Source organism: Oncorhynchus kisutch, linkage group LG30 (assembly GCF_002021735.2).
Source record: "Oncorhynchus kisutch isolate 150728-3 linkage group LG30, Okis_V2, whole genome shotgun sequence".
Lineage (NCBI taxonomy): Eukaryota > Metazoa > Chordata > Actinopteri > Salmoniformes > Salmonidae > Oncorhynchus > Oncorhynchus kisutch.
In genome coordinates this window covers 7,946,092-8,090,270 of record NC_034203.2, presented here as the reverse complement: position 1 = coordinate 8,090,270, position 144,179 = coordinate 7,946,092, and the positions used below count along the sequence as shown (strand labels likewise).

Below are 144,179 nucleotides of genomic sequence, written 5' to 3'. Positions count from 1 at the left end.
GACATGTTTAATACAGTACATTGCTGGCTTAGAAGTGATGCTTGATGATTTTGTCCTTCACTTAAAAAATAAATAAATACGTATCGCGTTGAGAGAGCCATGTTCAAAACACAGGGCCATAGTCATGGTAACAAGGTTACTAAGGGAACCAAGCCGACGAGTAGCGGAGTTGTCATTTGGAGAACGTTCTCGAATTACATGACATTTGCCACTCAACCGGTAACATTAGATCCCCGTGATTGCGATTGACTTAATCCATTGTGGTTCATCTTAGTGTAAGACTAATGAATGTTTTGCAATTAACTGTCCGTATCATAACGGATAATAATCAATGTTTAATGTTTGCCTCGTCACTGTAAATGTAATGGTAGCTGCCTCAGCTCTGGTATTAATTAGGTACATATTACTCACAGCATGGCATTTACAGTTTGCAGGGTGATTGCTGCTCCCCCCCCCCCCCCCCCCCCCCCCCCCAATGCTTACAAAGACTTCCTGGAATGAGTATAGGTTCTGGAAGGTAATAAAGTACCGGAAAGGTGTTGGATGTTCCTTGAAATGCTCGTTCAAAATACTATAAATATTCATAATATCATTTAAATACTCATATGGAGCACTTTAAATACTCATAATATAGCTGAAATGTGTTTTTTTAATGCATTGTGAAATTATAACACCAGAGGACTGCAATTAGTTGTCATCCCATTACAAATAGAGAACTCAAACTCCGAAAATAGCATTCGTCATTATTTTCTATTGAATACACATTCCTTAGTTTAACTGTAAAAAAAAAACAAATAAGCAGGAAAGGATTCATTTCAGATTGCTTGTTTGTGGACAAAAGTTGATCAAATAAATAAAAAATTATAACTTTTTTTAAAGTATTTTGTGGCACATTTGTGTGACCAGATCCCAGAGGGTGAGTGACCCACTAGACGAGTCCATGTTCTTTGGGATATAACTAATGTTATAGCCCAGATGTCTCCTCTAACTCTCAGCTGGACCCAATTCCTCTTCTTTAAACCCTTGGCCAATAAACTCTTTAGAACAGAGCTTTTCAAAGAATTATGCAGAGGAGAAACTAACAAAGGAAACCTCAGAGAATGTGTAAAAGGCCTTACAGCAAGCATGCTTTGAGAGGTGAATGGAGTTCTATATGGCCCCCCATTCTGACCTGAGCGCGTAAATTCACTTTTCGCTCAATGCATATTCTGACCTTGAACTTAAGCATGAGAATAGAATGCTATTCACCTGCTATTCATTTTGGGTGGAGAGTCTACAGATGTGTCATATTCTGAACTTGACTTCATTCCCTAATAATTTCCACCAGCTGTACCACAAGGAAACCATGAATAAGGTCTAACGAACGTGCCAGTTCTAAGTGGAAAAGCATGTACTTAATTTTTTTTACAATTGATATAACACTATTCTCCGGCACATCACAGCACCCCTCACCCTCACCATGGGACCCATGCACCAGGAAAGCCTTCCCTACCTCATCACCACCGCACCCGTACTCTGCCTCCCGTGGCTCCAATGTCATAGTCCCACCATCTCTCGGTCGAGGATGAAAATCACCGCCTGCGGACCAGAATGCCGGAGGACTTGCTTTCCCGTACCCTGTGGTTCCATGCCGGTTGAGAGTACAGTAAGTGCCCTCCAGCCCATCAATTGGTCCTCCCATATCGTTGGCCCCGTGTTTTGGGACATAGATGTGGACATACGCCAAGTTCTGGAGAGGGAACCCGCTCCTGCTATCTGCCCTCCAGAACACATCTACGTCCCCATGGGGGTAAGAGATCGGCTGTTGACCTGGTCACACACATCCCTCGCCGCTGGACACCCTAGTATCACCCACACCATCCAATCCCTCTCCAAGAAGTACTGGGGAACCACCTTGGCGCAGGACATCACCCACTATGTCAACTCATGGTCCATATGTACCCAATCCAAATCTACCCAGCACGCTCCAGCAGGGAAACCACTTCCCCTTCCACTACCTCAGCGGCCTTGGTCACATCTGTCCATAGACTTTGTCACTGATCTCCACCTGTCTGATGGTTTTACCATTATGGTTGTTGTTGTCAGATACTCTAAATCCTGCCGTTTTACCCCTCTCTCTGGTCTACCTACCGCTTTCCAGGTCACTGAGGCACTATTCCAGCTGGTCGTCCGGTACTATGGGCTTCCCGACGACATCATTTCCAACCATGGTCCCCAGTTCACGTTTACGGGTCTGAAAAGCCTTTATGGAGAACCTGGGGGTCACGGTCAGCCTCACATCCATGTACCAGCCTCAGTTCAACGGACAAGTGGAGAAGACCAGCCAGGAGCTGGGGAGGTTCCTAAGGAGTCACTGCTAGAACCAGCGTGGGGAGTGGGCCTGGTTCCTTCCTTGGGCGGAATACGCCCAGAACTCACTTTGACACTCCTCCACTGGGCTGACACAGGGTGGACTCCGAGCCAGACCGAGGCTCCTGCAGTGGATGAGTGGTTTCCGGCACAGAGGAGAGGAATATGCATATATTTAGATGGACTTCTTTCATTGATCCCTGTTTTATGAACCCGTTCTCTCTATGTATTCCAGTCTGTCGACAAAATTCTAACTAAATGTACATTGTATTTAAAGGGATGGCTTGAGACAAATGTGCTGATAAAACCTATTGAATGAAAAGGCCACAAGAAAATCTGTTGGCCAGCATGTGGGAGGGTTTTCCGCATTTGAATTATATTTATTTAGCAGTTTACAAGGGAACCACGTCTGCAAAGCCCTTTACGCACCCTTCATAAGATAACCTCTGACCTGTTTTTGTCTTTGTTTTAGTATGGTCAGGGCGTGAGTTGGGGTGGGCAGTCTATGTTCCTTTTTCTATAATTTGTGTTTTCTGTGTGCTTTTGTGCACGCCTGTAAGTCACGGTTTTGCGTGTATGTGTGTTGTTCTGGACTGTTTAGTTCCCCTGTGTTTTGGGGCATTTGTTTGAGTGGCACCGTGTTCACCGGTGTGGTGAATAAAACAGTATTGCTACTCTGAACTCTCTGTTTCCTGCACCTGACTTCTTCTTCCACTACACCCCGGGCATTACAGAATCACCCACCACCAAAGGACCAAGCAGTGTGGTAACGGGCAGCAGCAGCGATCTCCAGACTCCTGGACATGGGAGGAGATCCTGGATGGCAAGGGACCCTGGATACAGCCGGGAGAGTATCGCCGCCCCAAGGCAGAGCTGGAGGCAGCGAAAGCCGAGAGGCGGAGGTATGAGTAGGCAGTACGGCAGCAAGCCCGAGAGGCAGCCCCAAACATTTCTTGGGGGGCACACGGGAAGTGTAGCTAAGTCAGGTAGGAGACCTGAGCCAACTCCCCGTGCTTACTGTGAAGAGAGGGGAACCGGGCAGGCACCGTGTTATGCCGTGAGGCGCATGGTGTCCCCGGTGTGCAGGCATAGCCCGGTGCAGTACATAGCCACGCCTCGTATCGGCTGGGCTAGAGTGGGCATCGAGCCAGGTGCCATGAAGCTGGCTCAGCGCATCTGGTCTCCAGTGCGTCTCCTCGGGCCGGGGTACATGGCACCAGCCCTACGCATGGTGTCCCCGGTTCGCCAGCACAGCCCAGTGCGGGATATTCCACCTCGCCGCACTAGCCTGGCTATGGGGAGCATCCAGCCAGGTAGGGTTGGGCAGGCTCGGTGCTCGAGACCTCCAGAGTGCCTCCACGGTCCGGTCTATCCGGTGCCTCCTACACGCACCAGCCCTCCGGTGGCAGCCCCCCGCACCAGGCTGTCTCTCCATCTCCTCCCTACAGGTGCTCCCGTCTGTCCTGAGCTGCCAGAGTCTCCCGTCTGTCCTGAGCTGCCAGAGCCGCCCATCTGTCCTGAGCTGCCAGAGTCTCCCGTCTGTCCTGAGCTGCCAGAGCTGCCCATCTGTCCTGAGCTGCCAGAGCCGTCCGTCAGTCAGGAGCTACCAGAGCTTTTCGTCAGTCAGTAGCTGCCAGAATCGCCCATCACTCCGGCGCTGCCGGAATCGCCCTTCACTCCGGAGCTGCAGGAGTCTTCCGCCTGTCCAGTGCTAGCGGAGTCTCCCGTCCGTCCGGTGCTGCCGGAATCTCCCGTCCATTTGGGACCCGGGGCTAGGGTCCCCAGTCCGAGGTCGGCGGCGAGGGTCGCCGCTCTAAAGAGGCCACGGAGGCAGGTTAAGAGGCGGACAAAAACTATGGTGGAGTGGGGTCCACATCCCGCGCCAGAGCTGCCACTGCGGACAGACGCCCACCCAGACCCTCCCCTATAGTTTCAGGTTTTGCGGCCGGAGTTCGCACCTTGGGGGGGGGGGGGGGGGGGGGGGGGGGGGGGGGTACTGTCACGTTCTGACCTTAGTTCCTTTGTTTTTGTCTTTGTTTAAGTATGGTTAGGGTGTGAGTTGGGGTGGGCAGTCTATGTTCCTTTTTCTATAATTTGGGATTTCTGTGTTTGGCCTGGTATGGTTCTCAATCAGAGGCAGCTGTTAATCGTTGTCCCTGATTGAGAACCATACTTAGGTAGCCTGGTTTCACTTTTGAGTGGTGGGTGATTATTTTCTGTGTCTGTGTGTTCCACACGGAACTGTTTCGGTTTTTGTTATTTCACATTGTCATTTTGTATTTTTCTGTGTTCTATTAAAAGTATCATGAACACTTACCACGCTGCGCATTGGTCCTCTGATCCTTCCTGCTACTCCTCGTCAGAGGAGGAAGAAGACCGTTGCAAAGACAAAATACCAACTACTGAAAAGTGCGTAGGAATGGCATGCGTAAGAAAGGCGTAATTTCCTAAATTGGAATTGGGCACTATGAGCATTCTGTCCAAATAATATGTATACTGAATGAATTTTCACATCTAGGCTATTTAAATACATTCACTATTTTTAATGATGATGATGATTTATTAATCCTATACAGGTTTTTGCCTCTCTGCTTTGCAATTGCAATTGCTCAGTGTCATTAAAATCATGCCACCGGTTTAACACTTACTTGTTTAGCACTTGTTGTTTAAACACTTGTTTAAAGCTTTAACACTTGTTCTCCTGACTCCTAATGTTTGAATGGAAATGTACAGTACATGTGTGCTTTTCAAATGTACCTCATTCAATTGTCTTTATGGTAAATGATTTGATTTGATTTGATTTAAAAGCTCAAATGTTGATTGCAATACTTTTCATTATATTAACAAAGTCATGTGCTGGATTATTATGTTTCTACATTGTCAATATTTTTCCATACGCATAGAAAGTGGATACATGGACGTGCATCACAATTAGTGTTGAAATTAGATTTAATTTCTTCCCGGTACAGGACCTGCTATTTATGCATACTCTTGTATCATTGTTTTATGGCCCTAATAGAAATGTAGGTATCAGATTGTTCTGAGAATTCTCACATAGAAACTTCATTGGGAGGAAGGATGTTTAAATGCGTTTTATATTGAACAAAAATATAAATGCAACATGTGATGTGTTGGTCCCATGTTTCATGAGCAGAAATGAAAGATCCCAGAAATGTTCCATGTGCACAAAAAGCGTATTTCAACGTGTTTACGTCCCTATTAGTGAGCATTTCTCCTTTACCAAGATAATCCATCCACCTGACAAGTGTGGCATATTAAGAAGCTGATTAAAACAGCATGATCATTCCATATACAGCCGGGCTCCAGAGTGGCGCAACAGTCTAAGGCACTGCTGCCATCTAGAGACCACATCTAGGGTGTCGTGTAGGTGAGCAGTTTGCTAATGACAACTTTGTGAACAGAGTGTCCCATGGTGGCAGTGGGGTTATGGTATGGGCAGTCAGTCATAAGCTATGGACCTTGAACACAATTGCATTTTATTGATGGCAATTTGAATGCACAGAGATACCGTGACGAGATACTGAGGCCCATTGTCGTGCCGTTCATCCGCTGCCATCACCTCATGTTTCAGCATGATAATGCACGGCCCCATGTCACAAGAATCTGTACACAATTCCTGGAAGATGAAAATGTCCCAGTTCTTCCATGGCCTGCATACTCACCAGACATGTCACCCATTGAGCATGTTTGGGATGCTCTGGATAAACGTGTACGATAGCATGTTTCAGTTTCCGCCAATATCCAGTTACAACTAACAGCCATTAAAGAGGACAACATTCCACAGGCCACAATCAACAGCCTGATCAACCCTATACGAAGGAGATGTGTCGCGCTGCATTAAGAAGTTCAGAATGTGAAAGGGACATGTCTCCCCCCCGTCCCCCCGTCCCCCCCGTCCCCAGTGAAAGTTCCGCCCCTGGTAGCAAATGCTATGTTACAGTCTCGCAAGGTGCAAGGGAAGATTGAGTGACAGTGCACTGACAACGCAAGTGAACTTATATCACATTCAATCTGCAATAAAAAGATGTCAAGCAAGGTAAACAAAAAAAACAATCAGTTTAAGACTTTTTTGCACGCTACTGCAAATGTTCTTGGAGAAAATTCTAATTTGTACAATTCCAGCCCTGTTCCTAACTGTATTTCACTGTTAGACATCCAGAATGTTGCTTCTCTAGTAGCCATGGCTTCTCTTAAACCTAGTGTTCGTAACTCTCATCATGGCCTTAAAAACAGATAGCTTGAAAACTTGTTTTGAGAAGAGGCTGAAGCAAAAATTATATATTTAGGTTGAATTGATCAAATTCACCTTTTCAGCTGCCCTGACAAATCGCCAGTACAGTCAGTATCCAGACTGAATAACCAAAAAACATGGAATGATGATTATGCTCTTGAGGACATGAGCATGACATGTCACGGAAGAAAAGGTGTTATTTTGGTATTGGTGTATCTGGCTTTCTGCACCTCACAGAGGAGGCCGTCAGTTTCAAAACACTGAGGCAAAAAAAAAAATTGTGAGGTTACATTGACTGTGATTGGCAGAAATCTTTGGTCAATGATTTATTTCAGATGTCATTCCCGACTCAACATGGTCAAACTCCATTTCCATCAAGCCATGGAAATTTTGTCACTCTAAGTGAATTCAAAATGTGGAACTAATATAAATCGATAAGAAGAACAATTGAGGCAATTTCCTGGTTATTTTTTACTATTTATATTGAGAATAAATCTGAAATGGTACATTATGCATACACTATTGAGAGAAGTTCGGCATTTGTTATAATGTTGTTGAGATTTGTCAGCATGTAATAGTTTCAAGTTTTAATGTCACACGCACAAGTACAGAGAAATGCCTTTCTTGCAAGCTAACCCCAACAATGCAGTAATCAATAACAATGTAATGCTAAAAGTAACAAGATAGAACAAAAACTTAAAAATAAGAACACGTTAAGTAAGTTAGAATCATATATACAGGGTCAGTTCCAGTACCATATTTACAGCGTGCAGGGATTCTGGACCAATAGAGGTAGACATGTATAGAGGGAAGGTGACTAGACATTAGGATATATGATAAACAGAGCAGCAGCAGCAGCATATATGATGATTGTATAGGAGTGAGTGTGCATGTGTGTAGAGTCAGTATAAGTGTATGTACATATCAGTGGAGGCTGCTGAGGGGAGGACAGCTGGAATGGAGCGAATGGAATGTTATGATGTATTTGATACCATTCTACTTATTCCACTCCAGACATTACCACGAGCCTGTCCTCCCCAATTTAGGTGCCACCAACCTGCTGTGGTGCATATTATGTGTGTGTGAGCAAATGATTGAGTGAGTGTTTGTATGTGTTGGAGTGTCTGTGTGCGTAACTGTTATTATTGTTATTTTGTAAGCTATTTAGCAGTCTTATGTCAAATCTGCTCAGAGATAGAAGATGTTCAGGAGCCCGTTGGTGTCAGACTTGATGCACCGGTACCGCTTGCCTCACGGAAGCAGAGAGAACAGTCTATGGTTTGGGTGGTTGGAGTCTAACAATTTTCCTGGCCTTCCTTTCACAACGCATGATATAGAGGACATGGATGGAAGAGAGCTCGGTTCCAGTAATGTACTGGGCTGTCGGCACCACCCTCTGTAGCACCATGCGATCAAGAGCGGTGCTATTGCCGTACCAAGCAGTGATGCAGCCAGTCAAGATGCTCTCAATGGTGCAGCTGTAGAACTTTCTGAGGATTTGCAGGCCCATGCCAAACCTTTTCAACCTCCTGAGGGGAAGAGGCGCTGTCACGCCTTCTTCACGACTGTGCGCGTTTCCAGTAGTCCACAATCAGGAAGGGCAGCCTGGCTTGTAGGAGCGTAGGGCCAGTAACTGAAAGGTTGCAGGATCAAATCCCAGAGCTGACAATGTAAAAATATGTTGTTTTACCCCTGAACAAGGCAGTTGTTCAGGGGAGCCGAAGGCAGTTGTTCCCCGGGAGCCGTGGATGTCGATTAGGGCAGCTCTCCACACCTCTCCGATTCAGAGGGGTTGAGTTAAAACACATTTCAGTTGAATGCATTCAGTTCTACAACTGACTACGTATCCCACCTACAGGCCTTTCAGTATTACTGCCTTTGGTTGGATCACTATATATAGTGCATTTGGGAACTATTTAGACCCCTGGAGTTTTTCCATATTTTGTTACCTTACAGCCTTATTCTAAAATGGATTTAAAAATTTTTTTTAAATGTTCTCATCATCTACACACAATAATCACAAAGCAAAAACAGGTTTTTATCCATTTTTTGAAAATGTATGAAAAATAAAAAACTGAAATATCACATTTCCATAACTTTCAGACTCTTTACCCAGTACTTTGTTGAAGCACCTTTGGCAGTAATTACAGCCTTGAGTCTTCTTGGGTATGGCGCTACAAGCTTGGCACACCTGTATTAGGGGAGTTTTTCCCATTCTTCTCTACAGATCCTCTCAAGTTCTGCCAGGTTGGATGGGGAGTAGGCCACTCAAGGACATTCAGAGACTCGTCCCGAAGCCACTCCTGCGTTACCTTGGCTGTGTGCTTAGGGTCGTTGTCCTGTTGGAGGTAAACCTTTGCCGAGGTCCTGAGCAGGTTTTCATCAAGGATCTCTCTGTACTTTGTTCTGTTCATCTTTCCCTCGACCCTGACTAGTCCCTGTCGCTGAAAAACACCCCCACCACCATGCTAAACTGTAGGGATGGTGCCAGGTTTCCACCAGATGTAACGCATGGCATTCAGGCCAAAGGGTTCAATCTTGGTTTCATCAGACCAGAGAACCTTGTTTCTCATGGTCTGAGAATTTTTAGGTGCCTTTTGGTAAACTCCAAGCCGGCTGTCACGTGCCTTTTACTGCGGAGTGGCTTCCGTCTGGCCACTCTACCATAAAGGCCTGATTGGTGGAGTTCTGCAGAGATGGTTGTCCTGGAAGGTTCTCCCATCTCCACAGAGGAACTCTAGAGCTCTGTCAGTGACCATCGGGTTCTTGGTCACCTCCCTGACCAAGGCCTTTCTCCCTCGGTCAGGGAGGTGACCAAGAACCCGGAAGAGTCTGGGTGATTCCAAGCGTCTTCCATTTAAGAATGATGGAGGCCACTGTGTTCTTGGGGAACTTCAATGCTGCAGCCATTTCTGGGTACCCTTCCCCAGATTTGTGCCTCGACACAATCCTGTCTCTGAGCGTTACATACAATTCCTTCGACCTCATGGCTTGGTTTTTGCTCTGACATGCACTGTCAACTGTGGGACCTTATATAGATAGGTGTGTGCCTTTCAAAATCATGTTCAATCAATTGAATTTACCACAGGTGAACTCCAATCAAGTTGTAGAAACATCTCAAAGATGTTAAATAGAAACAGGATGCACCTGAGCTCAATTTAGAGTCTCATAGCAAAGGGTCTGAATACTTATATAAATATTATATTTTTTCTTAATTTTTTTAATACATTTGCAAACATTTCTTAAAAACCTGTTTTCGCTTTATCATTATCGGAAATTGCATGTAGATTGATGAGGTGAAAAAATATTTTGCACATTTTAGAATAAGGCTGTAACGTAACAAAATGTGGGAAAAAGGGAAGGGGTCTGAATGCACTGATTTCCTATTATCTAGGTGGGTGAGGGCAGTGTGGAGTGCAATTGAGATTTGCGTCATCTATGGAAATGTTGGGGCGGTATGCAAATTGTAGTGAGTCTAAGGTGTCTGGGATGATGGAGTTGAAGTGTGCCATAACCAGACTCTCAAAGCACTTCTTAATGACGGAAGTGAGTGCTAAGGGACGATAGTCATTGTGGCATGAAAAGCCTTAGAGTTCTTGGGAACAGGAATGATGGTAGTCATCTTAATAAAACGTAGGGATTACAGACTGGGACAAGGAGAGGTTGAACATTACCTTGAATATGCCTGCCAGCTGTTCTGTACATGCTCTGAGAATGCGCCCTGGAATACCATCGGCCCCGTGGCCTTGCAGGTGTTGACCTGACTAGACTTTACTCAAGTCGGCCTCAGACAGCTAGATCACCCAATCTGAGTTGGTGGCGGCCCTCACACCCAGCACAATGTTATTATTGTCAAAGTGTGCATAAAATGCATTGAGTCTGTCTGGTAGAGAGGCTTCGTTGGGCAGATCACGTCTGGGTCTTCCTTTGTAATCCAGAGATTTAGTGCCATCCTCTGGACACAGAGAATGTTGTCATGACAAGAAATGATAGAGCAGTCAAAACTACTTAAGGGAAAGGGGGATACCTCAGTTGTACAACTGATTGCGTTCAATTGAAATGTGTCTTCCGCATTTAACCCAACCCCTCTGAATCAGAGAGGTGCGGGGGGCTGCCTTAATCGACATCCATTACTGTGAAAATAAGGTTTGTGACAACCACTCAATACATTCGACTAAAATATAGGATTGTCATTTTCACAAGACAATAATTGTTTTAATAATTGCAATTGATTTGTAATATGAGTTTTCTCCTAAGTTGTCTCTTGTGATGGACATTTCTACCTTTGGTTACTGAGATATCCAGACCAGTTTAATATACCAAGCAGACTAAATAATAGAAGAAATCCCAAAGCTAAGACCGTAAAACACTTCAAAAGTGACTTCCACAGTGCAAATCCAGGTACACAAACACATTTAGCCACGAGGCAAAAATGAACAAAAATGAAAGTTACAAATAAATGCATTCTGGCTAGTAGGTACTTTTAATTGTGTATGTTTACATGGACCGATTCTAAGAATACTCTAATTAATGAAATAGTTTGATTAAAATGTTTACATGCTTTTGCAAGAGGAACGATTTCCCTAATTATCCTGTTTACATGGTAAATCAAAACCCTTAAAGGCGCAGTGTCTTTTTTTTACAGGTCCTATTTAACCACATCTGTCCTCCAGGTTCATTACACATGGTCTTTGCCCTGTTGGCATTGTGTAGCAAATCCATTCTGGGGCCCATGGCTTGGTCCTCGTGCCCAAGCATATCAAATGGATTCTGTGATCAGTTGTTACCAAAACAGTACCATCTGCATAGGACTACTTTGTCAATCTGGAGACCAATAGTGAATACAGTAGGCCCGTTTGAAAACAGTAGCTGCGCTGTTTCCAGATGATACCACTAGATGTCATACCTGTATCAATTATTACATATTGTGTGGTTTTATCTGAATTGGAGATAGAGTTATACCAAAGATGCAGGTAACTAAGCCAAGAGATCTCATTGGCATTTATTTTTCAAATGAGAGCAAATGAAGCATAGTGGGAAGAATAAATGGGCAGAGCCAAGCACAAGCTAGCGAGATCCTATTGTCGCGTTTTAGCATGTATTTGCATATTTCCATTCGGGTACTCCTTCTCTGTGAAGTGTTTCAACTTACCACAGCCACAAAGTCAAAATTGGCTATAGTAAACATTCATGAAAACAAAAATGTGCTTTTTGGTCTTCATTTAAGTTTAGGCATAAGGTTAGCAGTATGGTTAAGAATAAGATTACGTTTAAAATCACATTTTAAGAAAATAAATTGGAAATATAGGCAGGGTTTATCTTTATGACTTTGTGTTTGTGGTAACTAGTGCGCTTGTGCAATAACTCAATCTGCCCTTGCACTCCTAAACAACACAATTGTTTTCAACTTTAGCAAAGGGTCAATTCTATTCTCTGTTCATAACAGATTCTAGTTTTGGGAACAGAAAACTGCATTGAGATTGAATGTTTCATTGCCAGTGTTCAATAAATGTGAAATAGAATACAGCTTTGTAGTGAATTCCAATTAATATATATTTTTTAAAACAGAACAGTCTCAACAGCCAATTACTGCAGGATATCGAAGGATATGCAGTAACAACAACCACTGGAATTTCAGTTCTCAAACGGTGGGTGCGGGGGTGTCCGGTACACCAGTGGCTGCTGTGCTCTGTTCCAATGAAAACAGCCGAATCCCCCGATTTAAAAAAACAAGACAAAACACAGCTGGTCTTCAAGAGGACGGGGCTTCAAGACAACTGGTAACTCTGGGAAAAAACAAGGTCAAAGCATGACGTCAGTGATCTTCAGGTTGAAATGTCAGTGCTCTAGAAAGATGCCCTAGTTTCTGACTTGGATTTCCCAGTCGGAGCTCGTTTTTCCCCCAAGTTCCTAGTTGTTCTGAATGCAGCATTAGACGCTGAGAGGCAGATAGCCTAGCGGTTAAGAGCATTGGGCAAGTAACTGAAAGGTTGCTGATTTCAATCCCTGAGGTGGCAAGGTGGAAAAATCTGCCGTTCTGCCCTTGAGCAAGGCAGTTAACCCTCAATTACAACTTTTCCCCGGGCGCCGATGATGTCGATTAAGGCAGCCCCCCGCACCGCTCTGATTCAGAGGGGTTGTGTTAAATGCGGAACACACATTTCGGTTGAATGTATTCAGTTGTGCAACTGACTAGGTATCCCCCCTTTGTCACAGGCTCTTCTACCTCCAAGCCATAAGACTGCTAAAGAGTTCCTTAATGGTTACCTGGACTATCTACACTGACCCTACACACACTCACTAAATTACACTGAGTGTACAAAATATTAAGGACACCTGCTCTTTGCATGACATAGACTGACCAGGTGAATCCAGGTGAAAGCTTTGATCTCTTATTGATGTATGTTGTTAAATCCACTTCAATCAGTGTAGATGTAGGGGAGGAGACAGGTTAAAGACAGAGTTTTAAGCCTTGAAACAATTGATTGTGTATGTGTGCCATTCAAAGGGTGAATTGGAAAGACAAAATATTTTAGTGCCTTTGAATGGTGTAAGGTAGTAGGTGCCAGGCGCACCGGTTAGTGTTAAGAACTGCGACGCAGCTGGGTTTTTCAGGCTCAAAAATGTCCTGTGTGTATCAAGAATGGTCCACCAATCAAAGGACATCCAGCCAAATTGACACAACTGTGGGAAGCATTGGAGTCAACATGGGCCAGCATCATCGCTTTCGACACCTTGTGGAGTCCATGCCCCAACGAATTGAGGCTGTTCTGAGGGGGGGGGGGCTCAATATTAGGAAGTTGTTCCTAAGTTGTTCCTAATGTTTGGTATACTCAGTGTATATATACACAGGGCCGGTTCCAGGCATAAGCAACAGTCGTGGTTGCAACTTACCATTAAGAGTAAGAAAGTAGAATACACCAGGTTCAACTTTGAAATTTGGTTGTGCATCAGCAGTTTTTTGCTTGTTATGTCAGTCACTGACAGTCACTCAATTAGCTAACAACTTTTGATTGGTCGTTAGTCTAGCCAGCTACAGTACATTCGGAAAGTATTAAAACCCCTTGACTTTTTCCACATTTTGTAACGTTACAACCTTATTATAAAATTGAATAAACTTTTTTCCCCCTGATCAATCTACACATAATACCTCATAATGACGAAGCAAAACAGGTTTAAAGACCTGATTGGGGGAGTGCTGCAGAGATGGTTGTCCTCCTAGAACAGGCCTGGACAACTCCAGTCCTCGGCGAACTGATTGGTGTCACACTTTTGCCCCAGCCCCAGCTAACTCCAATAATAAATAAACACCTGACTCCAATAATCAACTAATCATGATCTTCAGTTAAAAATGCAATTAGTTTAAATCAGGTGTGTTTGCTAGGGATGGGGGAAAGGTCTGACACCAATCAGCCACCCATGGTCTGGAATTGCTTAAGCCTGTTCAAGGAGGTTCTCCCATCTCCACAGAGGAACTCTGGAGCTCTGTAAGAGTGACCATCGGGTTCTTGGTCAACTCCCTTACCAAGGCCCTTCCCCCCCGATTGCTCAGTTTGACTGGACGGCCAGCTCTAGGAAGAGTCTTGGTGGTTTGAAACTTCTTCCATTTAAGAATGATGGGGGCCACTGTGGTCTTGGGGACCTTTGATGCTGCAGAAATATTTTGGTACCCTTCCCCAGATTTGTGCCTCGACACAATCCTGTCTCGGAGCTCTACAGACACTTCCTGTCAACTGTGGACCTTATATAGACAGGTGTGTACCTTTCCAAATCATGTCAAATCGAATGAATGAATGTACCATAGGTGGACTCCAATCAAGTTGTAGAAACATCTCAAGGATGATCAATGGAAGCAGGATGCACCTGAGCTCAATTTTGTGTCTCATAGCAAAGATTCTGAATACTTGTAAATAAGGTATTTCTGTTTTTTGTTTTTTTTGTTGCATATGTATTAAAAATAATGTTCTTGCTTTGTTATTGTGGGGTATTATGTGTAGATTGATGAGGGAAAAAAAGTAATTTAGTCCATTTTAAAATAAGGCTGAAAGGTAACAATGTGGAAAACATTCAAGGGGTCGGAATATTTTTCCCGAACGCACTGTATCTAAACTTGTAATCGTGGACGAATACCGACCGGGCATGTTGTTGGTCATTCTGACTCAGATATCATATTAACATGGTATAAGTCATCACAAAACGTATACAATTGCACAGAATTTGCTTTATAATGGCAAAAATGTCTCTCCACCCGATGGCAAAATGGGTAGAATTGCAGGAAATAAGCTGTAAAACAGCACAGTTTTTCTCTTTGCCCCATGGCAAAATGTGTAGAATTTCAGAAAAAAATTGCTGCTGACACTCATTTGCTGCTGATACTCTGAACAGCTAGTCAATGAACAGCATTCTTGCATAAGTATTCCTCTTGTCCAGATGGGATAGGGCAGCGTGCCGTGTGATGGCGATTGCATCGTCTGTGGACCTATTGGGGCGGTAAGCAAATTGAAGTGGGTCTAGGGTGACAGGTAAGGTGGAGGTGACTAGTCTCTCAAAGCACCGTTATTATTTTCTATCCTGATGCCTAGTCTCTTTAACCTGCCTTCATGTACACACAGTCCATTCAAAAGTTTGGACTCACATACTCATTCAAGAGTTTTTCTTAATTCTTTAACATTTTCTACATTGTAGAATGATAGGGAAGACTTAAAAACTATGAATTAACATATATGGAATCATGTAGTAACCAAAAAAGTGTTAAACAAATCAAAATATATTTTATACTTGAGATTCTTCAAAGTAGCCACCCTTTGCCTTGATGACAGCTTTGTACACTCTGGCATTCTCTAAATCAGCTTCATGAGGTAGTCACCTGGAATTTGTTTCAATTAACAGGTATGCCTTGTTAAAAGTTAATTTGTGGAATTTCTTTCCTTCTTAATGCGTTTGAACCAATCATTTGTGTTGTGACAAGATAGGGGTGGTATACAGAAGATAACCCTATTCGGTAAAAGACCTAGTCCATATTATGGCAACAGCTCAAAGCAAAGCAAAATGAAAGTCCATCATTACTTTAAGACATGAAGGTCAGTCAATACGGAACATTTCACGAACTTTGAAAAACCATCAAGCACTATCATGAAACTGGCTCACATGAGGACCGACACAGAGTTACTTTGAAAAACCATCAAGCACTATCATGAAACTGGCTCACATGAGGACCGACACAGAGTTACAGAGGATAAATTCATTAGAGTTAACTGCACCTCAGAATGCAGCCCAAATAAATGCTTCAGAGTTCAACAGACACATCTCAACATCAAATGTTCAGAGGAGACTGGGTGAATCAGGCCTTCATGGTCGAATTACTGCAAAGGAAGAAACCACTACAAAATTACACCAATATGAAGAGACTTGTTTGGGCCAAGAAACTCGAGCAACGGACATTAGACTGGTGGAAATCTGTCCTTTGGTCTGATGAGTCCACATTTGAGATTTTTTGTTCCAACCGCTGTGTCTTTGTGAGACGCAGAGTAGGTGAACGGATGACCTCGCATTGTGTGGTTACCACCTTGAAGCATGGAGAATGAGGTGTGATAGTGTGGGGGTGCTTTGCTTGTGACACTGTCTGTGAAATATTTCGAATTCAAGGCACACTTAACCAGAATGGCTACCACACCATTCTGCAGTGATACGCCATCCCATCTGGTTTGCGCTTAGTGGGACTATCAGTTGTTTTTCAACAGGACAGTGACACAAAACCCACCTCCAGCCTGTGTAAGGGCTATTTGACCAAGAAGGAGAGTGATGGAGTGCTGCATTAAATGACCTGGCCTCCACAATCATCTGACCTCAACCCAACTGAGATGGTTAGGGAAGAGTTGGACCGCAGAGTGAAGGAAAAGCAGCCAACAAGTGCTCAGAATATGTGGGAACTCCTTCAAGACTGTTGGAAAAGCATTCCTCATGAAGCTGGTTGAGAGAACACCAAGAGTGTGCCAAGTTGTCATCAAGTCAAAGGGTGGCTACTTTGAAGAATCTCAAATATAAAATATATATTTTTTGGTTACTACATTTTTCCATTTGTGTTATTTCATATTTTTGATGTCTTCACTATTATTCAACAATGTAGAAAAGAGTAAAAAAAAAAAAAATACAAGGATGAGTAGGTGTGTCCAATCTTCTGACTGGTAATTTATCTACCTCAAATACCACAGCAGAATGATCTGGTGCTGATGCAGTCCTCACTGTAGCTCCATTCTTATCTTTTTTTTCCTCTTGTTAATCTTTTTTCTTTTCATTGTTATTTTTAAACTCTGCATTCTTGGGAAAGGCTCGTAAGCAAGCGTTTCAAGGTAAAGTATACAGCAGTTGTATCCTTCGCATGTGGCAAATAAAAATGGATTTGATTTGGCACGCGCGTAAACTGCACATCACCTGTTGTTTTTATTTATGGCCAAAACAGGAAAAACGGACAACCTTGCCTTGAGGGGATTCGATTAATCTGTCTCGGGACCCCGGGTAGGCGTGTTTTGCACCGGGTGAAATTTAATTGCGTTCGTTTTAAAACCGGGTTGCCTCCCCGGCGTGAGCCAGGTGCCCAGTTCAAAGCACACGGCAAAGTCGGCTCAAAACAAAAGTGACGTGGTAATGAGTACGATTCTGAGTTTTCACGTCAATGTGATTTGCTTTTGATAAAATCCTGTTATCTGCCTTCCCAATGAAAACTAGTTTGACAATTCAAATATACATTTAATGGAAAATAGATTAATGTTTCTGGACGATGCACCATGCTGCGTTACACTGGCGCAGATTACGGTTCAATTTGAGATGTACACTCCTCCCTCACCGCTTTTGCCCGTTTCCTTCATGGGCCATAGACCGGTGCCCTGCACCTAAGCATAATCGAATCCGGCCCTTGAGAATTGTGCGTCATCCAAAACAGCACTAGAGCGGCAGATATTCTATCTCGGAATGTATAAAATTGGACCGCTAGACGCATATTGTGTTAACATAGTGGTTCCATTCCATAGGCGACTAACCAATCAAAGACCTTCATGAGTGTTGAGCGAGATGCGCGTATTTACAGTATTCTAATAGCGTTGGCATAAAACTAGTGTCGGACTAGTCGTGTATCGGAAGGGCGATGCCAGGGATAACCAAGTATAATTTAGTGGATGATGCACAGGACTTGAGGATCCCCATGCACAACGAGGCGGCATTTCAGCATGGGGTCTGCTTTGAGGCAAAGGTAAGGTTACCTAGTAGGCGATAAACTACAGTAACTGCTTATCAATGTGGGGTAACAATGTAGTTAAGGTAACAGGAGTGACCCGGCGTCGCGCTTAGTAAATCATGAATTGACATCTAAAATGACATTCTTCCAAAATGTTATGACAGTACAATGTAATGAGGATATATGTACATGTTTTATTTTAATCGTATGCTAATATTACGCTGTGCTTGTTCATTTAATTCTACATGCACTTAGATTATAGGTGCGCTTTTGACATCTATTAATTCATTTTATTAAGCTATATACCAACTTGTTTGCTATTCAAATCCATTTACAGTACCTTAACAATTTATTCAGAATGTATAGGGAACTCCTTTTGACAAGAAGCAGTTGAGATCAGAGTAAGAGTTGAAGATATCGATAGGCTACTTGAATTACTAATGACGTCTCATAACTTTGTAAATATTATAGTACATTGGCAGTCTGGAAGTCGGTCGTCCAAATAGCCGAATGGAGATAGTGGCTGCAATGAGAAGGATAAGGGTAAGACACTTTCAACAATACAATCTGTGAGCCATAATATTACATGTATTTCTCTCCCTTCCAGAAAAATACTTTCGCTATATATTAGGAATATTGCAATGCCCTTCAAAACTTGGACTGTATGTGTGTGTGTGCATGCACGCAAATATATTTTTAATAAGATACTAATATTCTACTCTCTCACATTGGTATGGTATCTGCATATAAAACAGAATGACATTGCCTCTTATCAAATATTGCAAGTCAATCATAATATTCTAAGGCTATAAGACTATAATAACAGTCTAAAGGCCCCCACAGACTACGATTTTAGCAGTCTTATGCCACGTTTTTGCGGACCCAGACAAAAAGTCCACGTCGTGGGCAAATTCTTAGGTTCATAAATGATTGTCGGACATCTTGGCTCGTTTAGTGTGACAGCAGCTGTGCTCGAATACCCATACTAACATACTGTATACTACATACTTAGGGTGCGTTCGTAAATTCAGAGCGTTGTCAGATTCAGAGTTTTTCGCTCTCTGAGCGTACACTAGGTGCTCGGTCGGAGGAATAGGGTTGATCAGAGCGTTCTGACCTCACAACGGCAGTCAAGCACCCAAGCTAATTGGCTAACATTGGCTTGCTTGCTAGCTAATTCCAGACACAAATGAGAGAAGAACTCACTCTGACCATTTTACTCACCCTAGCAGAGTTGGTTAGGCTGTTTTTATGTTATCCAGAGCGTTGGTGACAGTAACTGTGCTGATGGCAACAATTTAATGACGCTTTTTTTGCCGACATTTACTGACACCGACCATATTTAACTGGTGTTGAGCGTTTGTAAATTCAGCAGTTATTCTGCGCTCTTGCACACTCAGACAAGTGCTCTGAAATCGGAGTAGATAGCCAGAGGGAATTTACGAGCGCACCCTTAATGAGTATATACTACATACTAAATACCATTAGTTCATTTTAGTATACTGTAAATGAACTATCGTTTCAGTTGAGCATACTAGTGCTTCGCTTTTGCTATGCAACCTCTTGTTAGCATAAATTACTAGCTAGACATTTTACATTGTCGGGTTTGTTCGTAAATTCAATCTGGAGTACCAGGGAGCACTCAGAGTGCGCTCTGGGCGTTCGTAAATTCAGAGCTTTGTCAGATTGTCCGTTTGTAAATTCAGTGTTTTGCTCCCCAAGCGTTCAGAGAGCACACTGGACGCTCTGGCCAAAGAGTAGGGTTGATCCGAGTGTTCTGACCTTACAATGGCAGTCAAGCACCCAAGATAACTGGCTAACGTTGGCTAACTTGCTAGCTACTACCAGACACAAATGAGAGAACACCTCACTCTGACCATTTTACTCACCCTAGCAGAGCTGGTTAGGCTGTTTTTATGTTATCCAGAGCGTTGGTGACAGTAACTGTGCTGCTGGCAACAATTTAATAATGTTTTTTTGCCGACGTTTACTGACACCGGCCATATTTAACGGGTGTTGAGCGTTTGTAAATTCATCAGTTATTCTGTGCTCTTGCACACTCAGACAAGTGCTCTGAAATCGGAGTAGATAGCCAGAATTAACCATGTCCATTGAGAACGCACGCCTATACCACATAGCTAAGAATAACGTGAATAACCAAGTCAATAAACATTTGGTAGTTAGTAAGATAGCATATAGTTCATATACTGCCTGGCAAGTTCGATGTATTTAGTAGTTAACTAGCGTTAGGGAAGTATCTAACATAGGATAGCATTAGGATAGCGTAGCTAACAAATTGTCAGCCAACTTATTTGAAAAATCAGTACTTTATTACTTTTATTGCTCAACATCTTAACATTTTTCATAATTAGTTAAAGCATGAATTTGTATCCTCTCTCGTTGAAATTCGGCTGTATATTTTCCGCCATTTTCTTCAAATCTGAAAACGTGAAGCCACGCCCATTTTCTGAAGAATAGCATTATGGGCCCTAAAAAGCACGGAAATAGTGTCCACTGTTTGTATACTTCGTCTTTTAGCTAATTTAATACGACATCCGGGAACTTTTGGCATACTAACTATATCCATACTATAACCAATAAGCCTACTACATACTCAATTTACATCACAAATAGTACTGTTAGTGAGGTTAGTATGGCTATTCGAACACAGCTAAAGTCTAGGTCTGCCGATTAAGTAACACTATGTGCGGTCGTAGGCTCGGACAAAGTTATGGCAGTCAGAACTTTTTAGCATTTATAGTGTAGTGTTCCGGGTGTTACATGCCGGTGACTGATCAATGGGAACACGGTCGGCACTGAGTATGCACACAATATTATGATTATTGGGAGTTGTCATATTAATTAAATAGTTCGATAAAAACATTTGCATGCATTGCAAGAATTATGATTTCCCTAATAATCCTGTTGACATGGCAAATGTAAAAAAAAATTCGGCAATCAAAATTAACATTCTACCACAGAAACCATGTTACTTTTGGGAAGCCTGTTTGATTCGGAGTTCGTATGTGAAAACTATTTCTAAGATGCATACTTTCAGTTTTTCCGAACTCACGTGGGAAGCTTGTGCTGCGGGTGCTGGCACATGCGCAGATTAAATCGACCGCTGCAGTTGTTGTCGGCTGACGTAGCCTCGCAAGCCAATCGCTGAATGTAGCGATAGAATTTAAGCAAATCATACAATCTAGCAAGGTTGATATCAAGATTTTAATTTGACAGCATCGCACAGTGTGACAGAATAACAGTAAAATATTGAATCTGACGTACAGTGTGGGAAGTCAGCCATCTCTTCCAATCTTATATAACCAATATTTCTAACCATCTCTGTTTGAAGAGTCCTCTTTCTAAATCTTAAAACCAATACCCCTAACCATCTCTTTAAGAGACATCCACTCCTCTGGAGAGATGAGAAGGAGATGGCAATGGTGTCTGGCATTAACGGATACTGCAGTGGGCCAGAGTATTACAGTGTTACAGAGAGGATTTAACTGCTGCAGAGTCAGCTGGGAGAGCCAAATGTTACATTTAATCTAGTGATGCGTTTGTGTCACACAGAGGTCGGCCAGTTCCTCAATGACACCCAGAGAGGGACAATTTCTATACGTTTTATTTTCACATGCACAAGTACAGTGAAATGCTTAAGTTGCCTGCTCTACCCAACAGTGCAGTAATCAATATCAAAATAGTTTAACAAAAAAATCTATATTATATATATAAGAAAGAAAACACGAACAATAAGAAATAAGAAACAGTATGTTTAAACAGTACAGTATGTAGTAAACAGTATGGCAGCAGCATAAGTGGTGGGTGGGTGTGTGTGTCTGGTGGCGATTGTGTGTGTGTAAGTGTTTTTTAGAGTGACAGTGTAGACGTGATAGGTGGTTATGCATGTGAACAGGGCTGGAAAGTAACTGGTAGCAAGAATATATGAATACTTAAGATAATATACTAGTGGTAATACATGCATGTAAACAGGAGTAATAGTGACCAGTAGCAGGATAAATAGATAGATACTAATGGTAATGGAAATCAATAATCAATGAACAGCAGTGTAGTGGTTGTATTTAACAATCTTATGGCCAGGGGATAGAAGCTGTTTAGGAGTCTGTTGGTCTGAGCCTTGATGCACAGGTACCATCTGTTGGTCTGAGCCTTGATGCACTGGTACCGTCTGTTGGTCTGAGCCTTGATGCACCGGTACCGTCTCCACCATCTGATGGGAGCATGGAGAACAGTCCATGTCTCGGGTGGCCAGTCTTAGGCCATTTTTAGGGCCATTCTCAGACACTGCCTGGCATGTACTTCCTGGAAGGCTGTGAGCTCACCCCCAGTGATGCGCTGGGCCATCCGCCCCAACCTCTGTAGGGCATTCCTGTCGAGGGTGGTGCAGTTGTCATACCAGACAGTGATACAACCAGTCAGGAGGCTCACAATGGAGCAGCTGTAAAAGGTTCTAAGGATGTCAGGAGCCATGGCAAATCGTTTCAGCCTCCTGAGGGAGAAGAGACACTGCCGTGCCTTCCTCAAAACTGTGCCGGTAGGAGAGAACCATGATCCTCAGTGATGTGGACACCGAGGAACTTGAAGGTATTGACCCTCTCCACTACGGCCCCATCGAAGTGAATGGGGCTGTGCACCTGCCCATGTTTCCTGAAGTCCACGATCAGCTCCTTGGTCTTGCTGACATTGAAGGAGAGGTTGTTGTCCTGGCACCACATTGCCAGGCAGTGGTGTAAAGTACTTAAGTAAAAAAATACTTTGAAATACTACTTAAGTCGTTTTTGGGGTATCTGTACTTTACTATTTACTGTATTTTTTGTACTACTTCTACACCACTACATTCCTAAAGAAGATAATGTATTTTTTACTCCATACGTTTTCCCTGACACCCAAAAGTACTCATTACATTTTGAATGCTTAGCAGGACAAGAGGACATCCCTGGTCATCCCTATTGCCTCTGATTTGGCGGACTCACAAAACACACATGCTTTGTTTATAAATTATGTCTGAGTGTTGGAATGTGCCCCTGGGTATCCGTAAATAAATAAAAAAAACAAGACAATTGTGCCATCTGGTATGCTTAATATATACAGTACCAGTAAAAAGTTTGGACACACCTAGTCATTTAAGGGTTTCTTTATTTTTACTATATTGTAGAATAATAGTGAATACATCAAAACGATGAAATAACACATATGGAGTCATGTAGTAACCAAAAAAGTGTTAAACAAATCAAAATATATTTTATATTTGAGATTCTTCAAAGTAGCCAATACTAAAAATGAAGTAAAAAGTAAAAAGTCAGCCAATAGAACAGGCAGAATATCATGCATTTTTACAGGAAAAGAAGAGCAGCATGGAGAATCTTCAAACCTTTGACATGAGAGAATCCTGATGAGCCTTTTGGTTGAGGATCAGAGGGGGAAAAAATGCTTTTGATAAAAGTCCTCATTTGATCAATTCGACTTCTGATGTTGTGTTTCCTCATTTGGGGAAAACATGTTTATTTTAGATTAGTGTTTTGTCGTTTAGATGTCTGGTCCCTTTGACTGCAGTGAAGGCAGCGAGAACGGTTCTAACTACTCAAAGGCAAGAATAAAAGCGGTGCACACTGCCGAGACTTCCTTCATGTCTAATGCACTCTGAGGGGAGGGGGAACCTAGATGCTGGAGACTTTGCCAGCTCTACCATCTGACTTTTCCCGTTTTCTTCAGCCTTAGGCAACTTTGTGTTGACCCAAACGTTGATTTACTCTCAGCAGCAGATGGTGTCTTGTAGGGACAACGATGGTAAATACTTAAGTACTCACTCCCTGCCTTAATGCATATGTTTCCATCCCTTTACATCTCTACAGGAACTGTATCTCTGACAAGGTTGAGGAAAATTGGAATTGGAGTCTAAGTTTACTTCCTGAATATGAATGAATTGAAATGGAATTTACTCCAACCCTGCTCTGTGGTTATGTGCAAACTATAATGACATGATACACACAAAGTCCATGATGTCACCCCTAGGCTATATACCGTGAGCTTGTGTGGATCCTTTTATATTCCAGTTTCATGTACAAATCTATGGAATATACATTTCCCCCCACAGTATGAATTCAAATTGAAGAACATCAAGAAGAAGAAAGTCAACATCATCGTGTCTGCGGATGGTGTAAGGGTGGTTTTGCGAAAAAAGAAAAAGGTAAGTTCCCTTCAAAATATGAAATACCCGATGAAGTCAGAGTAGCTACAAAAATGTTGGTCTTGATTATGAATTGTTCTATTGGAGAATGTGTGTCTTTTCCTACATTTGCATGAGCTTGACTTGTCTTGTGCTCATAGTGAAAACTCACGTCAACATTTTAGCCACTTAGGAGATGCCCTTATCCAGAGTAAGTTCCTTTTATTGATCCTTTATTTAACTAGGCAAGTCAGTTAAGAACAAACTCTTATTTACAACGACGGCCTACCCCGGACGACACTGGGCCAATTGTGCGCCGCCCTATGGGACTCCCAATCACGGCCAGATGTGATGCAGCCTGGAAAAAAAAACAGGGACTGCAGTAACACCTCTTGTTCTGAGATGCAGTGCCTTAGACCACTGTGCCACTCTCTATACTCACAGTAGTGAGTGGATACATTTCATTTGTACTTTTGTACATCAACTATTATTTTGCACCAAGGTCAATGATACAAGAAACTGAAACTGTTATTTCTTAGCCCATCAAATTGAAGGGTTAGAGTTACTAAATGTTTCCACCAGTGTGAAGTGTACAACTGTTATTTTCCAGATGCAGTAAATCAAAAGGAAAATTCATCATCAGTGATGAAAAGACGGTTCTATGGTCAGACGTAAACAGGCTTCCTTTGCATATGGAGGCGGAATGGCTTATGGTTGTTAAATGTGATGATTTGATGAATGATCGAATGCCATAGCTCTTTGTCCTTCATGGAAGCTGCAAGGTCCCTCATTTTGAGTGTCTCTGCAGATGGAAAAAGTTGAAGAACCTCCATATATACATGTTTCTTATAGGTGAAACACTGACCCTAAGTCATAAGTCATAGGAGTGAATTACAGCATTGCGTAAGTGTTGTCGCTCTGTGGTTGTGTTCCAGAGGAAAGAGTGGTCTTGGGATGACAATACAGTCATGATAACACAAGACCCCATCTACAGGTAAAGACAGGCACCAAGTGCCCTCAAACATAACCCTCTTTAAGACTATTCTTTGCTATGTCCACACAAACCCATTGATGATTTTTGATTAAGTAGTTCAGATTGAAATCAATAAAATTCTCGTGATCAAGATACTTCCCCGTCCCATTTAGGATTTTCTATGTGTCACATGACGCCCAGGACTTGAAGATCTTCAGTTACATTGCAAGAGATGGAAAGAGCAACATGTTCCGTTGTAATGTCTTCAAATCCAAGAGGAAGGTAAGACCTTAGAGATCCTATAATTCTACAGTATACAGTTGAAGTCAGAAGTTTACATACACCTTAGCCAAATACATTTAAACTCAGTTTTTCACAATTCCTGACATTTTATCAGAGTAAAAATTCCCTGTCTTAGGTCAGTTAGGATCACCACTTTATTTTAAGAATGTGAAATGTCAAAATAGTAGAGTGATTTATTTAAGCTTTTATTTCTTTCATCACTTTCCCAGTCAGTCAGAAGTGTACATACACTCAATTAGTATTTGGTAGCATTGCCTTTAAATTGTTTATTAAATTAAGCCATTTTGCCACAACTTTGGAAGAATGCTTGGGGTCATTGTCCATTTGGAAGACCCATTTGCGACCAAGTTTTAACTTCCTGACTCATGTCTTGAGATGTTGCTTCAATATATCCACCTAATTTTCTTCCCTCATGATGCCATCTATTTTGTGAATTTCACCAGTCCCTCCTGCAGCAAAGCACCCCCACAACATGATGCTGCCACCCCCATGCTTCATGGTTAGGATGGTGTTCTTCAGCTTGCAAGGCTGCCTCTTGTTCCTCCAAACATAACAATGGTCATTGTGGCCAAAGTTATATTTTTGTTTCATCAGACCAGAGGACATTTCTACAAAAGTACGATCTTTGTCCCCATGTGCAGTTGCAAACCGTAGTCTGGCTTTTTAATGGCAGTTTTGGAGCAGTGGCTTCTTCCTTGCTGAGCGGCCTTTCAGGTTATGTCGATATAGGACTCGTTTAACTGTGGATATAGATACTTTTGTACCTGTTTCCTCCAGCATCTTCACAAGGTCCTTTGCTGTTGTTCTGGGATTGATTTGCACTTTTCGCACCAAAGTACGTTCATCTCTAGGAGACAGAACGCGTCTCCTTCCTGAGCGGTATGACGGCTGTGTGTTCCCATGGCGTTTATACTTGCGTACTATTGTTAGTACAGATGAACGTGGTACCTTCAGGCGTTTCGAAATTGCTCCCAAGGATGAACCAGAATTTTTTGGCTTATTTCTTTTGATTTTCCCATGATGTCAAGCAAAGAGGCACTGAGTTTGAAGGTAGGCCTTGAAATACTGTCACGTCCTGACCTTAGTTCCTTTTTTATGTCTCTATTTTAGTTTGGTCAGGGTGTGAGTTGGGGTGGGCAGTCTATGTTTTGTGTTCTATGTTTTCTATCTCTATGTGTTTGGCCTGGTATGGTTCCCAATCAGAGGCAGCTGGCAATCGTTGTCTCTGATTGAGAACCATACTTAGGTAGCCTGTTTTCCCACTCTTGTTAGTGAGTGGTTATTTTCCGTTTCAGTGTTTTTTACCATACGGGACTGTTTCGGGTTTTCTTTATTCACTTGTTCGTTTGTTTTCTGTGTTCAGTAGAATAAATAGGACGAACACTTACCACGCTGCATATTGGTCCGATATTTCCTACTCCTCCTCAGAAGAGGAAGACGACAATCGTTACAAATGCATCCGCAGGTACACCTCCAATTGACTCAAATCATGTCAATTAGCCTATCAGAAGTTTCTAAAGCCATTTCTGGAATTTTCCAAGCTGTTTAAAGGCACAGTCAATTTAGTGTATGTAAACTTCTGAACCACTGGAATTGTGATACAGTGAATTATAAGGGAAATTATCTGTGTATAAATAATTGTTGGAAAAATGACTTGTGTCATGCACAAAGTAGATGTCCTAACTGACTTGCCAAAACTATAGTTTATTAACAAGAAATTTGTGGTTGAAAAACAAGTTTTAACGACTCCAACCTAAGTGTATGTAAACTTCTTACTTCAACTGAATGTTCTATGTGATGATTATATGGGTAGGAAGGGTGTAGCTCTATGGGAGTGGACTGAGTATGAGATTAAAGATATCCACAGGTTCCAGATCAGTGATATATAATCCGCTTATTTCTACAGGGTATCAGATCGTGGCAAGCAGCTGCTTAGCGAAGGGGCAGGGAATAGGGAGGGAAGGGGGCTGGGTATAGGGAATGTGCCATGATGCATTATATTTTACTTGGGACTCTTGGATCAATAGGGATCGTCAAGGGCTTAGTCTATACTAACACATATACACACGCTGTGCATGCACGCACACACATTTGTTTTCTGATCTACATGAACACAGTGCATACACATTTTATACACAGTACACACACCTGATGAATTTCAATTTCACACAACCCTGCATGCAAGAAAAAATATTGGGAAAATGATTGGCACGCGACTACCCCATAGCTGCATATGGAACAGCGATAAATTTCTGCATAACAAAAGCCTGGATAGCAACACCACCAATGAGGTTGGCTCTCATCACTTCACCATGGATACCAGTCATGTACTGTAGACAGTGACTGAGTGAAGCAGCATACTAATGAGTGTCTGCATCCCAAATGGCATCCTATTCCCTATTGGGGATTATGGGCCCTGGTCAAATGTAATGCACTGCGTAAGGAATAGGGTGCCATTTAGGACGCAATCACTGAGTGAGGTGGGAAGAAAGAGGCTTTTAATTCTGTCCTTAATGTCATCTTCAAGCTGTACCACCCACCATCTTCACTTACCAGAGAACAGAGACACAGGCTGTAATCCTGTGTAGTGTAGTCTTGCCATTCAGATGACTCCAGCCTTGAAGCTCTTATCTCAGGCTTCCAGATCAAACTTTTGCCATTGGAGGGGAGGATGAACCGATGATACTGGGCTTGATTTACTGGACTTCATGTGGCTTCCCATGGATCACTGTCTAGGGTTTATAGTATCCCCATAATCTTAGTGATGACCTTGTCATCCATGTGGCTCAGTTGGTTGAAGCACAGTGCTGGTTTCACAACGGTTGTGGGTTCAATTTCAGCAGTGGCCATGCCAATAAAAATCTACTGAAAATGAAAAAAATTGTGTTATACAGTCTAGAACAGTAGTACATACTTTACATAGCACTTTACACAGTACATTGTTGATGCACCTTTGGCAGCGATTACATCCTTGAGTCTTCTTGGGTATGACCCTACAAGCTTGGCACACTTGTATTTGGGGAGTTTCTCCCATTCCTCTCTGCAGATCCTCTCAAGCTCTGTTGGATGGGCCACTCTGGCTGGGCCAATCAAGGACATTCAGAGACTTGTCTCAAAGCTACTCCTGCATTGTCTTGACTGTATGCTTAGGGTCGTTGTCCTGTTGGAAGGTGAACCTTCGCCCCAGTGTGAGGTCCTGAGCACTCTGGAGCAGGTTTTCCTCAAGGATCTCTCTGTACATTGCTACGTTCATCTTTCCCTCGATCCTGATTAGTCTCCCAGTCCCTGCCGCTGAAAAACATCCCCACAGCATAATGCTGCCACCACCATGCTTCACTGGTGCCAGCTTTCCTCCAGACATGACACTTGGCATTCAGGACTAAGAGTTCAATCTTGGTATCATCAGACCAGAGAATTTTGTTTCTCATGGCAAGAGTCATTTAGATGCCTTTTGGCAAACTCCAAGCGTGTTGTCACTCCTTTTTACTGAGGAGTGACTTCCATCTGGTTGTCTTTCTGGAAGGCTCTCCCATCTCCACAGAGGAATTCTGGAGCTCTGACCATCGGGTTCTCGTTCACCTCTCTGACCAAGGCCCATCTCCCCCTCAGTTTGGCCAGGCGGCCAGCTCTAGGAAGAGTCTTGGTGCTTCCAAACTTCTTCCATTTAAGAATGATGGAGGCCACTGTGTTCTTGGGTACCCTTCCCTAGATCTGTGCCTCTACACAATCCTGTCTTGGACCTCTGCAGACAATTCCTTCGACCTCATGGCTTGGTTTTTGCTCTGACATGAACTGTCAACTGTGGGACCTTATATAGACAGCAATCAATTGAATAATACACAGGTGGACGCTAATCAAATTGAAGAAACATCTCAAGGATGATCAACGGAAACAGGATGCACCTGAGGTCAATTTCAAGTCTCATAGCAAATGGTCTTAATACTTATGTAAATAAGGTATCTCTTGGTTTTTACATATGCATTTGCAAAAATTTCTAAAAACCTGTTTTTGCTTTGTCATTGTGGGGTATTTTGAGTAGATTGTTTGTTATTTCATACATTTTAGAATAAAGCTGTGACGTAACAACATTTGGAAAAGGGGAAGGGTATCTGAATACTTTCTGAATGCACTGTATAACTATATATATATATATAACTGCATATTGTCATGTTATGGTGCACACCTGTCACCAACGTTACGCGCACCTGCGTGTCTTCAGACTCACCTGGACTTCATCACCTCCCTGATTACCTTTCCTAATTATGTCACTCACTTTGTTTCCTTTTCCAGGAGTTATTGTTTCTGTTCCTGTGTCATGTCTGTGCATTGTTCGTGTTTCTTATTGTGTATTATGTGTTTGTTTTTTTTTAACACTCACTCCCTGAACTTGCTTCTCCGGCCTCTAGGTTACCAGGCTGCTCGTTATGGCGCACACCTGTCACCTGCGTGTCTTCAGACTCACCTGGATTCCACACATGGTCACACGTGACATATATAACTGTAGATAACTATAGATAACTCAAGGAAAAAAGGCTCTAGAATGAACCAATCCGTTACAACGAAAACATGCACCTCTACAGTAGATCAGTAAGGCTACATCGCTGAATTACTGTGCTTTTTGTTCTCTTCCTATTTCCATCCCTCACTCCCCCCTCTTTCTATCTCCCTCTCTTTCAACTGTTTCTCCTTTTATCTCCATCCCACTACCCCCTCTTCCCCCTTTCTCCACACCTGATCCCGTCTGTCCTACCCTTCTCCTCCCTTTTCCCCTCTCCTCCCTCCCCTCACCTACCTCTCTCCCCTGTCCCTCCGTCAACTCACCTCCCTCTCCCCACTCCTCCCTCTCCCCCCTCCCCCTGCCCACCTCCAGTCCCAGGCCATGCGCATCGTGCGGACGGTGGGCCAGGCCTTTGACGTGTGCCACCAGCTGACCCTGCAGCAGACAGGGGAACAGATCTCAGAGGATGGAGGGGACACCAGCACTGCCGACGCAGAGGGGGCAGACGCCGTGCCAGGTGTGACTGGCATACTGTTTCATCTTTGCACAGTGGTGACATTCTCTACTGAGGCTGAATCAGTTAGAGATTGTCGTGTGTGTTGTGACTCCAGCGAGTGTGGAGAGCAGCCAAGTTTGAATTCCATGTTTCAGTTTTTTTGGTCTGAGAAAAGCGCTATAAAAATATTATGTACTATTCATTTGTATGTAAGGAATGGGTTATGTTTAGCGTTTTTGCTTGTGATTGTTATTTTGTTTGTTGTTGTCTCTCTCTCTCTCTCTCTCTATGTCTCTCTGTCTCTCTCTCAGCCAAGAAGAGGTTGGCATTGTCTGATTCCACTGACCTTGAAGCCACTACAGAGGAGAGCATCGACCGTTTGTCATCCGACCAGGACAAGAGCCAGGACCTTCTCAGTAAAGATGGGAAGGTAATGTGTATGACCTGGGTTGTATTTATTAGAGCAAACCGTTGCAAAATGATTTACAAAAGAAAACAAAAATATGTATTTGTATTGGACAAGTTCAGGAAGTACATTGTTTTACTCCGTTTTAAAACCGTTTCCCCCTACTAAACTCAGCAAAAAAAGAAACGTCAAGGTAAGGTATTGAAATATTCATCATCTCTCTTGTTCTATCGCTCATTTAGAAGGACATTCTCTGTCAGAGTAGAGAAAAGTTGAACGATCTGTTTTTTACAGTATACTATCAATAAACTAGACAAATAAACTGGTAAACTAAGGATCATCCTAAAAAAACAAACCATACCTATATCTGAAATGAGCTGAGATAGGGTTAAGGGTCAATCTAGACTCTAGATGAGTTGTTTTACTGTGATGTGGTAGATGTCTGTCTGGCTAACCTGCTGTACAATACAAGGAGGCACTCAAAGACATCCATAATTTCCATAAGGCTGATAACAACCGCTCTCTTTCATTCCAATAGTCTATTTTTCGACTATGTTTCGATATTTTTTAAAGATGAAATGCACTACACACTACACTAAAATGTACACACTACACTAAACGCTGAATAAAACAATGAATGAAGTCCCATGATGGTAGTGACTGCCCATTACTGCTTCACACTTATTTACCATATTTTATTGACATTACAATTTTTCCAACAATTGTTTACAGACAGATTATTTCACTGTATCACAATTCCAGTGGGTCAGAAGTTTACATACACTAAGCTGACTGTGCTTTTAAACAGCTTGGAAAATTCCAGAAAATGATGTAATGGCTTTAGGAGCTTCTGATAGGCTAATTGACATCATTTGAGTCAATTGAAGGTGTACCTGTGGATGTATTTCAAGGCCTACAATTCAAACTCAGTGCCTCTTTGCTTGACATCATGGGAAAATCAGAAGAAATAAGCCAAGACCTCAGAAAACAAATTGTAGACCTCCACAAGTCTGGTTCATCCTTGGGAGCAATTTCCAAACGCCTGAAGGTTACAAACAATAGTAAGCAAGTATAAACAACATGGGACCACGCAGCCCTCATACCGGTCAGGAAGGAGATGCGTTCTGTCTCCTAGAGATGAACGTACTTTGGTGCGAAAAGTGCAAATCAATCCCAGAACAACAGCAAAGAACCTTGTGAAGATGCTGGAGGAAACAGGTACAAAAGTATCTATATCCACAGTTAAACGAGTCCTATATCGACATAACCTGAAAGGCCGCTCAGCAAGGAAGAAGCCACTGCTCCAAAACTGCCATAAAAAAGCCAGACTATGGTTTGCAACTGCACATGGGGACAAAGATTGTACTTTTTGGAGAAATGTCCTCTGGTCTGATGAAACAAAAATAGAACTGTTTGGCCACAATGACTATCATTATGTTTATGGGGAGGCTTGCAAGCCGAAGAACACATCCCAACCGTGAAGCTTGGGGGTGGCAGCATCATGTTGTGGGGGTGTTTTGCTGCAGGAGGGACTGGTGCAATTCACAAAATAGATGGCATCATGAGGGAAGAAAATTAGGTGGATATATTGAAGCAACATTTTAACTTCTTGCGTCGAGCCATCCCGGATCCGGGATCGTGAATACAGCCTCAAGCTCATTACCATAACGCAACGTTAACTATTCATGAAAATCGCAAATGAAATGAAATTAATATGCTAGCTCTCAAGCTTAGCCTTTTGTTAACAACACTGTTATCTTAGATTTTCAAAATATGCTTCTCAACCATAGCAAAACAAGCGTTTGTGTAACAGCTAGCGCACCTAGTGTAGCATTTAGCGTTAGCATTAGCAGGCAACATTTTCACAAAAACCAGAAAAACATTCAGATAAAATCATTACCTTTGAAGAACTTCAGATGTTTTCAATGAGGAGACTCTCAGTTAGATAGCAAATGCTCAGTTTTTCCTGAAAGATTATTTGTTTAGGAGAAATTGCTCCGTTTGGTGTGTCACGTTTGGCTACCAAAAAAAAACGAAAATTCAGTCTTCAAAACGCATAACTTTTTTCCAAATTAACTCCATAATATCGACTGAAACATGGTAAACGTTGTTTAGAATCAATCCTCAAGGTGTTTTTCACATATCTCTTCATGATATATCGTTCGTTGAAAGCCTCCTCTCTCCTCTAAATCACTGGATGACTGCGTGCAGCTTGTAGATTACGCACCAATTTAGACAAAGGACACCGGGCGGACCCCTGGTAAATGTAGTCTCTTATGGCCAATCTTTCAATGATATGCCTACAAATACGTCACAATGCTGCAGACACCTTGGAGAAACGATAGGAAGGGCAGGCTCATTCCCGGCGCATTCACAGCCATATAAGGAGACAATGGAAAACAGAGCTTAAAAAATTCTGCCCATTTCCTGGTTGAAGTTTTATCTTGGTTTCGCCTGTAGCATGAGTTCTGTGGCACTCACAGGTAATATCTTTGCAGTTTTGGAAACCTTAGAGTGTTTTCTTTCCAAAGCTGCCAATTATATGCATAGTCGAGCATCTTTTCGTGACAAAATATTGCGCTTAAAACGGGCACGTTTTTTTATCCATAAATTAAAAGAGCGCCCCCTATATCCAAGAAGTTAAGACATCAGTCAGGAAGTTAAAGCTTGGTTGCAAATGGGTCTTCCAAATGGACAATGACTTCCATACTTCCAAAGTTGTGGCAAAATGGCTTAAGGACAACAAAGTCAAGGTATTGGAGTGGCCATCACAAAGCCCTGACCTCAATCCTATAGAAAATTTGTGGGTAGAACTGAAAAAGAGGCCTACAAACCTGACTCCGTTACACCAGCTCTGTCAGAGGCAGCTGTCTATTGTTGTCTCTGATTGGGAATCATACTTAGGTAGACCCCCCCCCTCCCTCCACCTATGTTGTGGGATCTTGTCCATGTGTTGTTGCTGTTGAACCCTACTAGGCTGTATGTTTCGTTGGTGTTCTTGTTTTTCTGGTTATCATTAAAGAATATGATTAACCTACCCCACGCTGCATCTTGGTCTAATTCCACCAACGACGATCGTTACAACTACTTCAAATACCACTTGAGCAGAAGTCAAAGTATATGGTTTTAAATATACTTAAGTATCAAAAGTAATAGTATAAATTGTTTAAAATAATGTATGGGGTTGCAAAATGCCAGTAACTTCCCCAAAATGACCTGGTTTTCCTGAAAGCCTGGTTGGATTCCTGGAATCAGGAGGGAATAAGCAGCAAATCTGGGAATCCTCCAACCAGGATTTCTGGAAAACCATAGAATTTTGGGGAAAGTTCCTGTTATCTTACAACCCTTGCAGTATGTAATGCATTGTGTATCCTCAGTCATTATAGATCATAATCACTGACCTGGTCCTCATTTTCCCCATCCAAGGACCCAACCCAGCAGCTGACCTCATCCAGGTCAGGGCCACCTGTGTCAAGCTTGCTAGCTGTGGACTGCTCTGTGGCACACCAGGTGCAGCTTCTCCAGAGACAGCTCCAGCAGCAGGAGCAGCAGGCCCAGGCTGCTGCAGCACAGGTAGACACACGTTTCCAAACAGTTCCAAATGTTGGTTTGCCTTGTTGAATGCAGCTCATGCGTGTGGGTCTGCGCTATTCAAACATGTTGATGTTCAGTTTGCCAAAGTAATGTACACTGTTAGTAAAGGCAGTTTAGACCAGAAACATACGCTTTGATTTGCAGTGCGTAAAAAGTACCTTTAAAGTTGCTAGCTAACAACCTGAAAACTGGAGTGTGTGAACAGCACAAGTGGCTCAACTAGGGTTTCAAAGCTACCGGCAATTTACCAAAGTTACTGGAATATTCTGTAATTTTGATAATTAACTGGTAATCTATATGGCAATCTATTGTACTTTGGTCATTTATATTTGAATAACTTTTTTTAAAAGTATTTATTTATATATATATATATATTAGTATTCCTTTTGTATAACTTTGTCTGAGTTTCTAGTGGATACACCATATGGTTCAAGAGAAAATGTATTTAAAAAGCATCTAATCAACAATGGAATTATTTTTCAATTAACTCTGCAACTCTTTCAACTAACTTATTTCACAACTGCCACCAGTTTGGCACCAAAACATGACGAAATAAATTCAAGTGTGTAAAAAATGGATAGAAATGATATTTTATGCTGACACCCTCATATTAAACACCAATGGTATTGACTAAATTGCCTGTTTTATATTTAGGGTGATGTTTTACAGCCTTGTCATAAAAATGTGTATTTTAAAATCGTCTTAGCTGTTTGATTATTTTATATATTTTACAACGCGATATGGCCACACAGAGGGCCAGAGATAATTAGACACCTGTGATAATCTGAAGTACCCAAAAAGGTCACTAGATGTTATATGATTAAAAAATATATATATAAACAATTTGAAGTTAGCAAAATTCTAATAATTTACTGGTAAACTTAGAATGTTTATATCCAGAAATATATCCTTCCTTTGCAACCCTAGGCTCAGCTATTGTCCTACACGCAAACCTTTGGTTTAATTTGTTTTGGTTGCAACCCTGAGGTATCCCTATAATGATTGACAGTTCAACAAGGCAATTGTGGCTGTAAAGGGGGGACAAGACAGTGCTTTTCATCAAAGGTAGCGCTCATCTCTGCTGGAGTAATAAGACATTCCTTATGGCTAATGAGCAAGCCAGCTCAACGGTGTCACTCTGTGCTCTCTTTTCTGTTTCTTGTTCTCTCTTCTCTTTCCTATAATCACATGGCTTGGTCTAATGAGGTTTGGGCTTACTTTTGATTATAATGAGGGATTCTATCTAATGCTGATTGAACAGCGTCAGAATTGTAGAAGTGAAGAAACATTTGCTTTGATCTTGATCAGTGGGTGTGTGTACCATGAAATTTAATTAGATCTTGTGTGATGTGTGTGTTCGCATTTGTTCGTGCCCCTGGTGTGTGAGCCTGCACACAAACATACCTACATACACCACCGGTCAAATGTTTTAGAACACCTATTCATTCAAGGGTTTTTCTTAATTTTTTACAAATTTTTACATTGTAGAATAATAGTGAAGATATCAAAACTATGAAATAACACATATGGAATCATGTAGTAACCAAAAAAGTGTTAAACAAATCAAAATATATTTTATAAATAGCCATCCTTTCAAATAGCCACCCTTTGCCTTGATGACAGCTTTGCACACTCTTGGCATTCTCTCAACCAGTTTCATGAGGTAGTCACCTGGAATGCATTTGAATTAACAAGTGTGCCTTAAGTTAATTTGTGGAATTTCTTTCCTTCTTAATGCGTTTGAGCCAAACAATTGTGTGGTGACAAGGTAGGGGGATATACAGAAGATAATCCTATCTGGTAAAAGACCAAGTCCATATTATGGCAAGAACAGCTCAAATAAGCAAAGAGAAACAACAGCCCATCATTACTTTAAGACATGAAGGTCAGTCAATACGGAACATTTCAAGAACTTCGAAAGTTTCTTCAAGTGCAGTTGCAAAAACCATCAAGCGCTATGATGAAACCGGCTCTCATGAGGACCGCCACAGGAATGGAAGACCCAGAGTTACCTCTGCTGCAAAGGACAAGTCCATTAGAGTTACCAGCTCAGACATTGCAGCCCAAATAAATGCTTCAGAGTTGAAGTTTCAGACACATCTCAACATCAACTGTTCAGAGGAGAGTGTGAATAAGGCATTCATGGTCGAATTGCTGCAAAGAAACCACTACTAAAGGACACCAATAAGAAGAGACTTGCTTAGGAGTCAGAAACATGAGCAATTGACAAATTGGAGAGTCCAAATTGGAGATTTTTGGTTCCAACCACTGTGTCTTTGTGAGACGCAGTGTGTGTGAACGCAATATCTCTGCATGAGTCTTTCCCACCGTAAAGCATGGAGGAGGAGGTGTTATGGTGTCGGGGTGCTTTGCTGGTGACACTGTCTGTGATTTATTTTTACACCACTTATTACACTTAACCACCGTGACTACCACAGCATTCTGCAGTGATACGCCATCCCATCTGGTTTGGGCTTAGTGGGACTAGTATTTGTTTTTCAACAAGACAATGACCCAACACACCTCCAGGCTGTGTAAGGGCTATTTGACCAAGGAGAGTGATGAAGTGCTGCATTAGATGACCTGGCCTCCACAATCCCCCAACCTCAACCAAATTGAGATGGTTTGGGATGAGTCGGACCGCAGAGTGAAGGAAATGTAGCCAAGTGCTCAGCATATGTCGGAACTCCTTCAAGACTGTTGGAAAAGCATTCCAGGTGAAGCTGGTTGAGAGATTGCCAAGAGTGTGCAAAGCTGTCATCAAGGCAAAGGGTGGCTATTTGAAGAATCTCAAACTGTCACGCCTTGGTCTTAGTATTTTGTGTTTTCTTTAATTATTTGTTCAGGCCAGGGTGTGACATGGGGTTATTGTATTGTCTTATTGGGGTTTTTGTAGGCATTGAGATTGTGGTTGATTAGGGGTGTGTCTAGTATAGGCTTGGCTGCCTGAGGCGGTTCTCAATCAGAGTCAGGTGATTCTCGTTGTCTCGGATTGGGAACCATATTTAGGTAGCCTGAGTTTCACTTTGTATTTCGTGGGTGATTGTTCCTGTCTCTGTGTAGTTTCACCAGATAGGCTGTAATGAAGTTTCACGTTCCGTTTGTTGTTTTGTATTTTTGTATAGTTATTTCATGTGTTCACTTTTCCATTAAAGTCATGAGTAACCACCACGCTGCATTTCGGTCCGACTCTCTTTCAACAAACGAAGAACGCCGTTACACAAACACAAAATGTATTTTGATTTAACACATTTTTTGTTACTACATGATTCCATATGTGTTATATCCTAGGTTTTATGTCTTCGCGGTTATTCTACAATGTAGAAAATAGTAAAAATAAAGAGAAACCCTTGAATGAGTAGGTGTTCTAAGACGTTTGACCGGTAGTGTATATGTGTGTGTGCACTCTAACCTCTCTTCTACGTATGCCTACCTAGGTGCGCTTGCTCCAGGACCAGCTGTCAGTGGAGGTGTGTGCCAGGACAGACGCCCAGGCCCGGGTTCAGAGACTCCTACTGCAGAACACTGATCTACTGCAGCACATCTCCCTACTGGTCAATCAGATCCAGGAGCTGGAGCTCAAATCTGTTGCAGGACTCAGCTCCAGTGAGTGGTGGTTCTTCTTCCCATTTGTATTATTTATTAAGGATCCCCATTAGTTCCTGCCTTAATGTTGCCGGACACTATTCCTGTGGTCCAGCAACATTAAGACAGTTATGTACAATCAAAAATATTACATCTCATAAAACTTTTCACAATACATTGTGTGTGCCCTCAGGCCACTACTCTACTACCACATATCTACAATACAAAATCCATGTGTACTTGTATGTAGAGTGTGTGTTATAATGTGTGTGTCTCTTCACAGTCCCCGCTTTTCCATGAAGTGTGTTTTTATCTGTTTTTTAAAATCTGATTCTACTGCTTACATGGCTCTATGTAGTAACGTGCGCCTCCCATAATCTGTTCTGGACTTTGAGATTGTGATTGTGGTGGTATGTCTTGTGGGTTATGCATGGGTGTCCAAGTTGTTTGCTAGTAGTTTAACCAGACAACATTACTCCAGGGTTACTCAAAGCAATTTAGTCACCTCAACATGCTCATTTTCCACATTATTCATTACTAGATTTAGTTGAGGTTTAGGTTTTAGTAAATGATTTGTCCCAAATACAATGGTTTTAATTTTTGAAATATTTAGGACTAACTTATTTCTTGCAACCCATTTTGAAACTGACTGCAGCTCTTTATTATGTAAGGGTACTAGAACAGCTGCCCTGGGGAATTCCTGATTCTACCTGGATTTTGTTGGAGAGGATTCCATTAAACAACACCCTTGGTGTTCTGTTAGACAGACACAATATAGCAGGAGGTGTAAAGCCATAACACATGCGTTTTTCCAGCAACAGACTATGATCGATAATGTCAAAAGCCGCACTGAGGTCTAACCAAACAGCTCCCACAATTGTTTTATCATCAATTTCTCTCAGCCAATCATCAGTCATTTGTGTAAGTGTCTTCCGTACATGTTGAATCTCCTTCCCTATAAGCGTGCTGAAAGTCTGTCAATTTGTTTACTGTAAAAAGCATTATCTGGACAAGCACATTTTTTTCCAAAAGTTTACTAAGAAAGAGAGAAGGCTAATTGGTTGACTATTTGAGCCAGTAAAGGGGGCTTTACTGTTCTTTGGTAGCGGAATTACTTTTCCTTCCCACCAGACCTGAGGGAACACTTTCAAATAGGAGTGGCATCTCTTACTTTTTCTTCATCCCTTCGCTCTTTGATTGTCTGCCTTTCTTTATTCCTCCTTCTCTCTTCATCCCTTGTTCTCTTCATCTCTCTCCCTCTTCCATTTATTTCTCTCCCCCTCTCTTTCTTCATCCATCTCTCATCATCCCTCCATCTTATCTCTTCATCCCTTTTTCTCCACTCACCCTCTTCATCCTTGTTTCTCTTCTCCTCTCTCACCCTCTCGTCATGCCTCCCTTCTCTTTCTTTGGTTCTCTTGCTCTTCCTTTCACACAGGTGATTCTGAACTGTTATGTCAACTCAGCAAAAAGAGAAACGTCCCTTTTTCAGGACCCTGTCTTTCAAAGATTTATTCGTAAAGATTCAAATAACTCCACAGATCTTCATTGTAAAGGGTTTAAATACGGTTTCCCATGCTTGTTCAATGAACCATAAACAATTAATGAACATGCACCTGTGGAACGGTCATTAACTTTTTGGTGATAGGGGGCAGTATTTTCAGGTCTTGATGAAATGCATGCCCAAATTCAACTGCCTGCTACCCATCCCCAGAAGATAAGATATGCATATTATTTGTAGATGTGGATTGTAAACACTCTGAAGTTTCTAAATCTGTTTGAATAATGTCTGTGAGTATAACAGAACTTATGTAGCAGGCTGAAATTGGTTGAGGTTTTCCTTAGTGTAATGCAGAAGTAGCCGTGTTCAAAATGAGGGTCACTTCAAGTGTACTGTTTGTTAGAGGTGCGTGACCAGAAAGGTAGCGTCGGTTTGTTTTCTTCCTGTATTGAACACAGATCATCCCATCTTCAATTTGATCGATTATTTACTTTAATAAATACCTAAAGTTGTATTACAAAACTAGTTTGAAATGTTTTGGCAAAGTTTATAGGTACATTTTGAAAAATGTTGTAGTCACGTTGCTCCGGTGTTTTTGGAACCGGTGTTTTTCTGGATCAATCTCGCCAAATAAATGGACATTTTGGATATACACTGCTCAAAAAAATAAAGGGAACACTAAAATAACACATCCTAGATCTGAGTGAATGAAATATTCTTATTAAATACTTTCTTCTTTACATTGTTGAATGTGCTGATAACAAAATCACACATTTGATTTCCATTGATAATTTTTATCAACCCATGGAGGTCTGGATTTGGAGTAACACTCAAAATTAAAGTGGAACACCACACTACAGGCTGATCCAACTTTTATGTAATGTCCTTAAAACAAGTCAAAATGAGGCTCAGTAGTGTGTGTGGCCTCCACGTGTCTGTATGACCTCCCTACAACGCCTGGGCATGCTCCTGATGAGGTGGCGGATGGTCTCCTGAGGGATCTCCTCCCAGACCTGGACTAAAGCATCCGCCATCTCCTGGACAGTCTGTGGTGCAACGTGGCGTTGGTGGATGGAGCGAGACATGATGTCCCAGATGTGCTCAATTGGATTCAGGTCTGGGGAACGGGCGGGCCAGTCCATAGCATCAATGCCTTCCACTTGCAGGAACTGCTGATACTCCAGCCACATGAGGTCTAGCATTGTCTTGCATTAGGAGGAACCCAGGGTCAACCGCACCAGCATATGGTCTCACAAGGGGTCTGAGGATCTCATCTCTGTACCTAATGGCAGTCAGGCTACCTCTGGCGAGCACATGGAGGGCTGTGCGGCCCCCCCAAAGAAATGCCACCCCACCCCACACCATGACTGACCCACCGCCAAACCGGTCATGCTGGAGGATGTTGCAGGCAGCAGAACGTTCTCCATGGCGTCTCCAGACTCTGTCACGTCTGTCACATGTGCTCAGTGTGAACCTGCTTTCATCTGTGAAGAGCACAGGGCGCCAGTAGTGAATTTGCCAATCTTGGTGTTCTCTGGCAAATGCCAAACGTCCTGCACGGTGTTGGGCTGTAAGCACAACCCCCCCCCCCCCCCCCCCCCCGTGGACGTCGGGCAGGGGTATACCTCCCTCATGGAGTCTGTTTCTGATCGTTTGAGCAGACACATGCACATTTGTGGCCTGCTGGAGGTCATTTTGCAGGGCTCTGGCAGTGCTCCTCCTGCTCCTCCTTGCACAAAGGCGGAGGTAGCAGTCCTGCTGCTGGGTTGTTGCCCTCCTACGGCCTCCTCCACGTCTCCTGATATACTGGCCTGTCTCCTGGTAGCACCTCCATGCTCTGGACACTACGCTGACAGACACAGCAAACCTTCTTGCCACAGCTCGCATTGATGTGTCATCCTGGATGAGCTGCACTACCTGAGCCACTTGTGTGGGTTGTAGACTCCATCTCATGCTACCACTAGAGTGAAAGCACCGCCAGCATTCAAAAGTGACCAAAACATCATCCAGGAAGCATAGGAACTGAGAAGTGGTCTGTGGTCACCACCTGCAGAACCACTCCTTTATTGGGGGTGTCTTGCTATTTGCCTATAATTTCCACCTGTTGTCTATTCCATTTGCACAACAGCATGTGAAATTTATTGTCAATCAGTGTTGCTTCCTAAGTGGACAGTTTGATTTCACAGAAGTGTGATTGACTTGGAGTTACATTGTGTTGTTTAAGTGTTCCCTTTATTTGTTTTGAGCAGTGTATATCGACTTAATTAATTGAACAAAAGGACCATTTTTGATGTTTATGGGACATATTGGAGTGCCAACAGAAGAAGCTCGTCGAAGGTAAGGCATGATTTATATTCATATTTCTGCGTTTTGTGTCGTGCCTGTAGGGTTGAAATATGTTTTCTCTCTTTTGTTTACGGAGGTGCTATCCTCAGATAACAGCATCGTTTGTTTCCGCCGAAAAGCATTTTTGAAATCTGACATGTTGGCTGGATTCACAACACGTGTAGCTTTAATTTGGTATCTTACATGTGTGATTTCATGAAAGTTTGATTTTTTTACAGTAATTTATTTGAATTTCGCGCTCTGCGAAATGGCTTTTGGCCAGGTGGGATGCTAGTGTCCCACATAACCTCTCTGGGATAAGACACTAACAGCTTACAGATGGTAGGCAAATAAGGTCACAGTTATGAAAACTTAGGACACTGAGAGGCCTTTCTACTGACTCTGAAAAACACAAAAAGAAAGATGCACATCTGCGTGAACATGCCTTACGAATGCTGCAAGGAGGCATGAGGACTGCAGATGTGGCCAGGGAAATAAATTGCAATGTCTGTACTGTGAGATGCCTAAGACTGCGCTACAGGGAGACAGGACGGAGAGCAGATCGTCCTCGCAGTGGTAAACCACGTGTAACAACACACCTACAGGATGGTGTGATGTTCGGTACAGGATGGCAACAACAACTGCCCGAGTTACACTAGGAACGCACAATCCATCCGTCAGTGCTCAGACTGTCCGCAATAGGCTAAGAGGCTGGACTGTAGGCCTGTTGTAAGGCAGGTACTCACCAGACATCACTGGAAACAATGTCGCCTATGGGCACAAACCCACCGTCGCTGGACCAGACAGGACTGGCAAAAAGTGCTCTTCACTGACGAGTCGCAGTTTTGTCTCACCAGGGGTGATGGTCGGATTCGCGTTTATCGTCGCAGGAATGAGCGTTACACCGAGGTCTGTACTCTGGAGCGGGATCGATTTGGAGGTGGAGGGTCCGTCATGGTCTGGGGTGGTGTGTCACAGCATGATCGGACTGAGCTTGTTGTCATTACAGGCAATCTCAATGCTGTGTGTTACAGGGAAGATCCTCCTCCATGTGGTACCCTTCCTGCAGGCTCATCCTGACATGACCCTGACATGACCCTTCAGCATAACAATGCCACCAGCCATACTGCTCGTTCTGCGTGTGATTGCCTGCAAGGAATGTCAGTGGCCAGTGACGAGCCCGTTCTCAATCCCATTGATCACGTCTGGGACCTGTTGGATCGGAGGGTGAGGGGTAGAGCCATTCCCCCCAGAAATACCGGGAACTTGCGGGTGCCTTGGTGAAAGAGTGGGGTAACATCTCACAGCAAGAACCAGCCAAATCTGGTGCAGTCCATGAGGAGCTGCATTGCAGTACTTAATGCAGCTGGTGTCCACACCAGATACGGTCTGTTACTTTTGATTTTGACCTCCCCTTTGTTCAGGGACACATTATTCCATTTCCGTTAGTCACATGTCTGTGGAACTTGTTCATTTTATGTCTGTTGTTGAATCTTATGTTCATACATATATTTCCATTTTAAGATTGCTGAAAATAAACACAGTTGACAGTGAAGACGTTTCTTTTTCTGCTGAGTTTTTAAAATAATTATCCACATTGACATCACAGCTCGTAAGCAACACTGTCATCTTGCCCTTTTTAATCTATCATCATCTCCTCTCTCAGTCCTGTCCTCAACTCACTTCCTCTCGCTATATTCCCTCCAATCATCTTCTTTCCTCCATTCCAACAAATTCTCTCTCTTCTCTCCACAGTGGGCTCCCAAGACAGTCTGCTGGAGATCACCTTCCGTGCCAAGCCCCCCTCCTTGCTACATGACATCACCACCACCCACATCTCCATGGGCCCCCTGCAGGGTCAGCCCCAGATAACCAATGGCCCCTGGTCCTCCATCCTACCAGGGGCCTCTCCTCCAGGGACCAGGGCCCCGGACAGCCACTCTCTGGGCCTGGGCGGAGTGAGGCTGGAGTGCTTCCGCTTCCCCCACAGTGGGGGAGGGGACAACCACGAGAGCCAGAACCAGGAGGCCGAGAGTCCATGCTCGGGCTGCCCAGGCGGGGACTCCCCTCTGGGGGTTCTTGGAGCCCTGGAGCTCCTCCGTTTCCGGGAGTCGGGGATAGGTTCGGAGTACGAGTCCAACGCGGATGAGAGCAGTGACAGGGACAGCTGGGGGCGGGGTGAGGGGGCGCGGCCTGAGGGCGCGGCACTTCTGTTCAACGTAATGAATGCGGAGAGCCCCGCGGACTGTCTGGGTGATGAGGTGGCCGTGTAGCCCTCCGCGGCTTCGACTTCACCCAAGAACGAAATCATATCACACAGTCTACAGTTCTATGGTGTTAACTGTTCACCACCCTCCAAACTCTGCTCTGCAGTCCTTTTGTTTGATATTTGTTTGTTGCATTTTTTGTATTTGTTGGATATTTTGTTTTTGTTTATATTTGGTCACGTTTGTCTGATGTTTGTTTATATCTGTTGCAGTTAATTACATGTGTAACTTGAATGTGTTTACATTTTTTCATACATTTTGACTCAGCACTTGACTTGCTGCTGCTGTTCCTGCTCTCCTGGGCTTACTGCAGTGTAGCTGTAGTTTGTGTCACAGCTGTCTAAATATGTGGTTCTGGTCTGTGTTATTGAAGCATTGTGTAATAGTGAAACACACCCAGCATGGCCAGTCGTTGGCGTTGTTTTTTTTTTGTTGACGAAAAGACTTTGAATGGATTGAAAATGAGTAAACGTCTAATGTAAAGACTGCGAACTTCAAAAGCTGGCTGTACTAGTGCTGTATTACATGACTGGATCTCATTTGTGACTGACAATTGATTCAAGACAGTTTACATTCAAGTTTTCCTCCACCGTGATGCTCCATGCAATAAGTCCTCTTTCCCAAGACTTTGGTACGATTCACTTTTGAGCCAACTCAATATCATACACCCAAAAAGTTGTTGTTTGTTTGGTGCAATTGAAGAAAGAAAAAAACGAAAATGAGTTGTCTTTTGTTGAATGACAACACACACTTCATTGAATAATCCCTACTCTTGACCAATGACTGATGAAGGGGCGTAGACTTTGGCTCCGAACATCAGCTTGCCTCAATTTCTTTTGTGTTCACAAACAGCCGAACAAACCCTTGCCGAAGACCAAAACAAACAAAAACTTCACAAAATGGCGTCATAATATATGCATGATCTGTTCCGGAAGCGGACGCCTTAAGTGTACAATATATCTCACCACAGTTATTTACCCTCTCTCCCAATACAAGGCATGCTAGGGTTTAGATGGAACCAATAATATCTCACTAGTCTCTAATATCACATTTAAATCAAATGTATTTATATAGCCCTTCGTACATCAGCTGATATCTCAAAGTGCTGTAGAGAAACCCAGCCTAAAACCCCAAACAGCAAGAAAAGCAGGTGTTGAAGCACTAATAGAGTAGAGGTTTGAAGCCAATTGAATATCACTTAGCCCAAATGTTATTACGCCTATATCTACAGTAGCTCAACGTAGTGATTTTTTTCCCTCTCCCAAGATTAAGGCAGTTAGGATTCAGTTTGGAGCCAACAATATATCACTACTCTTTAGACATTTACTGACTTTATCATCCCCCTAAGGACAATTTGTTTGCAACACAGAGGTGTGTGTGTGTAACAAAATCAGCAGCAGCATATTTAGCAGGTTCTGCTCTCCCTGCAGCTTGGCTGTCACTGCTCCCCCATGTCTCCGTACTGCACCAATGCTGCATTGTCATGTTCTAATGGCCCAGCTGTCAAACAGGCAGAACTTTTTGAGTCGGCTCCAAGCCACTGACTCATCGTATTGGGACCACGTCTTTGAGCGTTCTCCAAATCGATACATCGCTTACAGCGCTCTCTTTTTTTATGTTTTACTCTCTCACTCTCCCTCACACACACACAATTTTTCCCTGTCACCCTCCATTTTTGTGTTTGACTATTTCTCCACTCTACTCTCTCTTGTCGTGTCTTTGGCTATGCCGGATTAAGTGATATGACATGCTATTCTATAAAATAATTTCTCCGTAATTAACATTACCTGATTGTGCTAATCATGTAAATGTAATTAACTAGAGAGTTGGGGCACCACAAAATAATATTTATAGAGCTGTTATCTTCCGAATAAACTCTTAAAGACCTAGTAATATTTTACATCAATAGCAGTCAATATTAATCATCATCTTAATTCAGTCTCATCTGAAAGTTGTTAGTTCTTGGAACCCTGGCTAACAAATTGAATCCGCAATACAAAATTGGGTTTAATTATTTATTTACTAAATACCTAACTAATTACACATACACATAATTAAATCGTAACTTGATTTCAAATTACGTCATAAAGGAAAAAGTCCCTAGCGGGCGGAACAGATATGACAGCTGGTTACACAAAAGAAAAGGGCTGGGTTTGAGTGAAAGAGCGGGAAGACTGAGGAACAAAGGGCGAAGCTGTGCTATCGTAAATACAGAATCTTATGCATTCTAAATTACCGCCCATTTGGAAAAGGAAAATGCAATAAATATTTACTCTGAGCTGCGCTTCGGTAGGTTGGTGGTAGATGGAAGGCAGTGTTGCCCAACCGAGTCCTTTGTCCTTTGAAGAATGTCTCTGCTGGTAAATTGGATACGTTGTAGTAATGTCGTTGTGTGGTAGATGGGATACTCTGTCTGTTCCTTCCTAACCTGCATTTGCAGCTGCTGTTGCTAACTCAACGGCTAGGGGGTATCACTTCTGTAGTGAATAAGAGTTCAAAGTACATACCATTCGCAACCAAAGCTCACGCTGATGTTGGCTTCGTTCTGTAGTTACCTGAACCATTCTGACATCGGACCGTCGTCCTCACATCCTCGGAACAGGAGGTTACATTGTCGTCAAGGCTTTATATAGGAAGGGAGAGGAGGGCGTGTTTGAAAAGTTTTATAGCCCATGTCCCTTCACAGGGGCGGGCCACTGATTGAGCATAGCCCTAACCGTATGAAAACCCAAATCTCACATTTTAGAAGCTAAAATCACATTTCATCCCATCACGAAAAATTTCATATTCAAACATTTAAATTGAACAACAATTCCATGTGAATCCGATAACTCTGATGTGTAGACTTTCCACTGTAGAGTTTGTCATCTTATCATTGATGAGAATGTCTCAGATGACAACCAAACTGACATCATATTCATTAAGTACCACCGCATATGTTCAATTGGTTGGAATACCAGAATATAGTTCATTTCGCACCACCTTCTGATGTTCCCAGAATCTCTATGTTAACCAAGGTGTTTGCAAATGTAACATCAGTAGGGTAGAGAGAGGTAAAAGGGGGGAAGAGGTATTTATGACTGTCATAAACCTACCCCCAGGCCAACTTCATGACACTCTCAATAGTTTATTTTCATGTCTTTTCTGATATGAAAGTGTACAAAAAGTGGAAAGGGAAGATACATCCAGTTGGACAACTGACTAAGTGCATTCTAAGTTAGGTGTGATGTCACTAATGCTCTCCTCACTGAATTAAACACCCATTCTCAAATGCCATGTTCGATGTATCTCCTCTTTTAGCTCATCTGAATGAATTAAAAATAGCTTACTGTCTTAGAAGGTGTCCCAGATGGCACCCTATTCCCTATGTAGGGCACTACGTTTGAACAAAACCTGATCAAAATAAGTGCACTACATAGTGAATAGGGTGCCAATTGGGACACATCCGTAGTTCACCTTATCCAGACCCGGGTTCAAATACTATTTGAAATCTTTCAAATATTTTAAGCATCCGCTTTAAGATGGGCGGGGGGTGCACTTTTGGGACTGTTCTATTACATCCATTGCAAAAGGCAAGCTCAATCAAGCACAGCTGAAGTATTTGAAATGATTTCAAATAGTATTTGAACCCATGTCTGCTCTTCTCATATTCAGCACCGATTCTCCTCTGGATACGACTTTCCGTTCTCCAACTAACGTTGACCTTTTCAACTATCTGTCTCTGTGGGTATTTATAGCTATTTTCTGTCTGGGGACTGTGTTGAGATCATTTTTAAAGGTGCCGGCCTAACTGGGAGAGTGAGAAGACAACAGCGCTGGTCTCCGGATTGGGTCAGTACCCTTGGGAGCATTCGTTAAGCTCAACGTGACAAGACTACTGATACCTCCCTGTTGCCTAACTTTGGGTAGCTAATGAGGTCGAACACGTAAATGCTGGAAAACATTTGATGTTTATGGAATCGAGTGTTTTGACTCATCAGAGTTCTGAAGGTGTGTGCCCCTGTCTGATGGTTGACTTCATGACTATATAGCTGATATGACGGTCATTTCTAAATCAGTATTTTCAGTGCTTCAGCTTAAAGTGCAGCCAAAAGTTCCATGAATATCAAGAAAAATATTCAGCTTTTCATTTTTTTATTAATTTGTAAATATTAATAAAAACATAATTCCACTTCGAAATTATTGGGTATTATGTGTAGGCCAGTGACACAAAATCTCAATTTTAATCTATTTTAAATGCAGGAAAAAGTGGAAAAAGGAAAGTGGTGTGAATACTTTCTGAAGGCACTGCAGCTGATTCGGCTAAAAGTGCTGCCAAAAGTATGTGACACTTGCTCAACAAATCCTACATTATTAGCTTAAAAACATGCCAAAAACATGTTTTAACCAGATAATGTAACAATCCTATCAATATTTGAGACAGAGATAGTCACACCCTATTTCTTCTGGTTGTCAGAGTATATTGTCAAAAGGCACAACTCTGTAGGACTGACACACCCTGTATTGAGACTACAAAGGAAAGTAGTAAAAATTGCAGTATGGTAACAGCCCAAATATGCTCTTTGTGCTTTGAGGTAACACTCACAGTGGCCTGCAGATGAGTACTAAGAAGAGCACTGTGATAATGATTATTGGAAATTAGAGAACAAAACCTGGGCCAACAAACATCAAACACAGTCAGGACAATGTTTATTATATCCTTTTCGTATAATAAAACCTAGTTATCAATTTTTTGCTCCTGACACTGAAGGCATGTCTAGCCTATAGCTACAAAATATCTAGTTTACTCTCAAACAAGGACCGATAACAGTTAGGCTGTCCATGTACAGAGGTCAGTCCCTCCTGATCTCCATCTGTGGCCGGTCTTTTATGGAGGCGGAGAGTGTTTACTCCTGTCAAAATCTGTCCACGATAAGCAGATCGATAAGAAAACCGCCTGCCTTCTCGCCTTTGGCAAGTATGGGCAGCTGCAGCCCAATATGGTGACCGGAGTATGGGTGTGTCTAAAGGACGGGTGTATGGAAAGAAAATCAGCTAATTGGGTAGATTTGTTGCCCCTCAAGACCGTTTTGGTGGTTGACTGGGCTGCACGAGTCAAATCGATAAGCCAGAGACCAGTGCACCGATGTTGTTTCGATATGCCTGCTGACCACTGATAGGGGCTTGCTACTCTCAGTCTGGTGGTGTTGCCGACGGTAGCAAATGTTTTCCCTCCCTTGATTTTATTTCAAGTAGGATAGAAATGACTAATATTGATAACCATCTAGATGTCACCTTGATATGTACATACAATCTACTCAATGGGGAGGGCATGAATGGCAACGACACAGGGACACAGCGCTCTTCGCTCCCGCTTGACAAGCACTACTGTCCTGCAACGGCCTGGGAAGTAGCCAGCTACCTAGTAGCCAATATCAGGGTGACAGTCACAGTAAGCACACGCATACAACTCATGAAGCAACAGTACACTGATCATGAGTAGGCCTACTTTTAATACAAAATAAACAATTGTCAGTTTTATAACCTTTTTTTAAAAGTATTATTTGTATAAAACTAACAGTGAAATGCGACTCAGACTCAAATGTATGGTAGTTTCGTGGTAAGATACAAAATAAACACTGCTCTATCGATCAAAACCGTTTAACCTGTAGCAGAGCGCATTCCCCATGCCCCTTGCTTTTGACACACCCACTACTTCAGACACACCCACTCTCCATACTCCGGTCGCCATATTGTAATGCAGCTACCCCCTTCTCACCTTTGGAACAACGACTTCAGTTGTTGGAACGGTCACTCGACTATCTTGTCAATATAATAGAAAAGATTTAGTTATGGTCAAGTACTTCCATATTATTGCTTTCTTAGAAAGGCTGTGGCTGTTTGGGATTGCACGCCCACGATAAGTAAACATGGATGAGTAGGCTAGTGCGAGAACTTTTGATTAATCTGTTGCTTTCCTAAAAACACTTTCAAGAAAACATTGAGCAACATTCACAACAGAATATAATTTAATAACAATATAATTGAATAGTGATATAATTTAACTTTCGATATGTACATATTGAATACCATATTGCCAAGACTGGCTATACTGCCATTCTTCCTTTACTTGTGAAATCCCTATGATGTTCACAGTTGATTCACAGCTGATCAATGTTGTGTGTGAAAAGTGTTAATCAGACAGATCTGATAGGAGGACCAGGATCCAGATGTTTTTCTACATGATGAATTGTGTGTGCAGTAACTCCCAATAACCACCATTTGTCACACCCTTATCTGTTTCACCTGTCTTTGTGATTGTCCTCACCCCCCCCCCCCCTCCAGGTGTCGCCCATCTTCCCCATTATCCCCTGTGTATTTATGCCTGTGTTCTCTGTTTGTCTGTTGCCAGTTTGACTTGTTTGTCAAGTGAACCAGCATTTTTGTCTCAGCTCCTGCTTTTCTCAGTCTCTCTTTTTCTCTCCTGGTTTTGTCCTGACTCTGAGCCTGCCTGCCTGACCCTGAGCCTGCCTGCCGACCCGTACCTTTGCCCCACCTCTGGTTTATTGACCTCGGCCTACCCTGAGCCTGCCTATCATCCGGTACCGTTGCCCCACCTCTGGTTTACTGACCCCTTCCTGCCTTGTCCTGTCTATTGCCTGCCCCTGTTGGATTATTAAACCATTGTTATTTCGACGTTGTCTGCACCTGGGTCTTACCTTCATACCTGATACTATTATCACTAACTCATTTTAACTCCCAGTAACCACCAACTATCACAAACTAAAACTAACTCCAAGTAAACCAACACTAACTATCATAACTCAAACATACTACCAAAAACTCAAACGTACTACCACTAAGTCAAACAACAGATGTGGGATCTTAATAACCTGTTAAGGCTAGGGCAGAATACTGGTGGTGAAATGCGTGCCCATAGTAAACAGAAAAAAAATCTGTAAAAAATTGCTAATATATGCATATAATAAATATTATTGAATAGAAAACACTCTAAAGCTTCTAAAACCGTTTAAATTATGTCTGTAAGTAAAGCAGAACTCTCAGGGCACTCATTCTCCCAAACTCTCTCTTGTCATCCAAAAAGTTGGCCCAACTTTGACGTCATCGCCCCCACCCTTCCCAAGCACCTACAGTCCTGGGAACAGTTCCTATGCCTTCAGCGCGGTGTCCGCTTTCAATGGGGCTTCTCATTGTGTGAATCGCGCGCTCACGAGAGTAATGACGGGCCGAAACCTTTCGGTCGCGCGAGAAAACAGGTTACTCTCACGCGCATTCTGTCTTTCTTCCAAGATTGATTAAACGATGTGTGTGTTTCTCTTTGTCCTGAGAATTGCGGTGAAGCTATATAGCATGCTAACGCTGTGTTCTGAACCAAGTTTGACAAGTTTAGTCGACATATAATATGTAATTTCGACGTTTTGGTGCGAACTAACTTTACTTTTTGGCTGCATTTCAAACGAAATATGTCGTGTTTGATAACCGAAAGACACAGACTTCAAAACTAAAGCTGTTTTTGGTAAGTATAAACCCTTCCAGGTCTTCTGATGGAAGAACAGCAAAGGTAAGGGAACATTTATGTGTTAAATTTGGGTTTCTGTGGAGGAGCCAAAATGCAAATTCCTGAGCGCCGACTCACATTATAGCCTAGTGAACGAAATCTGTAAAGTTAAAAATAAATGTAACACAGCTGTTTTATTAAGAAGAAATGTATCTTTCTAAGTATATGTAGAACATGTATATTTAGTCAACGTTTATGATGTGTATTTCTGTTATCTGGCAGAGTTACCATAATTTCTCCAGGCATTGTTGTAGCATTTTTTAGCCATGACCTTCTATGTAAACCGTGATTTATGGATATAATTAGCATATTATTGAAAAAAACATAAATGTACTGTATAACATGTCCTATTCCTGTCATCTGATGAAGATTTTCAAAAGGTTAGTGAATTATTTTACTTTTAATCCTGCTTTTGTGATTGCATCTATTGTTCTACAAAATGGCTATGTAAATTAGCCTATCTTTGGTGGTGGTTTGACATAAATATGTGCTATGTTTTCGCCGTAAAACATTTTAGAAATCGATGAACAAGTTTTCGCCGTAAAACATTTTAGAAATAGATGAACAAGGTGTTTATCTTTCATTTGAGCTATTGGACTTGTTAATGTGTGGAGGTTAAATATTTCTACGAATATTTTTTGCGTTCTGTGTGCTACTGTGTCAGTTGAGCAGTGGGGGGAGGTGCCCTAGCGGGACGTGTGGTGTTAATTTGGTCACCATTTTGCTGAAGAACTTTCCTACAATGCAGGAAATTATAAACTTGTAGTGTTGAAGTTTGTAATTTCCACTTTGAAATTTCAGAGTTGACTGTACAAAACCTTAAGAACACCTGTTCCTTCCATGACAGAATCCACCTGAATCCAGGTGAAAGCTATGATCCTTTATTGATGTTTACTTGTTAAATCCACTTCATGTTAAAGAATGATTTTTAAGCCTTGAGATAATTGAGTCATGGATAATAATATGTGTGTGCCATTCAGAGGGTGAAGGGGCAAGACAAAAGATTTAATGCCGAATGCACCGGTTTTGTCAAGAACTACAACGCTGCTGGGTTTTTCACGCCCAACAGTTTTCGATGTGCATCAAGAATGGTCCACCACCCAAAGGACATCCAGCCTACTTGACACAACTGTGGGAATTATTGGAGTCAACATGGGCCAGCATCCCTGTGGAACACTTTGTAGATTCCATGCCCTGACAAATAGAGTCTGTTCTGAGTAATTGACCATTAATTAACATAAACACATTTAGCATCTCCTGGCTTTGACACTGCCACTGATGCAGACCTTTGAAGTGCCTACACTTTAAAAAGTAATAAATCCATGTAATATAGCCTACACTTTCACAATAAATCCATTATTTATTTTAGACAGGTCTGAAGAAACATGTTTTGAAGAAAATGTCTATTTCAGAAGAACAGAATTGCATAGTCTGAGTTATTTTAGGTCCTGATCTGACTATGCCATATGGTTGTGGGCTACACTCATTTAGCAGGCTAGATTTGCTTTGAATTCTGTGGCATTATTTTATCGTATTTTAGAGTATGAAGAATACAATTGAACAAAGCTGAATAAAATAGAAAGGATATTTTCTCCAAACCATTTGAGGGAGTGCGCACATGCGGCTATTCTGTTTTGAGCGATTAACAAAGAAACAGGTACTCCTATGTGCTTCATTTTGAGTTATTTGTGTAACTTTAGTTGTGATACAAACATTGGGTTATATAGTTTGATTTTGTATAAATTCTAAGGCTGCATGATGCACCTCTAATGATGATTTGAAAAAAAGTTGAATGGGAGGCATGAGATCTGCTTTTTTTGTGCAGGCTGTACACACTTCATCAGTCTCTTATTCACAATTTGACAAAAACTTGATAATGCCTCGAATTAACCCTGCGCGCATCCTCTTTGTGTTGCCGTAATGCCCACAAAAAAATCCAGGCCTTTTTGCAGCCAGTGGCAGTTGTGCCCTTGGGCTGAATAGAATCATTGAAATTCCCCTCTAACTGCGTGCTGTGTGCTGTGAAGCACCTCACACTCACGTGGCTCTCCGTCACGTGATTGCGTCTTTCTCACAGGCTACAAGTGAAGACAAACACATATTTGGAAGAACTGTCCACGTTTACTTTTTCGTCAGCCAACAAGATGAGTAGGCCTAACGAACAGCAAAATCACTAGCATATGTCAATCTACCCTCCCCCATGATTCAAAAGTCAACCTATTATTTTCTGTGCGAGAAATAAATATTCCAAACAAAATCTGGGACAGTTGTGGGATTCGATAGATCCCAAATTAATACAACTACTAGCATCAAAAACCTTTTTTACGCAATGAGGCTGACACAAAATATCAAAACGTTTAGCTTAAAATGTTGCTAAACTGTTAGGCTTTTTCTTCACATTATAAGCGCAACAATGTGCACACGGCAGTAGGCTATAAGCGCGAATGTTCCATTAGCGGGAAAACACCATTATCAAAAGGGACCGCAAATGCGATTATGCATGTAATGATTTTATTATAGTTGCATTTTTATGGTGAAAATGATATTCTCCAAACTTAAAACTCACACACTGTGTATGTATGACAGTTAGACTCTACACCCATTGTAAAGCGGATTAATGTGCTTCATTTGAACAGGTTATTTGGCCACTTTAGTTCTGATACAAACCTTATCAAAACATATAGGCCTATGGGCTAGGCTACATGAGGTGTGGGACTAAGATTTGAAAAATTAGCTCAATAAAGGTATGCATTGTTTCTTGCCTTACACAAGGCATCATTCACAAGTAATAATATATCATTCACAAGTGATAGGCTAATATTGTCACCCATCAGACTATTCTTGATTTAATCGTGCCTTTACATATACTAAATAATATGTGTGAAATTTGTTAAGGATTTAGAATGGACCATTATTATGCACCTGTCTCGATACAGGTGCAGGGGGGAAAATACATGTAATCTATGCACTTGGAGGACACTTTCCCCGTGGTTCATGTTCATGCCAGCCAGGTAGGCTATATTCCTGTTGTAAAGACAAGCAATGGGCTTAATATTAGGAAAGTTGAGATATAAATATATTAGGCCTAGCCTATAGAAAGCTGATGGGATCCTCCTCTTTTTAAAAGGATCGGCATTCAGTCAACGGGACAGTTGTAAATCATGCAGCGCGTTATATCAAGATCGCAGATTTTAGAGTAACAACAAATGTCAGTCCATAGAAGTGTCTTATATCGGTTGAAAGGTTAAATTCTTGTTAATATAACTGCACTGTCCTATTTACAGTAGCTATTACTGTGAAAAATTCCATGCTATTGTTTGAGGAGAGTTCCTAACAACAAAACACTTTTCAACGCAATAGGTTTGATAAATTCACCTCTGAAGGTGAAATCTTGCTCTGATGTATCATCCAAAAGGTCCCAGAGATAACATGAAGTGTTTTTTTATTAGATAAAATCCTTTTTCATATCCTGAAAAGGTCTATATTTCACGCACAATCGATTTTGTATTCCGCTCGTTCAATTTGCAAACCACGGAATCGGTGAAAATCTCACCCTAAACGTTGCTTGAACCAGTCAAATCACGTTCGTATCTACTCCTCCGAGATCCCAGAAGGTAACAAGACTTCACTATTTCATTAGGGGTGTTGTATATCCTATAGGACACCATATTTGTTCAGAGAGCGAAGCCTTCATGGCACGCCGATGACGCGGGCGGCCATCTCTTGAACGACTGTATCTTTGTCAACTGCGCATTAATCAGGGTCAAACAAAGCTAGCTAGATAGCGAATTAGCTGGGCTTTACGGGAGTATCCGGAAACCATATATATGTCGTAAAATGTAGCTTCTAACGACAGCATGCCTTTTCAGTTTGGACAAAAAATCATAAGGATATTCAGAGTTATGAAGTTATGAAAACTGGTTGTTTTGTAAATGTTGAACTTATAATATGGCTACTAATACTTGGAAAGCTAAATCAAAGTCAAAGTATACAGATTTGACGATATTCTTGCAGAAAAAATGGAATATGAATGCAAATGTCTGCTTCACGGTTTGCCCAAATGTACCTGGGGACTTCACACTAAAAGTCTTGTTGTCCACTAATTTTTCAAGTTATCCATCTGAAACTTTGCACATACGCTGCTGCCATGTTTTGGACACTATCGGAATTACAACCAGAGTGATGGGCTACAACTATGACCTTTCTCTTGCATTTCAAAGATGGTGGTTGAAAAAGACCGGTTGGTTTTCTCTTTGTATTTTTTTCTACCAAATCTATTCTGTTATATTATCCTACAATTCACATTTCCACAAACTTCAAAATGTTTCCTTTCAAATGGTACCAAGAATATGCACATCCTTGCTTCAGGGCCTGAGCTACAGGCAGTTCTATTTGGGTATGTCATTTAGGCGAAAATTGAAAAAAAGGGGTCTATCCCTAAGATTAATAGAAGCCATCACTCTGTTTTCTCATGATATTGCTTAGCCTATAGAAGTGTTGTGCAACATGAGCTCATGGGCTCTCATTAACTTGATTTTCGATCACATTTGCATTGATTTCAGAGTGACAATAGAGTGCTGAGTTCCAGGCATTTAGCAAGTTTGGTAGCCTACGAATTACCATCAGCAGCATCAGAGCTTGGAGAAGCTTAATTACCGTGACTAAACGGTCAAGAAAAATTTGACTGCCTTCATGCCTCTTGACCGCTGGTGTGGCGGTAATACAGTCACCGTAACAGCCCTAGGTGCAATTCAATATTAGGAAGGTGTTCTTAATGTTTTGTACACTCAGTGTATTTAATATATATATATATAACATTTTTTTTTTGTGGTTGGGGGGTCACCTAGAGGTCAGGGGCCCTAAGCGACCGCTTATGTCAATTATGACTGGAGCCGTCCATGCTGCCCTCTCATGGTAAACTCCATTACTGAGGTGAGGCAGTTCCAGGTCAGTGTCTCAATCCATGCTAAATTGGTATGAGCTGGACACAAAAGAACCACTGTTGAATAACTGGTGAGATCCACTCACTGCTGTCAGTAAACAAAGAGTGGACATTACTTTTTTCATACAGTTGAAAAAAAGATCAATAACACTTCAATAAATAGTAGAAAAGGATCATCCAAGTTCAGTCAGACATGATTTGACTTCTATGTCCTGCAATGTTTCTGTTTTGGCCTACATTCTGCATGATACTTTTAGAAGCCTTATAAAACCCCATCACACCCACAGTAATGAACAGGTTTCCACAGGATGAATGTAAACTCGGATCCTTCTTCAGTAGCACTTGGCTGCTCAACAGAAGCCTGCTCTAAACTAGCTCCCTTACAGCTCTCCAGGCCATAATTGAAACCTTATGTGCATCAGGTGGAATTCTGGGGCTTTTTGGCGTCACACCAAAGAATCCCAGAGTGTGTTATTTTTATTTCATTTTTTTCCCCATTTCTCTTTCCTCTAGTGAGAGAGCTTGCTTTTACATCAGCCCTTTTCCTCCTTCTTTCCCAGAAAGTCTATCCCGGGAAGAAAGTATATTACAGTGTAATAGACTTTGGAATTTTATCCAGTCGATTATGGAATAATATTCCCCTGGACTACTAAGGATTTTGAGAAGGCAGTGAAAAGTAAGTGTGGTCATTATTCTCCTCGATTACTCGTACTTTTATAGAACGTCATTTGGCATTGCATTTTGACACTGCTAGTAGCCACGTTTCGGTGACAGCTATGGGTACATTTGTCATCAATGGAATTGAAAGCTGAGAAAAGTTGAGCTGGTACCTCCCAACCTTGATTGACATGTAAATATAAATAAGTTGTTTAACAAAAATAAGTTATTTTCCTTTAGATAATAGTTCACTATTTTATCGTTATTTTATTTGCTTGAGGAAAAAGTGGGATTCCATTCTCTTCTAATGATTGACTTTATTTTAATGTTTATGCTCATTTTGATACTTTATTTGAATACACTAGTCACCTGACCTGCCAGTGTCAGTATTGACATGTAAGTGACACATGGACATTAACATTATTAGTATATTAACCATGGTGGATATGACCTAAACGCCGAGGTTCTTTTTCTAATCACACATTATTATAACTAGGGCCCAGAGTTTTCTGACCTGACCAGAGGAAAACTCCTGACCCTACACATACACACACCCAACTGAGGCAGAGAGCAGTCCGAGTTTAGCATGATGAAATAGGCCTAACGCAGGACAGGACCACACAAAAGCACAAAGGCAGCACTTTACAGCAAGGATCCGTGGGCATCAGATTAGTGTCCATGTGAATTCACCAACTCACCAGGGCTACACAGAACCACACAGTCAGTACTTTTCCCCCCCCACTCACATTTTTTGGGGGTAAACTCACCACATAAATTACTAAAAGTACATGTAGAGCATATTTGTGCAGTAGACATATTTCACCGAGACATTTACAGGCTTTTTAAAAGATAAATAAGCATTGGGGACTTATACTGCATGTACTGTGGATGGAGGGGTAGTCAATTACCTGAGTAGACCGTACAAGGGGGTCTCTGTGTATGTCTGCCGCTGGTTGGAACCAATGGCTTAGATAGGTGCATAATCTTAGAACGTGTTTAGGGGGTCTTCTTTGTATACTGTCTGCGTTGTTTGGTTGAGGTCCATTCCATTTCAACTCCATAAAGAGTGAATTGAAAATCCTAATGGCGAATGGATGCCTGTTTTCATTCCTTGAATTGAATTTCAATTCACATCCTGAGTTGACTGGATTGATATGGAATTGAGCCTACCCTGATGCATTGGATCAATCAATCTAGCGATTGATCGATAAATCGTCAATCTTCATCATTATACCGAAGGGACATTTTAGTTCTTGGCAGGGGACATTAAACTGGTCAATATATGAATCATAAATTAAAGAGTTTATTTCCAAAATGCTATATCCACCAATTTTTCATCAGAAGTGATTGCTTGTGGGTTAAACACACCTTCATGTGTGTTTAAAAAAATGACTGGTCTCAGATTTTTAATTCACAGATGTGTACGATATATATATATTTTTTAATTCTATATCCATTATTTAGCTGGATTGGAATGTTCGCATCCTGTATATTTGAATGTTATATGTGGTTGTCTCACGTTAAGATGAATGCACTTACTGTAATTTGCTCTGGGTAAGAGCATCTGCTAAATTACAAAAATGTCAAATGTAAATGTTGTACATACAGATCTCAAATTACTGTATTAAATGATATTGATATATATATATATATATATATATATATATATATATATATATATATTGATGTCACAAATGTATCATTTGTACAGTTCTTTATGTAGTTATTTGTTACATTTGACTGTGTAAAACATAGCAGTATTACCTATTGCTCTTAGAATGAGGCGGATATATAGCATTTAGCAAAAACCATGATCATTTGTCTCTGAAATGAAACCATCAAGTGATATATTTTAAACAGGTACATCTCCGTCATTGAACCACCTCCATGCCTTTATTAGATGGTGAAAAAAAAACACCAATCTCTTTCATCATTTCTTTCAACAATAAAAGCTCATTTACCAACATTTCTATTTATATAGAGAAAAAAGTTGAGATTAGAGAGAAGGCTAGCATTGACCAACGGATGGTACAAGTACAACCCCTACGTACGTATCATTACATACATATTGTGGTTGCTGTTGTTGTTGTTATACTGAACTTGTGAAACATTCTGTCAGGTGTTCAGCTCCTGCCTCTGAGATGAAGGCTCTACAGATAAGACATTGTCTCCTGCTATTCCTCCTCACTGCTGTAAGGACCCAAGTCAACCCAGGTACTGTACATGGAAGTCAACTCATAGCCTTTTCAAACTATCAGAGCGGCACTGTGCTGGCTTAAATGCCCTCTCCAGCATGGTCCCAGCAACTACAGTGGATGTGTAACCGAGGCCAAGACAGTGCAGCTTGATTTGTTTAACTCGGTATATCTGAAAAGGATGTGAAGTGTTTGTTTACTCATTTTAAGATGTTACATGTTCATGTCACGTCTCTGCATTTTCGAAGGCCTTTCTTTATACAGTACATACGTCTAACTGAAGGGGATATTACCGCATTGTAGTCAAGTCAAGGTGTTGACATGATGGAGATACTAGCACACCGTAATAGCTAGGTGGGCTGGTTAGGTCACCGTCAAGGTGTGCGTGTGTAAGTGTGCGCGTGTGGGGTTTAGCCATTGGTCGATTGGTCAGACAGCAAATATGTGAGAACAGGCAAACCATTCACAGGCTGGGGGCATTCAGGAAATGTCTGAAAAGCTGTAGGGGCAGGAGAAAAGAGGCTGATGGAGAAAAAGGCTGCTGGAGGTATGGAGTGAGCTGCTGGTGTGTGTGTGTGTGTGTGTGTGTGTGTGTGTGTGTGTGTGTGTGTGTGTGTGTGTGTGTGTGTGTGTGGTGTGTGTGTGTGTGTGTGTGTGTGTGTGTGTGTGTGTGTGTGTGTGTGTGTGTGTGTGTGTGTGTGTGTGTGTGTGTGTGTGTGTGTGTGTGTGTGTGTGTCTGTATGCGTATGTCTGTGTCAGTGCTAAGGAGCAGGGTGACAGGAGAGGCACTCATTCATAACCTACCTCTCCTGGACTTTTCCACTTGAAATAGTTTCACTGTATGAAGCATATTTTGTCCACAAGCTCTCAAAGTCTATTTCTATGTTTCAGTGTTACTTTGAGTTGTAAGCAGATCCAGAATGAAGGGTAATAGGCAGGTACAGTAAGAGTAGGACAGAGTTAACAGTTATGCACAATAAGTTAACTACATCTACCTACAACATTGACTCTGTACCGGTACCTCCTGTATATAGCCTCACTATTGTTATTTTTAATGCTACTCTTTAATTATTTGTTACTTTTATTTTTTGGCATTTAATTTTTTTACTTAACACTTAATTTTCATAAAATGGCATTGTTGGTTAAGGGTTTGTAAATAAGCATTTCACTGTAAGGTCTACTACACCTGTTGTATTCATGCGCATGTGACAAATAAAATTTGATTTGATTTGATCACTGACACAGTAGACGAAGAAGCCATTTGTTCTCACACACACACACACGCACACACAGACACACGCACCTCAATCGCTGTTTTAACAGCTCATGGTTTTTCTCTTTCTTGCTATAATAAATGTTGTTTAAAACCACCGTAATAATATCTTGAGCAATTAGAGTTTTACATTTTTGGAGGGGTTTTGTTTCCAATGGTTACAGCACTAAGTCTAAAACTGTCTGTGACTTTGGCTCTGGTACAAAAGATAGAAAAAGAGATGCAAAATAAAGAGGAGGAAAACTGAAGGGGCCCCTCCCTACTCTTTTTGCTTGGACTGGCACCTACATAGTGATGCCTCTGTTTCAGTGGGGCCTCCCAGGCCTAAAGGAAGAAGCTGGGGGAGGGTTGTGCCCTGTCCACTTCAGTTCTGACTCAAGCCAGATCCTACCAAATGCATGTGCAGTGTGGCACACTCATGGACTTCGGGAATACGTTCCCGTGCATAGATACACACACACACACACAAACACACACAAACGCACACACCAAACATCTCAGTGACTTGTTGATGACATGAGTTGAATCTGTTTCATTTGCCATTGTTATAGCTTTTAACTAGGTCCTGGAGTTTTTCCCTGATCAGGCCACATGGTCAGGAAAAAAACACCTGACCCGAAAAACATGCATCTATAACACTGTATCTGCTTTTAGGTGTGTGTCGGTATCCTCTGGGTATGACTGGAGGACAGATTCTTGATGAGGATATCTCTGCTTCTAGTCAGTGGTCAGAGTCTACAGCAGCAAGATATGGCAGGTATGCCATCCACATTGTCACCATATTGTAGACGCCTACACACTCTAAACTCTTTTCCGTCAGGTAATCAGAGTACTGACTGTACTGTCTGAGTGAAGGCAAGATTGCCTGCCTTATTGCCCTTCACCAATCCAACCTTGTCAGATCAGTGATTCCTTAAAATAAGGGAGGAAGGCATTTTAATTATTCAATTGACTAAATATTATACTCCCTTCTAATATGCTATTCCCTTCTACTCCTACTGCTTCCTCCCTTCCTTCCCCCCTCTCCTCCTCAGATTGGACTTTGACGATGGAGATGGTGACGGGGCATGGTGCCCTAACATCATGGCAGAGACGGACGCAGGCGGCCCAAAGGATTTCCTCCAGGTGGACCTGCGTTCGCTGCACTTCATCACGCTCGTGGGCACCCAGGGTCGCCACGCCGACGGCATGGGCAATGAATTTGCCCAGCGCTACCGCATCAAGTACAGCCGTGACGGCAGCCGCTGGGTGGCCTGGCACGACAGGAAAGGCAGGCAGGTGAGCAGATGCAAAGTAGTGTCCATACTACCAGAATCCATTCTGACATCTGCTTTCAATGTTTTTCCAATGTTGATTCAATGTCCTGGGTTCAAAGAGTATGAGTTTTCTTTCAAATACTTTTAGTGTTTGATTGAGCCAGCCTGGAGTGCCAGTTGGGGCCCAACTGTTGGGCTGGGATTTCACTTTTGGGACTACTCCATTGGTTGCACAATCTTGCTTTGATTGGCTTTGTGATTGGTGTGACTTTTCTATAACTTCCATTCTTGTCTGGCTGTGATTGTTGGCATTTGATGTTTAGTGACTGTAGTTTTTGGATGAGGATGATGATGCTCTTTCCTGTTCCTGTCTGCAGGTGATCGAGGGGAACATGAATGCCTATGACGTGGTGCTGAAGGACCTGGAGCCACCCATCATTGCCCGCTTCGTACGCTTCATGCCAATCACAGACCACTCCATGATCGTGTGCATGAGGGTAGAGCTCTATGGCTGTGAATGGCTAGGTCAGACACACTACAGTACATCCTATATCTAATCTCATCCTATCCTATCCTATATCTAATCCCATCCTATCCTACAGCCTAGATTTAATCCCATCCTATCCTATATCTAATCCCATTCTATCCTACATCCTATATCTAATCCCATCCTACATCCTTTCCGTATATGAAACTGAAAGAAAAGAGAATAGCCTAGATGCTCCCAGAGTTGGAATGTAAAGCAAAATTTAGACCAGGCGGATGTAAAACGGCCACTGTCATTGATTGTGACCTTTCCTTTGACCTGTCCCTGGCTGTGTGTTATTGCAGATGGCCTGGTGTCCTACAGTGCTCCGGCCGGCCAGGAGATGACCTACAGAGGCCTGGACGTCCACCTCAATGACTCGGTCTACGATGGATCCATGGGTCTACAGTCAGTTGGGTTTGTTTTAGTATATTTGTACTTCAACAGTACAAAACTGTTAAGGAGCGTTAAATGGTCCACATCCTAAGTGACTCTGACCCAAAGGTACTATTTAACAAAGTTGTGAGCTGTTCTTGGCCCATGTGAGGATTCTGTGGACAACTCTTGTCACACTACTGAGCTAAGCGGAGCCAAGCTGTCCTGCCCTGGCCTGGTTTTGTATCCACCATAGTTTTTGGAACCGTGCAGAAAAGAACAATGTGAACGGAAAATATCCAAGCCAGCACTATACGGTTCGGGTCAGTATGATAGTGTGAAATGATGACATGCAAGACACAAATGGATTCAATACAGGCATGATAGCAACAAAGACCTCCTTTTTTCCTTTCTTCCCTCAGTATGAGTTAGGGATTAAGTGCCATGCACAAGGGCACAACTGTAGTGGATGGGAGTAACGGTCCTTTCTCCTCTCTCCCCCCAGTATGGAGGAAGGCCTGGGCCAGCTGACTGACGGGACGTGGGGTCTTGATGACTTCCTCCACAGTCACGTGTACGGCGTGTGGCCCGGATACGATTATGTGGGTTGGACCAATGAGAGCTTCCCTAAGGGCTACGTGGAGATGACCTTCGAATTTGACCGCGTCCGCAACTTCACCTCGATGAAGGTGAGAGGTCAACTTGTACAAAAGGAGGTGGAGAAAGGATGTGGTTTTACCATGTTCCCAACGGGAAAAACTGGGCAAAACGGGTTGAAATTCTGGTTTTGTTGATGTAATTTCAGACCGACCATAAACTTGTGTCATTGGTCCACTCAGTAGGTGTGCAAGAGATACCGTATTCAGGCATATGTGGAGGTCTATTTTGTCCTTCAAGAGTGGCTAAATATTTAGGCATATGTCCAACAACTTTAGCCTCCAATTGTTTCGTCATTGGCTGAATAGCACCTGGACATCAAATTTGTACTTCAAACCATGCAGTGACAGACAGTATACCACAGTACACTCTACACTCGAGTGTTATAGTTGATAGTTCTCCTCCTCTCTCCGTAGGTGCATTGCAATAACATGTTCAGCCGCGGCGTGAGAATGTTTCGGCAGGCCTCGTGTTACTTCCGTACGTCCGAGTTGGACTGGGAGTCCCAGCCAGTGTCCTTACGTCTCCCGGTGGACCAGGTCAGCCAGAGCGCCCGGTTCATCACCGTGCCCCTGGGGGACCGCATGGCCAGTGCCATCAAGTGCCGCTTTGCCTTCAACGAGGCCTGGATGATGATCAGCGAGGTGGCCTTCCAGTCAGGTGAGACTTGAGTTGCCTGGGTCGTGTTCAGTTGGGCTTGCTGTGACTAAACATTTTTGTAACAGGGAACGAAAAACATATTGTGTTTTAGTTCAGGTGGTGTCTCTCCCCGTTCCACTCTGTTTCAAAATAGATGATGACATTTCTCCTCTTTCTCCCTCTCTATCTCTCTCGCCCCCCCTCCCCCCTCTTTCAGCAGGGACAGCAGTTTATAACACATCTCCGACTCCCCGCAAACGTGGCCACCCAACAAATGTTATTCCAGGTTAGCTCCAGCTACGTTCTTACCTGTTTTGTCTTTCGCCAACCCTGTCTCCTTTTGCATTCAATAGTGCCCTCTGCTGCCTGTTCTTAAAATGCTGTTGCATTAATTATGACGAATAGAGGTTAGTTACAGTGAAATATGAGGGAAATTACAACAGCATTAATGAATGATAAATACAACACTTACTGAGGATGACATAATATTAATTATGGATAACATATAATTATTAATTTTTTTAATGAAAAGCTTACATGTGATGTGAGCACTAAACGTCTTGATGACCACCCTTTCTTGTTATAAATATTATAATGCCATAAAATGTTTCAAGCTGTCAAATCTTTGTATCCTCAACTCCTTCAGTGAGGGATCTTGGATTCTTCGCTCCAATGCGCTTTGACAGGGAGGTAAGGAATTGAGCAAACAAGGAAGGAGGAAGCAACGAAGCTCTCTGTTAAATATTTTATACCTTCTGGTACATTAGGAGATGACCCCATCCACAAAGTGGATGAAAGCAACACCCGGATCCTGATTGGCTGCCTGGTGGCCATCATCGTCATCCTTTTGGCCATCATAGTCATCATTCTGTGGCGCCAGGTCTGGCAGAAGATGCTAGAGAAGGTATGTAACAGATTTTTATTCTGTGAGGTGTTTTCAGAGCGGAAATCATTAGGGTTGATCTAATAGCTACGAGGAAACTTCTCTGTCTTGTTATAAAATAAATACTGCTGTCGGGCTAAGAAGAAGCAAATGACACTGATCAAAGTTGTTGATTCAATTTTTTTAATTTTTTTTTTACCTCAAGTGTTTCTTATTAGCTGTAATGTATCCCCAAACATCGATTTGCATGGCCTCTCAGCTAAACTTAAACACAAGATTACAACATCTGTCAATGTTTGACTTGGTGCCAACCACAGTGTTAGAAAAGCTAGAAGATGCACCTCTTATCTTTGCCATTGATTGCTTCCGTTGTCCCAAGAGCGCCCTCTACCTTTTCTCTCTGGTGCCACCAAACATTACAACACGCACAGCTTATAACAGTAACTACCCTTCCCTCCAGGCTTCGCGGCGTATGCTAGACGACGAGCTGTCGGCCCGTCTGGCCATCCAAACCCAGGCCTTCTCTTTCCACCACTCGTCCCAGTCCAGCGGGGAAGGCTCCAACTCCACCTACGAGAGGATCTTCCCCCTCTGCTCCTCTGACTACCAGGAGCCCTCCCGCCTCATCCGCAAGCTGCCCGAGTTCGCCCAGTCCACTGAGGAGCTGGGTGAGTGGATTCAAGGGAAAGTACAATCAAAAATCAAAGTTGAACAGTTGGACTAACTTTTGAGGTGTGAAAAAAATATGACAAACTTTGATATTGGAGTGTAAATGTCCTTTCAAGCCAGTGTTTCTCATATGGTGGGTATAGTGATCCCTAGTTACTTTTGGGTTGTGGCTTATTACATAAGACAGGCCTGTGGCTAGAAATATCAGTGTTCTTAACTTGGAGGGTCACAAGAACATTTCAATGGTCTTGATCAGGTCACATCTTACTGAAGTGTGAAACTTATGCTCTGTGTACTTCACAGCAGGGACTAGCTCCTCCTCCAGACCACCCCAGGCCTGTGGGTCAGACGGGGCTCCCCACTATGCCGAGGCAGACATTGTGAGCCTGCAGGAGGGGACTACGGGCAGCAACACCTACTCCATCACGGCCGTCAACATGAGTCTGCTCTCTGGGAAGGACACGGCCATGAGGGAGTTCCCCAGGGACAAGCTCACCTTTAAGGAGAAACTGGGAGAGGGACAGTTTGGAGAGGTATGGAATAAAACTGGCGATAAAGGGAGTGTGTGTGTGTGTGCAATTAAAAAAACAAAAGTCAGATGACTCTTGCTTTCTTGCTAGACAGATGAAACATCAATTGTAAAATGCCTTTGTTTCTTCCCACAGGTGCACCTGTGTGAGGCCGAGGGCATGCAGGACATTGTGGAGAAGGATCTGTCTGAAGAGGTCAATGACCGTTCAAATGAGGTAGAGGGCAGCGATGACACACCTATTCTGGTGGCTGTGAAGACACTGAGGGAGGATGCCAACAAGAATGCAAGGTGAGAGCACTGGATCTGGAACTGTTTCCATGACAACTGTACTGTACTAAGTACAAGAGCCACATGATTTACAGTATGGAAAATTACTTTTGTGATCCGCATGACTACAATGCTTGTTCTTGCCTCATCTTCCACTTTGTGTTCTTGGTGTCTTGCCATTGGCCAGTTGTAACAGAGAATGTGTTCACAATAATCTACCAAGTAAGAATAGGTAAGTTGACCAATCAATAAACGGAAAGAGCACTGCATTTCCCTATTTTGCCAGGTGTCACATCGGTTACCATCCGTTGTAACAGGAATGCCTTTTTGAAAGTGAAACTACATGGTGTGACAAGGTAAAGTGTGACAGGCAGGTGTCACAGCCGTTATCTTATGTCACACCAATGACTTCCTGAAGGAGAAACTATCTGTGCAACTCAATGTAAAGTGTGACGAGCACTCTATCTCTCTACCGCACCTGCTGTCTCGACCTCTGAATGGTCTGCTATGAAAAACCAACTGACATTTACTCCTAAGGTACTGACCTGTTGCACCCTCTACAACCACTGTGATTATTATTTGACCCTGCTAGGCATCTATGAATGTTTGAACACCTTGAAGAACAATCTGACCTTAATGGTAATGTAATCTTATAATCTCCACCAGGCACAGCCAGAAGAGGACTGGCCACCCCTCAGAGCCTGGTTCCTCTCTAGGTTTCTTCCTAGGTTCCTGCATTTCTAGGGAGTTTTTCCTAGCCACCGTGCTTCTACATCTGCATTGCTTGCTGTTTGGGGTTTTAGGCTGGGTTTCTGTACAGCACTTTGTGACATCTGCTGATGTAAAAAGAGCTTTAGAAATACATTTGATTGATTGGTTTACTAGCAGGTGTCTGTTATTGTCCAGTGTTAGTCACAAGAATGGCTTATTGAAGGAGAAACTACATGGTATATTTGTGCAACTTAATGTAAAGTGTGACTGGAATACGTCATAGCCGTTCCCACCTCGTGTTACAGGAATGACTTCCTGAAGGAGATCAGGATCATGTCTCGGCTGAGGGACCCTAACATCGTCAGCCTGCTGGCAGTGTGTGTGGAGAGCGACCCCCTCTGCATGATCACGGAGTACATGGAAAATGGAGACCTTAACCAGTTCTTGTCCAGCCATCAATTGGACGAAGTGGAGGAGATACAATCTAGTGACAAAGCCACGGTCAGGTATGTTACATCTGCATAATTGTACTAGATAATGACATCCCCGATTAGGGTTATTATGAAAGGTGATACTGTAATCATAATAATAATTCATTTTCTTACTTTTTATTTATCAAGTCAATTTTTTCATCCATATAGTTCATAACAGTATGCGGAAACCGATGCAATAGCGCAGTATTAAAAAGTTTGTCATGCCAACACTTTAAAAGGAGCAAAAATGTTACATACTCTTGCCCTCTCTTTGTCATTATATATTTTTTTTAAAGTTCAGAGTTCAATTACTTTTCAATACTCTCATATCCTCTTAGCTATAGCAACCTGATGAGCATGGCTACACAGGTAGCCTCTGGAATGAAGTACCTGTCCTCTCTCAACTTTGTCCACCGCGACCTGGCCACGCGCAACTGTCTGGTGGGCAAGAACTACACCATCAAGATCGCTGACTTCGGCATGAGCCGGAACCTGTATCGCGGTGACTACTACCGTATCCAGGGGCGGGCCGTTCTTCCGATTCGCTGGATGTCATGGGAGAGCATCCTATTGGTGAGGAGTTTTGGAGAGAGCTGATATTAGCTGGTAATGTTCTGTCGCATGTAGTTTTCAACCAAACATGTTTCCCTGTGTTTGGATATGAGTCAAATGACTGTGTGCCTTTCCCAGGGTAAGTTCACCATGGCCAGCGACGTGTGGGCTTTTGGTGTGACCCTGTGGGAGATTCTGACCCTGTGTGAAGAGCAGCCCTACTCGCAGTTTTCCGACGAGCAGGTCATCGAGAACACCGGCGAGTTCTTCAGGGACCAGGGCAAGCAGGTGACTACACACTAGTGTATTTACTACACTCTTAGAAAAAAGAGTTCCAAAAGGGTTATTCGGCTGTCCCCTAGGAGAGCCCTTTTTGGTTCCAGGTAGAACCCTCTGTGGAAAGGGTTTTACATGGAACCCAAAAGGGTTCTACCTGATTTGATTTGATTTGATTCTACCTGGAACCAAAATTGGTTTCCTATGGGGACAGCTAAGAACCCTTTTAGGTTGTAAATAGTACCTTTTGTACCGGTGTATGGCTACCACATGTTTACTATGTCAGCATGCAATCAGCACTGTTCTATGGCAGCAATATGTGTACATGCAACAAAACGGGTATAGAACCAGGTTTGTCAGTCTACCTGACTAAATATTATTTTAGGTTGCTGCTCAGCTAAATGTGCTATCGTGCATACATTTATTTTGTCCCCCTACACCAAACGTGAACACGACACACAGGCTAAAATATCAAAACAAACTGACCCAATGACAATAATTTGAGGACAGGTCGAAAAGCATTAAACATGTATGGCAATTTATCTAGTTAGCTTGCACTTGATAGCTAATTTGTCCTCTTTAGCTAGCTTGCTGTTGCTAGCGAATTTGTCCTGGGATATAAACATTGAGTTGTTATTTTACCCGAAATGCACAAGGTCCTCTACTCCGACAATTAATCCACACATAAAACAGTCAACTGAATCGTTTCTAGTCATCTCTCCTCCTTCCAGGCTTATTCATCTTTGAACTTATATGGTGATTGGCATCTACACTTTCATAGTATTACCACGACAACCGGCAAAACAGTTTGTCTTTCAATCACCCACGTGGGTGTAACCAATGAGGAGATGGCACGTGGGTACCTGCTTCTATAAACCAATAAGGAGATGGGCGAGGCAAGACTTGCAGCGCGATCTGCGTCAGAAATAGGAATGACTTCTATTTTAGCCCTTGGCTTCGCAGACGCTCTTTGTGCGCGCGAGCAGTGTGGGTGCAATAATTGAATAACATGGATTTCTAAATTTATTTTGCAATGCTCGCACACGCAACGTGTCCGGTCTGGTCAGCATGTTACAGTTTACTCATTGTTGCGGTTGAAATCTGGTCATTTTGTAAAAATGTGTTTTTCCTGTAATTTCCTAAAATGTTGTTTCTCCTCAGGTGTACCTGCCGAGGCCTGCCTGTTGCCCTGATGCGGTCTATAGCAGCCTGATGCTGGGTTGCTGGAGGAGAAATGCCAAACAGAGGCCCACCTTTCAGGAGATATACAGCCAGCTTGGGGAGAGCCAGGAATAGCAGCTCATATATAGACCATGATTATATAAAGTGCTCTGGGGTAAAAGTTCCCCTAGGTACAGATCTAGGATCAGCTTCCCCTGCAAAACTAACTGAAGATCAGCGTTTAAGGGGAATTTTATCCTACACTTCACCCTTTTTTGTAACATGGACCAACATCTATGGTCCTTCTACATTTAAGGGACGGCAAAGTATGGTCCTTCCTCCTTTGAGGACCCCATAAATTAGAACTAGCACGTGAGAACTGACTGAAAACTGCATGCAATGATCTATTCATCTCTCTCTCTCTCAGCCTTTTTCTCTCTCAATTTGAGTTGACTCCCTATATCTCTATTCGCCAGAGCCATGTATATTTATATTAACAATGTCTATTGCACACTATGAAAACACCACCTCTCTCTCTCACTCTGTTTCGCTCCATCTCTCTCTCTATCTCTATCACAATCTAGTTTTTGGCGTGTGGGACAGTTCTGTAAAAAATTATTCGTTATGTCTGTGATGATAAAATGTAGGAATGCTGTGTCAGATCGTGCACACCAGGAAATGTAATGTTGTTTATAATCTTCTACTATGAAGATAATAATAATGTGTAGAAAATCTCCTTTTGGACTCAGATATTCAAGAATGTATCTGTTTGATAGGTTTTTCTTTATTCAGTTGATGTTGTGAAATGTGTTGTATTTTGTCAGAGATAAATAGGTCCTTTGAGTTAAATTTGTGCTTTGAAATAGTGCAACTTCATGCTTAAAACCTGCATTTCTATTGTTCGTGCAAGTTTTATACTCTAATTAGACAGTAGGCCTACTTATGGTTTCAATTAATTTACTGAACATTCTTCAACGTTCAAAACAATTTAAAAAATGACAATAAAATGTTAAAATAAAAAAATATGATGTAGATTATTCCTCTTTTCCTCTGCCTTAGCAACTCAGTGAGCCTGAAAAAGAAAGACAAAAACCGAAGTAGAAAAAAAATGTGTAATTCACAACTTTTTTTTTTTTTTCTTCAACATTCTGTATTGACGGGATGTATTGCTACAATATTTGAGAAATGAAATACAGAGTACAAGTACAACCGAGTGCTTAGTAATGCTTAAAGGCTTCTTCTACTTTCCTCTGCCCTCTCTGTGCTCTCCGGAGTCCCTGGAAGTCCTGTAATCTGCTTCCTCCCACCTGTAGCAGTGGAAAGGCTAGAGGGCGTCATCACTGATAGGAATCTGTAGTTTACCAGTGGCTTCAGTCAGCAGTGTGCAATCATGTGGGGCCACAGAGCTCACTGGGGAGATGGAGGAAACCCCAGATGATGCGTTAGGGAGGTTTAACTCCTTTAGAAGAATTTGCATGGATGCTATGTCAAGGACCTGGCCAATGATCTAGTTAGCCAGACAGATTATGGAGTCATGTGAAGCACAATATAATAGTCTTGAGGCTGCTTATTGAAGTGAAGCTTGCACTGAGTGATGAATGCAGGGAGCTATCAATGTCATAGACTCATCACCCAATGACCTTATTGGTGAGAGAGAAGATGGTGCCATGTTGGACCCCAGATTCTACATGTAACACTGTCTTAGGGAGGTCCATGGCGGACAGTTTCAGTTGCATTTTGAGAAGTTGGTTCCCACATGTGAAACTCATCAAGGTAAGAAACCTTCCAGTTGGTAGGAGCGGATCTCAGGTGAGATCCGGTCTGAAAGAAACTTCATGGCAACACAAACAAAAAATTTGGATACGAGAAATGATTTGGGCATTATAAATGGGGCTATTCTCATTCATGGCATGAATTGTTTTACTATCAGATATTATCAACTCGAAAAAAAGTGTTGAAATACTCCACCGTTCAAATGTTTGGGGTCACTTAGAAATGTCCTTGTTTTTGGAAGAAAATATATATTTTTTGTCCATTAAAATAACATCAAATTGATCTACAGTGTAGACATTGTTAATCATTGTAAATTACTGTTGTAGCTGGAAACGGCAGATTTTTTATGGAATATCTACATAGGTGTACAGAGGCCCATTATCAGAAACCATCACTCCTGTGTTCTAATGGCATGTTGTGTTAGCTAATCCAAGTTTATAATTTTAAAAGTCTAATTGATCATTAGAAAACCCCTTTGCAATTATGTTAGCACAGCTGAAAACTGTTGTCCTGAATAAAGAAGCAATAAAACTGGCCTTCTTTAGACTAGTTGAGTATCTGGAGCAACAGCATTTGTGGGTTTGATTACATGCTCAAAATGGACATAAACAAAGACCTTTCTTCTGAAAGTCATCAGTCTATTCTTGTTCTGAGAAATTAAGGCTATTCCATGCGAGAAATGGCCAAGAAACTGAAGATCTCGTTCAACGCTGTGTACTACTCCCTTCACAGAACAGCGCAAACTGTCTCCAACCAGAATAGAAAGAGGAGTGGGAGGCCCCGGTGCACAACTGAGCAAGAGGACAAGTACATTAGTGTCTAGTTTGAAAAACAGGCGCCTCACAAGTCCTCAATTAGCAGCTTAATTAAATAGTACCAGCAAAACACCAGTCTCAACGTCAACCCTGAAGAGGCGACTCCGGGATGCTGGCCTTCTAGGCAGAGTTCCTCTGTCCAGTGTCTGTGTTCTTTTGCCCTTCTTAATATTTTTGTTTTATTGGCCAGTCTGAGAAATGGCTTTTTCTTTGCTACTCTGTAGCTAATGTAGCTAGCACAACATTCCATTGGAACACAGGAGTGATGGTTGCTGATAATGGGTCTCTGTATGCCTATGTAGATATTCCATAAAAAATCAGCCGTTTCCAGCTACAATAGTCATTTGCAACATTAACAATGTCTACACTGTATTTCTGATCAATTTGATGTTATTTCAGTGGACAAAAAATGTGCTTTTCTTTTCAAAAACAAGGATATTTCTAAGTGACCCCAAACTTTTGAACGGTAGTGTATATCAAGGCTATCACAGCAAATGTAAGATCCAGTGGTATAGTTTACAGCAAACACAGCCAAAAGTTTCCTGGACCAAATTGTTCCACACTTTGATATTTTACATATCCTTCTTCATAGGCCTACTCAAATGCAATTTTCTAATTAAATATATCTTATTTTTGAGATATATTTCAAATTCAAATGTTCTCCCCTGTCATGAAATCATTTTCCATATTTGAACGTTAACATTTTTGGTGTAAAAGTCGCTGTCTTCGTTGTGTTAGTAAAGAGTTATGTAGACTGCTCTTTACTGAAATGATTCCATTCCTGATTGTGAAGGTCATTGTCATATAATTCTGACCAGAGCCATACAGTACACACTGAGTGTACAAAACATTAGTAACACCTGCTCTTTACATGACATAGACTGACCAGGTGAATGCTATGATCCCTTATTGATGTCACCTGTTAAATCCACTTCAATCAGTATAGATGAAGGGAGGAGACAGGTTAAAGGAGTTTAAGCCTTGAGACACGGATTGTGTATGTGTGCCATACAGAGGGTGAATGGCCAAGACAAAAGATTGTGCCTTTGCACGTGGTATAGTAGTTGGTGCCAGGCGCACTGGTTTGAGTGTGTCAAGAACTGCAATGCTGCTGGGTTTTTCATACTCAATAGTTTCCAGTGTGTATCAAGAATGGTCCACCACCCACAGGACATCCAGCCAACTTGACACAACTGTGGGAAGCATTGGTGTCAACATGGGCCATGGCAACACTGCCATGTTGATCTGAGCCTTGCTGTTGGAAGACGACATAAGTGACAGACTTTCGGCTGTCGCAGATACACCTCCCCCGACCTCAGTCCTCAACTTTCGTCTACATTCAGTTGCATTCGCCTTCCCACTCAAACGCGCCCATAATTGCAAGTGGAACTCTGGCATTACATTTTGGCAAAGACGGTGGAACATTTTAAGACAGTTCCCTTAAGCCGTTTACCATTGAAAAAAATAGCCAGTTCCTGTTTACTTAATAAGGGAATGGCTCTCCCATAGTGATAGCAGCTGGGTCTGTCTACTACTTAGTTCACTGACTTCCCATTGAAACAGAAAAAACGACAGAGTAGGATGTCTCGCTTCCTCTTCCGTCTCTGCCGTTGCTGAGTTGTGACGTTTCACCACTCACCTTTTAACTTTTCAACCCAAAATATTACAACAAATCCGCTTTGATAATTACAAATTGATGTTAAGATAACAAAATGTATCATTGGCAGCGTTAAAATCTTATTGGTTTAAGAATTGTTCCGACTTCAAAAGCACTTGAACACAACCATGTTGGACTTACAAATTTGCACTTCCCAATTTCACACTTCCCACCAGCGCATGAAAGCCTAAATAGGCCTACATACCAAGCAAAATTGGAATACAAAAATCTAATGCGCACTTCACAAGAATTACATGCAAGAAAGGTACTTTTTGAAATAAAAAAATGCATTAGGTCAAACCAAAATGTTGCGACAAAGAAAGCATTTTGATCATAGAATAAAACACATTTTGCATTCCTTGTTCTACATTTCTATTTGAGGTCTTTAAATTGCTTTAGATCTTGAAATGAAACAGCACTTGCAAAAAGATAAAATAAAATAAAAGTGTATTTCCTCTGCCACCTCTCCTCTGTAGGCCTATAAAACTCCGCATTCGAGATTTTTTTTTATTTTGCGCTGCTGGGAACGATGATCCGCTTGGCTTTCTGTAGTTACATCTGATTGGCCGACAGTGATGTGTCGTCATCCAATCACACCATGTAGCCGTGTCTGCATAGGCTATCGTTGTGTTCATAACATCGGACCAGAGTGTTCTACATCGATAGTATTATTTTCTGTTATCTTCTTAACTTTCACCAGTTTCCTACATTTGAAGAAGAGCCATCATGGAGAAAGTGATTTTAGTGACGGGTGCGAACAGGTAGGCAAACGTACATTATTCATAAATCGTCTGACTGTCACTGCAGGTAATCTTGTCTAGGCTACTTGATGTGATTGGATAACGTTATTAATGCGATACAATTTTGCCAATCACTGTCTGTCGGAGAATTAATGTGTTTGAAAAATGTTAGGGTAAGCATTTGCAACAGCATTTCAAATGAAGAACCACTTGACGCAATATAGCGTTGTAACGTCATATTGTGGAAAATGCAGGCTACATGTTGACAAAGTTGCTGTTAGTGGAAATACTGTCAAGTTACATTCACATGTCTCACTTGTAATGAAGCTAGTGCGGTAATAGCCAAGTTACTCTCTACTCTATCTCAAGCCAGCTTGTTGTCATTTAGTCTGACAAATCCATAAACTGACTATGATTCACTGATTGTCCACTGACTGTGTAATAACAGTTGACCTATGGAATTAATATAAGCTTGTGTGTGCGTGCAATGCATGCACATGCAACACATGTGTACATGAGGGCGTTTGTGTCCTACTCCTACAGTATATGTCATCTCCTATCTATGACCTCTCCATCTCCACAGTGGCATCGGCCTAGCCCTGTGTGAGCGGCTGCTCTATGAGGACAGTCAGCTGCAGCTGTGTCTGGCCTGCAGGAACATGCAGAGGGCTGAGGCGGCCCGCTCCGCTCTGCTGACCTCTCACCCCGACGCCCAAATAGACCTGCTGCACCTGGATGTAGGCTCTGTCCGCTCGGTTCTCCATGCCGCCCACAAGGTCAAGGCTAGGTATAGACCATTACCTTGTTAACACCTCACACACACGTACACACATACCATACACACACTAGTGGAGGCTCCTCATAGGAGGAAGGGGAAGACCATCCTACTCAGTGAATTTCAGACAAATTTAAAAAGTGAAACATTAAAAAAGTTATGCTTTTTAGATAACTATACAGTACTATAAGTATATTCACGACACCAAATAAGTGACTAAAACACACTGTTTTGCAATGAAGTTTTACAGTAGCCTCAACAGCACTCTCTGGGGTAGCACCATGGTGTAGCCGAAGGACAGCTACAGTGGGGCAAAAAAAGTATTTAGTCAGCCACCAATTGTGCAAGTTCTCCCACTTAAAAAGATGAGAGGCCTGTAATTTTTATCATAGGTACACTTCAACTATGACAGACAAAATGAGAAAAATAATCCAGAAAAATCACATTGTAGGATTTTTAATGAATTTATTTGCAAATTATGGTGGAAAATAAGTATTTGGTCAATAACAAAAGTTTCTCAATACTTTGTTATATACCCTTTGTTGGCAATGACAGAGGTCAAATGTTTTCTGTAAGTCTTCACACACTGTTGCTGGTATTTTGGCCCATTCCTCCATGCAGATCTCCTCTAGAGCAGTGATGTTTTGGGGCTGTTGCTGGGCAACACAGACTTTCAACTCCCTCCAAAGATTTTCTATGGGGTTGAGATCTGGAGACTGGCTAGGCCACTCCAGGACCTTGAAATGCTTCTTACGAAGCCACTCCTTCGTTGCCCTGGCGGTGTGTTTGGGATCATTGTCATGCTGAAAGACCCAGCCACGTTTCATCTTCAATGCCCTTGCTGACGGAAGGAGGTTTTCACTCAAAATCTCACGATACATGGCCCCATTCATTCTTTCCTTTATACGGATCAGTCGTCCTGGAACCTTTGCAGAAAAACAGCCCCAAAGCATGATGTTTCCACCCCCATGCTTCACAGTAGGTATGGTGTTCTTTGGATGCAACTCAGCATTCTTTGTCCCCCAAACACGACGAGTTGAGTTTTTAACAAAAAGCTTTATTTTTGTTTCATCTGAACATATGACATTCTCCCAATCTTCTTCTGGATCATCCAAATGCTCTCTAGCAAACTTCAGACGGGCCTGGCCATGTACTGGCTTAAGCAGGGGGACATGTCTGGTACTGCAGGATTTGAGTCCCTGGCGGCGTAGTGTGTTACTGATGGTAGGCTTTGTTACTTTGGTCCCAGCTCTCTGCAGGTCATTCACTAGGTCCCCCCGTGTGGCTCTGGGATTTTTACTCACCGTTCTTGTGATGATTTTGACCCCACGGGGTGAGATCTTGCGTGGAGGCCCAGATCGAGGGAGATTATCAGTGGTCTTGTATGTCTTCCATTTCCTAATAATTGCTCCCACAGTTGATTTCTTCAAACCAAGCTGCTTACCTATTGCAGATTCAGTCTTCCCAGCCTGGTGCAGGTCTACAATTTTGTTTCTGGTGTCCTTTGACAGCTCTTTGGTTTTGGCCATAGTGGAGTTTGGAGTGTGACTGTTTGAGGTTGTGGACAGGTGTCTTTTATACTGATAACAAGTTCAAACAGTTGCCATTAATACAGGTGATGAGTGGAGGACAGAGGAGCCTCTTAAAGAAGAAGTTACATTTCTGTGAGAGCCAGAAATCTTGCTTGTTTGTAGGTGATCACATACTTATTTTCCACCATAATTTGCAAATAAATTCATTAAAAATCCTACAATGTGATTTTCTGGATTTTTTTTCCTTCTCATTTTGTCTGTCATAGTTGAAGTGTACCTATGATGAAAATTACAGGCCTCTCTCATCTTTTTAAGTGGGCGAACTTGCACAATTGGTGGCTGACTAAATACTTTTTTGCCCCACTGTATTTTCCATCCTCCTCTGAGCACATTGACTTCGATACAAAACATTTTAGGCTCATGATTCTTACCCTCTTCCATAGACTTACACAGTAATTATGACAACTTCCAAAGGATGTCCTCCAACCTATCCAGAGCTTTTGCAGCATGAACTGATATGTTGCCCACCCAATCAAAGGATCAGATAATTAAACTAGTACTGAAAGCATAAGCTACAGCTAGCTAGCAGTGCAGTGCGTAACATGTGGTGAGTAGTTGCCTCAAAGACAGAGAAAAACAATAGTTTAACAGTTTTGAACAAATTATTTTCTTCAAAAAAATTATTAATTTATTGCCACTGGGCCCACATGTGTAACTGCTAAACTGCTTGCTGTACACTGTACTGTGTGATTGTAGCTGGTTTACTAACATGTTAGTTCTAGTAGCTATGTTGACTTTAGCTAATATAGTGACAATGATGTAGGCTGTGTGTGGTGGTTATGATATGAAGGTTTGGCTTGGAAAGGTTTTTTCGCCTAGTCACCAGCAGCTTTTGTGTTGTGCACTGAAGTCCACAAGCGAAGGGAAAAGGTGAGAGGAGGAGAGCACTTTGAAATAACTTTCTTAAATGGAAGCAAACTGAATGAAAATGGGATAAACTTACCAGAATATTCTAGATCAGCTAGATGCAGACAAAAGTGTGCAAGGTGGTATTGAATGTGTCACTGTCTGTCACCTTGATTACTACAAATTTGTCTCTAGACATGTGCACCTGCATTGGAAACTTTCATTCGTATGCTAGGTTGTAGAAACCTCGTGATGGGCAAAGGGAAAATCAAAGTGTCATGTAGTAGCCAAAACCTATCAATGTTACATTGAGCTGGGTGAATGGAAAATGAATGATAGTCATCCAATATGCTGTAATAGAAATAACACCATGCTCATAAAAAATAAATAATTATATATATATTACTGCAAAAAAATAATAAAGGGAACACTAAAATAACACATCCTAGATCTGAATTGAATGAAATATTCTTATTAAATACTTTTTTCTTTACATAGTTGAATGTGCTGACAACAAAATCACACAACTTATCAATGGAAATCAAATTTATCAACCTATGGGAGTTCTGGATTTAGAGTCACACTCAAAATTAAAGTGGTGAACCACACTACAGGCTGATCCAACTTTTGATGTAATGTCCTTAAAACAAGTCAAAATGAGGCTCAGTAGTGTGTGTGACCTCCACGTGCCTGTATGACCTCCCTACAACGCCTGGGCATGCTCCTGATGAGGTGGCGGATGGTCTCCTGAGGGATCTCCTCCCAGACCTGGACTAAAGCATCCGCCAACTCCTGGACAGTCTGTGGTGGATGGAGCGAGACATGATGTCCCAGATGTGCTCGATTGGATTCAGGTCTGGGGAACGGGCGGGCCAGTCCATAGCATCAATGCCTTCCTCTTGCAGGAACTGCTGACACATTCCAGCCACATGAGGTCTAGCATTGTCTTGCATTAGGAGGAACCCAGGGCCAACCACACCAGCATATGGTCTCACAAGGGGTCTGAGGCTCTCATCTCGGTACCTAATGGTAGTCAGGCTACCTCTGGCTAGCACATGGAGGGCTGTGCGGCCCCCCAAAGAAATGCCATCCCACACCATGACTGACCCACCGCCAAACCGGTCATGCTGGAGGATGTTGCAGGCAGCCAAACGTTCTCCACGGCGTCTCCAGACTCTGTCCCGTCTGTCACATGTGCTCAGTGTGAACCTGCTTTCATCTGTGAAGAGCACAGGGCGCCAGTGGCGAATTTGCCAATCTTGGTGTTCTCTGGCAAATGCCAAATGTCCTGCACGGTGTTGGGCTGTAAGCACAACCCCCACCTGGGGACATCGGGCCCTCATACCACCCTCATGGAGTCTGTTTCTGACCATTTGAGCAGACACAACATTTGTGGCCTGCTGGAGGTCATTTTGCAGGGCTCTGGCAGTGCTCCTCCTGCTCCTCCTTGCACAAAGGCGGAGGTAGCGGTCCTGCTGCTGGGTTGTTGCCCTCCTACGGCCTCCCACGTCTCCTGATGTACTCGCCTGTCTCCTGGTAGCGCCTCCATGCTCTGGACACTACGCTGACAGACACAGCAAACCTTCTTGCCACATCTCGCATTGATGTTCCATCCTGGATGAGCTGCACTACCTGAGCCACTTGTGTGGGTTGTAGACTCTGTCTCATGCTACCACTAGAGTGAAAGCACCGCCAGCATTCAAAAGTGACCAAAACATCATCCAGGAAGCATAGGAACTGAGAAGTGCTCTGTGGTCCCCACCTGCAGAACCACTCCTTTATTGGGGGTGTCTTGCTAAATGCCTATAATTTCCACCTGTCGTTTATTCCATTTGCAAAACCGCATGTGAAATTTATTGTCAATCAGTGTTGCTTCCTAAGTGGACAGTTTGATTTCACTAGTGTGATTGACTTGGAGTTACATTGTGTTGTTTAAGTGTTCCCTTTATTTTTTTGAGCAGTGTATATATATATAATAAACAGCACCGACGCTGACACACACAAACACATCTGGATATGGCCTCTGTCCGCTAGGTGGTCTGTGCTGCCACACAGTAGAAGTAATAGTCATTACCCAGTTAACCCCTCACACATATACGTATAGACACACACACACACACACACAAATGCATACGTAATTTGCATCCTTTTCAATGTGACATCAATAAATACTTTTTCTAATACTCATTTCACAGGTACAACAGACTGGACTACCTATACCTTAATGCCGGGATCATGCCAAATCCACAGATTGACATCAAAGCCTTTTTCAAGGGCCTATTTTCTAGGTAAGGTAATCGCCTTCAAGCCATACTCTACTCAAACACGCACCATTTAATTTCTCAAGGAACCCCTGCAGTTCCTCAAGGAACCATTTCTAGTCAATGGTTCATATTTGCACCTTTGGTTATTTGAGGGGTTCTTGGAGTAACCTTTAATGGTTCAATGTAGCAACGGGTTCCTGGAGGAACCTTGGGGTGGAGGTGTGGCTTAGTAGGGATGTCTAACATATCTAACAAGTCATCTAACAATTCCCCAACAACTACCTAATACACACAAATCTAAAGAGGTGAATGAGAATATGTAGATATAAATATATGGATGACATAATTTGAGTCAATTGGAGGTGTACCTGTGGATGTATTTCAAGGCCTACCTTCAAACTCCGTGTCTGTTTTCTTGACATCATGGGAAAATCAAAAGAAATAAGCCAAGACCTTAGAAAAAACATTGTAGACCTTCACAAGTCTGGTTCATCCTTGGGAGCAATTGCGAAACGCCTGAAGGTACCACGTTCATCTGTACAACAATAGTATGCAAGTATAAACACCATGGGACCACGCAGCTGTCATACGGCTCAGAAAGGAGACGTGTTCTGCCTCCTAGAGATGAATGAACTTTGGTGCGAAAAGTGCAAATCAATCCCAGAACAACAGCAAAGGACCTTGTGAAGATGCTGGAGGAAACAGGTACAAAAGTATCTATATCCACAGTAAAACGAATCCTATATTGAAATAACCTGAATGGTCGCTCAGCAAGGAAGAAGCCACTGCTCCAAAACCGCCATAAAAAAGCCAGACTACGGTTTGCAACTGCACATGGGGATAAAAATAGAACTGTTTGGCCACAATGACCATCGTTATGTTTGGAGGAAAAAGGGGGATGCTTGCAAGCCGAAGAACACCATCCCAACTGTGAAGTACGGGGTGGCAGCATCATGTTGTGGGGGTGCTTTGCTGCAGGAGGGACTGGTGCACTTCACGAAATAGATCGCGTCATGAGGAAGGGAAATTATATGGATATATTGAAGCAACATCTCAAGACATCCGTCAGGAAGTTAAAGCTTGGTCGCAAATGGGTCTTCCAAATGGACAATGATCCCAAGCATACTTCCAAAGTTGTGGAAAAATTGCTTAAGGACAACAAATCAAGGTATTGGAGTGGCCATCACAAAGCCCTGACCTCAATCCTATAGAAGATTTGTGGGCAGAACTGAAAAAGCAAGGAGGCCTACAAACCTGACTCAGTTACACCAGCTCTGTCAGGAGGAATGTGCCAAAATTCACCCAACTTATTGTGGGAAGCTTGTGGAAGCCTACCCAAAACGTTTGACCCAAGTTAAAAAATTTAAAGGCAATGCTACCAAATACTAATTGAGTGTATGTAAACTTCTGACCCACTGGAAATGTGATGAAAGAAATAAAAGCTGAACAAAAATAATTCTCAACTATTATTCTGACATTTCACATTCTTAAAATAAAGTGGTGATCCTAACTGACCTAAGACAGAATTTTTACTAGGATTAAATGTCAGGAATTGTGAAAAACTGAGTTTAAATGTATTTGGCTTTGGTATATGTAAACTTCTGACTTCAACTGTATGTAAACATGATTAAAGTGGCATTGTTTTAAAGTGACTAATTTATTAAAGTTGCCACTGATTGGGTCTCAATGTAGGCAGCAGCCTCTCTGAGTTAGTGATCACTGTTTAGCAGTCTGATGGCCTTGAGTTAGAAGCTGTTTTTCAGTCTCTCGGTCCCAGCATTGATGCACCTGTACTAGAGGTCGTCGAATGAAGATTTTTACCAATACCAATTTATTGGAGGACCAAAAAAGCTGATACTGATTTAAATCGGCCTATTTCTTCTTTTTATATACAGTGGGGCAAAAAAGTATTTAGTCAGCCACCAATTGTGCAAGTTCTCCCACTTAAAAAGATGAGAGAGGCCTGTAATTTTCATCATAGGTACACTTCAACTATGACAGACAAAATGAGAAAACAAATCCAGAAAATCCCATTGTAGGATTTTTAATGAATTTATTTGCAAATTATGGTGGACAATAAGTATTTGGTCACCTACAAACAAGCAAGATTTCTGGCTCTCACAGACCTGTAACTTCTTCTTTAAGGAGGCTCCTCTGTCCTCTACTCGTTACCTGTATTAATGGCACCTGTTTGAACTTGTTATCAGTATAAAAGACACCTGTCCACAACCTCAAACAGTCACACTCCAAACTCCACTATGGTTACATTGTGTTGTTTAAGTGTTCCCTTTTTTTTTTTTGAGCAGTGTATATATATCTTTTTTTAAATTTCTTTAAAAAATATATTTTCTATATATATATATATATATATATATTTATAATAATAATGACAATTACAACAATACTGAATGAATACTTTTTTATTTTAACTTAATATAACACAATTAAAAATGTATTTAGTCTCAAACAAATAATACAACATTTCGAAAACAACGTTTATTCTTTCAGTGAACTACGGAACTGTTCTGTATTTTATCAAACGGGTGGCATCCATAAGTCTAAATATTGCTGTTACAGCCTTCAATGTTATGTCATAATTATTTAAAATAAAATACTGGCAAATTAATTACGGTCTTTGTTAGGAAGAAATGGTCTTCACACAGTTCGCGGAGCCAGGCTGCCCAAACTGCTGCATATACCCTGACTCTGCTTGCACAGAACGCAATAGAAGTGACACAATTTCCCTAGTTAATATTGCCTGCTAACATGAATTTATTTTAACTAAATATGCAGGTTTAAAAAATATATACTTGTGTATTGATTTTAAGAAAGGCGTTGATGTTTGTTTATGGTTCGGTACATTGGTGCAATGACCGTGCTTTTTTCACAAATGCGCTTGTTAAATCATCACCCATTTGACGAAGTAGGCTGTGATTCCACTGCGGTTTTGTAGTTTCATTGAGGCTAACAGAGGTGTATGAGTTCCTCGAGCCTATGCAAATCCCGAAGTTGGAGTAGTTACCACTTTATAAGGTTCTTTGGTCTCCCGAGTGACGCAGCAGTCTAAGGCACTTTATCTAGAAGCGTCACTGCAGACCCAGGCTGTATCAAGACTGTCTGTGATTGGGAGTTCCATAGGGCGGCGCACAATTGGCCCAGCGTCATAAGGGTTTGGCTGGGTTAGGCCTTCATTGTAAATAGGAATTTGTGCTTAAAACCTCTCTAGGGTATGTGGGACTCTAGCGTCCCACCTGGCCAACATCCAGTGAGATTGCAGAGCTCCAAATTCTAATACAGAAATACTCATTATAAAATTTCAGAAAAGATACAACTATTTTACATAGGTTTAAAGATTAACTTCTTGTGAATTCAACCACGGTGTCAGATTTAAAAAATGCTTTACGGCGAAAGCATACCTTACAACTATTTGAGAACATAGCCCAGCAGACAAATCATTACAAACAGTAACCAGCCAAGTAGAAAAGTTACACAAGTCAGAAATAGAGAGAAAATTAATAACTTACCTTTGATGATCTTCATATGTTTGCACTCAGAAGACATTCATTTATTCAATAAATGTTCCTTTTGTTCGATAAAGTCTCTCTTTATATCCGAAAACCTCTGTTTTATTCGCACGTTTTCTTCAGTAATCCACAGGCTCAAACGCAGTCACAACAGGGAGACAAAAGTCCAAATTGTATCCGTAAAGTTCATAGAAACATGTCAAACTATGTTTATATTCATCCTCAGGTTGTTTTTAGCTTAAATAATCGATAATATTTCAACCGGACAATAACGTCGTCAATATAAAAGGTAAACAAGAAAGGCACTCTCTCGGTCATGCGCATGAAAAAGCTCTGCGACACAGCAGGGTCCACTCATTCAGACCGTGTGGGTGCAAAAGATACATATAGGGATAAAAAAAATACTGAAGAGCAAAGATGAACAAGCCGGATGGACAGATTGAAAGATAATGGTGGCGGATGGACCACATTTACATGTAGGATGGACTCATATGTTATGTGTGTATAAATACAGAGCCAGAGCTCAGGGAAGGGAGTTGTTCCGCGGACCAGCTCGGCTTCTGATATTTTGTCTTAAAAGCCTATATTGAATTCACAAGTTCTTGCAAGTGTTATATTTGATAAACGACTTTCTACAACAACCGCTCTCCCTCATTTTTCAGAATACAAGCCTGAAACAATTTCTAAAGACTGTTGACATCTAGTGGAAGGCATGGGAACTGCAATTTGAGTCCTAAGTCAATGGATACTGTAATGGCATTGAATAGAAACAAAAACTTCCTACATCCTGAATTGATTTATCTCAGGTTTTCGCCTGCCAAATCAGTTCTGTTATACTCAGACATTATTTTAACAGTTTTGGAAACTTTTTAGAGTGTTTTCTATCCAAATCTACTAATTATATGCATTTCCTATCTTCTGGGCCTGAGTAGAAGGCAGTTTAATTTGGGCATGCTTTTCATCCAAAATTCCAAATGCTGCCCCCTACTCTAGAGAAGTTAACTGATTTGCCTAGTTAAATTAAATAAATTCGTATTACTATGTGTAATCAGCAATGTTAATATTATATTTTAATATGTAATCTGCATAAATATTAAAGGAAAGTTTAAATTTGCTGTAACGGTCTGAGTGTAGTGGGTGAGGAGTCAGGCGCAGGAAGCAGAGAGTTCAGGGGAGTGCTATTTTAATGCACTGAGAAAATGCTGAACATAAGCCAACCCTTACAAACACACAGGGCGTACTGAACAAACAAATGCCCCAAACAGGGGGACTTAAACTGTCCAGGGAAAAACCACAAAATGGGAAAACACAAAACCCATAGACGTGCACATAAGTACACCAAACAGACGATCACAATAATTAATGGAAGGAACCCTGCGGGCCGGCTGACGAATAAAGCCTACTACCTAACACAAAACAGGTGCACACAATCAACACATGGAGGGGGAGGAAATAATCAGTAGCAGCTAGTAGGCCGGCGACGACGACCGCCGAGCGCCACCCGAACGGGAAGGGGAGTGTCCTTCGGTCGGAGTCGTGACATTTGCAGTGTAGAAACATAACATAATGACATTTACCCTAATGGGTGGCCAAAAATCCACACTGCCAATATGCCACATCTTCAATCTGATAGGCTGTCATCTCTACAATAATTTATTTAAAAAGTTCCAAATTTAACCCATCATATGACAAAAAGGTTCTGGTTTTAAACTTTACACAGGGGTTCATCGAAGTTCCTTTTCAGAGGGGTTCCTCGAGGAACCTCTTTGAATTGGAAAGGTTCCACCAGTGTGGCAACCCATAAGGTTCTTCCAGGCACCTTTACTTCTCTCTCAACTAGACTCCAAGTACAAATCCGTTTCCATTTGACCCCCTGAAAAAGTTTGAACTTAACCCTTCAGATATATATGTCTAGTAAGTGTTTAGCGTTGCCCTGTGCTCTGATGTGATGTCATCTTTGTGCTGCAGCAACGTCGTCAAAATGTTTGCCACAGCAGAGGGCCTCCTGACCCAGCAGGACCGTGTCAACAAAGATGGACTACAGGAAGTGTTCGCCACAAACCTGTTTGGACACTTTGTGCTGGTAAGTCACTTATCTTATTTTATCCTATCGTATCGTAATGTTTCTCAACACAGAGAGGTTTGTTTCAAATGGAAACGGAGCCTGGAAATTAAAACATAAGCTAGTTAGTGCCACGTGTTTTTTCTTACCTACGTAACCTGACCCGGTCCCCTGTTACAACTAAGGGATAGGGCCTGGAGTTTTCCTTGGTCAGGTTTCATGGTCACATGGTGAGGAAAAACGTAACGGTGGGCTGAACTCACTGATTTCGCCTCGCTTTTCCATGTCCTTATTAAGAAATGTTAGAAGCAATAACGAGAGTTGTGTTGAGGTTTTGGTATGATGTACGTGTGTTATGTTGGTTGTGTGTTCCTCTTTACTCACCATAGTTAAAATATCCCATACAGCCACTTTACTTTCAACAAGGGATTGCGTGACTAATGGCTTTGCAAATGCCGGGTCATGTGCTGATGGGCTCCTAATCAATGATATATTTTTTGGGGTGCTGCAAAGTAGCGGTCTCGGAGTAGGCATGTAGGCATGATTGAAATCTAAAGCCAACCCAAGGAAAACTGTGACTTCCAGGATTCCTTCAATCTCACAACTATTTTTTGGAGAACACTGACATTATGACAAGTTCTCCTACTTACACTTTTTTTGTGTGTCAATTTTGGGACTACTATTGATGCCACATTGGCCATTTTCAACTAGATAAGTTGCTTTTTGAGTTGGCCCCTTTGTTAAAGGAAAAGCACAAAGGTATTGGAAACTTTAAAAACTCATCTACTTTTCAGAACCACAGAGAAAATGATACCAAGCTCACTGTAACAGGTAGTAACCTCTAGAGACTCATGCCATTAACTATTAAACGTTTGTTTCTATCTGGTCCATTTTGTTTCCATGCTGTACCGTCCATGCACCTTACTCTCTAGTCCCTTGGACTGGCATTAGACAGTCTCAATGATAGGACACGACAGATGACAGGCAAGGGCTGGAATTCAATCAAATCAAATCAAATAAAATTTATTTATATAGCCCTTCGTACATCAGCTGATATCTCAAAGTGCTGTACAGAAACCCAGCCTAAAACCCCAAACAGCAAGCAATGCAGGTGTAGAAGCACGGTGGCTAGGAAAAACTCCCTAGAAAGGCCAATACCTAGGAAGAAACCTAGAGAGGAACCAGGCTATGTGGGGTGGCCAGTCCTCTTCTGGCTGTGCCGAGTGGAGATTATAACAGAACATGGCGAAGATGTTCAAATGTTCATAAATGACCAGCATGGTCGAATAATAATAAGGCAGAACAGTTGAAACTGGAGCAGCAGCACAGTCAGGTGGAAGTTGAAACTGGAGCAGCAGCATGGCCGGGTGGACTGGGGACAGCAAGGAGTCATCATGTCAGGTAGTCCTGGGGCATGGTCCTAGGGCTCAGGTCAGTTGAAACTGGAACAGCAGCATGGCCAGGTGGACTGGGGACAGCAAGGAGTCATCATGTCAGGTAGTCCTGGGGCATGGTCCTAGGGCTCAGGTCCTCCGAGAGAGAGAAAGAAAGAGAGAAGGAGAGAATTAGAGAACGCACACTTAGATTCACACAGGACACCGAATAGGACAGGAGAAGTACTCCAGATATAACAAACTGACCCCAGCCCCCCGACACATAAACTACTGCAGCATAAATACTGGAGGCTGAGACAGGAGGGGTCAGGAGACACTGTGGCCCCATCCGAGGACACCCCCGGACAGGGCCAAACAGGAAGGATATAACCCCACCCACTTTGCCAATATCTTCAACCACCAACTTACCATCCTGAGACATGGCTGAGTATAGCCCACAAAGATCTCCGCCACGGCACAACCCAAGGGGGGGGGCGCCAACCCAGACAGGATGACCACAACAGTGAATCAACCCACTCAGGTGACGCACCCCCTCCAGGGACGGCATGAGAGAGCCCCAGCAAGCCAGTGACTCAGCCCCTGTAATAGGGTTAGAGGCAGAGAATCCCAGTGGAAAGAGGGGAACCGGCCAGGCAGAGACAGCAAGGGCGGTTCGTTGCTCCAGAGCCTTGCAGGTCAAACCAGGCATTCATTAGCAATGTTTACTTTCATGTACAGTTCTTGGGGTAATTTCACTCATCATATTTCTTGATTCCCAATTGAAAACTTATTTTATTCATTTTCCACAAGACACAAAGACAAAAAAAGTCCAAATTAAACCTACCATATATGAGAGAGTAATCTTACCTGTCCGGGTCTCCAGACTAAGATTTTCCAAGTTTTTCAGTTTGTGACAACAGCCCATGATTTGGTCGCACACAATTATTTTGCAGCGTCACGCAATCGTAACAAATTGGTATCATTACTGGGATGGTAATAGGGCTGTGGCGGTCATTACATTTTGTCAGTCGGTGATTGCCATGCAAATAGCTGCCAATCTCATGGTAATTAACCGTTAATTAACATAAACACATTTAGCATCTCCTGGCTTTCACGCATAGCCTACAAGCCATTGATGCGGACCTTGGGAACATCTACATAAAGACATTTAAGTTTAATAAATCCATTTAATATAGCCCACACCATCACAATAAATCTATTATTTATTTTAGACAGGTCTAAAGAAACATGATGAACTCAACTGCGTTTATTTTCAGCAAACTTCATGTGTAAATATTTGTATGAACATAACAAGATTAAACAACTGAGATGTAAACTGAACAAGTTCCACAGACATGTGACTAACAGAAATTGAATAATGTGTCCCTGAACAAAGGGGGGGTCAAAATCAAAAGTAATAGTCAGTATCTGGTGTGGCCACCAACTGCATTAAGTACTGCAATGCATCTCCTCCTCATGGACTGCACCAGATTTGCCAGTTCTTCCTGTGAGATATTACCCCACTCTTCTACCAAGGCACCTCCAAGTTCCCGGACATTTCTGGGGGAATGGCCCTAGCCCTCAACCTCCGATCCAACAGGTCCCAGACGTGCTCAATGGGATTGAGATCCAGGCTCTTCGTTGGCCATGGCAGAACACTGACATTGCTGTCTTGCAGGAAATCACGCACAGAACGAGCAGTATGGCTGGTAGCATTGTCAGGACAGCATGAGCCTGCAGGAAGGGTACCACATGAGGGAGGAGGATGTCTTCCCTGTAACGCACAGTGTTGAGCTTGCCTGCAATAACAACAAGCTCAGTCCGATGATGCTGTGACACACCGCCCCAGATCATGACGGGATTGATTTCTCCAAATCGATCAACCAGTTCTCCCACCTAAAAATACTTATTTTCCACCATAATTTGCAAATAAATTCATAAAAAATCCTACAATGTGATTTTCTGGATTTTTTTCCCCCTCATTTTGTCTGTCATAGTTGAAGTGAACCTATGATGAAAATTAAAGGCCTCATCTTTTTAAGTGGGAGAACTTGCACAATTGGTGGCTGACTAAATACTTTTTTGCCCCACTGTATATGTGGACACCCCATCAAATTAGTGGATTCGGCTATTTCAGCCACACCTGTTGCTGACAGGTATATAAACTAGGTTGCAGCACTCACGAACTGCCTCTGGAAGCAACGTCAGCACAGTAACTGTTTGTCAGGAGCTTCATGAAATGAGTTTCCATGGCCGATAAGCCTAAGATCACCAAGCGCATTGCCAAACGTTGGCTGGAGTGTTGTAAAGCTTGCCGCCATTGGATTCTGGAGCAGTGGAAAAGTGATAAATCAGCTACACCGTCTGCCAGTCTGACGGACGAATCTGGGTTTGGTGGATGCCAGGAGAACGCTACCTGCCCGAATTCATCGTGTTAACTGTAAAGTTTGGTGGAGGAGGAATATGGTCTGGGGCTGTTTTTCATGGTTCGGTCTAGACCTATAGTTCCAGTGAAGGGAAATCTTAACGCTACAGCATACAATGTCATTCTAGACGATTCTGTGCTTCCAACTTTGTGGCAACAGTTTCAGTATGACAATGCCCCTGTGCACAAAGTGAGGTCCAAACAGAAATGTTTTGTCGATCGGTGTGGAAGAACTTGACTGGCCTGCACAGAGCCCTGACCTCAACCCCATCGAATGCCGACTGCAAGTCTGTTCTAATCGCCCAAAATCAGTGCCCGACCTCACCTATTCTCTTGTGTCTGAATGGAAACAAGTCCCCACAGCAATGTTCCAACATGGAGGCTGTTATAGCAGCAAAGGGTTAACCAACTCCATGTTACTGCCCAGGATTTTGGAATGATATGTTCAACGAGCAGGTGTCCACATTCTTTTGGTCATGTAGTGTTCCTAAATAAAATATAAAGGGTAGGCTTCAAATAATTTCAGAGGGACTGCATCTATTCTGTGTTGAGTGGTTAACAAAGAAACAGTTCCTCCTAAATGCTTTATTTAGTTATTTATAGAAATTTAGTTGTGATACAAATGTTAGGCTATGTGTTTAGATTTTTTTTATACATTCTAAGGCTGCATGATGCGACTCTAATGATGTCACGCCCTGGCCACAGAGAGGCTTTTTATTCTCTATTTTGGTTATACCAGGGTGGGACTAGGGTGGGCATTCTATGTCCTATTTTCTATGTTTTGTATTTCTATGTCCTGGCCTGGTATGGTTCTCAGAACCATACTTAGGAAGCCTTTTCCCCCACCTGTTTTGTGAGAAGATACTTTGTAGTTGTTCAGGGAACATAGCCCAAAGCTTCACGGTTGTTTTTTTTGTTCTTCGTTTTGTCGACGTCATTTTAAAATAAAGTTCAAATGTACGCTTCCCATGCTGCACCTTGGTCCAGTCCTTCAGCCAGCCGTGACAAGTGATAAGAGGCATAAGCTCTGCTCTATTTCTTGCGCAGGCTGCACACACTTCATCAGTCTCTCATTCACAATTTGACAAGCACTTGATAATATTCACACCCATCAGACTATTCTTAATCTTTAATCTGGTCTTTACGTATAGCCTACTAATATATGCTACGGTTCAAAAGTTTGGGGTCACATAGAAATGTCCTTGTTTTTGAAAGAAAAGCCTTTTTTTTGTCCATTTAAAATAACATCAAATTGATCAGAAATACAGTGTAGACATTGTTAATGTTGTAAATGACTGTTTTTCTTTAAAAAACAAGGATATTTCAAATTGACCCCAAACTTTTGAACGGGAATGTATGTGTTGGCATTATTTTTTATTTGAATGGCCCACAAAAAAAATGTAATCCGTAGCCTAAACATAGCAAATGGAGGTTATGTGCAGTTATGTTTTTTTAATATGCAGGCATAGGCAGTACGTCCATAAGACTAGGGGAAGCTAAGCTTTCCCTAAAGTAAATTGAATTAAATTGCCAAAATTATATTATATAGAAAACATAGTTTGGAAAGCCAATGGTCATTGCTGTAAAGATAAGACAATGAAGAGACTAGATGGACGTCATATTCTATTTGTCTCCCCTTCTTGTAGGCCTATTATATGGACAACGTCATTTTTATTGATCTGTTTGTCAGTGTCAGCAGAGTAGGCTACCTTGTAATTTGTTGTATTAAAAAATATTCTGCTAATGTCTCCAGTCATATAAAATGTAGTAGAATTGCATGAAATGGGTTTAAAAGGCCACATTTTTTTAATGCAAAGAAAGAAGAAATATATCTGATATCGCCTAGGTCTACGCAATACGTGCTCAGCCATGCATTGAACGTTTTCTTTCAAACAGTGATTGAGTTCTGTTATTAGCCTAAATTATGAATAGAGGACGCGTACCGGTGCTAGCAATCCAGTAGGGGCTGGAAGCTACAGTGAACTTCGATTGTTCAATAGTGCCGCGATATCACAGAGTATTATGCGAAAGTTAAGCTTTCCCCAACTTAGGTTCCGCACTGTTCACACTCCCTTGCCCATGCTCGCATTGCCTAATTGTCCCCCTGTTTTCCCCGCAATTGGATTTTTAAATGTTATACAATCAGAAAACTTTTCTTCTTCTTCCGGAGCATTTTTTACTCCGGGAAAGCAGTGGCTCGCGCGACACAGCAGCAGGCCAGGTACAGGGGCAGGATGGAGACTTTCATTATAGGAATAATGACAATTTACTGTTTGACCAACTCATGGTTTTAGCCTCCTAAAAAATAGGACGTTTTTAGTGTAGCTCGCACCAATGCGGTGTCAAAGGGTCGCAAAATGCGATTAAATAGTCACAGTCTGGAGCCCAGCTGTCTCATTGGTCCAGGTTATCTGCCCCTTCAAACATTGTCATACTTTCCGTCTCTATGTTCCAGGTCAGGGAGCTAGACTCTATCCTTTGCCAGTCTGGTCAGACCTCCCGGGTAGTGTGGACTTCGTCCAGCAATGCCAGACGCTCGGCCTTCAGTCTAGACGATGTCCAGCACAGACTGGGGACCGAGCCCTACGCGTCCTCCAAGTATGCCTCCGACCTCATCAGCCTTGCCCTCAACAGACACAACAACAGCCAGGTGAGCCAACATGTTTACTCAGTTACACATGGCAGTATTGGGCTATGAGCCACTGGTGGGTTGTGGCAGATCCATTTTGGATCCTTGCAAGAGATGTGTACTAGGTTAGGTACACACTTATTCAGTTGGCTTACTTTTCACATTCTCAGAGCAACTCGAGCAATTTCTCCAACTGTCAACACGTTCAAATGAATAGAGGACGCGTACCGGAGTCTCATTGGTTGGGATTTGTGGAAGGTACGCGTTCGGGCTGTGCGTCCCCCACGGATGTTGGTCTCAAGAGAAGCGTAGCTATGTCACAATGGGATGCCGGACTATCGCGTCTGTGAACTACGATTTTCCCTTAATCATAATTCAGGAGCAACTGGTGGGTTGTGGTGGGTCCATTCTGGGTCATGGCCTGGTGAGAGACTGGATTGTCTATGCTAGATCCTAATGGAATTGTGAATGCTGCCCCCTCTCTTTGTTCATAATGTCAAATTGCATGACATTTTATATTTAGTCAAACTCTACCTCAAAAGTCAGTACATGTATCAGATAATCAATAATGATCATTTTTTTCTACACGATTGACAGGGGCTGTATTCATCAGTGATTTGTCCAGGGCTGGTGATGACCAATCTTACCTATGGCATCCTCCCCTCCTTCTTCTGGACCCTCATCATGCCCATCATGTATCTTGTAAGTTGTTTTTTTACTCTTCAGTCTTTTACTGTTTTGATATAATTTGTTGTGGTCTTGTGATATCATCAGAAAATTGCATTTGTACAACTTGTATTGTTACTCAACATGTTTGTCTTCATGAACAGATACGAATCTTCACCAACACGTTCACACTGACACCGCACAATGGAGCTGGAGCATTGGTATGCCTCTCAGAAACCAATCTAAACAGTTCAGATATGTATTATTTACATATTAACATCTAATATTGTGCATATTTATGGGCTGGTTTCCTGGTTACAGGTCAAAAGCTTATTCCTGAACTAAAAAGCAGAATCTGTGTCCGGGTAACCGAACGTGTATCGTCTTTTTTTATGTAATGTTACCATCAATTAACTTGTTTTTACATTCTGCATCTTTGATCTGTTTTGGCAATTATTCGATATTTTACAGCATAAGAATATTTAAATATGAAATGAGTATTTTCTTAGTATTTTACAGTTAATTACCACTGCGTCCTTACAACAAACATTGAGGTATATTCGTAGTATTACTGCATTATCACTCTAGCCATGCTTATCTGATGGTTTTTGTGTGTTTACCCGATGTTTACCCGGAAGATGCTTTTACGGTTGAAAATGTCACTCTCAACAGCTTGAAATGTTTAGATAACACATCTGAGTCATATTTCATAATCTGATATGTCATCCTGCCTTTTAATAGCACTCGCTGTTTCTGAAAAAAACTGAGTCCCTGGATCCGAGGGCAAAGTATCACAGTTTGACGTCAGGCATCGGGAGCAACTACACGCAGCCTCGACAAGTGAGTGTGTCTTTCACAGTCCTCATTTAATAATATCCCCCCCCCCCACACACACACGCACCAAATCATATTCAAAAGACAGTAAGCAAACACGATAGAAAGCTAGGCCCCAAGATAAGCATCTGTAATATTAAAGTTGTGAACAGATTCTATATTGCTGTTTCGGTCTAATAGGGTTGTTCTTGCTTTTGGGGCGGCAGGGTAGCCTAGTGGTTAAAGCGTTGGGCCAGTAACCGAAAGGTTGCTAGATCGAATCCCCGAGCTGACCAGGTCTGTCGTTCTGGCCCTGAACAAGGCAATTAACCCACGTAGGCTGTCCTTGTAAATAAGAATTTGTTCTTAACTGACTTGCCTAGTTAAATAAACATTTAAAAGGGGTTTTAAGTCAATGTTATTTGATAGAAAAAAAAGTGTTTGTTATCTAGCCTTTTTCTCATGACTTTGGTGTTTTCTGTTTTTTTAGATGGACATTGATGACGACATGTCAGAGGCCCTTTATGTGAAACTGCTGGAAATGGAAAAATCTGCTCGTAAGAGATTGAAAGAAGAGGATGACAATAAACAAGCCTACAAAAAGTACCTCAACCAGACAGAGTAGTATTTTGTATGGCTATTCTCCTTTACTAACTAGTTTAGGCCTAATCATACAACTTTTATTCTATAGCATATAATATATAATTTTGTTACGTTTAAAAAAATCTCAGCAATCTACACCATAATGACAAAGTGAAAACAGATTTTTTGCAAATGTATAAAAAAATTAAAACGAATAACTTATTTACATAAGTATTCAGACCCTTTGCTATGTGACTCAAAATTGAGCTCCAGTGCATCCTGTTTCCATTGATCATCCTTGAGATTTTATAACTTGATTGGAGTCTGCCTGTGGTAAATTAAATTGATTGGTCTTGATTTGGAAAGGCAAACACCTGTCTATATAAGGTCCCACAGTTGACAGTGCATGTCAGAGCAAAAACCAAGCCACAAGATTAAAGGAATTGTCTGTAGAGCTCCGAGACAGGATTGTGTCAAGGCACAGATCTGGGGAAGGGTACCAAAACATTTCTGCAGCATTGAAGGTCCCCAAGAACACAGTGGCCTCCATCATTCTTAAATAGAAAAAGTTTGAAACCACCAAGACTCTTCCTAGAGCTGGCTGCCCGGCCAAACTGAGCAATAGGGGGAGAATGGCCTTGGTCAGGGAGGTGACCAAGAACCTGATGCTCACTCTGACAGAGCTCCAGAGTTCGTCTGTGGAGATGGGAGAAACTTCCAGAAGGACAACCATCTATGCAGCACTCCACCAATCAGGCCTTGATGGTAGAGTGCCCAGACGGAAGCCACTCCTCAGTAAAAGGCACATGACAGCCTGCTTTGAGTTTGCCAAATGTCACCTAAAGACTCTCAGAACATGAGAAACATGATTCTCTGGTCTGATGAAACTAAAATTGAACTCTTTGGCCTGAATGCCAAGCGTTATGTCTGGATGAACCCGATCGAATATCTCTGGAGAGACCTGAAAATAGACGTGCAGCAATGCTCCCCATCCAACTTGACAGAGCTTGAGAGGATCTGAACAGAAGAATTGTAGAAACTCCCCAAATACAGATGTGCAAAGCTTGTAGCGTCATACCCAAGAAGACTCGAGGCTGTAATTTCTGCCAAAGGTGCATCAACAAAGTACTGACTAAAGGGTCTGAATACTTATGTAAATATGATATTTTAATTAGCAAAAAAAATCTAAAAACCTGTTTTTGCTTGGTGATTATGGGGAATTGTGTGTAGATTGAGGGTAATTTTTTAAAAAAAATCAATTTTAGAATAAGGCTGTAACCCGAACAAAATGTGGAAAAAGTCGAGGGGTCTGAATACTTTCCGAAAGCAATGTATATAAACGAAACTGTTTTATTCAGTGTGTTTTACTCCGTGTGAATGAAGAGATGGTATTCTCTGTATAAGTTGACCATAGCCATGAGGGACTAGTAGTGGTTTGAATAATGTCTCTCTATTTGAGTGAATACTCTATAGAATCATCTGTTTGCATTGACTTTTTATCAGCCACCATTTTCAATAGCCTCCCTAGTTGAGTAGAGGTTTCCCCATTTTCAAGCACTTCATAATTTGATCTTGGTTAGTGTACGCTAGCTAGGCTACATGAGTGCTGTTCCTTTTGTGACTATGACAGGAACATGTACAGTAGGCACTCAAGTAGATTAAAATATGGTTGAAAGAATATATTAAAACAGAGACTGCAACTTGAATACTGAAATCCACTGAAAATACTGGAACACTAAAAGCAAATGCTAAAACTGAAACTGATACACCTGAAATGGTTCATGGACATTTGTTAATGTCTCAGAAACAAGCCTGTACATTCCTGCTGCTAACTCAAGGAGCTAAATGTGGTAAACTGTCAAGAGCGTTTGTGAATTATCAAGCACAAATAGCAATAACTGACCAGAACTAGGCAAAGCACTCCTTTGTGTTTGCTTGGTAAGATGAAGAGTTGTGAGCCATTGAACTTTTATTGAAATGAAAGATTTCTTTGCATTTATGTGTAGCTTGTTTGAATGAAAAGTTGATTTGACGCCACCACTCTTCAAGCTAATGTTGACTTTGGTTCAATTTCTGACGTGTTCTTATCTGCAGTGCCTTTAGAAACTTTTTCCACATTTTGTTGTGTTGTAGACTGAATTTAAAAATGACTAAATTGAGAGAGTGTCACACAATACCCTATAATGTCAAAGTGGAATTATGTTTATAGAAATGTTTACAAATGAATAAAAAATGAAAAGCTGGAGTCAGTAAGTATTCAACCCCTTTGTTATGGCAAGCCTAAATATGTTTGGAGTAAGATCTTGCTTTAGAAGTCACTTAATAAGTTGCATATGTGCAATAATAGTGTTGAACATTTATTTTTATTTTTATGAATATCTCATCTCTGTACATTCAGTCGAGCAGTGAATTTCAAACAGATTGAACCACAAAGACCAGGGAGGTTTTTGAATGCCTCGCAAAGAAGGGCACCTATTGGTAGATGGGTACAAAATCAGACATTGCATATCCCTTTGAGCATGGTGAAGTTGTTAATTACACTTTGGATGGTGTATCAATACACCCAGTCACTACAAATAATGTTTATTTTTTTTTATTATTTTTTTTCTCTCCCCAATTTGTAGTTGTATGTAGTCTTGTCCCATCGCTGCAACTCCCATACGGACTAGGGAGAGGTGAAGGTTGAGGGCCGTCTGTCCTCCGAAACACGACCCCGCTTCTTGACACAATACCTGCTTATCCCAGAAGCCAGCCACACCAATGTGTCGGAGAAAACACCATACACCTGGCGACCGTGTCAGCGTGCATGCACCCTGCCCACCACAGGAGTCGCTAATGAGACAAGGACATCCCTCCCGGGATGGCTGTGATAGGATAAAACTGACGATGGATCAGCAACATTGTAGTTACTCAACAATAATAATCTAATTGACAGAATGAAAAATATTCCAAAACATGCATCCTGTTTGCAACAGGGCATTAAAGTAGTACTGCAAAAAATGTGTCAAAGCAATTAACTCTTTGTCCTGAACATAAAGTGTTGTATTGGATTTGCACCAAACACAACACATTACTGAGTACCACTCAACATTTTCAATCATAATGGTGGCTGATTATGTCATGGGTATTCTTGTAATTGTTAAGGACTGGGGAGTTTTTCAGGATAAAACATCAACGGAATGGATCTAAGCACAGGCAAAATTCTGGAGGAAAACCTGGTTCTGCCTGCTTTCCACCAGACAATGGGAGATGAATTTTCCTTTCAGCAGGACAATAACCTAACACTTAAGGCCAAATCTACACCAGAGTTGCTTACCAAGAAGACAGTGAATCTTTGAGTGGCTGAGTAACAGTTTTGACATAACTGTCAAATCTATGGCAAGATTTGTACTTGAAAATCTATGGCAAGACCTGAAAATGGTTGTCTAGCAATGATTAACAACCAACTTGACAGAGCGTGAAGAATGTTGAAACTATTATAATGGCCAAATGTTGCACAAACCAGGTGTGGAAAGTGCTTACCCAGAAATAATCACAGCAGTCATCGCTGCCAAAGGTGTTTCTACAAAGTATTGACTCGGATGTGAATACTTATGTAAATGAGATATTTCTGTATTTAATTTTCAAGAAATGTGCAAAAACAAATCTAAAAACATGGTTTCACTTTGTCATTATAGGGTATTGTGTGTAGTAGATGTGTGAGAGAAAACCAAAACTATTTCATCCATTTTTATTCAGGCTGTAACACAACAAAATGTGGAATAAGTCAAGAGTTTGAATACTTTCTGAAGGCACAGTATGTAGTCAAAAGTCTAATCATTGCCAATTTTATTTCAGTCTAAAATCAACATTTCCCAATTAGAATGTGTTCAAATGGATATTTCATTGGCTGAATTGTTCAACAACAGGGCAACAGCAGATGGTCTTGTCTGTATTGCAGAGCATGTGAGCTGTGTAGGCCCAGTTTACTGGTGTAACAAAGACACCCGCCCTGTTTTTACCTGATACCTGTATCATGTTACACACACACACAGCCTTACAAACCATGATTAGGGTTATTTGGGTGGTGTGGTTTGCCTTAGGCCCACACCAATTATCTCTATCTTATGTGTTCCTTTTGTTATGTCACTTCATTCATAAAAGATGATGTGGTGATGGATAGTGTCACTCACACCAAATGCAACAGTATTTTGAACAATGAGGCTAATATAGGAGTAATATCCCACTACTAAAATGGGTCTCAGGTCAAATGTGAGTCATATTGTACTGTAGGTCTAAAGAGAAATACAGTAGCACATAGGATATAATGCCAGTTCCAACATGACATGGATACTTCCAAGTTTATTGGTGCAAGATGCTTATAATGTCACCGTTATCGTACATGGCACACATTTCACTGACACCACTTTAGGGCGTTATGAGGAGAGGCATTTGCTTGCCAAATTGCTTTGTCACAGTTGAGTCATGTGAGTGTCTTGCACATGCATTAAAACTCTGTCGTAGACTTATGTACAAACAAATAATATGATTCCTTCTACAGGGGCTAAACTATTACAAGGATATTGTATTCATAGAATAGAATATTATAAAAGCTAAATTAACATGGCATCCAATATGTGACCTTGTCGCCAACAGCTGTGTTTGGCTGGATGGTTGAGTTCCCAAACTTCCCACTGATAGGTTACAGAGAAGTGACTAGTCAGATCAAATCAACTCAAATTGTATTGGTCACACACATATTTAGCAGATGCTATTGCGGGTGTAGTGAAATGCTTGTAAATAGACAGCTGCATGACACTACCAGCTGTTCACAACATTTCCCTGCCTGCCCTCTACACACACGTTTGTTTTCTGCCTTTTATAAACCTACAAATCCTCCTTAATCTTCAGAACACACAGAGAGAGCTGCTGAATATTGGGATTTGGAAATGCTTCACTTGGAAAAAGGTCCCCTCTTCCCCTCACTGTCTACATTTCCTGAAAAGCATTAACTGCATATTGGATATTTATTATTCCTTTCTAAACAATAAGGCAATAAAGGTTTTTATTGGTCATCAGTATATTTATTGTTACCGACCTACAGCGCATAGGCATTTTGTTTTTGTCAATTAACGTAGCAATTATATGTCATGGCTAATGCGATATAGGAATAATTCAACCGTTATCACCTTCTGACACGTGAGAAAATGTGCATGTGTTTACAAACAGCATATTGTGACACCCTGCTTGGCAAGATAAGTACATACCCCATATCATATGGCGCACTACTGAATGTCCCGGATATTCCTCGCACCGGAAGAGAAGGGGTACATTTCCCAGCCATCTTGTGGCAGTATCTAGCGAATTGTTCGCAGCCAGCCTCGTAGAATCGGAGGTAAATCCCGCTGAAGGGGCGCCATCATGCCCGGACAACTGCAAGAAGGCTTCGGCTGCGTCGTAACGAATCGGTTTGACCAGCTATTGGATGATGAATCAGATCCGTTCGAGGTGTTAAAGGCGGCGGAGAACAAGAAGAAAGAGGCGGCCGCAGCTAGTATCACCAAGTCTGCAGCCCAAGCTGCCAAGCAGCCCAAGAAAGAGTCACAGAAGGACAGGAAGAATCCGCTCCTTGACAAAAAAGATGAAACTCAGGCTCCAGTACCTCCGAAGAAAGAAGGTAAGGTTCACACTCACACGTTGGTATTGCGTTTTTTTATTTTATATTTCAAAACCTGCAAAAACCTAGCCAGCTTGGTAACAACAACATGATGAGGGTCAACATGGTACCTGTCCTGTTGTGATCAATTTAGACGGCAAAAGAACCCACTGCAAACATGCACATATCCAATGCATGATTATTGGACAGGTTAATCATGCATTGGATATGTACTGTATATCACCCAACAGTGCACTCATGCTATCCTTTCGCAGATATGAATTCCACCTGCAGGATGTGGATTGTTTGTAGATGATACTCCAGTGGTAGTTGCGCAGTAAAATGTGTTTGTCATGAAAAAGCTCGAGTTTGGTGGGCATGTATATGAATTAGATAACGTATTTCTTTGCGGAGCAAAAAGGTAGCTGGCTCGTCTAGGATTTGCGGGGCATGTTTGCTGCGCAGTTAGCTAACGTTAGCTATTCTTCAAAACACTGATGCGACTAAACTGTATAAAAAAAAAAAATCTCGAGTTTAACGTCAAGGCCCGTGCGTTATCATGCAAGTACATCATTGGGTAGGTAGCTAGCCAACCAAAGTCCCATGCTTGTTGTTGTTCCAGCATTTTGGTAGAAACAGGCAAACACAGGTAGAAAACCTTGCACCGTTTAATTGATCTAGTTAATACATAGTTAGCACTGTTTTGTGTTGTTGGTTCAAACGGTTTGTGCAGTAACGTGTTGTGACAGTCGTTGACAGAACGTGCTGGCGTTTTATCTTTGCAGAAGCATTTCCAAACAGATCATCTTAGCTACTTTCGTTAGCTAGTTTGCTGAATTACTAGCTAAGTTACTAGGATTTCGTCTACGTGCATGCGCTGTATTTTTTTTGTAAACAAGTGATTTGGCCAGATGTCCTCAACTACACAAATATAAATACCATGCCTACATGCACTGAAAGCAGGCGTGTCTGCCTTGAGTCAAGAGTGCATGCTGTCAAAGTAATAAACCACGACAGGGTGTAGCTAACACTCCACACCCTCATGAGATAGGTCATACCAGACAAGCTGATTAGCTAACACATTTGCTGACAACTGACCCATATTTCATGTTAAATGCTTACTTGAAGCTCCTCGTGCAATTCGTCTCTAGTCTAGACACCAGCGCATTATACCACTCTTGGTTGTATTATACTTTTTGGTTACACATTATTTGGCTCCAACACCCATTATCAGACCAAAACATGTTTTAATCAAAAGGTATTATTGATGATAAAGAGTGGTGAATGTTCATGGGATTTTTCACTGCACAACCCTTTTCATTTCTCTGTAGTCATCTCTGGCCAATGCTGAGTGATTGGCCACATCTAAAGCCTCCATGTGTTGTTGTGGTAGCAGTTATCAGGCGGGTGGGCCGAAGGCCGGACCAGCAGGGCCAGCCTGGCACCCAGGGTGGGCAGGGGGAGGGCCGGCCCACCGGCGACAGGAGGCCGGACAACAGGAGACCCCCACGCGAGCGCCGCTTCGACAAACCCCTTGAGGACAAGCCCGACGGTGGAGAAAGAGGAGAGTTCTCTGCAGACAAGTGAGTAATTGCTGTAGTAAATGACAATGTCAGGTGGCACCAGACTTTGACTGTGGTGTGAAGAAAAAAAGTCTAAATTGAAATCATACCTATCCTTGCATGTTTTTTTATTTTTAACTTTCAATAAAGTATTATTCAAAGTTCTGAGCTGATCCTATCTGCCCTCCTTGATGCAAAGTCTGTGTGTGTGTCCCTCATCAGGCCTCTAGGAGACCGGCCCCCCAGAGGGCGTGGTGGCAGCCGTGCTGGGCGTGGTGGACGGGGACGGGGCATGGGCCGGGGCGACAGCTTCGACTCCCGCGGCAAACGGGACTTCGACAGACACAGCAGTGGCGACAAACCGTGAGTCATTTCTGCTCCGAGTCCTCAAAGGATTTTTTTTGGGGGGGGGATTTGATCTTCAGATGCTCTGTGACTAGTGATGGTAGTGCATTTGGTTTCATGTTTGTCTCAACAGTCAGAAATCTGAGGAGAAGCGTGGCGGGAGTGGTGTTCACAACCGGGGAAACCCCAAGGATGAAACGAGGTGGGTGTTCCAAAAATCCGAACCTATTTCCTTAAATGGAGACCGATCAGACCCATTATGTGCAAGGTCCTACACGGAGGAAGTCCTGGCTTTGTTGATATTGACTGATTTCTGCTTTTGCCCCAGAGGGGATGAATAAATTGAATTTCTGTTCCCAGTGTTGATGCCGAACAGACTACTGCCCCTGAGGAAACCCCTGAGGGAGTGGAACACACCCCTGCTGACTCTGAGAATAAGTGAGTACCCTCCTGGACTTGTCCAGTTACCCCCCCCCCCACACACCCCAGGACTCCTGCTCTGACTGAAACGGGACAACCAACTCATTTCTCTCCTTTTTCATTTAACCTTTATTTTTACAGGTTAAATCAAATTTTTGCATGGGAAACCTATTCTTGGAGTTAACATCACTGTACTGGTTCACTAGGGTGCTCCATTCAGTCTGATCTCAACGTTCAATTCATCACATGGTCCACAACGCACGTAGCACTACAGTCAATCTAGAAGAAATCTAAAACGACAAACCCAATTGGAAAGCTAACAGACTGCTAATGGCTTGCAGTAACAGATGCGTCTCCGTCTCTTCCAGGGAGAACGAAGTAGAGGAACCTAAGGAGGAGGGCCCCAAGGAGATGACCCTGGACGAATGGAAGGCCATGCAGGATAAGGAGCGTGCCAAGGTGGAGTTTAACATCCGCAAGCCCAACGAGGGCGCCGACAGCAAGTGGAACAAGGGCTACATGCTGCACAAGTCCAAGAGTGAAGATGTCAGCGACGAAAAGCCTAAAGATGTAAGTGACACAAACTGTGCAAAATGTTTGCTTATCTATCGCTGCGCTGTCATGTATATTTTATGTTTTGCCATTGTATTTAGTTGTATTTTTAACATTTCATTATTTTTTTCAACCCTATATTTGAGCAAAGTATGTGTTTTTTAGATTAAGGATGTGACTGAATCGTTTAAATCATTTGTTTTCATTTCAAATCTATCTGAAGTCAAAACATCTACAGATATACTCTACTGAATTAATATTGGTGAATGTTCAAGAAGTGTAGGATTAGCTGTACTGTTGTGTTTCAAGTTTGAAAAGGAGTTGCAATTAGAGAAGTTTGATTCTTATTGACTGATCAACGCTAATGAAGTATGCACATCTTTAAGGTATTGATTTATTGTTTTGTTTCTGTATTAGCCACCAAAAGGGCTGATATAAACCAGATTGTAATGCAAACCAGATAAAAACCCTCCCCATGAGGCTGTCATTACAAAAGTGCTCGGTCTTATTGTTGGTCCTTTCTCTTGGATGTTGCAGAGACCAGCTGTGATTGATACTCCGGAGATTGAAGAGTTGACCCCCTTGTTCAAGGTACCTGTTTCATATATTCAACCCATGACAGTTCTGATAAAACAAGCCTTCATCTACACATGCATACACATTGGCATAGTAGTTCAATTATGTCGAACAATAGTATGTTGGCTATTTGAGTTTACATGGTTGCATGAGTGGACTCTTGTCTAAATGTAAAACTCTAGCTCTGACTAAATGTAAACAAAGTCAAATCTCCTCCATCAGGGCAACCCTGATGAAATCGGCCCGGACCACCACTTCCGCAAGCCCGCCAACGACATCACAGCCCAGCTGGAGATCAACTTTGGAGACCTGGGCCGCCCTGGGCGCGGGCGCGGGGGAGCCCGTGGAGGAAGGGGAGGCCGCGGTGGAGGAGGCGGCCGATCCGACCGTCCGGTTCGCGCAGGGGGAGTTCGACCCGAAAAGGTAACGCTAATTGAGGCTGTTGTAACTGACCACAAATGGTTGTAAATAATGATCACAAAAGGCTACGGTTACTAGGGCCCTATAAAATCAGTTTTATTTTTTTGTTACATTTTTTCCCAAGTCCCATTTTCCAGGTTTCTGTTTTTTTAGGTTCTCTCTCAAAATCACACTTGTTAATGATTTTTTTTTTTTTAAAGAACAGAACATCCATTTATTTACAAGTTCACAACAATGCTTAACCGCTCTAGGGTATGATCTGGCCAACATCCAGTGAGGTTGCAGAGCGCCAAATTCAATTACAGAAATGCTCATTATAAAAATTCAGAAAACAAAACATATTTTACATAGGTTTAAAGATTAACTTCTCGTTAAACCTACCACAGTGTTAAATTTATAAAATGCTTTTCGGCGAAAGCATACCTAACCCAGAACACAGCCCAGTTGACAAATTATTACAAACAGTAACCAGCCAAGCAGAAGCGTTACAAAACTCAGAAATAGAGAGAGAATTAATCCCTTACCTTTGATCTTCATATGGTTGCAATAAGAAGACATTCATTTACTCAATAAATGTTCCTTTTGTTCGATGAAGTCTCTTTATATCCAAAAACCTCTGTTTTGTTAGCTCATTTTCTTCAGTAATCCACAGGCTCAAACTCAGTCAAAACAATCAGACAAAAAAATCCAAATTGTATCCGTAAAGTTCATAGAAACATGTCAAACGATGTTTATATTCAATCCTCAGGTTGTTTTTTGTTTTTTTTGCCTAAATGATGTATAATATTTCTACCGGACAAAAACGTCATCAATATAAAAGGTAAACAAGAAATGCACACGTGCCTGAAAAAACTCTGCGACAAGTTAGGGTCCACTCGTTCAGACTAGTCTTACTCCCTCATTTATAAGAATACAAGCCTGAAACTATTTCTAGACTGTTGACATCTAGTGGAAGGCATAGGACCTGTAAATGGAGTCCTAAGTCAATGAATACTGTAATGGCATTGAATAGAAAACTACAAAACCAAAAATAAAACTACTTCCTGAATGGAAATCAGTTCTGTTATACTCACAGATACTTTTAACAGTTTTGGAAACTTTAGAGTGTTTTCTATCCAAATCTACCAGTTATATGCATATCATATCTTCTGGGCCCGAGTAGCAGTCCGTTGAATTTGGGCATGCTTTTCATCCAAAATTCCGAATGCTGCCCCCTAACCTAGAGAGGTTAAACCACATCAAGAGACCACTTTTGAGGTCTGGGGGAAAATATATATATATATATATATATATATATATATTTTTTTTTTTTTGATTTTGGGGTGTTCAACTTAAATGCAAGTGAGCAAGAGATTGTTTGTTTTAGCAGTCTTTCTGTAGTGCTCCTGTGATTTCAGAGGTTGCAAAACAAATTACCTGCTGATGCAAATAATCACAATATCATTCTGCCAAGTAGGCATAGAGTACTTTGTAGCCAACATTTAATTGAGATGGTTTTTGGGAAAGCCTTTCCATCTCTACCAGGTTATTATTAGCATCATCGCTATCGGCTACACAAAGTGTAGACATAACGTGCACACACAGACAGGAGCATTCCTGTGCTGTTTCAAATTTGCGCGAAAATAAGAATCCGTAACGTATTATGTCCATGTCAGATGATTAACTTGGGCTAATGTAAGGCATTTCTGAATAAGTTCAATACATTTAGTTGATTTCTCTACAAAATTCTATACATTTTTGAATATTGTTGAATTCCGATTTAATGTCTGGATTCCATGACTCCGTCTGCGTTCTCCGCAACGCAGCTTGTATAGGACCCTAGGTTACTGACCACAGAAAGCTGTTTTCACTGACCACAAAATGAAATTCTGTGCTGAAGTTGACTATTGTTTTGAACTGTGTTGCTCATCTATAATCTCCCAACTGCAAAACATTTTCTCCCTACTGAACATGACCCATTATTCTCAGAGCTTTTATAAATGTCTGATTTTTAATTTTAATTTTTTCTCTCTCTTGGTCCCCAGCCAGGTGGAGTGTCTGTTCCCAATGTTGACGATCCAGAGGCCTTCCCAGCCCTGGCCTAAGACTTCAGCATCGCCACCAGCCCGCTCCGTCAGCGCCTCCACCCCCCTCCTATGAGGCTTGCATGCTTACAACTTCAAGTAGATGAGAGAAGAGAAAAAAAAGGAAATGATTTTAACGACGAAAAGAAGACAGTCATCCATACCATTCACAGCTGAGGACTGAAATTTTAACCTGTTTTGAAAGGACTGATAAAAAGACAAAAAAAAGAGGAAAAATTACTTCTCTTGTTACACTGAAGCAAATTATTGGTAGAAGTTTTGTATTTAGAGACAAGATAGCAGGGATGTTTTCATATATTATTTGTTTTTTTTCAGAGATTATGCGTATATACTTCATGGATATTTTTTTTGTATTGCTGCTTGAATATATGCATTTCCAAGATTGAGGTTGAAGTGTGTGTGTTCCTCCTTAGGCTTTGGCTGGCTTTCCTCATGACTTTACCTGAATATTTTGTGGTCATCTTAGACAAGCTTTTATTTTGAAGGGGTGACTTAAGTCATGCATTACTCAGATGTTAAACTTTAAAATGTGTTTTAGTACCTTTGTACTAAATCTATGAACTGTGTTTTTAAAAGTAGTGTCTCCTTTATAAGTGTAATGTTTCTGCTTGTTATGCAGTGAAAGTTGATGCCTCTGGTTTCCTTTTATTTTCCTATTGATAGCTTGGCTCTTATTTTTCTGGTGGACCAGTGGTTGGTGTGTTTTATCCCTGGTCCAGATGTTACTACCTGTGTCTTTAGGGCAGCCATGGCCCAAATGTGTATCTAGGCTGGTCCTTGTAGGTTGTACAGGCTATACTATTAGTAACCTTAAGACCACTATGCGAATATATTGTATTTTGTGTGTGTGTGTGTGTGTGTGTGTGAGAAGGTGTGATTGGGTTGACTGTGAACAATAATTACTTAAACACTTGAAGTACTCCCCTGCCACGAACTTGACATTCTTCAGGAACTTGACCACAAGTTCAAAAGCAGCTCGGTTTGGCCTGAAGTAGTTTTTATTTCTGAGAACATAGAAACGACTATCTAGGTAAGATTGTGGACATATCTTGCAATTAGAGTATTTGATAAATGTAGTATTTGTAGTCCTATCTTTTAGAGTTTGCAAAGCACTTGTTCCTATCAGCACCAGAACTCTGAAGTAAAGCCCTTTTTAAAATTGTATTTTATTTTTCCCTCTTGTGATCATCTTTGCTGTTATTTTTGCATTTTGTTATAATTACTACAGCAGCACTACAGCATAATTTGTCTGAAAGAAATGTGCCGTTCAATGTGGAGCAATCGAGTGCTACAGAATGTATGACTGCTAATCGTGCTTGTAGTCATCTGTGTCTTGCATTTCCAGGCTATGTTTTATTGTACCGAAGTAGGTATACTTCACACATTGGGTTTGGGGAAGGGGTATATTTTACTATTTTAAGTGACTGAAAGCTTTATATTCCAATGCTCTGGAAAGACTTGCTGGTAATACAGGGACACAGGTGACTGGAGCAAACCTTTTGTAGGACTGTTTGAGCCATTTGACGGTAGACTTCTCTGCAAACATCCCTGTTCTAATAAATTGCTTAGAGGTGTTAAATGTATTCTGCCCCTGGCAGTGAGTTGTGTGAGATCATTACTGTGACTTTTAAAAAGAACACTTAAAAAAAAAAGTGTTTTTCTATATTCAGGCTGTGTGTGATTTTTCTTGGGGGGGGTTTATTCAATGTTATGTCGTAAGATCGATAGGACTGCATATGGTAGCAGATTACATTGTCAACACAGAAATTATGTTTTAGGTTATATCCAGATAGCACATTTTTAAAGGCCCAGTGCAGTCAAAATGTGATTTTCCTGTGTTTTTATATATTTCTACACTGAGGTTGGAATAATACTGTGAAATTGCAAAAAATGTATGATAATGCCCCTTTTGGTGTAAGAGCTGTTTGAAAAGACTGCATGAATTCAGCCTGTTTTGGTGGGATGGAGTTTTGGCCTGCCTGGTGACAACACAATGATTGAATAGACCAATAAGAAAAAGTTCCAAACTTTTCTGCCAATAACAGCTAGTTTTCCCCTCCCTCAGACCACTTCCAGACAGTCCTAGCTAAATTATTGTTTGAGAAATAGCTAAGAATCTATTTTTGTTTTTTTTCCAACCATTTTAATTGCAAACTATCACAGTAAGGTACGTAATTGTTACCCAGTAATGATTTTATATTGAGAGAAAAACATTTGCATTGGACAATTAAAATTTGATAAAAGATTCAAGTGTTAAACTAATACTATTGGAAATCACAACACACACTATTGGAAATCACAACACACACAAGATGATGCCAACCATAGATTACATAAATGTTCAATTTCTTAGGCCAGGCAGGCTTTCCTTATGACATGGAATATTGATATGAAAACCTGGTTTTAATGTCTATGATAAAAATATGGGAGTGTGGGCGCGTTCGAGCGGATCACTTCTGTCAGGTCGTCGACCATTGTTGGTCACCGCTTTTCAAAGTGTGTTGCATTATGGTTATAAAAATCGTCTGGCTTGCAACTACGTGTCAACTGTGTCAACAAAAGTCGTATGACCAAAGGTCATGCCGCTTTTGATGAAGTCGCAGCAGTTGCTTCTCACCAACTGCACCCGCTGACTCAAATAATCAAAGCTTGAGTTTGGGAAACTGCTCTAACCAATGAATTGTACACACATTATGTTGCCAGTATGTATGATATGGGGGGTGTAGAAATGTGTATTATTTATACAGACAAACCTTTAACAATAGCAGCCATTTTGACTCTGCCATGTTGATCTGAGACTTGCTGTTGGAAAACCATTACAGTGTCGGGACTTTCGGATGTTGTCGATGCACGTCCAACGACTTCACTCATCGACTTTCGTCTCCAGTCGGTTGCTTTCGCCTTACCACTCAAACGAGCCTACTGTATTAATCTACATTCTGGCTATCTAGGTTTAAACTCCACAATTCGTACATCTAGGTAGAGGTGGGTTGCGAAGACTGGGTGGGTGGAGTGGACCTCTGTGACTACATTGAGTCACTGTCAGTCGATTCAAGAAAACAGTCAGTTGTTGTATTTAAAGTTTATAAAAATGGTGGATTTCAGCAAACAGAAAGGCATGCAGCTACAGAGGACAAGCAGGAACACGTAACGGTTTAGAATTTACATTTACAAGTATCGACTAACAGCTACTCAATGTTCAGTCCTCCCACAGTTATCTCCGCTCAACTCCATTGATGTACATTTTGGAGTTGAGAACCATTTGGGTACATTCTGTCATGACACTTTTGCATCCTACAAGGTGGCTACATTGTAGCAATGGACACGCTTCAGTGGATTACTTTTGTCAAGTCATTGACCATTGTTGGTCAACACCTTTCAAACTGTTGCATTATGGTTATAAAAATGGTCTGACTTGCGACTACATGTCAACTGCATGAACTTTACAAAAATGTGATCAAAGCTCATGCAGTTTTTGATGAAGTCGCTGCACAGTGCAGCCATCGCCTGCATTGTGGGAGGCCCTATTTGTCAACCAATTATTAGGGTGTTTTTGTTTGATCAATGTGAATGTCTAAATACGTGACTGAAACAGGAACCAATTTTGCTCAAATATAAAGCTACAGGGAATACAAATGAAACGTGATATTTGAGACCTCTAACCAAATAACTGTACACACATTGTTTCCAGTTTGAGTGTATTTTGACATTTATTCAGACAAACTTTTATAAACAATAGCAGCTATGTTAACACTGTCATGCTGATCTTAGCCTTGCTGTTTGAAAGCAACTGCAGTGTCCGACTTTTAGCTGTCGCAGAGTCGACTTCACTCGACTTCCGTCTACTGCCGGCTGCTCTCGCCTTACCACTCAAACGAGCCCAATGTTTATCACTTACGCATTGGAAGACAACCCCTCTGACATCGTCATGACGTAGTATTTAGTGAATTATGGCGGAAGTTCGGAAACGTCAACATGTGCAAATTGAAGGGAAAACCTCGGATAAAAGCTCATTATCCAAGAATGACAGTAAAGGGATGACGGGCGGGAGGTCAGCCGTGTTCCTGAAGCTTTTCGCTGCCGGATTTTACGGGCTGAGCTCGTTTTTAATCGTTGTTGTGAACAAAAGCGTCCTCACCAGTTACAGGTATGCCTACAGTAGTCTATGCATGTGCAGTTGGTTGGACTTTGGACACTAATGACAGTGCTAAAAAACAGAGTGAGGTTGTTTGCTTACTCGGTCTCGGGTGTACCAACATCAATGTAGTTGAATGTTGTGTGGCATAAAGCTGTTTTACACATGCAGTCAAAAGTTTGGACACCTCATTCCAGGGTTTTTATTTTTTGTTATTTTCTACATCGTAGAAAATAGGGAAGACAACAAAACTATGAAATAACACATATGGAATCATGTAGTAACCAAAAAAGTGTTAAACGAATCAACATTTATTTTATATTTGAGATTCTTCATAGTAGCCACCTTGATGACAGCTTTGCACACTCTTGGCATTCTCTCAACCAGCTTCATGAGGTGGTTACCTGGAATACATTTCAATTAACAGGGGTGCCTTGTTAAAAGTTTAATTTGTGGAATTTCTTTCCTTCTTAATGCATTTGAGCCAATCAGTTGTGTTGTGACGAGGTATGGGTGGTATACAGAAGATTGCCCTATTTGGTGAAAGACCAAGTCCATATTATGCCAAGAACAGCTCAAATAAGCAAAGAGAAACAACAGTCCATCATTACTTTAAGACATGAAGGTCAGTCAATCTGGAATATTTCAAGGACTTTGAAAGTTTCTTCAAGTGCAGTCGCAAAAAACATAAAGCTCTATGATGAAACTGGCTCTCATGACCACCACAGGAAAGGAAGCCCCAGAGTTACCTTTGCTGCACAAGATGATAAGTTCAGTAGAGTTACCAGTCTCAGAAATTGCAGCCCAAATAAATGCTTCAGAGTTCAAGTAACAGACACATCTCAACATCAACTGTTCAGAGGAGACTGTGTGAATCAGGCCTTCATGGTAGAATTGCTGCAAAGAAACCACTACTAAAGGACACGAATAAGAGGACTTGCTTGGGCCAAGAAACACGAGCAATGGACATTAGACCGATGGAAATCTGTCCTTTGGGCTGATGAGTCTGGTTCATTGGTTAGATTTTTGGTTCCAACCGCCATGTCTTTGTGAGACCCAGAGTAGGTGAACGGATCGCCGCATGTGTGGTTCCGACCACAAAACATGGAGGAGGAGTTGTGATGTTGCTTTTCTGGTGACACTGTGATTTATTTTGAATTCACGGCACACTTAACCAGCATGACTACCACAGAATTCTGCAGCGATACGCCGTCCCATAGTGGGACTATCATTTGTTTTTCAACAGGACAATGACCCAGCACACCTCCAGGCTGTGTAAGGGCTATTTGTCCAAGAAGAAGAGTGATGGAGTGCCTCAGCAGATGGCCTGGCCTCCAGAATCACCCGACCTCAACCCAATTGCGATGGTTTGGAATGAGTTGGACCGCAGAGTGAAGGAAAAGCAGCCAACAAGTGCTCATCATATTTGGGAACTCCAAGACGGTTGGAAAAACATTCCAGGTGAAGCTGGTTGAGAGAATGCCAAGAGTGTGCAAAGCTGTCAAGGCAAAGGGTGGCTACTTTGAAGAATCTCAAATATAAATATATTTTAACACTTTTTTTAGGTTACTACATGATTCGATGTGTTATTTCATAGTTTTGTTGTCTTCACTATTATTCTACAATGTAGAAAACAGTACAAATAAATAAAAACCCTTGAATGAGTAGGTGTCCAAACTTTTGACTGGTACTTTACTTTCACAGTATTAAACGTTATCGAAAGATTTTTGCTGACCACAGATTTATGTAGAGAAACCTGACTGCTTTGAATGTCAAACTTGTCATTGTGATTATTATTTTACCCTGAATAAAATAGCTGTAATGTTTTATTGCCAAAGAACTGCCTTTATTCCTACATGGTACTATTAGTCTATGGGAATTTCCTCTGATACTGGCCATAGTAGTTATGATAGGAGCCTACTTTGTCATACTGTATGCATTTGCTGAAGTCACATTTTAATCATTTTTGTTTGCAGATTCCCCTCATCAACATGTGTTGGGATCGGTCAAGTAAGTATGCGCTTCATGAGTTACATCAATTGAGTTGTATATAAAAGGTTTATTACATACCATTTTTTTTCCCAGATGCTGGCTACAGTACTAGTACTAGGAGCTGCAAAGGCAATAGGTATCATCACGTTTCCAGGTTTGGACAGGAGCATCCCAAACAAGGTGATACGACGATTCCTTTCTATATCAGCAGCATACTATTACAATCTATTGTACATTTTGTACAATCTATGTACATTGTACATTCTGTTGCTTACATTTCCAGATGCACCATATAACCCATCATTCAAGCTGAAGGGAGCTCAATTTGACAGTTTAAATGGCCCTTCCGTTGCTTTGACTTACATACAACCTAATGTCCAAAACAGTCATTGGTGAAAATGTCAAGTGGGTGGGACATAGCCCCAACAAGCTGTATTTTGTTTTCCTCACCATAGACCCTCTCAGAAGTAGGTAAACAATGGCTTCTCTCGGGAGTAGATTGTACACTGAGTCTTGCATCAGACAATGGAAACCGTGTGCCTGTTTCAACATGATGAACTACTGTGTCTACAGTAGACTTTTATTCTGTATTTGCAGATGTTTCCCCTACCGCTTCTGTATGTTGGGAATCAGGTATCAGGACTTCTAGGAACCAAGCGACTCAAGTATTGACGTCTTCTTCATTGACCCTGATATGGAATATTCACCATTTATGCTTCATATTATAGAAATAAAGAGCGATTCCTCACTAAATCAGGACAAAGAAGGACATGATTTAGGGGATTTTTGCTAAATGTAACCCATAGAATAGTCCTTTGTATGCCTCCCTAGTGGCGCAGTGGTCTAAGGCACTGCATCGCAGTGGTAGTTATGCCACTAGAGATTCTGGGTTTGGGTCCAGGCTCTGTCGCAGCCGACCGCGACCGGGAGACCCATGGGGCGGCGCACAATTGGCCCAGCCAATCCGGGTTATGGGAGGGTTTGGCCGGCAGAGATGTCCTTCTCCCATTGGGCACTAGCGACTCCTGTGGTGGGCCACGCACAGTGCACGCTGACTCGGTCGCCAGGTGTACGGTGTTTCATCCAACACATTGGTGTGGCTGGCTTCCGGGTTAAGTGGGCATTGTGTCATGAAGCAGTGCGGCTTGGTTGGGTTGTTTTTTTGGAGGACGTACGGCTCTCGACCTTCGCCTCTCCCGAGTCCATACGGGAGTTGCAGCGATGGGACAAGACTGTAACTACCAATTGGATACCACGAAATTGGGGACAAAAGAGGTAAAACAAATTTGAAAAAAATGAAATTGTCCTTTGTAGGAAAGATTGTTGACGTTTGTATCTAAAAGCATAATTGAGAAGTAATAAATACTGTATGCCAAATTTCATTAACATTTTGACCTTACCCAGGCCTCCTTTAAGACTCCATAATGTTTAATTTGTAGCTGCTACAAAGCAGAAATTGGTTCATATGAAGCTTTACCAATTGCTCTGTGGTATGAGTAGTTTTTTGATTTCAATAGCATTTGTTTTTTTTGTACATTAATTTCTGAATATGAAAAAATAAACATGAATATGGCATATTTTTCAATATATTGCTGAACCGAATATACTCTATGGGAATATCAAAGTTCCAGAGTGGGATCTCAGCGAGTTTTATTGTTATGGACCATTTTATACACAGAACAGAAATTGGCATAGTAGGCAATCACAGCTCTCCTTTTACTTGTATCATTGCACATCCTGCTAATCACCAGCAGAGGGTGAACATTTTGAAACCATTTTCACATTCACTCCGTGGGTAATGCTAACAAATTGGATCATAACTCTAAAAGTAGCTCTGGAACTTTGATATGCCATATTACAGAGCAGGTGCCAATGTTTGCTTTGTAGCACCTACACACTTAAAGGAGGCCTGGGTAAGACCAAAATGCCATAAATATACCAACGTTGATCAATTATTTCTGAATTATGCCGTTAGATACAATTGTCAAATATATCAACAATACTTCCTCCAATGGACCATTCTATGGATTTAATTTAGTGAAAATCTTAATCGTGGTATTTTTAATGTTGTCCTGGTTTCATGAGGAATCGCTCATAAAGAACACAGTGGTATGATTGTATGTATCCTTTATCCTCTTCCAGTTTACCCATGTTTACAGTTTTAAGAAGATTCTCTATTTTGTTAACAATGTTGGCCGAGGGAATCTTACTGAAGTAAGTTCTCTTCAAATATTAGAAACCAATATTAGACATTTCAAAATAAGATTGCATTAGATTTTTTTTCATTGGGTGAATAAATGTTTCATTCCCCACAGAAAGACATTCTCTGGGCCTATCAAGGCAACCGTGTTTGCCATGATCTTTGGAGCCTTTGTAGCTGCGAGGTAAGAATTTGACTTGCTTGCTTGCTCTGAGGGTGCCGAGGCCAGATTGCTTTAAGCGCGTCTCAACCCGGCAGGTTCAGTTTACCATTGCAAAGTCTCTAGTATGTAGTTAAACTGTTCAAAAGGGAATTATCCCCATTTAGTGTGGAAATACATGGAAGGAATGAAGAAGAAAAAAACATCTCTCATTTGGTAAAAATCTGTTACAGCACGGATTTGGCCTTTGATCTTCAAGGCTATGTTTTCATAATGCTCAACAATGTTCTGACTGCAGCCAATGGGGCCTATGTGAAGCAGAAACTTGACTCCAAGGTAAGTGGCCAACATTTTTTTGTTTGTTGTTGTTGTGAATACTTGACTTGTTCCTCTGTATTAGAGCATAATAAAAGATGGGGAGAGACCACCCCACTGTATATTTACAGTACAGGTACTCATGTTTTATGTTGTGTGCACCCGATTGAGACACTTCATGACTTCTGTACAGTATGTCTATAAACAATGTGGTCCGGTGTGTACACACACATATTGATATAACAACAAACTTGGACAACCCATTCCGTGTCAATTTGATACCCTCAGCCCCTTTGGGTCTCCCCATTGAAGTATTGCCATTGTGTGTTGTGTTAATGTTTTTTTCCCACTTGTATGTATGTTTTCATAGGAGCTTGGAAAATATGGGCTGCTGTATTACAACGCTTTATTTATGATCATCCCTACAGTGGCATATGCACATTTCGCCGGGGATCTACAAATGGTAAGAGGCTGTTCGTGTGTAACTTATGTGCTGTGAAAAACATCTACTGACTATTGTTGTTACCCTTTTAACTGACCCCATGTTTGTGGTGTTTCTCCTGTTTCTATCCAAGGCATTGGAGTTTGAAGGGTGGTCAGACATGCTGTTTTTGTTCCAGTTTGTGCTTTCCTGTGTTATGGGGTGAGGGTATTGATATTTTCATAAAATTTAGAAAGTATTCAGAACCCTTGACTTTTTCCACATTTTGTTACATTACAGCCTTGTTTAAAAATTGCTGAAATAGTTTTTTCCTGCAATGTACATACAATACCCCATAATAACAAAGCAAAAACAGGTTTTTAGACATTTGTTGTAAATGTTCAAAAAAAGTTCCAAAAATATCACATCACAGCATTCAGACCCTTTATTTTCTTGAGGCCCCTTTTGGCAGGAATTACGGCCTTGAGTCTTCTTGGGTATGACGTTAAAATCTTGGCACACCTGTATTTGGGGGGTTTCTCCCATTCTCCTCTGTAGATCCTCTCAAGCTCTGTCTGGTTGGATGGGGAGCGTCGCTGCACAGCTGTTTTCAGATCTCTCCAGAGATATTCGATTGGGTTCAAGTCTGGGCTCTGGCTGGATCACTCAAGGACATTCCGAGACTTGTCCCAAAGCCACTCCTGCGTTGTCTTGGCTGTGTTTAGGGTCGTTGTACTATTGGAAGGTGAACCTTTGCTGTAGTTAGAGGTCCTGAGTGCTCTGGAGCAGGTTTTCATCAAGGATCTCGCTGTACTTTGCTCCGTTCATCTTTCCTTCAATCCTTACTAGTCTCCCAGTCCCTGCCGCTGAAAAACATCCCCACAGCATAATGCTGCCACCCCCATGCTTCACCATAGGGATGATGCCAGGTTTCCTCCAGACGTGACGCTTGGCTTTCAGGCCAAAGAGTTCGATCGTGGCTTCATCAGACCAGAGAATCATGTTTCTCATGGTCTGAGAGTCCTTTAGGTGCCTTTTGGCAAACTCCAAGCGGGCTGTCGTACCTTTTTACTGAGGAGTAGTTTCCGTTTGGGCACTCTACCATCAAAGCCTGATTGGTGGAGTGCTACAGAGATGGTTGTCCTTCTGGAAGGTTCTCCCATCTCCACAGAGGAACTCTAGAGCTCTGTCAGAGTGACCATTGGGTTCTTGGTTACCTCCCTGACCAAGGCCCTTCTCCCCTGATTGCTCAGTTTAGCCGGGCGGCCAGCGAAAGGAAGAGTCTTGGTGGTTCCAAACTTCTTTCATGTAAGAATGATGGAGGCCACTGTGTTCTTGGGGGACCTTCAATGCTGCAGAAATGTTTTGGTACCCTTCCCCCAGATCTGTGCCTTGACACAATCCTGTCACGGAGCTCTACAGACAATTCCTTTGACCTCATGGCTTGGTTTTTGCTCTGACATAGACTGTCAACTGGGGGACCTTATATAGACAGGTGTGTGTGCCTTTCCAAATCATGTCCAATCAATCGACTGTACCACACATGGACTCCAATCAAGTTGTAGAAACATATCAAGGATGATCAATGGAAACAGGATGCACCTGAGGTCAATTTTGAGTCTCATAGCAAAGGGTCTGAATATTTATGTAAATAAGGTATTTCTGTTTTTTAATACATTTCCAAAAAACGGTTTTTCGCTTTGTCATTATGGGGCATTGTGTGTCGCTTGAGAATAAGGCTGTAACGTAACAGCATGTGGAAAAAGTCAACGGGTCTGAGTACTTTCCGAATGCACTGTATACCTGGTATAAGATTTCACTGCGATAATGGTCTGGGACGAGTGATTCATTGTACAATAGTTTTAATATTGTGCATTGTATTCTTGTTATAAGAATAATTGTTGGACAATTCGGTAGTCATAGAGTTTTATTTTATTTTTTAGAAGCCTCACAACATTTTCAACCGCAATTAGTGTCAACATTCCTTCAGAATGAAATAGGTCATGTTTAACAAAGCTCATTATTATATACGGATTATTAATTCATAGCGTCTTTTGTTCTGTTTTGGCAGCTTTGTTTTAATGTACTCCATTGTGCTTTGCACTCAGCATAACTCTGCATTGACCACCACCATAGTGGGCTGTATTAAAGTAAGCCATCACTGTTGTTTCTTTATCACTACAACACTACAGTTACAGCATTTACGTAGTTCTACACTGTCGTGACTAAAGTATTGACTGCTGTTTTACTTCTTTCCACAGAATATTTTAGTCACTTATCTTGGTATGGTCTTTGGCGGAGACTATATTTTCACCTGGGTCAACTTTATTGGATTAAACATCAGGTAAATGAACGTTCTTCGTTTGGCTTAATTCTGAAAGTACGGACCTTCTCTTTTCTACTTCCTACTCTTGATACTGACAGGTCTCATATACTGAAGTGTAATGGAGTTTTTCCTTATGTCATTGACTGAAGAGATGCCATGAGAGTTTAATTTGAGCATCCTTCTCTTTGTCTCCCTAGCATTGCTGGCAGTCTGGTGTACTCCTACATCACATTCACAGATGAACAATCAAGTAAGCAAAGTGAAAAGATTAGACATGAAAATTAGATTAGAAATTGTGTGTGTGAAAACAAATGGACTTGTTCATTTTTGACAGATGTTTTATTTTCTTCTCCAAATGGTACTGTTATGTAAAGTATGTTTGATTTAAAAACAGCTGTTCAACTTTCCCATTGGCTGATACTTGGCATAGCAAAAAGGCCTGTGCTTGAAATCCTAGATTTGGTCCATAGTTAATGCTGTTCTATATTATTCTATTTATATAGTAATATTCATAATTTCACTTTATGGACATTTCTGAAACGTTTCATTGTCATTTCAACAGAAAAAACTTGAAGTGGGGGTGCCACTGGAAGGTTGGAGCTGGACTTTGTAAGACGTACGTGTATGTCGGACATTTATTTACCTTTGGCCACTATTTCAACATATTCTTAATCATCATCAGCAAGACTGAATCAGTGTTATTGAAGATTTGTGCCTAATCAAGTAAATGCAGTAACTATGGCTGGAATTCAATAAGACACATAGTACTGTAAATGTTTTTTCCTCTTGAGCCAACATCTAGTGTTTAGCATGAATGCTATCTCCACAAACTTCTTGGAAATTGCCTTTTGTCTGTTCTGTAATGTGCCTCTGATTCTCGACCTGTTTATTCAAAAATGTTTTTGTGAACCTAATTTCTAAGCAAAGTGCTTTTCCTTTTTTTACTCTGTTCGACATTTTAAACCTCATGTTGGTTACATGCATATTTGAAATATTGCTAGGTTTAATTTCCTGTCACACTGATGAAAAATGTATGAACTCCCCCACATAATTCAAATCAATTTATCATTAAAGTGCCTATTTTGCAGTTAGGCCACAGGAAAATCATGAAATAACAGGTCACCAGTCTGAATACATTTATTAAATATAGCCACTATTGTCACAGCCAGTCTTTGTTTTCCTGACATGAATTAAAGTGAATACCTACTTTAATCAACAATTTTGTTTGACCATTTGTGAATGTAGACCAAAGGCTACTGTAACAAAATAAAGTTCTCAAAACAATGTCTTGTTATTAAGAAGCCTCCACTGGAACTAAATGGAGGTCCTTCACATTTGAAGATTACAGTCAAGTTCTTCAATTACAATTTGTAACGAGCTTGCTTACAGAGGCCATCATGAAACTTTGCAGGTAATGGCAGGTGAGAAGAAACATTACTGGTACCAGTCTCCGGTTTCAAAAAGCATCACTGCACATCTCCCATTAACATGGAGTCATTGTCAAACATCTTCTTGCTGCAAAAAATGTCCAAATGCACCAGGTGAAAAAAAATGGGCCTGGGAAATAAGAATTACTTTAGAACAGCTCTGCTCGGAGCAACAAGGAGAGACCATAAAACAGAGAGATTAGACGGTTATCAAAAAGTATAATTGTACAACATCAAATCTATACAAACTTTACACGTGTACTTACTGTCTAAAATCAAAAAACAAAACATGAAAGCCTAAAAATTAAAAATATAGCGTTCAAACCGATGCGTTCCACAGGACATCACTGATGTCAGACGCTTTACACAAACAAACCTCGGGACAGACACTCCCATTAGTTCATTTCTTGCAATTAAAAAATATCCATGGTTACGGCATATGGGGGATCAAGTTGCAAATAAGTAATGATGTCGTTCAGCAGTGTTGCGTTAACCACTCAATATCAACAAAAAGAAAATAAAGGATGAAAGTGCAACAGTGTGCCTGCTTAACTATTGCCCTGTCGAAGACCTAGAACCCTCTACATAGACCCCCTTCGATTTCCTGGTTTCAAATGGCTAGGACAGCAAATACCCATCAATCATAATACATTTCTTTAAAAAATATATAAATATATTTCACGTAAAAAAATATCACAGCTGATTTTTATTCTAATACAAATAGGAAAAAAGCATTTGAGTGTACAAATTTGAGATCGGTCTCTCCAAAAAAGGGAATAAGGAGAAGAATGAGTATGAAGTGGTGGAAGTAATAGTAGGTATGAGTTCAGGAACTGTGGTACTTTGGATGTGTGGAGCGTTGGAGGTTTTGCTGGATGGGGGACGAGGCAGGGCTGTATGTTGTGCCCCTTTACAATCAGGCCGCTGCCCTCCCTCCGTTTGCTGGTGTGGCCCAGCTGGGTTTGGTTGGTTAGTACGGGTCGTATTCATTAGCCACTAAACGGACGAAAACAGATGGAAGGAAACAGGGATTGACTACCTGAACTTGTCCAATAAGAAACACTAGTTTTTGTTTTCCGTTGCTAAATGTTTTGCTTCCGTGTGCACTAATTAATACGACCATGGTTTTTAAAGGTTTGGTTCTGTGCCCTTTGACCTCTGAGAAGGGGTCGTCATCTATCATCAGTCCTCCTGCTGGAGTGTCGTCGATGTTCTGGAGGGTTCCGGCTCCCCCTGTTCCAGTGACTCCGCCTCCGTCCGGCACCTCTTAGCCGGCCTGTCATAGAGGAGCGCGTCTTCATCGTAGTGACCGTCGGCATGGTGGGGCTCCAGGGAGCCGTTCCTGTTGTGGCTGGGCACGACGGCCGCCGCCTCGCAGTCGTTGGAGTCATTGTCCGAGGCGGTGGGAGCAGGGAAAGCGTCCAGACAGGGGTGGTTGTCAGTGGGCCTGTTGGACTGGGCGGGTTCTGCTTTGACTTCATTCGCCACCGTGGACGATTGAGAACCTTCTCCAGAGCCAGAGTTTTGACTCACTACACCTATTGGAGGAAAGATAAGAGTGAGCTGCTGACGTCATGAATTATGTAGGGTCTTCACAAGAATTCACATATGTTCCCAGTCGTTTTAACAGCATTTCATGTTCCCTGAGTATATTTCTCCCTTACCGTTGTGGCTGCTGCTGCCGTCCTCCCTCTCAGAGTGGCTGGTGCTACTGTTTGAGGTGGTGGGAGGGGGCGAGGCCGCCCGGCTGGAAGTGACACTCTCCGTCTCATCTAGCAGCCGGTCCATGTAGTCCCTGAGACACATGGGGTAGACAACCAACCACACAGTCAGCATCAACTACAGCCTACCAGCATAGCACATATCAGCTCAGTATTATAGTGTTAAAAGGATATTTGATTAATACCCCTAGAACAGTGTCAACAGTAGGTATGGTTCACAAAACAAAGGTTATCACACATTTTGAATATGTATTAGTGACATGGAACATCCATTCATGACAAGTTACATTTAATTGAATATGGGTCTTTCTCTAAACTAGGGTACCAGTGAGGATTTCACACCCCTTAACTTATTCCACATTTTGTTGTGATTTTGTCATCACTGGCCTAAACACAATACCCCATGTCAAAGTGGAATTATGTTTTTAGAAAAAATTTCTTGAGTCAATAAGTACTCAACCCCTTTGTTGTGGCAAGCCTAAATAAGTTCAAGGGTAAAAATGAGCATCAACATGATTTTTGAATGACTACACCAGACACACAGACATTGTAAGGTCCCTCTGTAGAGCAGTGAATTTCAAACGGATTCTAACACAAAAACCAGGGAGGTTTTCCAATGCCTCGCTAAGAAGGAAAACTATTGGTAGATGGGTAAAGATGGGAAAAAAAGCAGACAATGAATATCCCTTCGAGCATGGTGAAGTTATCAATTACACTTTGGGTGGTGTATCAATACACTGAGTGTTGAATACACCCGCTTTACAGAATACAAATATTCCAAACCATGCATCCTGTTTGCGACAAGGCACTAAAGTAATACTGCAAAAAAATGTGCCAAAGCATTTCATTTTTTGTCCTGAATACAAAGTGTTATATTTGGGAAAAATCCAATTACACACATTACTGAGTACCACTCTCCATATTTTCAAGCATAGTGGTGGCAGCATCATGTTATGGTTATGCTTGTAATCATTAAGGACTGGGAGCTAAGCACAGGCAAAATCCTAGAGGAAAACCTGGTTCAGTCTGCTTTCCACCAGACACTGGGAGATGAATTCATCTTTCAGTAGGACAATAACCTAAAACACAAGGCCAAATCTACACTGGAGTTGCTTACCAAGAAGACAGTGAATGTTCTTGAGTGACAGAGTTACAGCTTTGACTTCAGTCTAAATGAAAATCTATGGCAAGACCTGAAAATTGTAGTCTAGCAATGATCAACCACCAATTTGACGGAGCTTGTACAATTTTGAAAAGAATAAGTGGGCAAATGTTGAACAATCTAGGTGTGCAAAGCTCTTAACAAGAGACTTACCCAGAAAGACTCACAGCTGTAATCGCTGCCAAAGGTGCTTCTACTAAGCATTGACTCAGGGGTGTGAAAATGAGATCTGTATTTCATTTTCAATACATTTGCAAAAATTCCTAAAAACACGTTTTCACTTTGTCATTATGGGGTACTTTGTGTAGATGTGAGAAAATCTATTTTGAGTTCAGGCTGTAACACCATGCACTGTAAAGGGGAAACATCTATATTAAACACAATTCACAAATTAATTTAAAACCAAAATCGTGTGACAAAACAGTTTTCTGTCCTTGCATTTATGTCAGTATAAGTTATTGTTATATAATATATTAAGCATCAATCGGTTAAATTAGACATTGAACTTAAACCCTGTAAGAACCCTGGACCTAGTTGTCGGACAGCTTTTTGTATAGCGATCTCAGAAATCCAGTGTAACTACGTAACGTTTCGTGTCTCATGTTACGGGGTGAACATTTCTGAATGACAGTCAAGTGACGAACAGCTGTTGTGATAGCGCACGCAAAATGCAAAAACACAGCCCAAGTGCTGGAAAAAAAGGCGTTCGCATGGAATGTCAAGAATATTTGTCTCATTTGTTACATCGGTGAAGATCGTGGCGCCTGGATACATGTTGGATCTAATATCCCTAGCAAATTGATGTTCATCTGTTGTAGTCTGCTTGATTTACAACCGGGTCTCGTTGGATTTAACAGAGAAAGTATGAAGGTAATGAGGTCATGTTTTTTGTTTTTGTGCCTTGGATTGGACACCCAAGTCTCCTTGGTGCAATTGTGTAGGATAGACTATTGCGCAACACCCAACGCTATTCCTATAAATTATTCTGGATATTAATGACAAATGACAGGCTAGTAGTGGCCTACTTCACAATATGATCTGGTAATTAAATAACACGACAAATAAATGTTGGATTCCATGTTACACCTGCAATTTTAAACAATACAAGTCGCTTGAAGTAGTCTACTTGAATTCAGAAATGCAAGTACTGGAATAGGCCTACCTTGAAAATCAGACATTTCCTCAATTTCGTGCTTGAAAAGTCATAAATTATAAGTTCTCGTGTTCCGTATAATTATCTGTGATTTCATTTTTGATCACATTGTGGACGCTTTCATTTGTTTCCCGCCGCGTTCCTTGAAAGGTTTCACACTACTCCGTTGCGTTAAAAGCATGTAAGGTTATAATTAGGACGACAACATCTAATGCTGGCTTCAACTTCGCTTTCCATACAGATCCTTCTATTACAAAAGGTTGCTAGGTTTTGGTCGCGTTCTCATTAGAAAAACAGCGAAAGTGAGATTAATGCTGCCGCTATTCATGGTTTATTATGTGTGCCTGCGTCGGCCACATAGGCTACAGGAAGATCGCCACGCATGCATCCAATCTATTTAGTCAGGCAAGTCCATATTATCCTCACATTTTTTAGAATGTAATAATCATTTGAATATCAATGCATTGGCAAAGCCTAAAAAAATCCATTATTCTTAAAGTGGAAATGGCCTTTTTGATGGGGGGGGGGGGGGGGGGGGGGGTTCTCTATTAGGCCCTATATGTACAATTGTATAACATTGAGGTCCTTAAATTACAATTAAGTGATTGAAGTCCCTGAAAGTCTTTGAGTTTGACTTGCCAATGTCTGTATGAACCCTGCTTAAAGGATGTAAAGTCCTAGGCCTATATTGGAAAGGTGGAGGTATAGGCTAATTCGCATATATTCCTCTAAATTCATGTGGAACTGCATACAAATTATTTTCATTTTGTTTCAACCCGTTTTAAAATGTTGATCCTAATGTCACACATTGGCCCCATTATTTATAGAAAGACCCATATACTCTCTTCGTTATATGTTATATAATATATTGAATTGTATAACATAACAAATTTGTTGACTAATCAAATATATTTGAAACATTTGGGAAAGCATTTGAAAAGTACTTGGTCTGGTGAAAATACTTACGTGACACCGGGGTGAAGGTTGTATTTCCTTTTCCCCAGCCTGGTTTGCTGTGCAAAGAAATCATAACGCTCAGACTTCTTCCACATGTAATAAAAGGCCACACATTCTCCTACTGACCTAGTTCTCACCTGAAAAATGTAATATCAGCAGACAACGAGATAGCCATTATTACCATCGCCTTTCAGAGTTGGACTCAATTCAATTTCAACTCCCCAGTCAAGTCTATGATGGATGAGTCGAAAATGCAATTTGTGAATTGAAAAAAATTATGAAAAAGTACGAGTAGCTTTTCAATTCATAAACAGATTTTCGATTCCTCACGAAAGTTGAATGAGGTTCAAATGGAATTGACCCCGACCCTGATTGCTTTAAAAAAAAAACACACATGCAACTCTCAAATCAACATGAAGATTAGTATTATTCTTAATGTCAATATACTTTTCAATCAAATACTGTAGCAAATATAATAGGATATCTCTAAGATAAACATAGTTTACCTTGTTGGCTTGTATGGAATTAAAGTCTTTCCCATAAGCTTTTAGTCCTTGCTCAAAATATCGACACTCTTCTTCTGTCCACACAGACAGCTCTTCTGTGACAGAGGGAAAGAGTTAACATCATGACAACTGCCGCGTTCAAATAAAATATCATAAAAACCATGGCGTAGGATGCTATGAACAAGACACAAGTAACCCAAGGAAAGCCTTTATCATCAAAATACTTCAATAAGCCATACATGCCTGGTGAGGTAATTACGAGAAAATATGCCAGATATTTGACTGAAATCAAGAGAAAGTTCAAATAATTTCACTGCTGGTCTTACCTCTAGCTGCCTTCACATTAAACTTCAGTCTTCTTAAAGCTTCTTCTGTGTCAAATTCACACCTGACCAACTCATAAAGCGCCTGTGGAAAGACAACATTGTAAAGAAGACGGTTACAGACAATAGTGCATACTGAAGTCTTTTATGGTAATAGTGCTTGTTTAGTACAGTTGAAGTCGGAAGTTTACATACACCTTAGCCAAATACATTTAAAAACTCAGTTTTTCACAATTCCATACATCATGACAACTGCCGCGTTCAAATAAAATATCATAAAAACCATGAAAATGTAAGCCATCCTAGTAAAAATTCCCTGTTTTAGATCAGTTAGGATCACCACTTTATTTTAAGAATGTGAAATGTCAGAATAATAGTAGAGAGAATGATTTATTTCAGCTTTTATTTATTTCATCACATTCCCAGTGGGTCAGATTAGTATTTGGTAGCATTGCATTTAAATTGTTTAACTTGGGATAAACGTTTTGGCTAGCCTTCCACAAGCTTCCCACAATAAGTTGGGTGAATTTTGGCCCATTCCTCCTGACAGAGCTGGTGTAACTGAGTCAGATTTGTAGGCCTCCTTGCTCGCACAAGCTTTTTCCATTCTGCCAACACATTTTCTATAGCATTGAGGTCAGGGCTTTGTGATGGCCACTCCAATACCTTGATTTGTTGTCCTGAAGTCATTTTGCCACAACTTTGGAAGTATGCTTGGGGTCATTGTCCATTTGGAAGACCTATTTGCGACCAAGCTTTAACTTTAACTGATGTCTTGAGATGTTGCTTCAATATAGCCACATCATTTTCCTTCCTCATCATGATGCCATCTATTTTGTGAAGTGTACCAGTCCCTCCTGCAGCAAAGCACCCCCACAACATGATGCTGACACGCCCATGCTTGATGGTTGGGATGGTGTTCTTCGGCTTGCAAGCCTCCCCCTTCTCCTCCAAACATAATGGTCATTATGGCCGAACAGTTATATTTGTGTTTCATCAGACCAGAGGACATTTCTCCAAAAAGTACGAGCTTTGTCCCCATGTGCAGTTGCAAACCGTAGTCTGGCTTTTTTATGGCGGTTTTGGAGTAGTGGCTTCTTCCTTGCCGAGAGGCCTTTCAGGTTATGTCGATACAGAACTCGTTTTACTGTGGATATAGAAACTTTTGTACTTATTTCCTCCAGCATCATTACAAGGTACTTTGTTGTTGTTCCGGGATTGATTGGCACTTTTCGCACCAAAGAACGTTCTTCTCTAGGACACTCCTTCCTGAGCGGAATGACGGCTGTGTGGTCCCATGGTGTTTATACTTGTGTACGTTTGATGAACGTGGTACCTTCAGGCGTTTGGAAATTGCTCCCAAGGATGAACCAGACTTGTTGAGGTCTACAATTTTCTTTTCTGAGGTCTTGGCTGATTTCTTTTGATCATGATGTCACGCAAAGAGGCACTGAGTTTGAAGTTAGGCCTTCAAATACATCCACAGGTACACCTCCAATTGACTCAAATTATGTCAATTAGCCTATCAGAAGCATCTAAAGCCATGGCATTGCTTTCTGGAATTTTCCAAGCTGTTTAAAAGGCACAGTCAACTTAGTTTATGTAAACTTCTGACCCACTGGAATTGTGATACAGTGAATTATAAGTTAAATAATCTGTATGTAAACAATTGTTGGAAAAATTACTTGTGTCATGCACAATAATTAGATGTCCTAAACGACTTGCCAAAACTATAGTTTGTTAACAAGAAATGTGTGGAGTGGTTGAAAAAATTGTTTTAATGACTCCAACTTAAGTATGTAAACTTCCGACTTCAACTGTAGATGGCATAAAGTTTTGGAACAGTGAAATGTGAAGGCTTAAACTTTTCCAATAAACAAACTTTTCCGTTGCGAATCGTTTTTCTTTGGTGTGCCAGACTGTGGTGGTCTTCATACCTGCTCATTGTCTTTGATATGGGATCCCTCAGGGATGGCATCCACTCCCTTCTCCTCTCCTGTTCGTTTTGACGCCTCCGTCAAAAACTCCACAACCTTGCCCTCGGGAAGGAACTCAGGGTCCCATAAAAGCTGGTCATCATTTTCATATACTGGCACGAGTGAACAAAAGAGAGAGGGGAAGAAAATACATTTTACTTCCCATTTACCTCTGTGATTGGAAGATATTTCGCTTGAACTTAATCAGTGCATTGTAATTGCAAACATAACACCTTACCTTTCTCATTGTCTTTATATTTACAAAGGCCAGAGGGCGTTTCAGCCTGATACATGGAACCAACCATGATTTCCTGTCCAGGTCAAACAAACATTGTTTAGTTTCACGAATCGAAAGTGTGCTTCAAATGAATAAAATGTCTTTAAGGTTAGAACTACCATATCTAACGAATGATTAAACAATAATAAAAAACAATATATTTACCTTTTTCCAATCATCAGAAGGGACATAATCTTCGTCTTCTGATTCTTCCTCTGCATCATTATCTGAAACAAGGTTTGGCATTTTGACTCTTTTTCACTAGCTAGGTTTCCATCCGAATTGGCGACAGAATTTCACGCGAATATTCTAAAATCCGCATAAACACTATGCGCCTTTTCCCACCAAATGTATTTGTTGCAGATAAAATGTTGATCCTACATGTACTTTACTCACATAAAAAGGTTGGACGGAAACCTGGTTACTGAGACATATTAGTTCTCATTTTGAACCACTGGGTTAAAACACATAGAACAAGATCTCACAAACTATCCAACACAAGAATACATTTTAAAAAACGTTGCTCGTGACGGAAGTAAAGGTGCATACTTTCAAAGTACTTGAGCTTCTGTGATCCACGTATCAGCTCTGCCGTGCAGTGGGATTTGATGGAGCGCGTGTGACCCTCGTTGGACAACTGGTTCTCGTTCCCCAGTCCCGAAGAGATCTTCACCCTCTCGGTCTGAACACACACACACACACACACACATCACGGAGTTACACACAGATTAGTCACCAATGGTGCATTACAGTCAAAAACGCCATTGGAATCAAAAACAACATTGGAATCAGCATCAAAGCTGCCTAGATGCATCTATTATATAATAATATATGCCATTTAGCAGTCATGCGTGCATGTTTTAAGTATGATCAGCATTTTAAATACTATCAGCAGATTTGTAACTATACTGAACAGAAATATAAACGCATTTCAAAGATTTTACGGACTTACAGTTCATATAACGAAACCAGTCATTTGAAATAAATTCACATGGCCCCAATATATGGATTTTATGACTGGGCTTACAGATATGCATCTGTTGGTCACATATACCTTAAAAAAAGATAGAAGTGTGAATCAGAAAACAAGTCAGTATTTGGTGACCACATTTGCCTCATGCAGCATGACACATGTCCTTCGCAGAGTTGATCAGGCTGTTGATTGTGGCCTGTGGAGTGTTGTCTCACTCTTCAATAGCTGTACAAAGTTGCTGGCTATTGGTGGGAACTGGAACACGCTGTCGTACACGTCAATCCAGAGCATCCCAAACATGCTAACGGGTGACATGTCTGGCGAGTACACAGGCCATGGAAGAACTGGGATATTTTCAGCTACTTGGAATTGTGTACAGATTCTTACGACATGGGTCCATGCATTATCATGCTGAAACATGAGGTGGTGGCGACTGATGAATGGCACGACAATGGGCCTCAGAATCTCGTACCAGTAACTCTGCGCATTCAAATTTCCATCGATTAAATACAATTGTGTTTGTTGTCCGTAGCTTATGTCTGCCCATACCATAACCCCACCACCACCACCACCACTCTGTTCACAACGTTGAGGCCGGTTGGACGTACTGCCAAATTCTCTAAAACGATGTTGCAGGTGGCTTATGGTTGTGAAATTAACATTCAATGCTCTGGCAACAGGTCTGGTGGACATTCCTGCAGTCAGCATGCCAATTACACACGCCCTCAAAACATGAGACATCTGTGGCATTGCATTGTGACAAAACTGCATATTTTAATGTCGTCTTTTATTGTCCTGAGCACAAGGTGAACCTGTGTAATGATCATGCTGTTTAATCAGCTTCTTGATGTGCCCCCCGTCAGGTCGATGGATTATCTTGGATTTTATTTCAGCCAATGAAACATGGGACTAACACTTTACATGTTGCGTTTATATTTTTGTTCAGTGTCGTATACATTTCTGACTAAATATGTAAACTTTGTTGGCTACAGAATATGTAGTATTGATTTATAACAATCAAATTAGTGCAATAAGGTGCAAACAAGCATTCCTTCTTTATGAGTATGTTGATTGCTTTCCCTGTTATTTCAGGAGATTCATGGCACCCACCTTACTCCTCTTCAGCTCACCAGTGCTTCTGCTGCTTTCATCATTGTCCAGCTCCTCTTCCTCCTCCTCCTCTTCATCATCCTCTAACTCGTCATCCTCTAGGTCTTCCTCATCTTCTTCCTCTCCATCTGCAGGTGAACCACCGCCATATCCGTACATACTCAACAACTCATGAATGGGCATCTCTCCCTCCTATGGCACAAATGGAACAACAAAAACAACTTTTGTTGCACATACAGACTAGCTAGCTTCACATTATCAATATGTGAGTGTTGCCTTCTGACATAAATCACTGGTATAACGTTACAATAATAGGGGTCAAATAGTCTATATCTATAACTAAAAGGTTACTGTTCCCAGGGTTGTATTCATTTAGAGCATTCACTGTAGCAAAACGTTCTGCACATAAAACAAAAACAAGTGTTTCTTATTGGACAAGTTTGGGTAGTCCCTCCCTGTTTCAGTCCATCTTCTTCCGATCAGTGCCTAATGAATAGGACCCTGGATAACTTTCAAATCACAAGAAGAAATTATGTTGAGACGAACCCGTGCAAGGTCATCAATCTCATTGCTGAAGTTGGTCTCTCCCTCGAGCATCTCCTCTTCTTCCAGTGTGCGTTCGTCATCAAAGTCGTGAACGAGCATATCTGCTGAAGGATCAAACTCATAGTCGTCTGCTGAACCTCCTAAGAAAAAACACACCGGGAAACTGAGGAGATACTTGATAAAGTGCTACATTAAATATAACAAACAATATTATGACATAAGCTAGGTTTCCATCCAATTGGTGACAGATTTTCAGGCAAATATTTTAAAAGTCGCATAAAGAAATTATGCAAATTTTCCCACCTGTGGTGCGTTTCCACCAAACGGATATTCTGCAGATAAAAATCTGCTAAATGTATATTGTCATATACTGAATAAAAATCTAAAGTTCAATGCGTTTCCATCGCATTTTCAACTCCACCGATAGTTTAGCCATGAACTTTGCGGTAAATAGCAAATGTGCTTACTCTGGTCTTGGCATGTGCGCTCTAGGCAACAGCTCACCGATACAGTGCAGGTAGGCTAGTCTACATGAGATTGTTATGGCTAAGAGCGAGAATATTTTTCATTATCAAACGGCAGTCAAGCATCAATCATGTCAACAGAATAAGACCCCCGATATTTATTGGAAAGGAGCATCAAGCTCATCACCTTGCACTTTCACCAGCCTGAGAAGTTCATAACTTATTTCATCTGTAGCCTAATAAACTGGATGGTTTCTTTCCCGATTCGTAGTGGGAGGACCACACACCATATCATCTTTTCACTCCGAGGTTCCACCACCTACTCTCGCAAAAAACATTTTACTGACACAAAAAGATCCCACCATGTCGAATGAACAAATGATCTGTCAGTATTTATTAAAATTGTACAGAAACTTCCTGTTTCTATCAGGGGTTCCTAAACTGCATCAATCAGGACCCTCTTCCAGCATTGGGGAACATCTCTCACCACCTCCGTACGCCACATCTATTTCTATGGGCACAAGCACTGTTCATGACACAAACGGCAGGACCTTCCAGAGGGTGGTGTGGTCTGCCCAACGCATTACCGGGGGCACACTGCCTGCCCTCCAGGACGCCTACAGCACCGGACATCACAGCAAGGCCAAAAATATTATCAAGAACGTCAACCACCTGAGCCACAGCCTGTTCACCCCACTCTCATCCAGAAGGCCATGACAGGTGCATCAAAGCTGGGACTGAGAAACTGAAAAACAGCTTCTATCGCAAGGCCATCAGACTGTTAAATAGCAGTCTGATGGCCTTCCACCTGGTTACTCAACCCTGCACCTTAGAGGCTGCTGCCCTATGTACATAGACATGGAATCACTGGCCATTTTAAAAACAGAAAACACTAGTCACTTTAATAATGTTTACATACTGCTTTACTCATTTCATATGTATATACTGTATTCTAGTCAATGACACGCCGACATTGCTCACCCAAATATTTATATATTTCTTAATTCCATTTTTTTTTCTTTTAGATGTGTGAATTGTTAGATACTACTGCACTGTTGGGCGCTAGGAACACAAGCATTTCGCTACAACCACGATAACATCTGCTAAATATGTGTATGTGACCAATAAAAAAAATGGAAGCTGTTCACACCCCTATTGTTGGCAGCCCCTCGTGCGCCCCACAGTTTGGGACCCACTGATCCATCACTGCTGTCATGATTATTATTTATATGGTATGACTGTACTCGCATAAAAACGGTGGCTCGAAATGTGGTTAGCGTGGTGTGTTCAGCCCAATTTGACTTCAAATCAAATGTATTTATAAAGCCCTTCTTACATCAGCTGATATCTCAAAGTGCTGTACAGAAACCCAGCCTAAAACCCCAAACAGCAAGCAATGCAGGTGTAGAAGCACGCATGTTAATGATTTAATGAGGGATTCAAATGAACATATCAATGAGCATACACCTTTCTCTCAGTTGTAAATAACAATATTTACCTGGGCTCGTACTCCCAACGGAGGGCTAAAACACAAAACAAAATTAATCACAACCAGATACAGATACACATTACGGTTGATGCCAAAATATGTAGCTGTAACTTTGCTATACGGTTCAGAGATACTGTCAGTGAATTATGTTGTTTTCTGGATGAGGTCAAGATCGTCTCCAGGCAACCTAGGCCTGAACAAAAACATGAATATGAACTACCTACAATACAGCAAACTGATCATCAGTCTGGGTAGTGGAAGTCAAACTAAAAGCGCGCCTGAAACTTATGCCTGGCTCCTTGTTGGCCAACGCCAAGGTAGAATAGACATTACTGTAGCTAACGTTAGCTGGTTCTAGCACGGAGAGAACTCTGATCAGGCCATAATTGAAACAAGTCATATCATCAATTTCAGGAGATGGCTAAAGTCGTTTTTGATAAACAAGTGGGTTGTTCTCACAATGTAGACACTTAGGTATGAATGATTAGCTAGCTAACGTCAGCTATTTGCTAGCCTCTGCCTCAGCTAACTTTAGCTAGCTAAGTTAGTTATCCAAATAGTTAGCCACCTAGCTTCGTTTTCGATATGCAGAATACCACCAGGTCAAAAAAAATACAATAGCACTCTAAATATTAAATTCTATATTTTCGAGTGGGTAACGTTAACGCTAGCAGTCTGCCAACTATAGCTAGATAGCTTAGCATAGCTACGAAGCTAGCCAGCATCGCTAAACTGAAGTTTGAAAAATACAACTTATGGAAACGCGACAAGTTTAACATTTAAAAATGTATATCTCTTCTCCGTATTTTTAGGACATATTTTTTGCTTCTCATTTGGGAAGTGCACCCGCCAGAATCAACTCTATAAATAAAAATAAATTAAAACATTTTTATTATCCCGGATATTTATTGGAGTTTCCTTCCTACCTCCGCCATGTTTGAAATCCTTTAGGGTTACATTGGGGGTCAGCAATTTCCCGGATTGACTTGCCCCGCCCATACACATATTTTCCCTACAACTCCGTCAGGGGCCTGTTGCACAAAACTAGGATAAGGGATTAAGCCAGGATATCTTGGTGATCCTGGCTCAATTGATCCGTAATCCGGTTGCACTAAAGATGGATAGGGGGCAGGAGGATATGTTATGGTATAAATTACCATGGAGATTTATTCTGTGGAGCTAGCCTGCTCCAGACCAGGCTAAATTCCAGGATCTATTTAATCTCATCCCTAATGTCAGTCAGCAGTCACCACAAATGGAAACCAATAGTTATTTCACTGCTCACTATACATTGTTATCACATATAACTAGACCCACTGTTATTTAAACGTTTGTGATCATTAATTTCAATGATTTTGGATAAAAAATGATTTTTAGATGTTGCTATCATTAGATAATTTACAGTTTCCCATAGACTATAAGGCTATATATAAAATGATAGAATATTAGGGCCACAGAGGGGAAAAAAACACAAGTCATAATATTGTAACCAGTTGTTTTAAAGGAGGACAGTTGTTAAAATGACAGATGTGGGGCATTTCGTGAAATTGTACTTCAGTATGGTTTCATAAACAAAGACATGCTGATGTGCCAGAATATTAAGTATCACATTGTCATAAGTATCAAAACAATATGTAGCTTTTCTGCAGAAAGAACCAGCCTCATAAATGTATGACTTTATCCTTTTTCTTCAGTGTGGCCCTAGTACTCTGTCATATAAACAAATACACATTCCATATGAATATAAAAACACAATGTGTAACATTATGTTCCTTTATTGAATAAGGACAAAACAAAGCAGGTAAACCATCAGCTCCTTTCAAAACTGAAGTCACAGTGACTCTACAAGATGGAAAGCACAGAATCTAAGCATATTATACAAAATGATACATACACATTCAAAGGTCTGTATATAACACACCCTGCATGTCTGCACACTAAAATAAATGCAGGACAAATCCATACACATCAACTGAACAGACAAATGAATGGATGCAGTAGCCTCCCTGCAGCCTTGTATTACACACAGTATACCGCACAAACATCATAAGAGGCCAAATTCGTCAAAAAACGAACCCAAAAAAAAACAAATTCCTCTGCCACCGCAGGACATATTTAACCAAAATTGAAAGCACACATACTAACTAAAATAATTCAACACATATTGGTCCCTCAGCAGCCGACCACTGTCGTCATCAGGGAGGATTGCCGGATTGTCCCAGTCCATGGCTGGTGGCACTCTGGGGGCCCTCTCCTTCCTCAGGCAGGCCACATTGTGGAGGACAGCACAAGCCACAGTAATATCACATGCCCTAACAGGGCTGACCCTTAATTTGTGAAGGCAGTGAAAGCGTGCCTTCAGGAGGCCAAAGGTCATTTCAACTCTGGCCCTGGTCCTGGCATGGGCATGGTTGTAGGCCTGCTGTGCTTCCTGGGGGTCTGTGAAAGGTGTCAGGAGAAAAGGCTGGCAGCCATACCCCCTGTCTCCCAGCAACACACCAGAGAATTCACCTGTCAACACAAAATCTCATCATTACTACCTCATAAACACAGTGATATTCTTGACACAGCCATGATGGTTATAAATAGGGGTTGTGTGGCTTACCTTGTGATAGGCACTGATAGATTTCAGAGGCCCGAAAGATTCTGGAGTCATGGACTGAGCCAGGCCATTTTGCCACAACATTGCTGATCACACAGTCAGCATTGCAGACCATCTGAAATCATAAGATGAGGAATATTACACCAATCAATGCACATCACTGGCAATGCAGAGTGTTCGTCAATGGACAATATCAAAAAGTTATGTTCACCTGAACATTAATGCTGTGAAAGGATTTCCTATTCACAAAATCGGCCTCATGGGCACCTGAGGGGGCTTTTATCCTTATGTGTGTGCAGTCCACTGCACCAATGACATTGGGGAAACCTGTCACACAAAGTAATGAGTATCCTACTATGTGTTAACAGTTGTCCTGTAATTTGTAGATCCTCTTACCTGCAATCCTATAGAACTCCTCTTTGATGTCACAGAGTCTTCTGTGGCCAGGGAAGGAGATGAAGACATCTGCTAATGCTTTGATAGCCAGACACACACTCCTTATTGTGCGGCAAATTGTGGCCTTGTTCAGCTGTTCTGCATCCCCCACTGAGTACAGGAATGCTCCACTAGCAAAAAAGCGCAAGGCCACACAAACCATTTGCTCCACACTCAGTGCATGGCTCCGTGCAGTGCGGTGCTTAATCCTGGGACCCAGTAGTCTGCATAGATACCTGATGCCATCTGCAGAAAACCTGTATCTTTCATATAGATGGTCATCAGGGAAGGCCAGTGGGTCCAACCGGTCCCTGAAGACCCTTTCTCACCTGAAGGCTCTCCTCAGCACAAGTGCTTCTTCATCCACCACATCTCGCACGAATGGGCATGCCATTGTCAGAGCAGAAAGGAACACACAATTTTGGGCCTTCATATAGGCTAGTGGCCACACCTGGTGCTGGGGGGGGTGGGCAAAAGAGGGCGATGCCTTATAACGATGACTTGGTTGTACTGATTGCTGGGAAAATAAAAAAAACCTTAGAAAGATGCCACCGTCCTGTGTGCTCACAATAAGAGCTCATATGTCATGGCTCACTTGACTTTACGAGAATATACCTAATTTTTATTTTGAGCTGTGTCATCTTCTTGGAGCTGGGGGAGGAAAGAAAAATAATGATTAATACATTTGTGTTACAGTTAGCATACAGTGTACATTGAAGGCATATCTCACCTCCCTCTCAAGTTTTTTTATTTCAAGGTCCAGTTTCCTAATTGTCCTCTTTTTTATTTCGAACTCCAGTGCAAGATTTTCCATCTTTTTCTTCTTGTACTGAATGTCTGTCTGCCAGTTCTATTTGGCACCGGAGGTGGTTGCCATACAACTTTCTGATAGCTTGTGAGCTCTGTGAACACAATATAATTAGCGCAGCTGGAATTTGGCAGGATGTGGTGTCCTTTTATTAATACGCACTATGTTGCCAGGCTGGTTTTCCCACTGTATAGCATCTGGGTCCTGTAAAGGAAATTAGATTTTTTGATTTTGATGAGGACTCCTCACCATTGTAGAGTAAATAGTACTTTCACAGTCTTAACATGATACCTCATGCCTTCTGGAATCCAGAGAGATGGTCTCCTCCTCATCATCGTCTCCATCATGTGCTGTTGCTGCTGCACTGGGGCCTTCACCCTATCACATTTAATCGGATTCATATTGAAGCTAGTAGACAAGACATGCCAGGCCTACAGTATGCCTTTGATTCAATATGAATGTGGTTGTATCCCATGTAGAGATGGAAGGACATACCTTGAATGAAGCGGGTGGCATCTTGGGAGGAACCTATGCTCGTCTCTTTCCCCCCAGGGATCCCCTCTAAGACGGGCCTGCCTTTATTTAGCTCCAAGGCCATGTCCTCTGCTGGGGTAAGGTCAGCCTTTGGTGACCCACCACCCGTGCCTTGTCTGTGGGTATTCTTTTTCACTGCTAAAACAGTACAGACAATGTGTGAGCAGGCACCTTCTGGGTACAATATATGCTTGTGCTTTGTTAAATATTAGTCAGGGACCATACCATTCTGCAGAATGTTCTTGTATTTGATTTTGACCTGCTGCCATGTCCGTTTTGGCCCGTTCATGTTTAATCTACACACACACACACACACACACACACACACACACACACACACACACACACACACACACACTTAATGGAGTCACACTGCAAAAAATTACTTGGTATTTTTGTCTTATTTTCAGTAAAAATATCAAACATTTTATCATAGCTTTATACAGTGTGATGGAGTTACTTTACACAATTTCACTCATATCTGCAGTGCATTTCAATAAAAAAATTTAACCGTTTCATAATTACAGTACAACTGCATTTTTGGAGATGTGAATTAAATATTTGAATTGTAATTGTGATGTTTCAGCGGAGCGGTGAGTGTGTAATTGTGCACTACTTACGCATTCAGGCGGTCTGCAATACTTTGCCACGCTTTTTCTCTTTGCTTTATCACTGTGGCGGTGTTGCCTTTCTTCTTAATTATATCTTTTACCTCCTCGTATGCCTCCATGAGGATTTGTGCTTCCGACGGGGAAAAGTACGCGGCTCTAGTTGCCATGGTAAATCAGTTAATCTGTGATCTGTGGCGGGGTCTATTTGAGTGAGCCGTGAGCGCGCACCTATCCAGGATTGGTTTCACCTGGCTTAATGAATCCGTGTCTGCTCATCCTGGCTTGGTCTTTGTGCAACCAATTAAGCCTGGACGCACATGTTTTGGCTTCATTGAGCTCAGCTGAGTCATTTATCCCGGATGTCTTAATTCTACTTTTGTGCAACAGGCCCCAGGGCTAGGGTACAGCGTTTGTCAAATTGTTGTCCAAAGTTATTTTGGGGGGCATTTTAGCTCAGCCTAATCCTCTTCCTATCCTAACCTAATTATTCTAACCTGCTTCGTTAATTATAATAACATGCTACGAAAATCTGACGAAAAGTGTAACCCATCTAATCAAAACCCTATACAACTCAGAGGGCTATATCAGAGGAAGAGGACAGGAGTAGCCCAATTTGACGGAAAATCTGTCTCCCTCCAGCAGGTGCCGTTTTTTCGCCCACCAAGCAAGGAGTTTCTGTATGGAGGTCAATGAGTTTCGAATTTGGCCAGCATGAATGTCTTATTTGCTCTGTGACGTTTATTTTATCAATAGAAGTTCCATAATGCTTACGTTTTTATGAGTGTACTGATATAAGTAGAACACGTGACATCCCGGCAACTTTGAGAAAAAGAAACACTATATCAGAGTTGTCTCAAGATGGCTAATGCATATTCATGAAATTAGGTTGATAGCGTAGCATCTCTTTCAAATATTCCAAAAAAGATTACAATAAGGGATCATCAACGAGGGGTTATGTATTATATGTGCGGCAGGTAACCTTGTCAGCATATCCATTATCTTTGTCTATATTCAACCATTATTGTCTGGTTTCCCCTAGATAACACAGCCACAAAGTCAAAATGGCAAAATCATAAAAATTATAGAAAAGAAAAATGTGCTTTTTGTGTTAATTTAAGGTTAAGCATAAGGTTTTGCCTGACGACTCAAACGGAATTCTTCCACTGCTCTATCGTTCGCTACATACTTCAGTCTGACTGACATCATCGTTCCGAGCCGGTCATGGGTGCACCTCAGCCACACTCAAGGTACTAAACGATATCATAACCGCCATCGATAAAAGACAGTACTGTGCAGCCGTCTTCATCGACCTTGCCAAGGCTTTCGACTCTGTCAATCACCATATTCTTATCGGCAGACTCAGTAGCCTCGGTTTTTCGGATGACTGCCTTGCCTGGTTCACCAATTACTTTGCAGACAGAGTTCAGTGTGTCAAATCGGAGGGCATGCTGTCCGGTCCTCTGGCAGTCTCTATGGGGGTGCCACAGGGTTCAATTCTCGGGCCGACTCTTTTCTCTGTGTATATCAATGATGTTGCTCTTGCTGCGGGCGATTCCCTGATCCACCTCTACGCAGACGACACCATTCTATATACTTTCGGCCCGTCTTTGGACACTGTGCTATCTAACCTCCAAACAAGCTTCAATGCCATACAACACTCCTTCCGTGGCCTCCAACTGCTCTTAAACGCTAGTAAAACCAAATGCATGCTTTTCAACTGGTCGCTGCCTGCACCTGCATGCCCGACTAGCATCACCACCCTGGATGGTTCCGACCTAGAATATGTGGACGTCTATAAGTACCTAGGTGTCTGGCTAGACTGCAAACTCTCCTTCCAGACTCATATCAAACATCTCCAATCGAAAATCAAATCAAGAGTCGGCTTTCTATTCCGCAACAAAGCCTCCTTCACTCACGCCGCCAAGCTTACCCTAGTAAAACTGACTATCCTACCGATCCTCGACTTCGGCGATGTCATCTACAAAATGGCTTCCAACACTCTACTCAGCAAACTGGATGCAGTCTATCACAGTGCCATCCGTTTTGTCACTAAAGCACCTTATACCACCCACCACTGCGACTTGTATGCTCTAGTCGGCTGGCCCTCGCTACATATTCGTCGCCAGACCCACTGGCTCCAGGTCATCTACAAGTCTATGCTAGGTAAAGCTCCGCCTTATCTCAGCTCACTGGTCACGATGGCAACACCCATCCGTAGCACGCGCTCCAGCAGGTGTATCTCACTGATCATCCCTAAAGCCAACACCTCATTTGGCCGCCTTTCGTTCCAGTACTCTGCTGCCTGTGACTGGAACGAATTGCAAAAATCGCTGAAGTTGGAGACTTTTATCTCCCTCACCAACTTCAAACATCAGCTATCTGAGCAGCTAACCGATCGCTGCAGCTGTACATAGTCTATTGGTAAATAGCCCACCCTTTTCACCTACCTCATCCCCATACTGTTTTTATTTATTTACTTTTCTGCTCTTCTGCACACCAATATCTCTACCTGTACATGACCATCTGATCATTTATCACTCCAGTGTTAATCTGCAAAATTGTAATTATTTGCCTACCTCCTCATGCCTTTTGCACACATTGTATATAGACCCCCCCTTTGTTTTCTACTGTGTTATTGACTTGTTAATTGTTTACTCCATGTGTAACTCTTTGTTGTATGCTCACACTGCTATGCTTTATCTTGGCCAGGTCGCAGTTGCAAATGAGAACTTGTTCTCAACTAGCCTACCTGGTTAAATAAAGGTGAAATAAAAAAAATTTAAAAAAATCATTGAAGTCATTTGAGGGGTGCTGTACAAAACAGTCATCAGCGATTGTGTCAGCTCTATCCATCAGAGTATCAAAAAGTCAATGATCAAAACGCTTCTTTACCCACGTGTGTTCTGGCTCTGGCCCAACCCATCAGTTTCTGGGCTCAATCAGACAGTTTAGAATGGATTTCCATTTTTAAAATCATTGGGAAGGTATTCAGGTCCAGACTCATTGAGGAGAAGAAACTGACGTCCATGGCCGTGGCATAGCCTTTGGCCAGAGCAAGGAGTTTGGGTAGCCAGGCAACATAAGGTTAGCAGTTTGGTTAAAGTGGCACTAGTCCCCCCCCCCCCCTTCCCCCACACACACACACATTCTAAAATTGCATTTTTGTCCCCCCCAGTTTTATTATTGCACTGTGATATGAAACACGGCACCAATGTGCTTTAGGACCATGCAGACGGCTCAGAGCGGTTTGGTAGGCTGTTATCAGGATTTAGAAGGCTGGATTTAGGACTGCATGGACACCACAGAGCGTGCGGACAGGCTGGCTGTGTGAAGGCAAAGCTTCTGAAAGGCAAGGGTATAGGACCAGTACAGGCGAGATTAACAGAGGCAGCTGCTGTCTGTGTCTGTTGTGCTTTTTCTCCAAGTTGTAAAAGCAAGCAAAGCAGAAACGGGCTATTCTTTAGTTGACTGATCTAACTGGCAAGGTACAGTGGCTTGCGAAAGTATTCACGCACGTTGGCATTTTTCCTATTTTGTTACCTTACAACCTAGAATTAAATTAGATTTTTTTTTTGGGGGGGGGTTGTATCATTTGATTTACACAACATGCCTACCACTTTGAAGATGCAAAATATTTTTTATTGTGAAACAAGCAAGAAATAAGACAAAAAAAAACAGCGTGCATAACTATTCACCCTTCCAAAGTAAATACTTTGTAGAGCCACCTTTTGCAGCAATTACAACTGCATGTCTCTTGGGGTATGTCTCTATTAGCTTGGCACATCTAGCCACTAGGATTTTTGCAGATTCTTCAAGGCAAAACTGCTCCAGCTCCTTCAAGTTGGATGGGTTCCACTGGTGTAGAGCAATCTTGTAATGGGTGCGTGTTGGTGGCAGGGAAGTCAGGCGCAGGAGAACGAACTTGGTATAAACGGAGTCATTTAATAAGTGCTCATAAAACTACAAAAACCAAAATATACAAAAAATAATAAAAGTGGGTACAAAACCCGTCGCACACCAACACATGACTTGCACAAAACATACAATCAAACAATCTCCGACAAAGACATGAGGGGAAACAGAGGGTTAAATACACAACATGTAATTGATGGGATTGGAACCAGGTGTGAAGGAAGACAAGACAAAACCAATGGAAAATGAAAAATGGATCAGTGATGGCTAGAAGGTCAGTGACATCGACCGCCGAACACCGCCCGAACAAGGAGAGGGACCGACTTCGGGGGAAGTCGTGACAAATCTTTAAGTCATACCACAGATTCTCAATTGGTTTGAGGTCTGGGCTTTGAGTAGACCATTCCAAGACATTTAAATGTTTCCCCTTAAACCACTTGAGTGTTGCTTTAGCAGTATGCCTAGGGTCATTGTCCTGCTGGAAGGTGAATGTCCGTCCCAGTCTCAAATCTCTGGAAGACTGAAACAGGTTTCCCTAAAGAATTTCCCTGTATTTAGCGCCATCCATCATTCCTTTAATTCTGACCAGTTTCCCACTCCCTGCCGATGAAAAACATGCCCAAAGCATGATGCTACCACCACCATGCTTCACTGTGGGGGTGGTGTTCTCGGGGTGATGAGAGGTGTTGCGCCAGACATAGCATTTTCCTTGATGGCCAAAAAGCTCAATTTTAGTCTCATCTAACCAGAGTACCTTCTTCCACTTGTTTGGATGTCTCCCACATGCCTTTTGGCGAACACCAAATGTGTTTGCTTATTTTTTTCTTTAAACAATGGCTTTTTTTCTGGACACTCTTCTGTAAAGCCCAGCACTGCAGAGTGTACGACTTCAAGTGGTCCTATGGACAGATACTCCAATCTCCGCGGTGGAGCTTTGCAGCTCCTTCAGGGTTATCTTTGGTCTCTTTGTTGCCTCTCTGATTAATGCCTTCCTTGCCTGGTCCGTGAGTTTCGGTGGGCAGCCCTCTCTTGGCAGGTTTGTTGTGGTGCCATATTCTTTCCATTATTTATAATGGATTTAATGGTGCTCCACGGGATGTTCAAAGTTTCAAATATTTTTTTTATAACCCAACCCTGATCTGTACTTCTTCTCAAATTTGTCCATGACCTGTTTGGAGAGCTCCTTGGTCTTCATGGTGCCGCTTGCTTGGTAGTGCCCCTTGCTTAGTGGTGTTGCAGACTCTGGGGTCTTTCAGAACAGGTGTATATATGTGACACTTAGTTAAATAGTGTCATGTTACACTTAGTTAAATAAAGTCCACCTGTGTGCAATCTAACTATGTGACTTCTGAAGGTAATTGGTTGCACCAGATCTTATTTATTTAGGGGATTCATAGCAAAGGGGGTGAATACATATGCAATCATCACTTTTCTGTTTTAATTTTTTTTGAAACAAGTTATTTTTTTCATTTCATTTCACCAATTTGGACTATGTTGTGTATGTCCAATTACATGAAATCCAAATAAAAATCTATTAAAATTACAGGTTGTAATACAACAAAATAGGAAAAACGCCAAGAAGGGATGAATACATTTGCAAGGCACTGTAGGTCTCCATAACCTTGGTCTCCGGACCCGACAGTGAGTACAGTCGTCCCCGGGGCGGAGTGATGCCTGGGAGAAGGTCAATCCTGCAGTCATATGGTCGGTGCGGCGGATGCGAAGTGGTCCGGGCCTTACTGAACACTTCCCGGAGGTCCTGGTACTTCCTCGGGAATAGCGGAGAGGTCTGGGGAAACTTCCGAGCCCCCAGGAAGACGTCCCGGGGCAGACTGCGCTGACTTCAGGCAATGGGTGTGGCAGAACAGGCTCCAGCCCATGATGTCAGCAACAGACCAGTCCATAAGGGGATTGTGTCGCTGAAGCCAGGAGAATCCCAATACCACGGGGACCTGAGGAGTCTTAATGAGCAGGAATTGGATTGTCACGCTGTAGTTCCCTGACACATGTAGGTTGATGGGGATGGTATTGTGGGTGACCCGGGCCTATACAGCACCCGTCCAGTGCTCTAACATCCATGGGAATGGAGAGGGGCTGAGTGGGGATGTCCAGCTCGGAAGTCCATAAAGCTCTCATCGACGCCAGAGTCGATGAGTACCCAGAAAGATTTCAACTGGTTCCCCCACAGCAAAATGACATGAAATGGTGTGTGAGTAAGGGGAGAGGAAAAGTGATCCATATGGCCCACCAGAGTACTCGCTCATACCGGTGAGTCTGGTCTTTTAGTGGACAGGCAGAGACGAAATGACCAGTAGTCCCACAATACAGGCAACTCTTAGTGTGAAGCCTGTGTAGCCGTTCAGCTGGAGACAGCCTAGCTTTGCCTTGTTGCATCGGCTCGGGAAGAGGAGAATCGGCAGTCTTCGGAGACTCTCGGGGAAACTCGGGTAGCCTCGGGGTCTCTCGGCAACGGAACCGTCTGGGACTTCCGGGATGCCTCAGAGGCGAGGTGAAATTCTTGGACGGGTGAGTGAAACTAATCTCCTCTCCTTCCTACGTTCCCGTAGTCGCTCATTGATCCGAATGGTCAAGGCGATGAGCGAGTCAAGATCCGTCGGTAGTTCCCGGGCTGCAAGCTCGTCCTTTACTTCCCACGATACTCTGTGCAGGAACATGTCGAACAGCGCTTCTGGGTTCCAGACACTCTCAGCTGCCAACGTGCGGAGATCCCCCGCATAGTTTGCCACACTGCGGTAGTCTTGCCGAAGCTGGAGTAACTTCCGGACAGCCTCTCTCATGGACAACGGAGCATCGAAAACTTTCTTTACTTCCGCCACGAACTCCTCCAAACTGAAGCATACTGCCTGAGCTCAAGCTGCAGCCGTCCCGGACATCAGCGTGATGAGGTACGCTATCTGACAGAGGGAAAGGAGGAGGGCTGCAGCTTGATGATGAGAGAGCACTGAGCGAGAAAAGCCCGACAGGTGCCCGACACTCCATCGGAGCATTCCGGGGGAGGTAAGCGGGGTTCCCGCTGCTAACAGCCGGGTTACTGAGGGGCTGGGAGGTTACCGTCGTGTTAGGCTGCCTAACAGACAACCCGCGGAATTGCTCCAGCAATGTGTTCAGTGCTTGGTTATGGTGTTCGACCAAGGTCTGGAACCCCTTCCATTAGACCACGAAGCAACTCCTTGTGCCTTCCTATGGTGGCTCCTTGAGAGGAGATGGCATTGCAGAGCTGGTCCAAGTCTGCTGGGTCAGTCATGGCCAGTTCGTACTATCACATTTGAGGTAAGACCCAGGATGCAGACAGTGTCAAAGTAACAAAAGTGTACTAGTACAGGGGCAGGCAAAACGAAAGGTCAAGGGCAGGCAGAGGTCAGTAATCCAGGTAGGGTGCAAAAGGTTCCCAGAACAGCAGGCAGTCTCAGGGTCAGAGCAGGCATGGGTCAATAATCCAGTGTGGTGTGGCAAGGTACAGAATGGCAGGCGGGGTCGGGGTAGGCAGAATGGTCAAAAGCAGGAAAAACTAGAAAACAGAAACTAATACAGCCAGGCGCAAAGGGAAAACCGCTGGTAGGTTTCATAAAACAAAACAAACTGGCAACAGACAAACAGAACACAGCTAGAAATACACTGGGGATGATGGGGAAGATTGGAGACACCTGGAGGGGGTGGAGGCAAGCACAGACAGGTGAAACAGATCAGGGTCTGACAGGAAATTGACACATGCAATGCCTAAGTCTATGATTGCAACTTGTCAATTCCAAAGACCAACACATAGTGTAGAGCCCACGACAGACAAGTCCCCAAAGTTGCAAATACATTGTAAATTGTACCATTTTTGTTCAGCTCAAAATATCAACACTCTTCCCTAAATCCGAATTTCACGAGTCAAATAGGAAATATTGTAGCCATCCAGAGCATTCTGTTTTCCTGTCAACCG

General features: G+C 41.9%; 6 protein-coding genes across 12 annotated transcripts; 5 read left to right on the top strand and 1 right to left on the bottom strand.

Annotated features, from left to right (window-relative positions):
• Positions 1–17,520: 17,520 nt before the first annotated feature.
• On the top strand, positions 17,521–48,054 carry LOC109875391 (carboxyl-terminal PDZ ligand of neuronal nitric oxide synthase protein). The gene is made up of 10 exons (XM_031809675.1): positions 17,521–17,846; positions 18,303–18,374; positions 23,947–24,039; positions 24,954–25,012; positions 25,165–25,273; positions 30,165–30,309; positions 30,600–30,718; positions 34,121–34,267; positions 37,726–37,894; positions 43,455–48,054. The coding sequence occupies exons 1-10, from the start codon at positions 17,742–17,744 to the stop codon at positions 43,970–43,972; spliced, it is 1,536 nt and encodes a 511-aa protein (XP_031665535.1). The 5' UTR covers positions 17,521–17,741; the 3' UTR covers positions 43,973–48,054.
• Positions 48,055–56,971: 8,917 nt separating this feature from the next.
• Positions 56,972–70,591, top strand: LOC109875390 (discoidin domain-containing receptor 2). The gene is made up of 17 exons (XM_031810940.1): positions 56,972–57,142; positions 59,243–59,337; positions 61,246–61,348; positions 61,626–61,869; positions 62,225–62,372; positions 62,679–62,790; positions 63,254–63,437; positions 63,822–64,065; positions 64,262–64,330; positions 64,812–64,948; positions 65,388–65,595; positions 65,900–66,129; positions 66,262–66,416; positions 67,412–67,612; positions 67,918–68,152; positions 68,270–68,419; positions 69,569–70,591. The coding sequence occupies exons 2-17, from the start codon at positions 59,265–59,267 to the stop codon at positions 69,701–69,703; spliced, it is 2,628 nt and encodes an 875-aa protein (XP_031666800.1). The 5' UTR covers positions 56,972–57,142; positions 59,243–59,264; the 3' UTR covers positions 69,704–70,591.
• Positions 70,592–74,370: 3,779 nt separating this feature from the next.
• On the top strand, positions 74,371–99,158 carry LOC109875116 (hydroxysteroid (17-beta) dehydrogenase 7). Its single transcript, XM_020467314.2, has 9 exons — positions 74,371–74,574; positions 75,137–75,340; positions 79,962–80,054; positions 85,523–85,637; positions 91,870–92,064; positions 92,641–92,745; positions 92,874–92,930; positions 93,451–93,549; positions 94,013–99,158. Exons 1-9 carry the CDS (start codon positions 74,540–74,542, stop codon positions 94,145–94,147), a joined length of 1,038 nt encoding a protein of 345 aa, XP_020322903.1. The 5' UTR covers positions 74,371–74,539; the 3' UTR covers positions 94,148–99,158.
• Positions 99,159–99,351: 193 nt separating this feature from the next.
• On the top strand, positions 99,352–107,363 carry LOC109875114 (plasminogen activator inhibitor 1 RNA-binding protein). Of its 3 annotated transcripts, none has more exons than XM_020467311.2 (9): positions 99,352–99,760; positions 101,133–101,322; positions 101,524–101,664; positions 101,780–101,848; positions 102,007–102,084; positions 102,435–102,636; positions 103,156–103,209; positions 103,417–103,617; positions 105,639–107,363. In XM_020467311.2, the coding sequence occupies exons 1-9, from the start codon at positions 99,505–99,507 to the stop codon at positions 105,696–105,698; spliced, it is 1,251 nt and encodes a 416-aa protein (XP_020322900.1). In that variant the 5' UTR covers positions 99,352–99,504; the 3' UTR covers positions 105,699–107,363. The 3 variants fall into 3 exon arrangements, with proteins under 3 accessions (XP_020322900.1, XP_020322901.1, XP_020322902.1); XM_020467312.2 differs by having other exon boundaries at positions 99,370–99,760; positions 101,136–101,322; XM_020467313.2 differs by having other exon boundaries at positions 99,370–99,760; positions 101,071–101,322.
• A 2,189-nt stretch (positions 107,364–109,552) lies between these two features.
• LOC109874470 (UDP-N-acetylglucosamine/UDP-glucose/GDP-mannose transporter) lies at positions 109,553–118,466 on the top strand. The gene is made up of 13 exons (XM_020466366.2): positions 109,553–109,845; positions 111,810–111,843; positions 111,919–112,005; positions 112,423–112,490; positions 113,968–114,039; positions 114,141–114,209; positions 114,419–114,521; positions 114,871–114,963; positions 115,076–115,143; positions 116,993–117,071; positions 117,183–117,265; positions 117,445–117,497; positions 117,810–118,466. The coding sequence occupies exons 1-13, from the start codon at positions 109,649–109,651 to the stop codon at positions 117,818–117,820; spliced, it is 1,017 nt and encodes a 338-aa protein (XP_020321955.1). The 5' UTR covers positions 109,553–109,648; the 3' UTR covers positions 117,821–118,466.
• mier1b (mesoderm induction early response 1b, transcriptional regulator) lies at positions 118,370–132,348 on the bottom strand. Of its 5 annotated transcripts, none has more exons than XM_020466364.2 (13): positions 132,258–132,348; positions 131,341–131,365; positions 129,379–129,518; positions 128,833–129,024; positions 127,299–127,431; positions 126,915–126,976; positions 126,711–126,783; positions 126,434–126,585; positions 124,500–124,581; positions 124,174–124,265; positions 123,677–123,804; positions 120,339–120,469; positions 118,370–120,212 (listed from the first exon to the last, which is right to left on the bottom strand). In XM_020466364.2, the coding sequence occupies exons 1-13, from the start codon at positions 132,264–132,266 to the stop codon at positions 119,857–119,859; spliced, it is 1,575 nt and encodes a 524-aa protein (XP_020321953.1). In that variant the 5' UTR covers positions 132,267–132,348; the 3' UTR covers positions 118,370–119,856. The 5 variants fall into 5 exon arrangements, with proteins under 5 accessions (XP_020321953.1, XP_031666378.1, XP_020321952.1 ...); XM_031810518.1 differs by having other exon boundaries at positions 123,677–123,723; XM_020466363.2 differs by having other exon boundaries at positions 124,174–124,268; positions 132,258–132,347.
• Positions 132,349–144,179: the final 11,831 nt, after the last annotated feature.

What these genes read in the sequence shown, in the direction of transcription:
- LOC109875391 (XM_031809675.1), top strand. Translation starts at nt 17,742, where the DNA reads ATGCCAGGGATAACCAAGTATAATTTAGTGGATGATGCACAGGACTTG. An exon ending in ACACAAGACCCCATCTACAG is followed by an intron (nt 25,013 to 25,164) that starts GTAAAGACAGGC and finishes CGTCCCATTTAG; the next exon opens with GATTTTCTATGTGTCACATG. An exon ending in TCTTCAAATCCAAGAGGAAG is followed by an intron (nt 25,274 to 30,164) that starts GTAAGACCTTAG and finishes GCCCACCTCCAG; the next exon opens with TCCCAGGCCATGCGCATCGT.
- LOC109875116 (XM_020467314.2), top strand. Translation starts at nt 74,540, where the DNA reads ATGGAGAAAGTGATTTTAGTGACGGGTGCGAACAG. An exon ending in TCATGCCCATCATGTATCTT is followed by an intron (nt 92,746 to 92,873) that starts GTAAGTTGTTTT and finishes CTTCATGAACAG; the next exon opens with ATACGAATCTTCACCAACAC. An exon ending in ACTACACGCAGCCTCGACAA is followed by an intron (nt 93,550 to 94,012) that starts GTGAGTGTGTCT and finishes CTGTTTTTTTAG; the next exon opens with ATGGACATTGATGACGACAT.
- LOC109875114 (XM_020467311.2), top strand. Translation starts at nt 99,505, where the DNA reads ATGCCCGGACAACTGCAAGAAGGCTTCGGCTGCGTCGTAACGAATCGG. An exon ending in CACAGCAGTGGCGACAAACC is followed by an intron (nt 101,665 to 101,779) that starts GTGAGTCATTTC and finishes TTGTCTCAACAG; the next exon opens with TCAGAAATCTGAGGAGAAGC. An exon ending in CCTGCTGACTCTGAGAATAA is followed by an intron (nt 102,085 to 102,434) that starts GTGAGTACCCTC and finishes CGTCTCTTCCAG; the next exon opens with GGAGAACGAAGTAGAGGAAC.
- LOC109874470 (XM_020466366.2), top strand. Translation starts at nt 109,649, where the DNA reads ATGGCGGAAGTTCGGAAACGTCAACATGTGCAAATTGAAGGGAAAACC. An exon ending in CATGTGTTGGGATCGGTCAA is followed by an intron (nt 111,844 to 111,918) that starts GTAAGTATGCGC and finishes TTTTTTTCCCAG; the next exon opens with ATGCTGGCTACAGTACTAGT. An exon ending in CCATAGTGGGCTGTATTAAA is followed by an intron (nt 117,072 to 117,182) that starts GTAAGCCATCAC and finishes TTCTTTCCACAG; the next exon opens with AATATTTTAGTCACTTATCT.
- mier1b (XM_020466363.2), bottom strand. An exon ending in ATATCAAAGACAATGAGCAG is followed by an intron (nt 124,582 to 126,433) that starts GTATGAAGACCA and finishes GTCTTTCCACAG; the next exon opens with GCGCTTTATGAGTTGGTCAG. An exon ending in CGGCAGCAGCAGCCACAACG is followed by an intron (nt 120,213 to 120,338) that starts GTAAGGGAGAAA and finishes TTCCTCCAATAG; the next exon opens with GTGTAGTGAGTCAAAACTCT.
- LOC109875390 (XM_031810940.1), top strand. Translation starts at nt 59,265, where the DNA reads ATGAAGGCTCTACAGATAAGACATTGTCTCCTGCTATTCCTCCTCACT. An exon ending in CTATGGCTGTGAATGGCTAG is followed by an intron (nt 62,373 to 62,678) that starts GTCAGACACACT and finishes GTGTTATTGCAG; the next exon opens with ATGGCCTGGTGTCCTACAGT. An exon ending in GGCAGAAGATGCTAGAGAAG is followed by an intron (nt 64,949 to 65,387) that starts GTATGTAACAGA and finishes CCTTCCCTCCAG; the next exon opens with GCTTCGCGGCGTATGCTAGA.